The sequence below is a fragment of the Sorex araneus genome, chromosome 3, assembly GCF_027595985.1.
Source record: "Sorex araneus isolate mSorAra2 chromosome 3, mSorAra2.pri, whole genome shotgun sequence".
NCBI classification, from domain to species: Eukaryota; Metazoa; Chordata; class Mammalia; order Eulipotyphla; family Soricidae; genus Sorex; species Sorex araneus.
In genome coordinates this window covers 96,043,475-96,154,952 of record NC_073304.1, presented here as the reverse complement: position 1 = coordinate 96,154,952, position 111,478 = coordinate 96,043,475, and the positions used below count along the sequence as shown (strand labels likewise).

Genomic DNA, 111,478 nt, shown 5'->3' with positions numbered 1-111,478 from the left:
GCATCCCATATGGTCCCCCGAGCACCGCCAGGCTAATTTCTGAGGGCAGAGCCAGAAGTAACATCCCTGTGCATTGCCGGGTGTAACCCAAAAAGCAAAAAGTTAATTAACTAATTAACTAATTAATTAATTAAACGAAAGCGAAGAGGGATTTTGGTAAGACTCATAGGGCAGGATTTGGTGTGAGGATTTTTTGTTCCTTCTTTATTTTTTGGTTCTTGGGCCACACCGGGCGACTCTCGGGGGTTATTCCTGGTCCTGCACTCGGGAATGAATTCCTGGCGGTGCTCAGGGTTCATATTGGATGCAGGGGATCTAACCAAGGGTCGGTCGCGTGCAAGGCAAACACCCTACCCACTGTATTATCTCCAGCCCCATGGATTTGTATTGTATCCTTGGTTAAAGGGAGAACATGACCTCGAGCCCTTTAAAGTGGTCATGAAAAGGGAGTAAGAGGGGGTTAGAAAAACAAAAACTAAGGCACCACAGAGTCATAAATTTGGTTGTGACCCCAAGGATCTCCTGAGCTCTGCATCAAGGAATCTTGTCGAAGTCCGATGCCCCGTCATTTTTTTCTTAATATTTTCATTTTTTTTACTTTATTAATTGTGTACGGGCAAAAAGAGTCAAATATCAAATATACTCAATTTAGGATACATAGTTCCTATTATTTATTTATTTATTTATTTTTTGGGGGTCACACCCGTCAATGCACAGGGGTTACCTCCTGGCTTTGCACTCAGGAGTTACTCCTGGCAGTGCTCAAGGGACCATATGGGATGCTGGGAATCGAACCTGGGTAGATTGCGTACAAGGCAAACGCCCTACCCGCTGTGCTATTGCTCCAGCCCTTTTTTTAAAATTTTTTTAATGAAACACCATGAGATAGAATTACAGACTTAACCCACTTTCGTGATTCCATCTCAGTCATACAATGGTCAAATACCCATCCCTCCACCAGTGCCCATTCTCCACCACCAATGTTCCCAGTATTCCTCCCGCCACCCTTCCCTTCACCCCCTTACCCCCCCGCCCCCCACCGCATATTCCCTTTTACTCTCTCTCTCTCTCTCTCTCTCTCTCTCTCTCTCTCTCTCTCTCTCTCTCTCTCTCTCTCTCTCTCTCTCTCTCTCTCTCCTTTTAGATGTTATGGTTTGCAATTCAGGTACTATGTGGCCATCATGTTCGGCCTATAGTCTACTTTCAGTACACATCTCCCATCCCGAGCGACATTGCCCACTTTTCCTTTTCGGTCCCACTCCACCCTCCCAGTCTGACTTCCAAGGGTGGCAGAGCTGGGCTAGCGAGGGTGGCAGAGGCATGCTGCTCCAAAGAGGGCATTAGAGCAGCGGTAGTCTGGGGTGTGGGAACACCTCAAAAGAATTCTAGGGTGGCTTGTGAAATGGCCACCTCCTCCCGGTTTTTTTTTTTTAATTAGATTTAAAAATAAATCTACCTTATTCCCACGGAGAGGGAACAGCGAGGGAGGTAATTCCAACCATCCCTTTAGTCACTGGCTGGAATTTTCCTAGCCTGGAGTAAACCATTCCTGATATAGACGCCTGTTATCTATATCTATATAAATAGGTATGACACATATACATGACATACACATACACCCCTGATATGCAACACCTTCTCATGTAGAAGGAAGAGCCCTGCAGCTTCCAGCTTGAGGTAAATTCCAACCCCACCCCGTTTGGAAGCCAACTAATGGTTAAGTCTCTCTTGGCATTTACTTCTTCCCCCTAGAGAGGGTGCACCCTGGGTAAACACCCTGGGATTTCACGCTATTGGTCGCCACTAATTCCAGCAACAAAGACTTCTAATGACCCATCAAGTGTTTGTTTTTGTGTGGGGGATTGGATCCAGAGCCTCATTCATGCAAGTGCTGTTACTGAGTCACACTCCCAGCCCCATGAGTGGTTTTTTTTTTCCCTTCCTATTCTTTCTGTTTTTATACCACACCCTGCGGTACTCAGAACTTAGTCCTTATTCTGTACCCCGGAATCACTCCCAGTATGGCTCAGGAAGCAGAATGAGGAGCCCCATATGTGGTTCAAGGGATCAAACCCAGGTCAGCTACATGCAAGGCAAGAGCTTTACCCACTGGGCTATCTCTCCAGCTGCCGACTTGGAGTGTTTACAGAGAAAAAGACCCAATAAATTGCAAGTTCTCTTAAATATAGTCAACATTAAATAATAATTATTTTATATTATTTTCCATAGTGTTTGGTATTAATCTATTAATCATATATTCTAGAAGATAATGGCTAAAAGCAACTTTTAACAGAACAGGTGCAACTAATATTTAGTGAGTGCTGAAATCATACCAAAACTATGCAGTATTCCATTGGTAACTCCTCCAGTTCTAAAATATACCCCTGCAAAGAACAGATTACATTCCTCATTTATACAGATGAAAAAACCAGAGACATAGAAGAGTTAAGTAGTTTGCAGAAATCATAGTCACTGGGGATCCACACATATGAAAAAACAACAGGTATCAAGACCCAAAGTGTGTTAGAATTTCCAATGTTGATCTTACTAACGCATCTCCTAAATCTTATAATGTTATTCAAATAAAATAATCTTTTTTTTTTTTTTTTTTGCTTTTTGGGTCACACCGGCAATGCACAGGGGTTACTCCTGGCTCTGCACTCAGGAATTACCCCTGGCGGTGCTCGGGGGACCATATGGGATGCTGGGGATCGAACCCGGGTTGGCTGCGTGCAAGGCAAACGCCCTCCCCACTGTGCTATCACTCCAGCCAAAAAAATAAAAGGATCATGTATTTAAAAAAAATAATCTTTTCCATGTCCAAAATACATGAAAAAAATGTCTAATCTGGGAATGGAGAAATAGTATAATGGGTAGGGTATTTGCCTCGCATTGCAAAAGGCTGCCTCAGGTTCAATCTCTGGTATCCCATATGGGCCCCTGAACACCACCCACCAGCAGTAATTCCTGAGCCAGGAAAAAGCCATGAGCATCACAGGAGGTGGCCCCCAAACAAAACCAAACAAAAATCTCTAGTCTAGAGGCTGAAGAAATACTTCTGCAGATAAGGCACTTGCCTTGCATGCAGCTGACCTCCAGTCCAATGCCTGGAACCCCATCTAATCCCTCGAGCTTTTCCAGAAATGATCGCTGAGTGCAGAGCTAGGAGTAATCCCTGAGCACTGAGTCCTGAGTACTAGTAGGTATAGCCCCCAAACAAAAAATATGTAGTCTAGGAAGAAGTTATGCTAATGGGACAGGATGAATAAATATAGGAGACTCCTATATTTCATTGTAAGTTAATAGGTATTCTGCTTAACCAGCAACCTTCTTATGAATTCCTGCTACAACTCCGGACATCATTCTGGAGAAATTGACAGATGGAGTTCTTGAGAAAGCAATCCAGGTGTAGTGTACTTTAAAACAGAATCTTCCTTGGATTCTTTTGCTTTGTTCTTTAGACTCCTTAATTAGTGCCTAATTTAATCTATGTTATAAATGTTGCCACATTTCCTCTCTGACCTCATATGGGATGATTGGCACACTTGAAATATATTTTCTCTCCTGGATAATTTTTCCTTAACAAATGTGTGCATTTTATATTAGCCCTATTTTCTAAAAGTGATTTGGACTGGAGAGATAATATAAGGATTTAGGCACTTGCTTTGTGTGTTCAATGCCTGGCACCACACATGTCCCCAAAGCACTGCCAGAAGGAGGCACAGAGCCAGGAGCAAGGCAGAAAGAAACACTGCTATGTGTGACCCCAAAACCAATAATAATAATAAAAAACTAACTAAAAAGTAGGTGGAGCGATAGCACAGCCGGTAGGGCGCTTGCCTTGCACACAGCCTACCTGGGTTTGATTCCTCCGCCCCTCTTGGAGAGCTTGGTAAGCTACTGAGAGTATCCCGCCTGCATGGCAGAGCCTGGCAAGCTCCTCGTGGCTTATTCGATATGTCAAAAACAGTCACAACAAGTCTCACAATGGAGACGTTACTGGTGCCTGCTCGAGCAAATTGATGAACAACGGGACGACAGTGGTACAGTGCTAACTAAAAAAGTAAATTTTTTGATTTGATTATGGATTTCCCCCCTCTTCCTTGAGGTAACTAGAACCATAACCACAGAGCTTACAAGTCTCACAAACCCAGGGACAGTCAATAAACACATGGGTCAGAATCATTAATAATGTCCTAGGGCTGGATTGATAGTACAGCAGATAGGGTGCTTGCCTTGCATGGGGCCAACCTGGGTTAGATCCCCAGCATACCATTTAGTCCCCTGCGCCCACCAGGAGTGATCCCTGAGCACAGAGCCAGGAACAATTCCTGTACAGCTGGGTATGGCCCTCAAACCAAACCAAACCAAATCAAACCAAAAATCCCAATTAAACTATTTTTAAAAATCCTCTCTCTGGGGCTGGAGCAATAGCACAGCAGGTAGGGTGTCTGCCTTGCACATGGCCGACCCGGGTTCGATTCCCAGCATCCCATATATCCCCCCCGAGCACTGCCAGGAGTAACTCCTGAGTGCATAAGCCAGGAGTAACTCCTGTGCAATACTGGGTGTGACCCAAAAAGCAAAAAGCAAAAAAAAAATTCTCTTTCTGGCTATTCTCTATACCGAGAAATTCTCCATCATAGCAGCCAGAATGATCTTTTTGTTTGTCTTTTGGGCCAGACCAGGTGTTGCTCAGGGCCTACTTACAGTGTGTTGCATGCGACTCACTGTTGGGGGTGCTTGGGACTGAACCTGGACCCTCCCCCCACATCCAAAGCACGCACACAGCCCCTGAGCGATCTTTGAAAAAACAAATCAGATCATGTCTCCCTGCTGCTCTGAACTGCTCATGGTTTCTTAAGTCATTTTGAACAAGATCCAAAGTTCCCACCCCTGCAAGTCCTTACCTGACTTATTTCATTTCCTGCTATACACACTCTCATCCTGTTCCTTCTTACTGGCCTCCTTGAGGTTACCTAATCCTGCCTTGTACACGCCCATCGAAAGGGTTCAGCCCTGCACAGAACGCTTTTCCTCTCAAATACCCGGGGCTCGGGTTCTTGTTCTAATGCAGGTTCTGACCATCTCACCTTCTTCCTCTTGCTTTATTTCATAGTACTTGTCCCTGTCTGCCATTATGATGTGGACTTTTGGGGGGGCAGGGGTGGGTGGGTAGGGGTCACACTCAGCAATACTCAGGGTTACTCCTGGCTCTGCGTTCAGGAATTAATCCTGGCAGGACTTGGGAGACCCTATGGGATGCTGGGGTTTGAACCTGGGTTGACCATGTGCGAGGCAAGTGCTATGGCTGTCCTGTGGCTCCAACCCTATGATGTGAAGCCAAGGTCAGACAGGAATCCTGGTTCCCTCACACTTGCCACAGAACCTGACCCAGTCCACACAGATTTGTAAATAAATACTGACCCCTTCCTTCTCCCCATACCACTTCTTTGGGACACAGAACCAGAGGGTTCACCTGGTAAAGCCAGGTAATGCTCTGAAGGGATATGAACACTAGCTGGACAGGGGTGGCTCATGGGGAAGAAGGCAGTGAGATGCACACTGAAATGGAGAGAGAACTCTCTTTTGTTTTGGGGTCACACTGGATGGTGCTCGTGGTTGGCGCCTGACTCTGGGCTCAGGGATCACTCCTGGTGGTGCTGAGATGCTTTGTGCAGTGTTGGAGATTGAACCCAGGTTGGAGCTCTTTTTTTAATTAATTAATTAATTAATTGCTTTTTGGGCCATACCCAGAGATGCTCAGGGGTTGCATTACTCTGGCCCCAGGAGCTCTCTTTAAAGACTGATTGGAGCTAAAGAGATAGAACAGCAGGAAGGGTGCTTGCAGGGTGCTTGCCTTGCATGCAAACAAGCTGGGTTCAATCCCAAGCACAGCATATGGTCCCCTGAGCCCCACCAGGGGTGATTCCCGAGTGCAGAGCCAGGAATAAGGCCCGAGCACATGAAATATGCACCTCCCCTTCCCCCCAAAAAAACAACCCAAAGCCAAAATAAATCAAAGGAGTACTTTAGGGTCCAGAGAAAGCAGGTACAGCGTTTATCTTACATCCAGTCAACCTAGGTTGACTGGGTTCAATCTCTAACACTCTACATGGTCCTTCAAGTCCTGTCAAAAACAATGAAAAGAAAAAGGACTATAAAGCTTGTCATTATTAGGGGCCAGAGAGATAGTACAGCAGGTAGGGCGTTTGCCTTGCATGTGGCCTACCTGGGTTCTACCCCCCGGCATCCCATGTGGTCCCCCAAGCACCACCAGGAGTGATTCCTGAGTGCAGAGCCAGGAGTAACCCCTGAGCATCACTGGGGGCGACCCAAAAAGAAAAAAATAAAAGCTTACCATTATTAGCTAATAGTTAGGGAAACAATGCAAGACCCGAAGAGAGGAAAAACAGCAAATACACTGGAGTGACAAGGCAAATATGTTCCCTGCACATGACAGATGGAAGATGGAAACGCTGTTTCCCAATATTTGTTCTCCTCTGGCGGCCAAAACCGCAGGAGGTTGTGCTGTGACTCCCGCAGACCCTGCCACATTCCTGCTCCTCCTCTCTCCACGTGGATGTCACAGAGCCCTCCCTAGGCTAGCAGGCGGAAATCTGCTGTGGCCAGTGACATGTGAGTGGCAGCGACACTGCTTCTTGGCAGGAGGTTTGAGAGCCGTTGCCCACTGGGCAGTCCTTGCAGAGAAGGGCCTGTCCACGGGCTGACCCTGCTTCGGGGCCATCAGCGTGTCTGTCAGGGCAGGGCCTCAGGCACACACAGGTGCTGGCAACAGGGACCGGGAAGCAGCCTGAGCAGAGATTACAGGTAGCTTCTTATTAGCACAAACTGATGCCTGCAGAGCCCCAGGGGTGAAAGGGGCCCTCCCAGACAGCGCTGTCATGACCCGCTCCCTCTTCCCCCATGCATGAAGCACCCTTCAAATCATAAAAAAGAGGTTCCATTCAACAAAGGGGAGAGGACAAATCTGCGCGGCCGGCTGAAATGTTTGAATAAGGGACAAAGTACAGTTCCTGTTCGTTTTTAGGGTTTGGTTAAAGTTGACAGTGATTGATAAAATGACACTGTGACTTCAGGCATTGCAAGCCCTCCTTCGTGTGAACTTTACCTTGTGACCAGGGCCAAAGTGACTTGGTAAACGCCTGTTGCACCGGATCAATAGGGACAGTGAAAGTCAGTGCAATTTTCTTATCAAAAGGGGCTTCTTTTGATAAAACAGGTGTTTTTGGTTTTGTTTTTCTTTTTTGCACTCTACTTAAGTTTTTAAAAAGTCATGTGCTTATGGGGGCCAGAGCAATAGTATAGCAGGTAGGATGTTTGCCTTGCATGTGGTGGGCCCAGGTTCGATCCCTGGCACCCTGCATGCTCCCCTGCACACTGCCAAGAATGAGCCCTGAGTTCAGAGCCTGAGCACTATGGGGTGTGGTCCCAAACAAACAAACAAAAAAGATTTTTGTTTTATAGATTAGGGATCACTTAAGCTAAAGACCATGAAGCTAAAAACATATGTTAGCTAACACTCAAATCACTCAAATAATTTTTCCAGGGGAAGGTCAGGCCATACCTGGCTGTGTTTGGGGATCACACCTGGGTGGAGTTGGGGGTGGTAAACTATTCACAGTACTGGGGATTGAACCCAGCTTGGCCACATGCAAAGCAGGCGCCTCACCTGCTACACTCCCTCTTCACCCTGCTGGAAGGAAGGATTTCAATCTGGGAGCTGGGAGAGAGGTGAGCATTGGAGAAGACTCACACCAAGGCCAGCGTATACTATTTCATAGGGAGGATCAGGCAAATTCTTCAGCCCCATGGCCCCATCTCTGCGTGGCAAAGGCCTCCTCCAGTTTCACTGTCCACCTCAAATGCCTACTTCTCATGAAAACTTCCCTCATGCCTTCAGCTGGAATTAATGTAATCATGCCTTACATGTTCTTACATTTCCTTATTATGCTTCCACTGGAGGCGTGCTGAATACATACTTCAGACTTTGCCCAAAGGTTGAGAATGAAAAATTCTTTTTACCTGAAGCCAAGGTAGGTGACAAATATCACTATCAAAGCAGAAAGTTCTAGAATATACAAAGAAACTTAAAATAATTTGCAATATATATATATATATATATATTTTTAATGCTGGTGCTAAAATTGCAGTGCTGGGGCTGGAGCAATAGCACAGCGGGTAGGGCATTTGCCTTGCACAAGGCCGACCCAGGTTTGATTCCCAGAATCCCATACAGTCCCCCGAGCACTGCCGGGAGTGATTCCTGAGTGCAGAGCCAGGAGTAGCTGCTGAGCATCGCTGGATACTGACCCAAAAAGCAAAATAAAATAAAATTGCAGTGCTGAGGGCTGGAGAGATTGTATAGTAGGAAAGATGCTTGCCTTGCATGTGGTCAATCCAGATTTGCTCCCTGGCATTCAATATGGTCCAGTGATCACCACCAGGTGTGGGTCTAAAACCAAAATAATAATAAAAAGAAAATAAAACTGCAGTGCTTCAGGTTGGAGAGAGCACTCAATGGTCTTAGCAGATGCTTTGCATGCAGGAGACCCCGGTTCATCCCTGTCACTGCACCATCCCCCAAGCACTGCTGGGAGAGACCCCTGAGCACTACCCTAGAAGTAGTCTCTGAGCACCATTGGGTGTGGCCCTGTAAAAACAGAAAGAAAGTATAATGCTTTTCTGGGTGATCTCCCAAGAAGTGCTTGGGCCCAGTAATGTGGCACTGCTCAGTCTCAGAAGTGCTGGGAGCCATGCCTTCAGGGCTATGCTCTGCCCAGCATTGCCCTGGGAGCGCCACGTGGTTGGTGCCAGGGATTGAACTCGGGGCCTGGCACATACCAGTTATGTGCTATAACGCTTCAAAGAGGTGATCTGGGTCCAATCAATGTATGCATGAGGCCTGGGCTCATCACTGGCACCACATGGTCCCCCAAGAACTGCCAGAGCAACCTCAGAGCACAGAGGCAGGAGTAGCCCCTGAGCACCTCTAGATATGGCCCCAGAACAAATAAATAAATGCTATGTACATCAATCTGTTACCATGAACAGATTTATGAAATAATCTCTAGTTTCCTTCCCTCTATTACATTTTATAAATTTTAATCTATTAAACTTGGTCAATTTTACAATTTTTTTTTTAAATTTCAGATTTTAAAATCAGTATTCAGGAACTACTCCTGGTTTTGTGCACAGGGTCACTCCTGGTAACACTTAAGGGTTTATATGTGCTGGGAATCAAACTGGCTCCACAAGGCAAGTGTCTGAAACCCAGAACTGTATCTCCAGGCAGTTTAATAATTTTTTTTTTTTACTCCTTTGGGTCACACCCAGTGATGCTCAGGGGTTAATCCTGGCTCTGCCCTCAGGAATTACTCCTGGTGGTGCTCAGGTGACCATATGGGATGCTGGGGATGGAACTTGGGTCAGTCATGTGCAAGGCAAACGCCCTCCCCGCTATACCATTGCTCTGGTCCCTAATTTTTTTTTTTATTACTAAAAGAGAGATCCTTTTTTCTTTACTAAAACAGAGAGTTCATACAACTAACGTATCCTTTTATATTGCAGTTACTAAGCCTACTCTCATTTACTTAGCTGTTCAACATTTAATTTTTAATTATTTTTAACTGATTTTGAGCACATAAGAAACCTTTAATAATCAGCAACTGCGGCAGCATCTTGCTTCTTGCCTACTCAGTGCTCAATATACATTTTTGCTTTGATAGAATTTCAACAAATAACTTTCAAATTACATCCAGAACATGTGTCTGTACTGAAAAAATATATATGCTTTCAAATGTTTTCATATGTATATTATATAATAGCAAATCTATGAGTCTGTACTGAAAACATTTATTTTCATACATATTTTATTTATATGTTATATATTAGTATATATTGGCATATCCAGTACGCCACGGGTAGCTTGCCAGGCTTTCCGAGAGGGGCGGACACTCTACCGCTGTGCTATCACTCCAGCCCCAATAAGTCTCACAATGAGAGACGTTACTGGTGCCCGCTTGAACAAAGTTGATGAGCAACGGAATGACAGTGACAGTGATATTTATATATATATAATAGCAAATATAAATGACATTGATTGTTCCTACTATAATTCAGTGTCACTCTTGGGACTTGTTAGCTATAACATTTATACACCCATAAATATCTACTATGCCAATGTTCAGGACGACAGAAATGGTACTGAAGTAAGCAATCCAAAAGTTGAGACCCAAAGTCTGGGTCACATAGCAGATTTCTGGCCAAATCCCAAGACTCCGTCTAAGGTTACTTAAAACAGAATCAGCTTCTTGGCACATACGCCCCGCTTCTTGCTGACAAGCTCTCAATCAACAGCATCAGGCCCTATTTTACCCATTGTGTCTTTCGTAGCTGAGGTACTGGATTAAACCACAGTGTTAGTTTTGTTGAACTTTATCTGTCTAGATACAGGCTTATACTTTGTCCTGTGCGGTTATGATACTTTTTATGATACCAGAGATGGGAGGAACTCATAAATGGGAGGCATGCTTGCTATCACTGAGACACATTCAGTTCATTCTGAATCTGTCAAACAATTCCTTGTCCTGTACTGGGGATATGGCTCATCAGACCAGTGCATGCCAGGACTCCCCTCCCCCCCACCCCAAATCCCTTGTCCTTCCCAGGGTTTAAAATGAAAGATTCAGTATTCTGTCATCATCATATTCAAATTATTGGTAAACCACAGATCAAAACCCACCAAGGAAAGAGCCCAGCAGTGGCTACTAATTTCCTCTGGTTAAAAATTTCTTATTCACTGGGGCCGGAGCGATAGTACAGTGGGTAGTACATTTATCTTGCATGGGGCTGACCCATATTTGATTCCCAGAGTCCAATATGGTCCCCCGAGCACTGCCAGGAGTAATTCCTGAGTGCAGAGCCAGGAGTAATCCCTGAATACTGCTGGGTGTGACCCCCGTAAAAAAAAAATCTCTTATTCATCAACATCTCAGTTACAATTAGGAGTCTTAAAAAAGAAGGACAAGAGAAATAATTCAAGGGGCTGGAGCACCGCTTTGCAGGTTCAATTCCCAGCACTGGGGAGCTAGAGAGATCATACAGTGCTTGCCTTGCCCACAACTGACCCAGGTTCGATCCCTTGCACTGTTTGGTCCCCCAATCCTGCCAGGGACACGAGTCTGCAAGCAATAAGCATTTTCTGGCTAAAGGGAAAAATGATAAAAGAGAGAAAGACAAAGTGGATACAAATCACCAGAATAAGAACTGTGGGGTCGGGGCTGGAGTGATAGCACAGCGGGTAGGGCGTTTGCTTTGCACGTAGCCAACCTGGGTTCGAATCCCAGCATCCCATATGGTCCCCTGAGCACCGCCAAGGGTAATTCCTGAGTGAAGAACCAGGAGTAACCCCTGTGCATCACTGGGTATGACCCAAAAAGCCAAAAAAAAAAAAAAAAAAAAAGAACTGTGGAGTCATTAAAGACCAACTCTCAAGGCACAAAAGAGTGATTTTTTTCCTGAGGAATCTAAAGGAAGTGGCCTCAGCAATCCATGGATGGATTCCACTTAGGAACGGGGAGGAACAGGGGGCGGGAGAGATAGTACAACCGGTAGGGCACTTGCCTTGAATATGGCTGAGCCAAGCTCAAACCCCAGCATGCCATCTGTTCTTCAAGCACTGCCAGGAGGGGTCCCTGAGCACAGCACCAGGAGTAAGCCCTGAGCATCCCCAGGTGTGGTCCAAAAGCAAACAAACTTAAAAAAAAAAAAGAGGTGGGAAGAAGTAGAAGGGGGAACTACTCAACTACACTGATCCCTTTTTTGGTGAGGGAAGGGGAGCAAGAAGTTAGAACAAAGACACACACACACACACACACACACACACACACACACACACACACCAGGTGCCGGCATTCGAACTAGGGCCTGTAGAAGGTGGAGACCAGATCATGGGGATGAGGCCCTGAGAGGGTGATTAGTGCCCTGATCACAGGGAACCCCAGCTGGAGCCCCCCAGCTTCCAGCTTCCCTTGCTGGCTGGGCTGGAACCCATCTCTGCTCACCCACTTTCTCCCACATGAGGCTGCGTGTGGAAGAGGATTAGCACCCAGGCCCCAGGCCCCAGCATACACCAACCCTGCGGCTACTTTGATGGGGAACATCCTAGCCTGAAGTACTGTGAATAAAACCTAGCGTGCGTGCCCTGCTGTGTGTGGTCAGTCTGTTTGTTAGAGCAGCCTGATGGAGGCAGGTATGTGCACCATGTGTAGGACATGAGGGTAGCTGGCTGGCACTCTATGTCCCTCCTGCCACACACAGTTACAAGGTAGTTTATGATTAAGCTTCAGTCATACAATGTTCCGATACCCATCCCTTCACCAGTGTACATTTCCTACCCGCATGTCCCAGGTTTCCCTCCCACCATTCTCTCTCTCTCTCTTTTTTTTTTCTTTTTGGGTCACACCCAGCAATGCCCAGGGGATACTCCTGGCTCTGCACTCAGGAATTACTCCTGGCGGTGCTCAGGGGACCATATGGGATGCTGGGAATCGAACCCAGGTCGGCCGCGTGCAAGGCAAATGCCCTACCCACTAGGCTATCGCTCCAGCCCCCCTCTCTCTCTCTCTTTTTTTAACAATTTTTATACATTTTATTTTCATAAAGTCGTTCACAATAGTTCATTACAGATAATATTTGAACACCCACCCAACCAGCAAGTATCTTCCCACCACGAGAAGAGGGAAGTGTGTAAAAGTTGTTGATTCCATTCTGGGGTCCTTTAAGACCATATATAAGAGAATACAAGCAAGTATGTTAAAACCAAACACATGTGTGCTGCTTTAGGTACATCAGTGGGCTGGAGTATAAGAGGTCACACAAAATGCGGCCATGCACTATAGGAAAAATTGCATCGCTCTCTTCCGGGAGCTTTGTTTTACTTCTGGATCTTGGTCATTGATGAAATTACATGGCGCTGGGGCAGTTTGTGGGTGTGGCTGCCTATATATATATATATATATATATATATATATAATATATATATAGAGAGAGAGTAAGGAGAGAGAGAGGGAGAGAGAGAGAAATATATTGCATATTTAGGTTAAGCTTTTCTTGACTTTACAGAAAAATTCCCTCTTGGAGAGCCCAGCAAGCTACCAAGGAGAGTATCGCACCCACACGGCAGAGCCTGGCAAGCTACCTGTGGCACACTCGATATGCCAAAAACAGTAACAATGACGATCCTCATTCCCTTGATCCTGAAAGAGCCCCCAATATGCCATTAGGCTACACTAGCATGCGACAGGAAGGAATGGAGATGTTACTGGTGCCCGCTCGAGCAAATCAATGAACAGCGGGATGACAGTGATACAGTAATATATATATATATATAGATAGATAGATATATATAGACATATCTATATATCCCAAAGATGAGTACAATTATTCTATGTTCCTCTCTCTCTTTTGGATTCATTTCACTCAGCATGATACTCTCCATGTCCATCCATTCATAAACAAATTTCATGACTTCATTTACCTGGGGGCCGAGTAGTATTCCATTGTGTAGATGTATTATTGTGTGACTGGAACTTTTTTTTTTTTTAAGTAGAAACAGATTTGGAGGTTTATAGGAAAGGGAAGGAGAGAGAGAAAGTGAGAGCAAACAACACGCTGTAGACAGAACATGGGCTTCTCCATAGGCGGAGAGAGCCCCAAACACATCCCAGCATTAGACATGAAAGCATGAAAGGACACATCTCAAGAGGGGAGATGCGGGCGCCACACGTGCTTGGCCACATGGGCACAAGCAGCACATGGGCTTGGAAAGTGCCTGGCACTGTTTTGGAGATGCTGTAAGAACAAGTATGATCCAACTGGAAAAAAAAGAAACCAGGGAAGGATTGGGGATGCTTTACTTGGGGGATTGAAAGTACTGGATGGTTTGTGAAAGGGTGTGTGTGTGTGTGTGTGTGTGTGTGTGTGTGTGTGTGTGTTGAAAACCACAGTACACCTTAGGAGCTTCAGAGAAATGAGAGTAACACACACACACACCCCTCCTGGCCTGAGGGTTGGTGTTTTACCTTTATTTCCAAGTTTCTGGAGTGTTCTAAATGCTGAGAGATGGTAATGAACTCGACTGATGAAAGACGGTCAAGGTTGCTGAAAGCCCAAACTGAAAAGGACAATTGCCCATTCACGAACCAAAAAATCTGAAAGATCTGCATGTACTAGATCCTATCTGGGCCCCTGCCTCTATTGTTCCACGCGGTCCTTTTTGCCTCCTCTCAATATCAGCATGGAGAGGGGCTAGTGACAATAACCCAGTGTCCTCAGTATCCCTTGCAGGACACAGCTGCCCTGAGTCTGTCCTCATTGTGGACAAGAACTCTGCACCAAGGCCGAGACTTGATACAGTAGTCAGCTGCGTGTCGAGCTCAGGCCATGCACGTGTGGGCAGTTACAGTATCGGGCCACACCGAGGAGGGGACAGAGACAGAGTGTGCCATGAGTCCTGTCCATGACAGCACAGCCTTCTTGGAAATACCCTTATCACAGCCCTGAGCAGGCCCAGATGCTGAGTTTGTGCCAAGGAGAGAGACCCAATCAATAAATTATTAACTGAGCTGGCTTCTGGGGACATCTGGGGGACCCTGGGGTTGACAGGTGACTCAGAGCTTGTGCTGAGTGAAAAGGGGGAATGATACAGCTCAGCGAGATTCCCCCTACCATCCCCTGGGGCTCCTGGGGAAGGAGACATCGCTGCCCTGCTCCTTCCCAGGGAAGATTGGGGTGATGTCAGCCTTTGGGGGTGTGTGGTGGCCACCCTCCTTGTAACGTTCTCAAGCCTTTGCTGGAAGAGACCCAAGGGCGCCAGTGCTCCCTGAAGCAGAGTGTGGAGCAGAGGTGGATTCAGGTGGGGAGGAGAGCACAGAGACCCTGCCTCACGGGAGGGGGGAAGGGCCTTCTCTATGGGAAACTGCAGGTCCCTGCTGGAAAGGCACCCTGAGAAGTGACACCCTTCCCCAGGGCTGTCTTGCGCATTGGTGACAGATACTGAGCAGTGGTGTTTGGGGAAGGATAGTAACCGGGTGGCTACCTCGCCCCAGCGGCTCCCCCAGATGAGAGTGAGGATGCGAGGCTCCCTGGAGGGCGGGACAGTGAGGGAGTGAGGGTCAGTGGGTGGGTGGGATGGGCGCCCTGCAGGGGAGCCCTGTGTAGGTCCTTCTCCTCCTCACAAACCACCCTGTTCCCTCCGCCAGCGCTGGGTGCAGGCACCACCCAGAGATGCTGATGGTCATGTGGTCCATCAGCAGGGTCTGTGGTCCTAGGGGAGAGTGTCCGTGCATCTCTGAGGATGGAGATGGTCTGCAGGGAGGTGTCAAGGTACAACTTCCCCTCTTCTGAGACGTGTTCTGATGTCCACATCCTCCAGCCACACGGAGGATGATACACACGCCCCTGCACCCGCCTGTGGGCAGGGGACACCTCTGGTATTCACACCCCTGCTGGGGCCAGGGGACATTCCCCCAGAATTCTTACTGCCCAGGAAGCAGAAGTTCAGGATTATTGGTGTTTGGGAACCTAGCCAGGACTCTCAGAGGCATGTGATTCGGGGTAAGATGGCACCAACACCTACTTTTCTGGAGAGGGGTCTACAGGGAGGCACCTTACAGAAACTCAGACACTGGGGTGCATTTCCCTGGAGGGTGCTGCTAGAGGTACCTTGTCCAGAAATCCTTCCAGAATATGCTGATGACCAGAAAGCAGTGCGGAGAATGCGCCCAGAGGGCAGGCGCGTGTGTATCATTTGAGGGAGCATTTGGTTTACTCCCCGGTAAACCAACTCTGTCTGTCCCTAAACTGGAATTTACCCCACCCCAACGCTCAAGCTGAGAGAACAGGTTTGAAAAAGACAACTTCTTAGGGGCCAGAGAGACACGGTACAGGGGCTAAGACGCTGAGGCCAACAGACCTCTGCCGGTGTATTGGAGCTCCAGCAGGTTAACAAAGAGAGCAGATCCTGACCGGGAGCGGCTGAGTCTGGGTGACACACATAACCTCGGCGTGTATCCGGGATGTCCTGCTCCTAGTCTGGCTTGGTAACCCGGGCACGTTCCCCAATTATGCTCATGTCCGAGAGGTGGTCCAGACCCGGCTTTTCAAAAATCACGCTTGGGAGTTTCTGCTTCTGTAGTCTCCTGCGAGCGGCCTGCCAATGCCCCCTCCTAGGTAGATATTCCTTAACACAGAGCTCTCACCTGTGTTCAGGGCCCACACTTTTTTTTTTTCTTTTCTTTTTGGGTCACACCCGGCAATGCATAGCGGTAACTCCTGGCTCTACACTCAGGAATTACCCCTGGTGGTGCTCAGGGGACCATAGTGGGAATCGAACCCGGGTAGGCCACATGCAAGGTAAACGCCCTACCCGCTGTGCTATCGCTCCAGCCCCAGGGCCCAGACATTTTGGAGCAAGAGCTCTGGTGGTTCTGCTGGCATAATGAAAATAATGCTCTCCCACATCTCAGAGGGTTCTGCTTGGCTTCTTTTTTTTTTTTTTTTTTTTAATTTTTGGCTGACTTTTGGTGGAAATTTTCAAAACCCCTGAGCACAGGAGTAAACCCTGACTACAGCTCTGTGTGGTCCCAAAACAAAAAAAAAAAAACAGTTCCCGGCACCAATGATGCCTTGAGTATTACTAGGAGCAACCCCTGAGCACTGAGCCAGTAGTAGTCCCCAAGCATCGCCAGTGTGGTCTAATCCCCCCTCCCAGCAAAAAAAAAAAATATATATATATATATATCAAAAAAGAATTTTGAAAAAAGAGGGGGAGAGCTGGAAATATAGTACAGCAGGTAGGGGGCTTGCCTTGCATGTGGCCAACTTGAGACTTGAGTTTGATCCTCAGCATCCCACGTGGTCCCAGGTGCTGTCAGGAGTGATCGCTGAGTACAGGGCCAGGAGTAAGCCCTGAGCACTGCTAAGTGTGGCCCCAAAACCAAGAGAAAGAGAGAGAGCATATGCCCGCCACACCGGGCAGCTCCAGGCAGCACCACCATCAGTTCTGATGAACTCCAAGTACAGGCTGTTCTATTCACTGACTATTCCCACGATATCTCATTCCTTATCCCGTGTGAATCTGCACATTCTCGTAGAAATCACGGCTCCCCTTCTAAGTGCTTAAGAAGCTCTCAAGCAGATGACACACTCTGCCAAAGTTCTGCTCAGGGCCCGTCAGCTTAGTGGTTGACAATCTGGAGAATCCCGTCTGCCCTCCACCATCACACCCTGTTTGAGTTACAGATCTATCTGCTTCTCTGATAGACTCTCCTTTCTTTTTTTTTTTTAATTTTATTTATTTTTTTTATTAGTTTATTTTTAATTAGAGAGTCATCGTGAGGGTACAGTTACAGATCCGTACATCTTTGTGCTCATGTTTCCCCCATACAAAGTTCGATAACCCATCCCTTCACCAGTGCCCATTCTCTTTGTGCTCATGTTTCCCCCATACAAAGTTCGATAACCCATCCCTTCACCAGTGCCCATTCTCCACCACCAGTAAACCCAACATCCCTCCCCCCCTCCCCAGTCCCGTCTCCCCCCACCCCACCCTGCCACTATGGCAGGGAATTCCCTTTTGTTCTCTCTCTCTCTGATTAGGTGTTGTGGTTTACAATAAAGGTGTTGAGTGGCCATTGTGTTCAGTCTCTAGTCTGTATTAGGCCCGCATCACACTTCCCCCACATGACCTCCAACCACATTTTACTTGGTGGTCCCTTCCCTGAGTTACCCAGAATGAGAGACCAGCCTCCAAGCCATGGAAACAATCTCCTGGTACTTATTTCTACTATTTTTGGGCGTTAGTCTTATAGACTCTCCTTTCTTAGGTCACCTGGGCCCAAAGCCTCGCCCAGCAGCCTCCAAGCACAGTTTTACCCAGTTCCTACTGGAGTCCCGAGACCTCCTGACAGGAGGCTGTGGGCATGAGCCCATGTCTTGGCTGGGGGGAGGAGGGGGCGCGGGAAGTAAGCCGGGAGTGTGGGAGCACAGCTTCTTAGCGCCATAGGGAGAGGCTGGATCTCACGTCAGACTCCATCAGTTGCTCCTGAAGGCAAAGTGTTTGTCATTGTCACTGTCATCCCATTGCTCATCGATTTGTTCGAGTGGGCACTAGTAATGTCTCTCATTTTGAGACTTAATGTTACTGTTTTTGGCATATCCAATATGCACGGATAGCTTGCCAGGCTCTGCCGTGCAGGCGCGATACTCTTGGTAGCTTGCCGGGCTCTCTGAGGGGGGCAGAGGAATCGAACATGGGTCGGCTATATGAAAGGCAAACGCCCTACCGCTGTGCTATTGCTCCAGCCAAGGCAAAGTGAAGTAACAGAAAGATGAATAAAGAGAATCACCTGGGACTAGCCCGGAGTCTGCAGGAGCTAAACTACATGACAGCGAGCCAAGCAGGACCCTGCACTCCGCCCTAGCCCGTGTCTTTTCAGTCCTGAGCGATCCAGAAGGGTCTTTCCGCCTGCTGGAAATGGACAGAAAAATCCAGTCACGTTCCGCTCTGCTTCAGCTCCCAACCCTGGCAGCGGGGCACGGGCAGCCTGCAGGCATCACTGTGGTTGGGCAGTCACGAAGGTGAAGCTGGGGACAGTCATCTCCAAACGCTTTCATATACTGGGCACTGGCCCCAAGGACAGACACCCTCTTCCTTACGACAGTGCTATGGGGTACGATGACTGTCCTGTTCTACGGATGAAGAAACCGAGGCGAGGGGACTCGTAAACACACAAGGCAGAATTGAATTAGTGTGAGCCCAAATAAGGGTATGCTGGGAACACTTCTTTTTTTTTTTCTTTCTTTTTGGGTCACACCTGGCGATGCACAGGGGTTACTCCTGGCTCAGGCACTCAGGAATTACTCCTGGCGGTGCTCAGGGGACCATATGGGATGCTGGGAATCAAACCTGGGTCGGCCGTGTGCTATTGCTCCAGCCCCAACACTTATTTCTAATGGCTGATAGAAACCTTGACCTAATTACAGCACGTCTTGTCACTGGTGTGGGGCAACAAACAGAAATGAGAGGCCTTTGCCTGCTTTTTGCCTGTATGGGCTCATCAATCGAAGTAACAGCAGTACAGCAGGAGGGTGGGAAGAACTGGGTTTTCTTACTTTCCCAGGGTAAATCTTTACAATGTAACTTTATTGTCCTCAGTGTTCCAAGTGATAAATCCCAGATTAGCTTTTATTTTTTATTTTATTTTATTTTATTTTTTTTGCTTCTTGGGTCACACCCGGCGATGCACAGGGGTTGCTCCTGGCTCTGCACTCAGGAATTACCCCTGGCGGTGCTCAGGGGACCATATGGGATGCTGGGAATCGAACCTGGGTCGGCCGCGTGCAAGGCAAACGCCCTACCCGCTGTGCTATTGCTCCAGCCCCCCAGATTAGCTTTTAAAAATCAAGTGATTCAAAAGGCAACACAAAATTTCAAAGGTGAAACATTTCTTTTTTCTTTTTGGGTCATACCTGCCTGCAATACTTGGGCTGGAGTGATAGCACAGCGGGTAGGACGTTTGCCTTGTACTCGGCAGACCTGGGTTCGATTCCTCCGTCCCTCTTGGAGAGCCTGCAAGCTACCGAGAGTTCCCGCCCGCAAGGCAGAGCCTGTCAAGCTCCCCATGGCGTATTCGATATGCCAAAAACAGTAACAACAGGTCTCACAATGGAGACGTTACTGCTGCCCGCTTGAGCAAATCGATGGACAACGAGATGACAGTGCAACAGTGCTGTAATGCTACCTGCAATGCTCAGGGGTTACTCCTGGCTCTGCACTCAGAAATTACTCCTGGTGGTGTTCTGGGGACCATATGGGATGCTGGGATAGAACCTGGGCAAGCCACATGTGAGGCAAAAGCCCTACCAGCTGTACTATTGCTCCAGCTCCACCAGGTGAAAAAAGTAATTCATTGGGATTATTGGTGCTCATGCTTCTACTTATCATCATTATTATTTGGGGGGCTTGAGGGCCATACCCAATTGTACTCAGGGATTGCTCCTGGCAGTGCTTTTGGGACCATGCCCCACCCTTCCACTCCCCTCCCAGATTATTTTAAACAGCTGAGTCAGATCTGTTTCTTTTATTTATTTATCGGTTTTGGGGCCACACCCGGTGATAGGGTTTACTCCTGGTTTTGCACCCAAGAATCACTCATGGCTGTGTGCTGGGCACTATGTGGGATGCCAGGGATCGAACCTGGGGAACCTGGGGAACCTGGGTCGGCCATGTGCAAGCCAAGTACCCTACCACTGTACTACCTCTCCGCTCCCAACCTATTTCTTTCAATGATGGACTTCCTTCCTCTGACTACTTCTCATTGTCTACCTACTTCTTATCTTCAAAAACACTAACCACTTGTTAGTCCTTCCTGCATGTCAACCATTTAAACAAATCAACTTCTAATAATCTCATTAAATCAAGTTTTAATTGTAAAAGGTAAATTGATTAATTCCTACTAATTAAGATTTTTGATTGGTTAAAACCAACGATTTGGGGGACTAGAGAGGATAGTATAGCAGGTAAGGCACTGCCCTACATGTGGCTGATCTCTGTTCAATCCTCAGTACCATGTGTAGTCCCCTGAGCCCCTCCAGGAGTAATCCCTGAGCACAGAGGCAGGAGTAAGCCCTGAACAGAGCCAGGTGTGGACTTAAAAGCAGAGAAACAAGACAAAAATAAAGTCGAGCAATTAAAACAGTAAACACTTGGCAAGGATATGGCCCAAATGGTAAGAGTGGATGCCTTGCATAAAAGGCTTTGGTTTTTTGTTTTGTTTTGTTTTGATGTTGGGGTTGAGGTTACTGGGCCACGCTCACAGTGCTCAGTGCTGATTCCTGGCTCTGTGCTCAGGGGAGCTTATTTGTTGCTGGGGATAAAACCTCTACTGGGGTCAGCTTCAACTGACCCCATGAGCTTCAACCTTGGTAATATCTCTTCAGTCTAAGGCTCTGGGTTGCTCTTGGTACCAGATGGCCTCTGAGCACCACTGGTAATGACCTCCAGAACTAAAACACAGAAAAATCCCAAATACACTTACCTTAGCATTAAGTCTGGTTAATTCCACAGGCTCTAGCATTACAACTAATTGTTTAACTGGGATCCTTATTAGTGACCCGGGTAAAAACATTACACTCTTCATACATTTTGTTTTATCACACATTTATTTCCCACACAATGTTCAAGTTTACATTTAAAAGGCAAATTAAATTAACCTTCAGTTTCCTAGTGAATATAATAAGTGCCTACTTTTGATTGAAAAATGTCAAAATGAGACATGAAATTGCGGATTTTTCAGTAACTGCTTAGTCAAACAAATATTCCCAATTTAAGATTAATTCATTTACAAAGAATTATTTCCACTGTTCTCTTTAAAACAATACAGGCACACAGAAAGTCACATAATAGGCATCCATATTGATAAAATATTACAGATTGGTTGCATGCAAGTATTTTACATTTTTTAGTACAATGAAAAATGCTGTTTATTTTTCTAAAAAAAAAGAAACAAAATCTAAAGCCTTAATTAAAATATAAATATTATTCCATGACTATAATATAGTGAGTTTTTTGTTTGTTTTAGAAAAACCAAAGTGGCAGAATTTTCAGGTTGGAATAAATTCCTTCTTAACTAAAGATTGTCTCTGGCAACATTAGCTTACTAAAATAAAATTTCCTGAAACAGCATCTTATTATCCATCTCATTCCACACATCTCACCCCATGGTCAATTCCTTTCCATTCATATTTTGATCGATATGGGCAGTTTTTGATCCTGGGTCAGCTTCTCTCAATCAGGGCACATTTCTGATTGGATTCTCTGTTATCTACCCAGTCAACATGTGCTCAGAAACACACACACACACACACACACACCACACACACGCACGCACGCATGCACACACGTGCATGCATACCCCCTCCCACCCACACACATGCACACACACAGATTTCAAATAAAAGCCTGTGAAAAAAAATTCTGTGTACTGTTTCCTTCTTTGTATTTTCTCCTCTCCACCATTTCTGAGGAGAATTTTTCTATTTATTCATTTTATTTGTGATTTATTTTTACTTTATTATTATTTTTGGTTTTGGGGCCACACCTGGCAGTGTTCAGGGCTAATTCCTGGATTGGTGCTCAGAGATCATTTCTGGTGGGGCTCAGGGAATAGAACCCCAGTCAGCCATGTGTAAGGCAAGCGCCTTACCAGTTGTATTATCTCTCCAGTCAACCAATTTTTTTTCTTTGCTTTTTTGGGGTCATACCCGGAGATGCACAGGGGTTACTCCTGGCTCTGCACTCAGGAATTTCTCCTGGCTGTGCTCGGGGGACCATGTGGGATGCTGGGAATTGAACCCGGCTTGGCCGAGTTCGCTGCCCTGCCCAAGGCCCTGCCCGCTGTGCTATTGCCCCAGCCCCAATTTTACATATTTGTTAAATGGCTCATCCAGACCGATTCTGAAGATGCTAAAAACCAGATGTGTCATTTGATGCACAAAATGAAGCTAAGCGAGCTGGAGAATCCTGCCCAATGATACACACCGCTGACATTCACATCAGAACTGTTTTCCCCAAAGATCACCTGCTGGCAAGTGGGGCACACTTTTGAGGGGCTAGAGGACGGCTCCACCGAAGTGATGTTTATGAAGCACCCACGATGTACAAGGCACGTTACTAGATGCCATGCAGATACAAAGATTCAGGGGACACCCCCTGACTCCAAGCGCTGATGAGAATCCTGCAGGTGTGTGTCAACCCGGGCCCAGCAGAAAACAACACTGACCAGGACCGAGTTTGCTGGTGATCACAAAGCAGCTCCGGGACCCCTAAGGACAATCTCTCCGCTGCCTCCAGTTATGCCTCAAAAGTTGTAGTTGGCCACACCCTTGCCCGCCAGAGGTGACAGCGCTCGGCAGGAGGGGAATAGAGCCCCTGATGTCCTGCCATAGGCTCTGTGTCAAAATTCCAGTCATGTCCCAGGGTCAAGGTACTTACCAGAAAGACCCAGGAAGATGCCCAAGTGCACATTTCAATAGTCTAGAACATTCCTCCTCAACCGCTCCCACCTCTACGTTGAAAGTAAAAAAAAAAAAAACAAAAAAAAAACCCGCTTCTCACTAATCTACCGACATTCAATCCCCCATACTTGAAAACATGTGCTGGTCAGAAAAAAAACTAAGTCAATCCAGGAGGCAGCGGAAAACATCAGTGTATCTATGATAAAGGTGAGTTCCCACTTGGTGTGACCCTTCCCTGGGTTTTTCACTCAACTATCTGATCACAGTCTCACCACAACTCTGTGAGGTAGTTAGTGAAGATATTATTCCCATTAGACAGCTGGAGAACCTAGGGGCTTGCCCCCAGGCCCCCAGCTAAGAAAGCATGGAGCCAAGGGTCCAGATGTCTTGACTCCTAAATCCAGGGCTCTTCCCCCTATATAGTCTATAATTGTCAGGCAATTGAATGAATTGCCCAGAATCGTATACCTGCTAAGTGTTGGTGATGGGATTAGGAGACAGTCTCCAAATCTGCAGTATGGTGCCCTTCCACCATACCCACGAGTGGAGCCAGTGAGCTCAGAATAACTCCCGCGGGAGACATCTAGGCCAAGTCTTGTCTCCATCAACCTCCCCGGAATCAGCGATGCATCGCAAAAAACGGGGTAACCTCTATGGCCCTCCCAGAACACTTCCCAGAGACAGTTTACAGAGTTAAACCTCCTTTGCCTCATCAACCAAGAGAGGAGGGGGGAAGCTGAGTTGATCTCAGGCCTTGAGTTACACTAAAAACCCTTCCTTTCCATCTTCCTTCCCCGCCTCACTCAGCCCCCCACCCCCGTTTCTGGCACCCACCTGGGCTCATGGGGTACTGGGGACTGAACCCAGGTTCATGCAAGGTGAGCACCTCGCCCCGCTCTATTATCGCTCTGGCCTCTCTGTTCTTTTCACCAAACTTCGGAAGCAGAGACAGAATCCAATCTGAGCTACAGTGGGGAGGGAGAGGCAGTGAAGAACCTGTAGGTTCTGGATCCTTCTTTCCACAGCAGCGTCTTTCTGGGAGGCCTGCTCACTCGTTAAGGGTCTGCTGCTGCTTCCAGAGCTTTCCGCCTTTCCCTTCGCACCTGTCCCTGCCTCTGCGCTTTGAGGACAGGCTGAGCTCAAACGTCCCTTCTTAGTTCTCTGCTCATTACAGTAACCAGAGCTGATACTGCATCATTCGTGGGAGAAAGGAAGTTTCCCAATTGTGCCTGAAAGCCCAATGCCAGGAACAGTCCCTCAGATGAGGAGAAACATGCCACAGAATCTAGTAATCGCAACTAACTCCCTTCCCACTTTTGCTAATGTGATTAATTCACCTGAACGAGAGAGAGCATCTAATTTTTCGAAAAGGCATTCTACCCCCCACGTCCAAGGCCAGAAATATATCAATTCCTGTTAAATCCATATTTCTATTTCCTGTCTCCTGTAAAGTCATCTAGGATGGGTCAAAGCATATCACATCCATGAGAAAAGGAAAGGTCCCCCTCATTTTTTGGCCACTGGAAAGGACCGAGGCCACAGCACCTGCCTTCTGCAAAGAGTCTGACATGCTCGTGGCATTATTCTGAGCACAGTGGTCTTCCTGATAGGGACAGTGTTGCAGAGGACAGGCGCTGGAATGATGTCAGATGGGCTTTGACTGCACTGGACTGAGGGCTCAGGGCTGGGAGAGCCACAGGGGCTGTGGCAATGAAGGACAGTCTGTGTGGCCGAGGCCCTGAGCCGAGGCTGGGAGACGGCTTCTCCCTTCAGTGTTCTGGATGGAGCCAAATACCTCCTTAGGGTACGTGGCCATTTGAATGTACAAAATCCCTATATACAAAATACCCTACACAGATGGAAGCAAGGGGCTTGACCTTGTTCATGGAAATGGAGAGCGTCCATTTTTGACACCGAGGTGCATGGAGAGATTGGCTCGAACAATGACATGAGTTCTAGGCTGCTAAGAGTTATTCCCTATGAGTTATCTCTATGGGAGTGATGCTCTATGAGTTATCTATGAGTTATGTGGTGAAATTTAGGGGCTTGGGGAGAGGCTGGCGACCTACACCGCAGACTCCACAGGGAGCCTCCACTTTCCCGTGGGCCTGCAGCAACTCTGAAAAAGGACAAGGAAGTGGGACTGAGGAGACGGTGTCTCCCTTCAATCATCTGTCCAGATGTAGCCATATACCTAGTGACTTAGATATGTGGCAATATACACCACACACACACACACACACACACACACACACACACGCACGCACACACACACGCACGCACACGATGCGTATTTACATTATATCCTTCCAAGATGAAAGGAAGGGATTTATTCACATGGATGAGGATAAAACAGCTCCAGTGGTACACTGCCGGTGGCTGGACTCAGGACGGGCTCTCTAGATGGCTAACTTGCATCTGCTGAAAGCCATCTCCCACCTCGGCTGTGGCAGGTGGAGACCAGAGGAGCCAGCAAATCCTGGTGGATTTCCCCCGCCCCCGTCCCCCATACACACCTAACAAGAAGGGGACAGGGGAGTCTGTACAAATTTAGGAGGGGGCAGGAGGAACCTGTGGGAATGATTATCTCCCTTAGTCAACTGCCCAGATGTTACCAAATATCATGACATTATATTTGGCAAATGCACACATATAAAAATAGTTTATACACATGACAAGTGGCGAGGAAAGCAATGACGCACGTGGTTATAACCAAGCTTCTACTTACAGGCTTTGGACCAATGGACCTATCCATGAAATAACAGGTTCTTAAAAAATATGTTTATCTCCTGATAAGTTTGTCTTTAATATGTGAATACTCATGGAAACGTCTCCTTTCAGCTACTTTAAAAACACGAGTATTGATAAGATAGACTCTTCAATATGAAATATCTGATTTTACAGGCTACTCCATGGGACCCATCTATTTTACAAGCTGAAAAACTGGGCTAAAACGTTATAATATCAGCTTCCTTTAATACTGTTGATCACTGCAGCATATTTCCTGGAAAATTCCAGGCTTTTTTTCTTGCTTTCTGCCAGGATTTGTTAAGAACGGCTTGAGCAAATACCCCACCACCCCTGCCCTAGCACTTTGTGGCTGTAGAAAACACTCCACGATCCAATATCTTTTAGGGGTGAAGGTAATAGAATGAATTAGAAAGAGAAGGAAAATGCCTTACTCTGAGGGCCCTTAAATCCATCTGCAACAAACAGCTGAGAGAAATGTTTTCCCCTTTGACAACAGGGGACCCAAACAGATTACACACACAAAAAGAACTGTACACATTTCATCCAGTGGTCAGTGGTGGATGTTTACCAACCAGTGACCCAGTGTGGGAAGACTCTGCTTTGTAGCGTTTTGTTATTTCCCATGGTATAAATTTCAAACTACCAACAATAAACAGAGCTTCCAGCTGGGAAGAGATGTGTAACAGCTGTACAGATACTCGGGATTTCTGCTCTACAGACACAACAGATTAAAATGATCTCAAGAGCATAAAAATCGGAAGTTATATTTGAATGTTGCTGGTTCTGTTTGCTTTTTTAGGGGGTCATGCCTGGTGGTGCTCAGGGCTTATTCCTGGCATTTTTCTCAGGGATCACTCCTGGAGTGCCAGGGATCAAACCTGGGTCAGCTGTGTGCCAGGCAAACAAATGTCCTACTCACTGTACTACCTTTCAGGCCAGCCCCAAGTGATGCTGTTTTTAGATAAATATAACTCAATTGTAAGTTCTACCATTTCATTTTTAGTAATGGCTGTGTTTCAGAATGAGTTTATTAAATTCTTTTTTTTTTCTTTTTGGGTTACACCTGGTGATGCACAGGGGTCACTCCTGGCTCTGCACTCAGGAATTACTCCTGGTGAGGCTCGGGACCATATGGGGTCCTGGGAATCGAACCCGGGCTGGCTGTGTACAAGGCAAACGCCCTACCCGCTGTGCTACCACCCCAGTCCTAGTTTATTAAATCTTGATCACTTAAAGACTAGTCAGACTTCACGAGTACCCCAACATGAAAAAGGGAGAAGGAAACACTGATTTAGTATGTGTGGTAAAAAACAAACCCAAGGATGTTTAGGCCTCCAAATGTGTCAACATGTCCTGATTAATAGTCTCTCAACATATATAAAATATTCTCCAGAAAAATGAAATGATTCCTACGTGTGTGTGTGTGTGTGTGTGTGTGTGTGTGTGTGTGTGTGTGAGACAGATGTAATACTTAAAATAGAGGGGAAGGGTCAATGTTCTAAAAGCTATCCTAACTCATTTTCATGTGCTTTAAATGCAAACTAGAACAAATATGTAGGTTATCTCCCCACTAACTTCCTGGCTGCCACTTCCTACAATTTAGATGCACTCAGTTGCATCTAAGATTCTAGACCAGGTCCCCCTTCTCTGCCTGGGCTAGCAATCGCTCTAGCTCCAGGAGTCATTAGTAGAAGGAATAATGGAATCACATCGGAAAGCAGACAGACTGAAAGGGGAGGAGGGGGCTGTGCTGGTCAGTGTCCACATGACAGCTGCAGGGAACTGCCAGAGGCCAATTTCCTCAGATCAGCACTGCATCAACCCAGCTGGGTGCACCAGACAGATCAATACCTGCTACCATGCAACCATCGAGTAAACAATAATTCACACTAGTTCCTGATGTTTGCAAATGTATGGATGCTCTGACTGTGAGTGAAAGTCTGTATGACTGACTTAAACAATTATACTTCATCCTGTGATTTTTGGTGAAAAAGATATTATATATACATATGCATATACATTTATCTTTAGCTTGCACAAGATGTAACACAGCTAGATGGAGATTATCTTTTTACACTGAAGATGAAGCAATGGATGCTTCTAAAACTTGTCAGCACGACATAATCATGTGTAGTGCAATTATTCTTGCTTCATTGGGAGCTGTCTTAACGGCCTCCCTCCCCTTACTAACACACATCTCCCATCGTGCCTGGAAAATGTCAAAACAGCTTTGTAAAAAAAATTCTCCATAGAGCGATGTTAAAAATTAAACTCATGCTAAAATATTAATGAAGGTAGTATGCCAACTTATTTTGCTATCAGGAAATCTGTCCTGAAGCTGTTATCAGTGGGTTAACAAGTAAGTTTAAAAATATATATATACATATATAGGTATGTATTTTTTTTTTAATTTTTTGCTTTTTGGGTCACACCTGGCGATGCACAGGGGTTACTCCTGGCTCTGTGCTCAGGGATTACTCCTGGTGGTGCTCAGGGGACCATATGGGATGCTGGGAATCACACCCGGGTTGGCCGCGTGCAAGGCAAACGCCCTACCCGCTGTGCTATCGCTCCAGCCCATAGGTATGTATTTTGGGAGGCTGGGGAGAGGGGGAACACCTGGCTGTGCTCAGTGGTCATTTCTGGGGATGCTCAAGGACCACAGGTGGTTGCAGGGATGGAACTGGAGTAAGCCATGTGCAAGCAAGCACCTTAACTCTGTACTCTCTCTCCCTGGCTTGTAGGTTACTAAATATTTTATACTTGTCTTTATGTATGTATGTATGTATGTATGTATGTATGTATGTATGTATGTATGTATGTTTCTGGGCCACACCTGGCAGTGCTCAGGGCTTGTTCCTGACTCAGTGCTCAGGGATTACTCCCAGAAGTGCTCAAGGAACGATACAAGGGGTGCCAGGGATCGAACCAGAGTTGGTGGTGAGCAAGGCAAACATCCTACTCTGTGTGTACCACTGCTCCGGCCCGTATACTTGTTTTCTAACTCTGAGAAAGAATCAGAACACAGTCTTGCTCTTTTGAAGACGATGCCGCCAACTCTTGGTCAGCAGGACACGTGCACTGGGCGGCATTTCTGGAGTATGGGAGAATCTGTGCTAAGCCCATCATGGTTTCTCACCCAGTGAAATCTTGGCAATACTTTTGCATGTAGTCATCAGAACACTTCAGATGCAGTGAGCCTAACTCAAAGCTATGCATGTAAACGGAGATTAGGCCTCTATCACAATCACAGTTACAAAGACATGAAGACAGAAAATTCCATACAGGAAATTCAGTGGTCTTTTTTTTTTTAAAAAAAGCCACACACATAAGCCAGCAAGATAAGTCACCATCAAGGTGGTTAAAGTGTTTCCAGTTGCTATCCCTGCTAAGACCTGCAGAAGTCCACTAGTGCAAGTTGCCAGAGGTGTCTGGGGGCAAATAACTGTATATATTAAAAAATTCAAGATAAATAAGGAGTGCTAAAAAAAAAGAAGAAAAAAAGAAAGACAACTGAATTGTAAATGGAACGGTTAATGGAAATCAACAACCTTTGATAAAATGGTCCCCACAAGGAAGAGGAGCTTTTGAATGGCTGCCGAGGTGAGACTTTTCTTCTTCAAGATTACCGTCTGTCTCCTTCCACTCGTTTCTTACGAACTAGGTGAAGAAAGAAAGGACTAAATTGAAGGCACATTCCATAGATTCCAGACGAACAACACATTTTTCTATGACCCCCGACAATAAATGGGAATGGTATGAGTTCAGTGTCTTGTGGAATTTTATATTTAAATAAAGTTGTGGCTGCAAGCTCGAACATCAGAATTTTCTCATTCCTATGGCATACAAGATCCAGAACAGACCCAACAAAATGGTCAACTTCTGAATATTTCCATGGTCATGTTGCCACAGAACTGGCTTGGGACTCTGGTTGCGACCTGACCACCAGCTGGCTCTCACAACCTACTACCAACTCTGACTGCAGCTTGAATAATCGGGAGGAGCAGCAAACAGAAGCTAGGCATTTCTTCTCCTTTATTCTCTTTTGATTTGGGGGCCACACCTAGCAATGTTCAGGGGTTACTCCTGGCAGTGCTCAGGGGACCAGATGGGATCCTGGGGATCGAAGCTGGGTTGGCCGTGTGCAAGGCAAGTGCCTTACCTGCTGTGCTATCACCCCAGCCCCCAGAAGCTAGACATTTCTAAACCTGTTTTAAAAGGAGTACTCTTATGCAGGGGCCAGGAGATTGCTCAAGGTCTGTGGAACATGCGTTTCCATGTGCTAGGTTTGATTCCCTGGACCACAGGGCACCACAAGCACTGCTGGATAGAGCCCAGTTGGAACCTGACACCCCAGTACTAAATTGTTAGATCACAGAGTTGGGCCAAGTATTCCTACAAGTGGCCCCCAAGCCTCCCAGAGCACTGTTTGAGAGAACCCTCGCCCCCCCCCCCAATCACGCCAACCCACCCCTCCGAAGCATCAACCACCATAGCAGTACACTCAGAGGGGGCACACAAAGTCAGAGCCCAGACATTCCTTTAGGCCGGTGCTTCGAATCCACGACAGTGAGACCATCTGTTCCCCATTTCTCTCTCTGATCCTCACCCGCAAGCTCCAATCTGCCCTCTTCGGCTCATACAAAGGGGCGTCCCTAATATCCCTCGATTCAGCAAGAAAGTGGCCTGGCGGGGAGGTCTTGCCCAAACTTAAGCGGCCCGCAGGGCACTAGGATTAAGATAAAGGAGCCAGAGAGAAGGTGAGGTCTGGGGGGGCCTTGAAACCCAGAATACTGCCCAGAGGGGTCTTGTAATTGTTTTATTTCTGCTCCGTCTCCCAGAAGAATCTCTCTTGGAGAAAACCCAATACAAAGATGTGTGTCCTGATATACAAAGGCCCTTGGATGTGTAAAAGTCTAGCCTGGATAGATGAAGAGAATTAAGGCATTTGCCCAAAGAATGTTGTTCTCCTTCTGATAGCTAAGCAATAAATATTGTACCTGGGGGACAGTCGGACTGTAAAGTTGTGAGCCTGGCCTGCGCTTTCTCTCCCTCCCTCTCTCTCTCTCTCTCTCTCTCTCTCTTACTTGTGTCTCTTTTCTTCTCTTTTTTTGCGGGGGTGGGTGGGTCATACCTGGCCATGCTTAGAGCTAACTCTGGGTGCTGCACTTAGGAATTAATCCTGGCAGTTCTTGGGGCCATGTCTCTTTTCTTTCTTCTTCTTTTTTTTTCTCTTTTTGGGTCATACCCAGCGATGCACAGGGGTTACTCCTGGCTCTGCACTCAGGAATTACTCCTGGGGGTACTTGGGGGACCATATGGAATGCTGGGGATTGAGCCTGGGTCAACTGCATGCAAGGCAAATGCCCTACCTGCTGGGTAGCTCCAGCCCCAACTCTTATCTTAATCTTTGCAGTGTCCCTGCCTCAGGCATGTTCACTCGGGGCTGGACCCTGGCAAGCCTCCCCCCAGTGGGAAACATGAAACAGCTGCCCAGAGTTGCCTCCTGTGCGCAAGGTCACCTCCCCACTGCTTCCTGCCTCGTGTTCCTGTGACTCCACACTGTTCATCTGTGGGCTGCATGTGCTTCTCCTGGCTGCTTTCCACTGCTGCTCCCACCCATTCCTGAAGCCCTGTTTGCTGGGCCGCCCCCCGGGCATCTCCTACTGCACCCTGAAAGCAAGCCTGTGCCTCGGGGGCCACAGGCCATACCTGATTTGGGCCTTTGGAGCACGTCTGGGCAGACAACTGGACGCTTACCATTACCTGTCCCTCTGGGTCTAACTGTTAGATGACCCCTTGTCCACTCTCTGAATCTCTGCAGGGCCTGGCACTGTTTATTGGGTGGGGCACTTTGGCCAGTTTGCCCGTTCAAGGCCTGGCCACTCTATTCCTGACCCTCAAACTGGTCACTGAGGCCTGCTGTTGGCCCAGTGGACTACTGACTCTAGACAATCCCTTTGCTTGCCTGCTGTAGGCTGAGGGGATGTCAGCTGACCCAGCTTTCCCAATCGGTCCCATTGTCTCATTCTGGGTCTGGAGAGATAGTATAGTGGGTAGGGCTCTTGCCTTCCATCTGGCCAACCCAGGTTCATTTCTGGCACCCTGTATCGTTCCCCAATCCCTGCCAGGAATGATCCTTGAGCACAGAATCGGGAGTAAGCCCTCAGGAGGGTGGGGTGCAGCAGGGGTGCAGGACTCAGGGGAAGCTGCTTCTAAGTTTAACCTTCCTTCCATAGCTCTGTCAATTTATTTCACATGTAAGTGATGCATCTGACTCAACCAAAGGCCCATTACCGAGGTCGTTATTCTTTGTGATAGCAGCTGCCACCCTGGTACGTGGCCCTTGCTTGGTAAACTGATATCCAAACTTGAGGATCCTGGAATTCTCCTCCAGCATCTGGGCAATTTCCATCTCGACGGCCGTTCCCAACTGCTGTCTCTGGTTGTGGGGGTACATACGCACAGGGGGAGACAAGAGAAGAGGAGACGTGACTTGCATGGCTGAGATGTGTGCAGACTTCTTAGACAGAGGCTAAGTGGCAGGTCTCACATTCAAAGGGACAAAGTGGGCTGGAGAGGTAGTTCAGCAGGTAGGATGCTTGCCTGGCACGTAGCCCACCCAGTTTTATTCCTGGCATACCACATGATCCCCAGCCCTGCCAGGAGTGATCCCAGAAACATAATAAAAATAAAACCTAAGAATGGGGCGGGAGGGATACTGGGGACATTGGTGGTGGAAAGTGCGCACTGGTGGAGGGATGGGTGTTCGATCACTGTATGACTGAAATTCAAATGTGAAAGCTTTTAACTGTATCTCATGGGGATTCAACAAAAATAAAATAAAATAAAACCAAAAGGGCAAAATCATTGGAGCCATTTTTCTCCTACATTTTTTTTTGAGATAAGTTCTGATTCTTCATTGGTACCTGGCCCCACCCCCCTTTCTCCTACATTTTTATTTGAGACCTGCTCCTTGTCTATAAGCAAAATCCAAAGGCAGCTGAATCTGCTGATATGCAAAACTGAAAAAAGCAAGGCAAAATTATGATGAAAAAGATTCTACATGTAAAATACACCTAAGGTTTGGGGTTTCCAACATACTCCAGTATCTGCAGTTTAAACAAAGGTGCTTTATTTTTTGGGGGATGGCGGGGGGCTCAGGGTTTAATCCTGGCTCTGTGCTCAGGGATCATCGTGGCAGTGCTCAGGGGACCCTATGCAATGCCTGGAATTGAAATTGGGTAAGGTATGTGCAAGGCAAGTGCCTTACCTGCTATACTATCTCTGGCTCCACCAGGCATTTTTTTTTTTTCAGATTTATTTATTTATTTTGCTTTTTGGTTCACACCTGACGATGCACAAGGGATACTCCTGGCTCTGCACTCAGGAATTACTCCTTGTGGTGCTCGGGGGACCATATGGGATGCTGGGGATCAAACCTGTGTCGGCCACATGCAAGGCGAACACCCTACCCACTCTGCTATAGCTCCAGCCCCCAGCCACCAGGCAATTTTGAATGCTTAATTATATGTCATTTAAGAACATGCCTTTTACATTTGGAAAACATAAGTACCAAGAAGATGAAGGATAAACACTTTTGGAGAAACTTTTGGACTGAGGCAAATGCTGAGGCTAAATTCTTTGCTCTTGGAGTCAGTCAGGTGGGTGTGGTTCATTTCCTCCTACCTCGCTAACCCAACAAATCACAGATACATTAAAAAGAATTTGTTTTTTAGAAATTTGCCAGGGATGTAACTCAGCAGGACAGCAATTACCTCACACATACTGAAGACCGGGATTCAATTTCTAGCATGATCAGAAAAAAAATATATATATTGAAATGGTAAATTCTTGGTTCCTTTCATTTTCATGCAATAACCTAGGAGACAAATCTCGCTACAAGAAACAGTAAATGGTGGTAATTCCGGTGAGAGTCATAAAGTCATAATTCTGCATGTCTACTGATTTGTGAGCAGAGTGGGTGACAGAGGCAGTTGAAGGGTAAGAGAGAGGCTAGAGAGATAGTACAGCGGGCTGGGCACTTGCTGTGCACACAGCCAACCTGGGCTCGATCCCTGGAACTTTGCTCCTGGCAGGACGTGGGGATCAGGATCCCCTGAGCACTGCCAGGAGTGAGGAATAATCCCTGAACACAGCTGGACGTGGCCCCAAACCCAAACCCAACAAACAAAACAGAGTCAGAGAGACCAGACTGCCCCTGTGTTTCAGGAAGAGCTGAGTTCTGACACATAACAGTGGGACCCTGTCGAGGGCGGAGATGAAGACTGGAGCTGCCACCAGCACTGATGGGCCAGGGGTGACTAAAGGGACAATACAGAAGTCACTTGTTCCTCTCACACATCTCCAGCAAACCACCTGGGGACTTTGTGGGATGGGCCTGCCGATGGCCATGGGAAGGATTTGGAAGCTGAAGAAAGTCACTTTGGGTGAGAGGACATTTTATATATATATATTTTTTTGGTGACACCTAGAAGTGCTCAGGGGTCACTTCTGGGGCAGTGCTCAGGGGACCATATGTGGTGCTGGTGACCAAACAGGTTGGCTGCATTGCAAGGCTAGCACCTTACCAGCTGGACTATCTCTTCAACCCCAGAGGGGACGCTTTGAAGTGGATGAAATGTTTCTTCTGCACCTGTTTTGTTGTTTTGAGGACTTTGTGTTGCATAAACTCAAGCCAATACATGGCACCAAAGTTTATACAATCTGGATATAGTTCTCCTTTTTATTGTTTTTTATATTTTATTTTTTGCTTTTTGGGTCACACCCGGCGATGCACAGGGGTTACTCCTGGATCTGCACTCAAGAATTACTCCTGGTGGTGCTCGGGGAACCATATGGGATGCTGGGAATCAAACCCAAGTTGGCCACATGCAAGGCAAACGCCCTACCCGCTGTGCTATCGCTCCAGCCCCTATAGTTCTCTTTTTAAAATGTTAAATACAAAGGCTTTTTTTAACTTACAGTTTTGCTGTTTTAATCAACTTTGTAAAAATGTGCAGAGCAGAGAAACATTATCTTAGTAAAGTATACACTGAGGTTTACTAATAACTTAATAGGGCATAGGGTATATGAGGGTCAATAGCTTCCTTAAGAGACCCTATAAGGCATATGTTTCTTTTTTATATTAATTTTTATTTTATTGAATTACCATGAGATAGTGCATTATAATACAAAGACGTTTTAAATACAATCATAAATGGAAAACAAACCCTAAAAATACAAAAGTGCGCTTTGTTTTCTTTTGGCTGTACCCAGAGATGCTCAGTGTTTGTTCCTGGCACGAGCTCAGGGGTCACTCCTGGTGGTACTCAGGGGACCCTCTGTGGTACAGGCTGGCCGTGTGCATGGCAAGTGCCTTCTCCACGGCACTATCTGAGACAGAGCTGGGCTGAAATGCCTGCCAGAGGCCAGGAGGGGGATCAGGGACAGATCAGGGCATGGCCACTCTGTCCTTCCCTCCTTTCCTTTACAGTGCCCAGCCAGGACAAATGGCTGCCCCACTGTGCAGCGTTTAATTATCTACCCAGATCACCACCAAGTGCTCCAAACTGCATCTGCATCTCCTCCCTTCCACCCCCCCCTCTGCCCCCACTGGCCCTGAGGGGCTGCTGACCTGGTTGTCAATCTTGATCTCCGTCACGGTGTCATTTTCCTTCAGTGCCTCCACCAGGGCCAGGATCCCGGTCCCGGTGATGAAATTGGACTCCACGTTGAGACTTACCAAGGTCTTGTTCACTTTCAGCATATCTGCAAAAGCCTTATTATTCCGGAAGACAGAACCATTAGCGTTTCCAGAGATTTCCTTACTGCATTCCCCAGTCCCGCACTTTCATTGTAAAGAAAACCTTAAATTATAGGTGGCACAGTGACTTTAAAACTACAATAAAAAGGAACAGTTCAAAAGCCCATCATTGAGTTCAATACCTGCAAAAGTCCCCCCCCCCCAATTTTTTTTAAGGGATACATAATAGTTTTATTTGTTTGTTTTTTGTTTTTTTTTTTGGTGGGCCACGCCTAGCGGTACTCAGGGGCTAGTCCTGGCTCTATGCTCAGAGGTGATATTTGAGGAACCATATGTGGTACCAGGATTTGAACCCAGATTAGCTGTGAGCATGGCAAGCGCCTTACCTACTCAGTATACAAGCTCTCCAACATGGATTTCCTTTTTTGGAGGTGGGGGGAGCGCAGTGCTCAGGGCTTGCTCTTGGCTTTTTGCTCAGGGATCAAATAAGACAGTATGGTGTAGAGGGAACAAAGATTATTGAGAGCAGAAGCAACTATAAAAGCTATAATTGCTATTCCCCCTCTTCTCACCCCCTCTTTTCATCCCCCTTCAGACACTGTATGCCTGAAACACCTCCTAAAAGGAAAAAAAAGAACATTTTCTTAAAAAACAAATTCTGATGTTTGTGAAAAACAGTGGCAATACAAACAAGAAAACATTCAGTTTTGTTTTCTTTTGGTATGTTTTTTGGGCCACACCTGGCAGTGCTCAGTGATCACTCCTGGCTCTGCTGCCCAAGAAAACATTCTGGAAGTTTAAAATGCAAGATTAAAACAAAGTAATAGATATCCAGAGTTATAAAGTAAACATGGCTGGAGACCAAGTCGGTGAGTTAAAATCTGTAAGATAAAGCTGAGAATATTCACAAGAATGCAGAGTACAAAGACATAAAGAAAGTATTAGAAATGTTAGGAAATATAGATAAACAATACAGAAATTCAACATTCATCGGAATTTCAGAAGGGTAAAAGAATAAAGACCAAAAAAAAGATAAAAGACAAGAGAAGACAAGAAACTAAGAAATACTAGGGGAAAACCTTTCAGAGTGGGAAAAATCGAGTAGCCCTTATCTGAAAAAAAAAAAAACAAACCCTAACAACCTCACTGGTTGCTAAGCAGAATAAACAACAACAAAAAAGACTACGTGGACACATTCCAGCGAGGTTTCAGAAGGACAGCAGGAAACAGAGATTCCTAAGAACCCCTAGCAAGAAAGAAGTAAGCTATCATGAAAGAACAGGAATTGGGCCTGCCTTTAGTGACTAGATTGGGAGGTCTAGGAGAATAGAGGTTTTTTGTAGTTCAGTCAGATGTCAATGCTGATGGCTACGTTTTAATCTTTTGGAATCACTCTACCTAAAAGCAGAAATATAATGACAAACACGGTAAAGTTCAAAATGTTTGAAAGTAATGGAGTAACTATTATTTGGAAGTAGAGGAGAAGGGAAGTTGAGTGAGGACAGACCGCCCTGGAGACTTCTAAAGGAGAGACAAATGCTATGGGAGCTGGTGAGCAGAAACGAAAAAGCATGTAGGTTAGGGGCGTCCCTCTTGGGCTGCATAGTAGAATGTCCTGGAAGCTATAAAAAAATAGACCTATGTAGGGTTGGGGAAATGGGCTCGATGGCATGATGATTATCAAAATAAGTACAAAATGAAATTTAGTGCAATATATTTTAGAAGCCAGAGTTGAAAACTTATTTATGTAAATGAGTTAAGGCAGTATATTTTGCTGTATTAATGATTTGAATTTTTTATACACATAGAATAAAATCATATACAATCATCCATCAGAAATTGACTTCTACTGAGTTACTTTCTGATAATTCCATTTGCCATTCCATTAAGTTTTGGTGGAGCAAGGAAAATAAAATAAGGTTTTTATATGCCTGCCAAGGGGGGTGGGAGGGAATGTGGGGACACTGGTGGAGAGAAGGGGAGACTGGTGTTGGGACACTAGATGCCTGAAACAACTCTATTATGAGTGACTCTGTAAATCACGGCATCTTAATAGCACAGTGGGTAGGGTGTTTGCCTTGCATGCAGCCGATCCAGTTTGATTCCTCTGTTCCTCTCGGAGAGCCTGGCAAGCTACTGAGAGTATCCCGCCCGAGTGGCAGAGCCTGGCAAGCTGCCCGTGGCATATTCGATATGCCAAAAACAGTAACAAGTCTTACACTGGAGACATTACTGGTTCCCGCTTGAGCAAATCAATGAACAATGGGACGACAGTGCAGTGCAATCACTTGTCACACTTTTGATCTTTAATTTGCTCGAGTGGGCAAATAAAAATAATAAAAGAAATAGACCAAATGTTAGAGCACATGTGCTGGGCGAGAGTCTGATTTTGGCATTACATGGCCCTCTGAACACTGCCAGATGTAGCCTTGGTGACTCCCAACCACCCATCACTTTCCTGTAGCACGGCTAGGGGTGGCTCCTATCACTCACACACACACACACACACACACACACACACACACACACACACACACACACACACACAGAGTTCACAGCCTCAAACTCTCAGGATGTGAACTGGACAGCTGCATTTTTGAAACGTTCTTCAGGTGACTAATGTTCTGCCAGGACCAACAACCATTTTAATTAAAGTCATAAAGACAACAACTACAAGAATGAAAAACAAACTGCTTGTAGTGATTAGCTGGGAGATGTAACAAGGAACCTTTGAACTATTTAATTTCTTGTGATGGCCCATAAAAACAAAAACCAAAATCCAAAAACCCCAAGAAGGAAAAGGAAAAGGAATAGGACTTGAGACAAAGGCAGGGATTCCCAACCTCTGCACTGCAGACATTGGTGGCTGGAGAAGAATTCATGTTGTGAGAGGGGTTGTTTGTGTCGAAGCAAACCTAGCAGCGTCTCTGGCCTCTGACACCCATTGAACGCCAACAGAATCCCTTCCAGATGTGGCCACTCCAAATGCCTCCAGTCAGGCCATGAGCCCTCTGGAGAACAAAACTGCCCTGAGTTGGGACGAGATGGAGAGTGGAGGGGACCCCCGTGTTTTAGCCAAAAGGCTGTTTGATCTACAAAGAAAGCTGAAGGATGTGAGCTAGCAGCAGCGTCCGTCAGCTAAATTAAAATGCATTCATTCATTTTACTCATTGCCAAGGTCTTTAATTAGACCGAAATGTACACATTTTAATGAGCGCACCGGAAGGAAATGCACCCCGCCATTCCTCAGGGTGTTCCAAGGCTGGGGACGGACATTTCATTCCTGGGACAGCAAAATGTCAGTGCCGGGAGACCTTCTGAGCAGACGTGCAGGACTTCCTGGCAAGGAGTCATGATCTTGCCAATTTCTTTCGGACTTGGGAAAACACTTTTTCTCATACTGAACAAAACAGGGGGAAACCAGCCAAACATATGCCTGGGCTGGAGGCCCAAGTCCTTTTCAGTTCAGCAACTATTTGGGCATCTGTTGTATGTGGTAAGGAGAACCCTGGTAAAACCAAGATGAGGGTCCTTAAGTGTCATACGAATTGAGGGTAGAATCCACTTTAGCAATTTACTTATTTAGTTTTGGCTTCTTCAGGGCCACATCCGGATGTGCTCAGGGCTGAGTCCCGACTTGGGCCTCTGGGGACCACGTGCAATGCAGGGGACTGAACCAGGTGGGCTGTGGGGAAGGCAAGTGCCTTAACCCCTGTACTATTACTTCTCCAGCCCCAGAAATACATTTCTTTTGTTTGTTTTTTGGGGGACATACCCAGCTATGTTCAGGGCTTACTCCTGGCTCTGTGCTCAGAGATCACTCCTGGCAGGGTGGGGCAGGACTGTATCACTATCATCCTGTTGATCATTGATTTGCTCGAGCAGGCGCCAGTAACATCTCCATTCGTCCTAGCTCTGAGATTTTTTAGCAGCATCTGTTTACTCGTTCTTCCCAGCGGTGCCGCATTGGAGGCTCTTTCAGGGTAAGGGGCAGGACTATATACACACACACACACACACACATATATACATATATACACACATACATACACTACACATATACATATATGTATATAATATACACACACATATATACATATATATATATATATATTATAGTGCCAGGAACTGAACGCAGGTTAGCCACTTACAAGGCAAGCAATGCTAACTATATTATATCTCTGGTCCCAGAAATGCATTTACATTTTTTTTCTGGAGGGGGCTGGAGGGGGCACACCCAGCTGTGCTCAGGTCTTACCTCCGGCTCTGTACCCAGGGGTTACTCCTGGCAGGCTCTGGGGGAACCATATGAGGCATCAGGGATTAAAATGTGGGTCAGCCACAAGCAAGGAAAACACCCTCTCCCCTGTACTATACCACTGGCCCGAGAATATTTTTTAAGTTTTGCTTCCTCAGAAGAAAACAAGCTCAAAGGGCTGATGCACAGGGTTTGCACATGGGAGCCCTGGGCCTGATCCCCACCCTCCACTCCCCAGAGAACAGCAACTAAAGTTTCCCTTCTGGTGGCTTGTGGGACTGTGCAACAAGGCGGTTTCCTGTGCCACGTAAACTTGGGCCAGCCAGGCAGCAGCCCTGAGACACAGGTCGCCAACACATCTGTGGAAAACCCAGAGCGTGGGCTGGATTGATAGCACATCGGGTAGGGCGTTTGCCTGGCACGCGGCTGGCCCGGGTTCAATTCCCAGCATCCCATATGATTCCCCGAGCACCGCCAGGAGTCATTCCTGAGTGCAGAGCCAGGAGTCACCCCTCAGAGTCTGCAGGGCGAGGGGACGGAAAAGGGAAACCTGCCCAGGATTCCAAAGGAGGGATGTGAAAAAGCACGCGTGGGGGCGCTGTGTTACACTTTCACACTGCAGTGTGCAATCAAAGTATGTTGAACATTACTTAAACGAAATGTTATTAAGATTAATTTCACCTTTCAGCTATTTTAACATTGATACTAGAAAACTAAAATAGGGGGCCGGGACAGTAGAACAGCAAGTTTGAAGCTTGCTTTGCATGCATGTGGCCAACCTGAATTCAATCCCTGGCACCCCAGAGGGTCCCCTGAGACTGCCAGGAGTGATCCTTGAGTGCAGAGCCCAGAGTAAGCCCCAAGCACTGCCAAGTGGGGGCTCCCACCCCCACCCCCCCAAATCCCACACAAACATAGAAGCTACATAGGTGTCTTATGGTGTGACTTTCACTTTATTTCTGCTGAACCAGACTGCCCCAAACGCTTGACTTTTAGGGGACATCACAGATCTGTGTATCTGAGCCTTTTCTCTACATCGGCCCTGAGAGGGACAAGGTCCATTCAAGGTCCCTGCCACAGAGGTGGTCACATGGGCGGATTCGGGGTGGAGTAAACCAAACTTGATTACAGGTTGCTAAAATTCATTTCCAGGCTGGGCCATATAAATTCACTCATTATATTCTGCGCGGGCATCACCAAGGTACTACATGAGCCTGAGATGCCTTGTTGAGAAAACGGGGATGATGCCTTTAGACACACCCGCTGCCGATGCCACATGAGCTTCACCTGTTTTCCGTGTTTGCACCTGAAACCGGGAAGTCTCTAGAAGCTCTCAGCTGGAAGGATGAGTCTGAATCCCCCACCCCAGGTGGTTCCCTGGTCACCTCAGTCTGAAGGTCTTCACTGGAGCCAGGGGAGAGCTTGAGGGGTGAGGCAGGGTGCTTTGAAGGAGGAGGCCTGAGTTGGAGCCGCAATACTGGTCTCCAATTCCAGTGGGGGTCCTGGTGGCCTCCAGTGACACCAGCATGCGCACTGGACTGTCAGGCCCACACCGCCCATCCAAGCGGTCCCCACACTAGTAAGAAGAAGTGAAGATCTTTACTGTTGGTGGGATAGCCCACTGGCTCCCAGCCCGCAGAAAGGGCCTTTCCTGAGGAGGGCCAGGCTGGAAGGAGGAGCAGAGTGGACGGGACCCCAGGAAGCTGCCCAGGCACAAGGTGAGATTACTGACCAGTGAGAGGGACAGTGCCCGCCACGTGGGTCACATCACTATCTTGGGGACATGCTGGTGCTGGTGCATGCACAGCAGCTGGCACTCGGATGTGGCTTCCCCAACATACACCGCAGCGCACTGTCAACTCAGAGCCAGCACGGCAGAGCAAGGGCACCCACACGCTATCTAGGGGACTTGGCCGTGGCCTTTCTGAACTAGTGTCATTGGTAGACTATTCTTTCCAATGATTGACTAAATTAGAAACTAGTCCCATCTCTGTTATTTTACTGAGAAGAACATATTAAATGTATGACAAATCATTAAAAAAAATTTTTTTTTTTTTTTTGCTTTTTGGGTCACACCCACCTATGCTCAGAGGTTACTCCTGGCTCTGCACTCAGGAATTACTCCTGGAGGTGTTCGGGGGACCATATGGGATGCTGGGAATCGAACCTGGGTCAGCCACGTGCAAGGCAAATGCCCTACCCACTGTTCTATCACTCCAGCCCCTTTACTCATCTTTTTAATCACCCACATATATGTTGTGAATATATATGTGTGTGTGTACTATGTGTGTATATATAATACACATGTTTTGTATATTATGTGTGTGTATATATATACACACATATATATACACACACCCTCCAAAATACATACATACGTATTTTGTGTATATACACACACATAATACACAAAATATGTATGTATGCATTTTGGAGGGTAGGTGGGTCATACCTGGCTGTGCTCAGGAATCAGTGTGTATTTTTTTGGGGGGGGTACACCTGGTGACGCTCAGGGCTCACTCCTGCCTCTGCAGGCACTGCTCTGTGGAGTGGCAGCGGGGGGTGGGGGGGGGAAATGACACACCATATGGATGTCAGGGATTGAACCTGGGTCGAGCGCATGCAAGACAAATGCTCTAACCACTGAACTGTCACTCTGCCCCAACAGGAATCAGTCTTAGTAGTGTTTAACGGAGTTTCTGTGGTAGCAGGGCATGAACTTGGGTAAGACAACTGCCTCACTATTGGGGGCCGAACCCTTGGGAAAGAGAACTTGGCCGTTCCCTAAACAAAGATTAGCCACCAGGATATTATGAAAATATATGCGTCACAAGATAATAGCTGAACTGTTACAGAGACAGACATCCTGTGCTGAGGACAAAAAAGCACAGACAAATCATGCTCCGGCCCGTCATGTCCCCTTACGCAAACACCCCTCGTGACCCCCTCCGGACCCCTGTTCCGGCCTGCCCTACGGCCTATATATTTTGTGCTTCTGCCTTCAATAAACGAGACCTTGACAAGAGTTGCTTGCTTGGTCTCCCTCTTCTTTCTCGCCCTTGCTCTTTCAGGTAGCGCCTCTTCAGACCCTGGAATAACTTGGTCCCGCGGGACGGGACACCTCACCACCATATCATCTCTCTGGCCCTGTAGTAATTTTTTTCTGTATTGAAAACAAGCCTATTAAAGGTCAGAGATTAAACAAAATTATACATTGTCTGGAATCCTGAAATTACTAATTCCATCTGATCAATGCTGTAATTCTGTTTTAGTGATAGGTTTCACATTTCAAATTGCTTTCAAAGTACACAGACATAATATAACTGTCAGTAAAAAACATGGATTTTCAGAAGAGCCTTTCTTATCTGGCGTTGACTTCCAATTTACTGTGGTCATTATGGAAATATACTCTGTAGTCGACGGGTTGGAGGGCAGGCCCTTTTGTTCATCTACAGGTATTTTCATTTTATTTTATTTTTTTGGTTTTTGGGTCACACGTGGCAGTGCTCAGGGCTTACTCCCAGTTCTGTACTGGGGATCATTTCTTTTTTTTTTTTTTTGCTTTTTGGGTCACACCCAGCGTTGTTCAGGGGTCACTCCTGGCTCTGCACTCAGGAATTACTCCTGGCGGTGCTTGGGGGACCATATGGGATGCCTGGGATTGAACCCAGGTCGGCCTCGTGCAAGGCAAATGCCCTACCCCTGTGCTATCACTCCGGCCCCACTCGGGGATCATTTCTGGTGGAGCTCAGGGGACTATATATGGTACCAGGGATCGAAACTGGGTCAGCCACACGCAAGGCAAACTGCTTAACTTGCAGTTCTATCTCCCTGCCCGCCCCCCACCCCTGCAAGTATTTTTTAAACATCTACTTGGTGCCAGGGCCATGGGAGGTAATCAATATTCTCATGTTGTGCTTGTTGATATTTTAGATTTTTCAAAAACCTTTTACACTACATCACATTGATAGTCAAGGGCTGAGCAAGTTAACGGCTGAGCATTGGGGGATTAGGAATCACAGCCTGGTGTTCAGTGTCTTGACAACCGGTACACTTGAGCAAACGATGACAGCAACGTCAGGCAAACATTGCACACAGCTTGATGGTTGAGCATCCAGACTGAGGAACCAGAAAGACCAGGTGGGAAATCCCGGCTTTGCTACTCACGGCCTGTGTTACCCTGACGAGGTGACTCAAGCGCTGCAAGCCTCAGGCTGCTCACTCCTTCCAGTGGGGATTAATAATAGTGACAGGCTTCACAGCATTTGAGGATTAGAGGAGATGACACGTACAGAGCACAGAAATCGGTGATGGCACTCAGAATTATCCCAGAAACGTGAGCTATTAATGGGAGGAATAACACCCGTGACAGTCAGAGTCACAGTCCAGGGACTTCCTCTGCTGACTGGGTGATCTCAAGCACAGAGCAGAAACAGGGCCTTCGGGTGGCTCTCAACAATTTTTTTTTTCAGATTCTGGTGTTAATATAAAAATCCCATTTGTGTTGATCTTGAAGATATAATAATTTGGGCTCTAATATATAATTTATGCACCAGGAAATTTAGTAGAATAGAATTCCCCTCTCCCCAATTAAAAAAAATATATATATATATACAAAATAGGGTTGGGGGGATGGCTTAAAGGGCCAGTGTACAGGCAGGACACCAGGATTCCATCCCAGGCACTGCAAGGTCCCCCAAGCACTGTCAAAAGAGATCTCTGAGCACTGTGCTGGGAGAAACCCCTAAGTATTGCCAGGGTGGCCCCAAACACCTCCCTCTTCCCCTCCCCCACAAACGGGACAAAATGAAATGTTTTTATAGGCAGGAAGAGGGCAGGATAAAATAAGAGGGGCCTATTCCAGGCTTAGGTAACCTTCCTACACGGAATGGAGAGATGGGGAGAGCACAGCAGGGAGAGCACTTGCCAGGCAAGTGGCTGACCTGAGTTCAATCCCCAGCATCCCCTATGAACTCCTGAACCTCGTCAGGGGTGGTTCCTAAGCGCAGAGCCAGGATAAGCCCTGAGCACCACTGGTTATTTCCACCACCACACCTCCCCACAAAAAAGAAGAAAAAAATTCTAATTATATTTTTCCCCCTTTTTCTTCTCCTTTTGTTTTTTGGGCCACATCAGGTAGTACTCAGGGACTATTTCTGGCAAGGTTCAGTGGACCCTGTGGGGCTGAGAATGGAGAGATAGTCCAGTAAATAGGGCATCTGCCTTGTATGTGGCCGACCTGGGTTCAATCCCTGGCATCCCATGTGGTCCCCTGAGCACCGCCAGGAATGACTCCTGAGCACAGGGAAAGTTATCCTTGAGCATCACTGGGTGTTACTCCCAAATCTTAGAAAGACCTGAAAAACTAACTAAAAAACTTCCCCAACCTCCCCCCCCCCAAAAAAAAAAACAAACCAAAACACCAAACAAACAAACTCCGTGCGTCTCTCCCTGGCGCCCTCAGGTCAGAGTTCTAAGAATTTTACTCACGATCGCTACGGGGTCGTTACTGCGGGTTGCAGCCAGGCTGAACTTCTTCACATGAGTATTGGTCTCCAACGCCTTTGCAAACTCTCTCAGCGTTGGAATTGGAATGTTCTAAATGGGGAAAACAGAAGAGAGTTGATGAGCAGTTGGCGACCCCCCCATCCTAAGCTAATGTTCACAGCTTTTCAGTATACTCTCAGTGCTTAGTTGTCTGATAACCCTCTAAAAGCCACTCAACACCCAGCCTCTACGAAGCCAGACGACCTGAACCAACAGCGCCACCTTGTGTTCTATAAGGGTGCCAACAGACACCCTTATAGAACCTTATAGAACCTGTCTAGTTCGCCCTACCAGGAAACAGGGCATATGTCGCACTCCCATTTGGGTTTCCTTCTCCAGATTCTAACCAGACTAACCACCTGCCGAGCTATCTCTCTCCTCCATACCTTAACATGTCATTTTCCCTGTGCCTGGAAATTCCTTTGTTCTTTTCTCTGATGAAGTTCTTCTTACTTATTTTTGGCTATTAGGGTCACATCTGGCGGTGCTCAGGGCTTACTCCTGGCTCTGTACTCGGAATCACTCCTGTTCGTGCCTGGGGGACCAAATGGGATGCCGGAGATTGAACCCGGGTCAGTCGCATGCAAGGCAGCACAATACCCGCTGTACTCTCGATCTGGTCCCTCGCTGATGAATTTCTACTCATCTTAAAAGCCCGGCTAAAATATCACCTCCTGGGGCTCGAGTGATAGCACAGCGGGTAGGGCGTTTGCCTTGCATGCGGCCGACCCGGGTTCGAATCCCAGCATCCCATATGGTCCCCTGAGCACCACCAGGAGTAATTCCTGAGTGCAGAGCCAGGAGTAACCCCTGAGCATCGCCGGGTGTGACCCAAAAAGCAAAAAAAAAAAAAAAAAAAAACTATCTATCTATCTATCTATCTATCTATCTATCTACCTATCTATCTATCTATCACCTCCTTTTTCAATGGCTTCCTAGGGAGGGTGAAATTTCCTCTTACTCTGGTTCTCCAACATTTGGGGGCTTTCTAGTATCATACTATAATGATTTGTTTTGTAATTTTCTGTTCATGTCAGTTTTTCAGAATAAATACTGAGTAAGTCTCACTACACCCGTTGCTGCAGCACTCAGCAGAGGAGCGTGGGGGGCTGGAGTGCACTTGGAAGGAGACAGGCTATAAGCACTGCTGAGGCTGACGTGAGTCCTGGCTGTGTCACAGACTAGCTGTGGTCACTGACAGCGAAAGGACAGGGCACATGAGTACTGGATAAAAGTCATTAGGAATTCACCCTAGAAGAATGAACAACTCAGATGTCAATATTCCTTTCCTCTTCCCTCCTTCTCTGCCTCCCACCCCTTACACACACACACACACACACACACACACACACACACACACACACACACACACACACACACCCTTCTTTTCCTCTGAAAGCTACACGGCTTACTGTGAAATAAATTTTATTTATTTATTTATTTATTTATTTTTATTTTTATTTTTTTTTTGCTTTTTGGGTCACACCCAGCAATGCTCAGGGGTTACTCCTGGCTCTGCACTCAGGAATTGCTCCTGGCAGTGCTTGGGGGACCATATGGGATGCCGGGGATCGAACCCAGGTCGGCCGTGTGCAAGGCAAACGCCCTACCCGCTGTGCTATCGCTCCAGCCCTGTGAAATAAATTTTAAAGGCAGTGAGAGGCCTTGAAAGACAGAACAGCACTTGAAACACTTTGCCTTGCATGCAGCCAACCTGGGTTTGGTCCTCTCCATTATATATGGTCTCCGGAGCCTGCCAGGAGTGACCTCCGAGTCTACAGCTGGGAGCAGGCCCTCAGTACTTAGGGATGTTGCTCAAAACCAAAAACAACCATCACCTACACACACACACACACACACACACACACACACACACACACACACACACAACCCAAACCAAAAAAAAAAAAACAGAACAAAACCAAAACAAACAAAAAACACCCAACAAAAAGCACCCCATTAATTAAAAGTAAAGGCAGCAACAAAGTGTGACTTCAAGGAAGTTAGAAAAGGCACTATGGCGGTTTCTTGTCTGCACTCTTTTTGATTACTCACTCACAGGGACACTGTGTCACATGTGAGGGCACTGGGGCCCTATGGAGAGAAACTGAGGCCGTCAGCCTAAAGCCGGTAAGTATGGCACCTTGGAAATGGAGCTTCCCATCCCCATCGAGTTCCAGATGACCAGAATCGTGGACAATAGCCTCACTAAAGCCTCACGTGACACCCTGGGCCACAACCAACCAGCTAAGTCACCCCCGGGTCCCTGATCCTCAGAAACGGTGTGAAAATGTGCATATTTATTGTGTTCAGCCCCTAAGTTTGGAATAAATTGTTACTGCGTGGTCAGTAATACACTGCTCGCACAGAACAGTGATCCCTTCTTAAAGAATTAGAGAAATCACTCATTCACTCACTTAGTTTTGGGCTGCATCCATGGTGCGCAGGGCTTACTCCTGGCTCTGCATTCGGGGATCACTGGCAGACTTGGGGAGCCATAAGGGATGCCAGGGATCTAACCCAGTTCGGCCGTGTGTAGGCAAGCGCCTTACCCTCTTTCTATCGCTCCAGACCCTGACATCACCATTTTAAAACACACTTCAAAAATTTTATTTCCTCCTTTATTTAAACACTATGGTTTACAAAGTTGTTCATGATGATTTTGTTACAGGCATTCAGTGTTCCTATACCAACCCCACTACCAGTGTGACCTTCCCCCTACCTCTGTCCCCTGTAAGCCTGCATCCTTAGCAGGCACAAAACAATTTATTTTATATTGTTTGTTTCAACCAAATGGCTAAGGCAATTATCAAAAAGCACTTCTGTAAAAGAAAATTTGTGACAACTGTTCTTTCTTACCCTGGGGACACTAAGTCCTTGACTGAGGGTTTTACTAAGCTGTTGTTGCTAGTTGAACCTTCTGTGTTTTTTGCTTATTGAACTTAGTTGGCTTCTATGTTACTTCTCCATCTAATTAGGAGTGCTCCTACTGGGATGTGGGTATTGTAGAGTTTGGAGGTGCTGTGCGGCCGCAAATGCGGTAGTGTGCTCCAGAAACTCCTGAATATTGGATGAGTAGTGAGCTTACACTGCGGCGGTAGTGCATGTACACCCAGTTCCTTTGAATAGGATATTAGGCCCCAAAATCAGCCTCAAAGGCTCCATAACCCGGCATCCTTGCTGAGTTGCACACAGAGGTGAAAGCAAAGGGTCCGTCGTCTCCACTGAGTTCTTTGGACCCCACGAGAAGTGACAACAGTCCTGGCAAACTACCTTAATGTTGTTGAGGTTCACTTCCTTCAGGCTGGGGTCGTTGGCCTTCACCTGCTGCAGGCTGGCCTCCACATTGGTGGGGTTAGGCGGCTCCTCAAACACCGGCTTCACTTTTTCACCCTTGACCACATCTAAAACATGAGTTCATGAGGAAAGGAAAACAAAAGAAAGCAAAAATAATAAATGAAAAATACCCCCCCACACACAGATATTTATTTATTGATTGATTGGAGTATCACAAGTCTACTGGGAAATAAAAGAGACGGGGAGGTAATTTAAGATACGTGCTCGAGAGAGGACGTATCTCCACTGGCTTCTCAGAGTGGAGAGCACCAGTGCGCGTCCCAGCATTAGAGTATGGAACATGAAAGCACGCCTCTCGAGGCGGGAGACTCGGGTGGCATGTTCCCGGACACACGTATCAACTACTCAAAAAAATCAACTACTCAATTTTCTTTCCTTCTTTTGTTTGGTTTCTTCTTAAAAAAAAAAAAAAATTCTTTTTTTTTTTACACCCATCCTTCCACCAGTGTTATTTCCCAGCCCCAAAATCCTCTCTCTGCCTCTCTTTCTCCTCTTTCTCCCTCTCTCCTCTCTCTCTCCCTCCTTCCCTCCCTCCCTTCCTCTCCCCCCCTCTCTCCCTCTCCCTCCTTCTCTCCTGCTCCTTCTCTCCCTCCCTCCCTCTTTTACCTTCCCTTCCTCCCTCCCCTCCACAGTGTGGTTCCTGTGCCTGAACTGGAGATGGGTGAACAAAGTAAGCACCTTCACCCCTGTACCATCTCTCCAGACCCTCATGACCAGCGACTGACCATGACTGTGACCCCTGGTGGTTGTAAGAGCAGCAGCAGAAAAGAGAGAGGAAAGTATGAGTATGTGTGTGTGTGTGGGGGGGCAAAGCTGGGGTGGGGGGGGACAAAGGAAATGCTTTACTAAACCAGGAGAAGATCTGGACGGGGCGGGGGGGGTGGTTGGAGCAAGAGTACACTGGGCACAATACTTGCCTTGCATATGGCGGACCCGAATTCAGTCCTCGGCACCCCATATGGTCCCTCAAGCCCTGCCAGGAGTGATCTCTGAGCACAGAGCCAGGAGTAAGCTTGGGAGCCCCCTGGTGTGCCCCCCAAACCAAAACCAATCAACCAGAAAAACCTAGAGGGGGCTCATGTGTATTTCTGCTAAGTCAAAGGAGACAGGCTGAGGCGGTCTGCATGGGTTCAGTTGCAGGAAGTTCTGGAAAAGGCGACCTATGGAGGGTGAAGGGGTCAGGGATTGCCCGGGTTCGAGGAGGGCAGATGCAGGGGAAGAGCAGAGGATTTTCAGGTCTGTGAAAGCTCTCTCTACGATACTGCCACAGAGCCAACATGCCACTGGCCCCTGGCCCCAACCCACTGGACCTACAAGCCCCGAGGCCGCCCTAATGCCAACTCCAGACTCAGGGGACGATGACGTGCCATGGAGGCTCACTAAGCTGCAGCCTCTGTGCCCTGATAGGCTGAGTGAGAAGGACTGAACTCAGGAGTTCTGTGCTCTCCTGTCAAACCTGTGGCGAACATGCCCCAGACAAAAAAATCCTGGGGAAATGCTACTGATTCATGTGCAGACGTATCACGAATATGTGCATAGAAGTCCAGAAGGCTGAGTTTGAATAACCTGCTGCTAGGAACACCAAACTTGGTTTGCATTGTGCTGACCATGTGATCTCTTTTATTAAAAACTCCCCCCTCCAGACCCCCCAAGGTCCTGTGTTCAGGGCTTACTCCTGGTTACTCCTGGCTCTGCATTTTAGACTTTTTTTTTTTTTTTTTTTTTTTGCTTTTTGGGTCACACCCGGCGATGCTCAGGAGTTACTCCTGGCTCTGCACTCAGGAATTACTCCTGGCGGTGCTCATATGGGATGCTGGGGATTGAAGCCGGGTCTGCCGAGTGCAAGGCAAACGCCCTACCTGCTGTACTATCGCTGCGGTCCCGAGCACTTTAGATTCTTGGTAGGCTTGGGAGACTGTATGGGATGCTAGGGGTGGAATCAGCCACGTGTAAGGCAAGCGCCCTACCCACTACTCTACCTCTCTCACCCTAGCCACTTCCACTCTGGCCTCAACAGACCTCCCAACAGAGTATCTTCATCTCTTTCTTATTTTCATTTGTTTGGTTTTGGGGCCACAGCCAGTGGTGCTCAGGCCAGGGACTGAAGCAGAGTTGGCCATACGCACGGTGTGCGCCTTACACGTGCACAATCTCTCTCCCAGCAGAGGGTCCTCTATGCAAAACACACGGACTGAGGGGCTGGAGCGACAGTCCAGCAGGTAGGGAATTGGTCTTGCACGCAGCCAACCGGGTTTCGTCCCCAGCATCCCATTATGGTCCCCCTGAGCATCGCCAGGAGTGATTCCTGAGTGCTGCGCCAGGAGGAAGTCCCGAGCATCTCGGCTGTGGCCGCAAAACCAAACCAAACCAAAACAACATATTTCCTGGTCGGAGTTCACTGCCAGAGAGCACTCCTGACGACAGTGACGCTATTCTGCCCTGACTGCGCAGGAGCTCAAGGTAATGATAAAATCCACCTTCCAAACTTGTCGGACCCACTCTGGGCGTACAGGGAGGCCCAGAACACAGCCTGCCTCCTTCCAGCTACCCCTGGAGGCCCGGCCATGACCACGTCAACTTACTTCTTATAGGCCCTTTGCCTCCATCAGTGCCAGGAGTTTCTTCGTTAAACTTTGGATTGTTGAGTAGATTGTGGACTCCGAGAACAGCTAGAAACAAAGATAAGCAGTGAGTCAAGATAAGGTTGCAACAATGGTTTACTTGTTACACAGGATTTTTATCTCTCAAAGAATAATTCTTTGTATCACTGAGATTTCCCCGGGGCCCCTGGTGGGGGAGGGGGTAGGCTCCAGCTTCCCTCCCCACCCCGAGCAGAGCTCCCAGCGGCCGAAGACCTCTGGAGCCTAGCCACAGCCATGCTCAAGGCCCCTCTCCACACGTTCGGACGAGCCTCACGCATGAAGGTACCATCAGAGGAACCCAGGTGTGTGGGACCCAGGGCTGAGACCTCCAAGCCTGCTCGGATCAGGACTGGGCCTCTTCCGCCCAGATCCCCCATTTTCCAGTAGCTAGGCGGTCACACCCACCCCTGGCGCCGTGTAATCCCACCAATGGCCCACATCCAGAGACTATAAAACCAAGTTCCCAGAAGTCTCTTCTAGCCTACTTCTCCCTCTGGGAGAACCTGGCAAGCTACCGAAAGTTTCCTGCCCACATGGGAGAGTCTCACAAACTCCCCATGGCGTATTCATATGCCAAAACCAGTAACAATGCTGGGTCTCATTCTCCTGACCCTGAAATAGCCTCGAATGCGGCACCATTGGAAAGGACGAGTAAAGAGAGGCTGCTAAAATCTCAGGGCTAGGATGAATGGAGATGTTACTGAGACCGCTTGAGAAATTTGACAATCAATGGGATGATGATGATGATGATTATGATGACGATGATCACTGAGACTAGTCTCCAGACACATACTCCTGCCCCCACCGCTCTTCCCCTGAGTATGACAAGATGTATGTACAGTGTTAAATAAGCATATGCACACATATTTATTTACTTACTGATTTTTGGTCCACACCTGGAGATGCTCAGGAATTACTCCTAGCATGGAGCTCAAGAATTACTTCTGGCAGTGCTGGGTGGGGGGCGGTCATATGGGATGCTGGGGATTCAACCCGGGTTGGCTGTGTGGAAGGTAAATGCCCACCTGCTGTTCTATCTCTCCAGCCCCTATACACATTTATTTAAAAGCTTCTTCCAAGAACCAATGTCAATGGTTACATCTTTCTACATCTGTACACACAAAAGTACTTAGCATTTAGAGCTCTAGGTTTTTTCCCCCCGCCCAAATGACTGCAAAACATACCTAGACCTCCTGGTTAAGAAGACTTAGTTCTTTCTATTTGTTCTTGGGTCACACCCAGCAGTGTTGAGTTCTTACTCCTGGTGGGGCTCAGGGAACCATACGGGATATTGGGGATCGAACCTGAGCAAGCCGCATGTGAGGCAAATGCTCTATCTGCTGTACTACCACTCTGGCCCCAGAAGTTTGTTTTGTTTTGTTTTTTTGGGGGGGGCCTCATCCAGCGGTGCTCAGGACTTGCTCTATCTGCAGGAATCACTTCTAGTGGGCTCTGGGGATCATATGGGATGCTGGGAACCAAACCGGGTTGGATACATGCAAGGCTAGCAGCTCAGAATTAGCTCTCTATTGTTCTCATCTGTGACACGGAAGTGTGGGGCTGGGTCGAAGGATATTTTGAATCTAAATCACGGCTGGTGTTTTCCCTGAGGCAAAAGGCAGAAAGATCTTGGGCCTCTTTCAACACAGGCATCCACCCATCTTCTCTGATCCAAAAAGGCGTGCGGGGGTGGGGGGCGGGGGTGGATTGTGGGCTGGTTGGGGACAGAAGCAGTAAATGCCCCAGGAGAGGAGGGAGGCAGATTCCTAGTGTCTTGCAGGATCTGGAACTGGCACCAGGGGGCAGCACTGAGAAAAGGACCAGAAATGGCAGCCGCTCCTGGCTTTCGTTTTACTGATGAAATTACAGGTGAGCCTGGTCACCTGGACAAGGATCTCAGACTAGATACTCTGTCCGCAGGTGGCAGAGGAGCTGCCCTGGAATATACTGTTCGCAGGGGGCAGGCTGGCCAGTGCAGCAGGGGAGGCAAATGCTGAGAGACGCAGGTCTGTGCTGAGAGGCAGTGTGGAGGGCCGGCTGGGGAGTGGACCATAGACTCATCCAGGACACCCGTGGGCAGGGGCAGTGGCTGACCCACTCTCTGGGCCAGTCTTCCCATCGGTATCACTGTCATCCCATTGTTTTTCGATTTACTTGAGCGGGCACCAGTAACGTCTCTGTTACACTCAGCCCTGAGATTTTAGCAGCCTCTCCTTACTCGTCTTTCCCAACGACTGGAGGCTCTTTCAGGGTCAGGGGAATGAGACCTATTGTTACTGTTTGTGGCATATCGAATATGCCACGGGGAGCTTGCCAGGCTCTGCCGTGTGGGCGGGATACTCTCGGTAGCTTGCCGGGCTCCCCGAGAGGTATGTATATATCTTTTACTATATCTGGGATCTGAATACGCCACAGGGAGCTTGCAAGACTCTCCAATGCAGGCAACAGACTCTTGGTAGCTTGTCAGGTTTTCCAAGAGGGAGAACAAGGCTATTAGATGCAAAAGCGGCAAAGCGGCCTTGTGCTTCCGGGAACTTGGTCTTATAGTCTCTGGATGTTGGCCGTTGGTGGGATTACATGGCACTGGGGGAAGTTTGTGGGTGTGGCTGCCAAGCTACTGGAAAATGGGAAGTCTGCGTGGAGGAGGCCCAGTCCCAATCCGAGCAGGCTTGGAGATCTCAGCCCCGGGTCCCGCACACCTGGGTTCCTCTGCCAGTCTCTTCATGCGTGAGGCTCGTCCGAACGGTAAGAGAGGGATAATGATTTTCTGTTATGGTGCTGGAGAGACAGGACAGTGGGGAAGGCAAGTGCCTTGCATGTGGCCAACCCCAGTTGCATTCCCAGGACTCTGTAAGATCCCCACTAGGAGTGATTCCTGAGCACAGAGCCAGGAGAAATCCCTGTGACCTGCCAAGTGTGGCCCCCAAACCAACCCCCTCCAAAAAAAAAAACCACCAAAAACACCAATAAATGCTTAGTTACAAAGCTTAAATCACTCACTGTGCCAACCACTGCTTTCAGCACTTCACACACAAAAAATCTTTGTTTTGAGATAGTACAGCAGGGAGGGAGCTCGCCTTGCATGTGGCCGACCCAGGTTCAAGCCCTAGCACTCCACGTGGCCCCCCCCATGTGCCGGGAGTTATTCCTGAGCACAGAACCAGGACTAACCCTGATCATTGCTGGGTGCGGCCCCAAAAGCAAAAATAAAAAACACATTTTTAAAAACCTGCTTGGAATCTGTGGAATATAGAATAACAGAGTAGGAGACTAACACCCAAGAATAGTAGAAATAAGTACCAGGAGGTTGACTCCATGGCTTGGAGGCTGGCCTCACATTCTGGGGAGAGGGCAACTCAGAGAAGGGATCACCAAGTATAATGCGGTCAGAGGCCATGCGGGGGAAGGGTGATGCATGCTGAATGTAGACTAGAGACTGAACACAATGGCCACTCAACATCTTTATTGCAAACCACAACACCTAATTAAGACAGAGAGAACAAAAGGGAATACCCTGCCACAGTGGCAGGGTGGGGTAGGGGGAGATGGGATTGGGTAGGGTAAGAGGGATGCTGGGTCTACTGGTGGTGGAGAATGGGCACTGGTGAAGGGATGGGTTCTCGAACTTTGTATGAGGGAAACATGAGCACAAAAATGTATAAATCTGTAACTGTACCTTCACGGTGATTCACTAATTACAAATAAATAAATTAAAAAAAAAAGAAATTAGACCAAAAAAAAAAAAAACCAACCTGCTTGGAGGGCGGCCACAGCCAGCGGTACACAGGAGTTACTCAACTCAAGGTAAATAAAACTTCGTGGCATGCTCGAGGCCCTGCTGAGATGCCCAGCGCTATAAACACGCTGCTGAGCTGCTCAAGCCTCTCTGGTCCAGCCTCAGACACAGTAATCACAACTGCGCCTGCCAAGCTGTTTGTGTTTATTTTTATTTTTTTATTTTTGGCTTTTTGGGTCATACCCAGCACTGCACAGGGGTTACTCCTGGCTCTGCACTCAGGAATTACTCCTGGTGGTGTTCAGGGGACCATATGGGATTCGGGGGATCGAACCCGGGTCGGCTGCGTGCAAGGCAAACACCCTACCCACTGTGCTATCGCTCCAGCCCCCAGGCTGTTTTTCAGTGAATCTGTTTTCTGCAAATCTGGCCAGCGGATCCATTGCTGCTGTCTGGCCCTAATCTGAGCGCACCCATGTGCCCCGAGAAGGTCAGGTGTCCAGCCCAGAAGATCGGAGAGGCCAATGCTGAACACTGGCCATGCTGTGAGAGGGTCACATGCATGGCCACCCTGACGAGCGTCTCTCTCTGACCTCGAGTGGACACAGCAGTGCGTGCAGGGTGATCCTTCCTCATCGAAACCCATCCACAGGCCGGGCTGTGCTGGATTTTCTAGGAAGACCGAGCCAGAAGACCGTGCTGTCCCTCGCAGGCAGGCCGTCCAGAACTGCTGTACTCCCAGGGAGCTTCTGGTTTGGGGTGTGTGTGGGAGAAGGCAAAGATGAGCCAGCCAGTTTTCCTAATGGGATTACCCTCTGGCTGGGCTGTGTGAAGTTCCGAATCTAGTGTCTTTGGAAGGACGGGTGTTTTTCTCCTTTCTTCGGCATTTCCTGGGAATTCAAGCCCAGCCCTGCAATTCTCCCCCTGGGCCATTCCAGTAAGAGACCATGAGGCAACTCCGGAGAGAGGCCGTAACCAAAACAGGACCCCGCCATAGCAACGGCAGGGCCAACCAGAGCGGCCACGCCACAGCAGAGCTGCTCCGGGCCAGAGAGACAGGACAGTGGGTAGGGCGCCCGCCTTGTACCTGAAAGAGCCCAGTAGCACATATGGCCCCTTGAGCCCCACCAAGAATGACCCCTGCGTCAGACAGGTGTGACAGGGCTTTTGGGATTACACCTGTCAGGGCTTCCTCCTGGCTCTGCACTCAGGAATTACTCCTGGCGGTGCTCAGAAACCATATGGAATGTGAATGTCGGGAATGAACCCAGGCCGGCCATGTGCAAGGCAAAAGCCCTACCCGCTGTACTATCGCTCAGGCCCCGCCGAGATCGGAAGAGTTTGCATGCGTGAAACTGATGCCTTCACTGAGTGAAAGTTACCCTAACGGGGTGACCTGCTCTCTGACTATATAGCAGGGCTGATTACTACGACTGAAATATGAATTCTGTTTAAAATATGGTTTTTAGCCCACACCTGGCAAAGCTAAGGGCTTACTCCTGGCTCTGTGCTCAGAGGTCACTCCTTGTGGTGCTTGGGAGATCATATGGGAAGCTAGGGATCGAACCTAGGTCGGCCAAGTGCAAGTCAAACACCCTAAGCACTGTACTATCTATTGCTCCAGCCCCAAATGTGAATATTCTTGCAGAAGTTCACTGACCATCTTTTAAAAGTACCTTTAGCCTATGACTCTACTAATCCAAATTTCCATCCTATTTGGAATAATGAAGCATGCTATGAAGTGTATTTAAGTGTGCAGGAATAGCCAAATAATTTTTTTTCTTTCTTTTGGTCACACCCAGCAATGCACAGGAGTTATTCCTAGCTCATACACTTAGGAATTACTCCTGGTGGTGCTTGGGGGACCATAGGGGATGCTGGGAATTGAACCCGGGTCAGCTGCGTGCAAGTGCCCTACCTGCTGTGCTATCACTCCAGCCCCCAGCCAAAGAATCTTTCTTGAAGAACATACAAGAAACAATAGGGAGTTTATGTGATGATTAGGGTGAAAGGCATAGCTCATTGCTCATTCTTATACATACTATTTGGCTTTTTTCCACTTGCATGTATAACCCATCCCAATAATTACTATTTTGTCAGTAGCACTGCAGCACTGTCATCCGTTGTTCATTGATTTGCTTGAGCGGGCACCAGTCACGTCTCCATTGGGAGACTTGTTGTTACTGTTTTTGGCATATCAAATACGCCACGGGTAGCTTGCTAGGCTCTGCCGTGTGGGCGGGATACTCTCAGTAGCTTGCCAGGCTCTCTGAGAGGGATGGAAGAATCGAACAGGGTTGGCTGTGTGCAAGGCAAACGCCCTACCCGCTGTGCTATCACTCCAGCCCATTTTGTAGGTATTATTAAGAAAAAAAAAAAAGAGCAGACTAGGCCGAATACGGGCTCATCTCAGCAGCTCCACTGTCGGGCTCACAGAGTTTTTATTAGGATTCAAAATGGGGCAGCTACTGCCATGAGGGAATCGCCCCCTGGTCATTCTGTGACCACAAATTATGGTCAAATGTCAATGTGAGAACTCCTTGGGTAGAAGAAGGGCAATTATTTCAATGCTTCGGTTCTCAACATTCCTTTATACTAATTTTCTCTAATTCTCACATAGCTTCAGTGTTTTAGGACAAGTTGTGTGTGTTTTTATGTCTATTTGTTTTTCTGCTTTTTGGGTCACACCCAGTGATGCTCAGGAATGACTCCTGGCTCTGCACTCAGGAATTACTCCTGGCGGTGCTTAGGGGACCCTACGGGATGCTGGGGATTGAACATCCCAGGCATCCCAAATGCCCTACCTGCTGTACTATGGCTCTGGCCCTGGGTGAGTTTTGTTTTATTTAACATTTTCCCTTGTAGTCTAGGTAACCTGCTTACAGGAGTGTTAGTTTTGATGCACAAAGTTATTCCACCTTCACCACCACACAAAGTGCCCATGACTATCCACCACTTTCCTTTTATTGTTTTGTTTGGGGGCCACACCTGGCAGTGGTCAGGACTTACTCCTCGTTCTGTGCTGAGGGATCACTCCTGGCGATGCTTGGGGGACCATACGGGATGCCAGGGATCAAACCCGGGTCAGCCTCATGCAAGGCAAATGCTCTACCTGATGTGGTATCGTTTCAGCCCCTCACCACTGTCCTTTGAAATTATTGCACTGTAGCATTGTTGTCCCATTGTTCATTAATTTGCTTGAGTGGCACCAGTAACATCTCCATTGTGAGATTTGTTACTGGTTTTGGCATATCGAATACGCCACAGGTAACTTGCCAGGCTCTGTTGTGCAGGCAGGATACTCTTGGTAGCTGGCCGGGCTCTCCGAGAGGGACAGAGAAATCAAACCCAGGTCAGCCACATGCAAAGCAAATGCCCTACCCACTGTGCTATTGCTCCAGCCCTTAAAGTATTGATTGAATTAAAAATATATATATATGCATTTCCAACAGTCATTATGATTGCTGAAGGTGTGCAGTGCTGTGGCACCAGCGGAGAGCCAGGACCCCTCCACCCAAGGTCACATCTGCACCTCCCCCTCCCCACCCCGTCACAGCTCTGAGAGCCACCCAGGATGGAAGTCAGCACTGAGATGAGGTTTTGCATTTTACAGCTGACATAGAGCAAAATACGGTTTGCTCCGAGTGATAAAGTAACAGGGAGTTAACAGAGAGATGCTGCTACATGCCTGTCCTTGCCTGGACATCCTGGCACCACACTGCAACGCTTCCCACTTTCTGGAGCCTTAACTCACCTGCTAGGTCATAGAGCTCCGTGTCCGAGGCGCTGGCCAAGGCTTCTTCTAGTTCCGGGTCGAGGGTCACTTTCTCTTCTACAGGCTTTTTCTCGACGGGCTTTTCTTTGGGGATAAAGACTCTCCCTTGAAATCAGAGAAGAAAACATGTTGTATTGCTGAGTTCCTGAGGCCAAGAGGACTGACCAGAGAGGATGATCCCGAGATGACCAGGCCCATCTAGCATGGAGCCAGTGCTGTCAACTGCTGTGCAGTGCATATATATGTGTGTGTGTGTATGTGTGTGTGTGTGTGTGTGTGTGTGTGTGTGTGTGTGTGTGTAGTGTGTATATATATTTAAAATTTGATTTCTTAAAACTTTAAAATTAGAAAATTAAAATCAGGGAATACTCAGGGACTGTCTCTGGCTCTGTGCTCAGGACTGACCCCTGGCAGTGCTCAGAGCACCATACAGAGTGCCTTAACCCTAATCGTTGTACTCTCCTTCTGGGCCCCAAACATGATTCCCAGTTGCTGGCATGAAGCGAGTAGCAATTACCCTCTGCCAGAGGAAGGAAGGTGGGAGGAACCCAGCATTCTGACAGCTGAGAAGACTGCGTCTTAAGAGAGAAAAGAGGGGTCTCCCCTTCCTTGCCCATGCTGCCCTTGGATAGGTAAGAGGGTCCCAGTGGGGCGGGGCCCGCCTCTCCTCTGCCTCCAACCGCCTCTGTTTTCACCAACCAGTAAAGAGGGAGTCCCACCCTGACCACCAGCTGCCTGCCAAGGCCCCCCTCGCGCCCTGCACCCTGGGAATTCTCTGTCCACAGAGCCTGCGGCTTCCGGCCCAGTTTGCTCATCTCCGTTGCTTCACCTTCTCCCAGGCTGCACTGTGTAGCCTAGACACCCCCCGCCTCCCCCCACTCTCACACACACTCACACAGTGCCCGCACTCCTGCCTCCCCCAGGAACCGTTTGTGCCTTGATCTGGATCAAGAGAGAACCAACCGCAGGGCCACTCCTCGGGCTTCTGAGAAGCGAACAGGACAGCTCTCCCTGTCTCTCATGGCCGTGGTGCGAGCCATCAGGGGGGACTAGAGGTGACCACTGACTTTTCCCTTTCACCTCTGAACTAGTCCAGGAGTAACTGCGATGCTACTGCCCAACTGTGTTACCCGACTTTACCTTCTATGTAACATCTTTTTTTTAAGGGTCTGGGGTCCTCACCCAAACAGTGCTCAAGGCTTACTTCTGGCTCTGTGCTCAGAGATTCCTCCTCCTGGCAGTGCTTAGGGGACCATATGTGGTACTGGGTATCAAACTGGGGTCAGCTGAGTGCAAGACAAATGCTTTATTCCCTGTGCTATTTCTCTGGCTCTCAACTCTTCCTTCGGGAGCTCTGTGCTCAGTGCTCACTCTAGCGGGGCATAGGGGACCATATGGGAGGCCGGGGGTCAAGCCTGGGTTGGTCATGTACAAGGCAAGTCCCTAATTGCTGTGTTATTGCTCCTGCCCTTGATTTCTTTCTTTTTTTTTTTTTAGGAGGGGGGTCACATCCAGTGATGCTTTGGGGTTACTCCTCCTGGCAGTGCTTGGGGGGACCATATGGGATTCCAGGAACTGAACTGAGGTTGGCCACGTGCAAGGCAAATGCCCTACCCACTGTGCTATCGTGCTATCGTTCCAGCCCCACACCCCCTGATTTCTTATGCGAGAGACTTGTCTCCTATAGGTTGAGCTTTCTTCCTTTCCTCCTTCCTTCCTTTTTATTTTGGGGCCACACCCAGTTGTGCTCAGGACTTGACTCCTGGCTCATGGTCATGGTTCTCAGCATAGCCAGGAGTGATCTCTGAGCTCAGAGCCAGGGATCAGCCCAAAGCACCTCTGAGTGTGGCCCCAAACCAATCAAACAACCAGACGACAACCACAAAAGACACCACAGCCTGCAGGGCTGGGGAGAGAGCGCAGTGGGAAAGGCGCTTGCCTTCTACTCGGCCAACTCTGATTTCATGATTTCCTCCCCAGGGACACATTGCCTATGGTCCCCTGAGCACAGGGCCAGGAAGAAGCCCTGAGAATCACGGGATGTGGCCCCAAAACAAACAAACAAACAAAAAGGGAACGAGAAGTTATCATCACATGTTCATGTGTTTATGTTATTGGCCTATTCCGCTGTGCTCACGCCAATACGCATTAGTTATTTGGGAGCAGCTCTGGGCTTTGAGATGGCACTACAGACTGTCCGTCCCCATAATCGCAGCCCCTCCGCGGTCAGCACCATCCCAGCCTGGACTCCCCCGGTCCCCGTGCGGCTGGCTGGCGTCAGGCGTGCCCTGGCCCGGGAGCATCCTCGGGAAACACGTTTCTCCAGTCCCGCTTCTCTCTGGGCCCAGCTCCCGCCCCGTCAGCTGCCCTGTCCGGCTCTCTGTGGCAGGGCCTGTGTCGGTCACCCCGCCCCGGTCCCTACCTTTCTTCTCTCCGGTGAAGGGCACAAAGTCCTCCCTGTCCTTCTGCTCCAGGGCCTCCTTCTCCAGGTACATGAGCAAGTGCTCGCGGTCAAACGGGCCTGTGGCGCTTTTCTGGGTCTGGTCTTTCTGCCGGAATCCAGCTGGCAGCAGAGCGCTCTGCAGAGAGGGCGAGACGGTGAGAGAGAGCAGAAGAAAGAGAGCGAGAGACAGCACGAGAGTGAACGAGCAGAGCAAAACAGGGGGAGAGGGAGAGGGAGAGAGAGAGAGAGAGAGAGAGAGAGAGAGAGAGAGAGAGAGAGAGAGAGAGAGAGAGAGAGAGAGAGAGAGAGAGAGAAAGAGGGAAGTAAATGTACGAGCAGAAAGAAGGGGGCTGACCACGACACCGTGTCCCTGGCCCCCATCCCCACTGTCCCTGTGCAGACAGGGGTGAGGGGGGCTACCCACAAGAGCAGACAGAATAGGCAGAAACAGCCGACCTTCCTCAGCAGCCCCCAGGCCCAGCCTCCAGGCCTCTCCCATGCACATCACACTCGGGGCTTCCAGATCAGCACCCCAGCACCCCCCGACAGGCCTGCTGAGACGTGCTCCAAGAGGGGCTATGGTGATACTCTAATTTCTGCTTTGGGGCTACATCCAGTGATGCTCAAGGCTTACTCTTGGCTCTGAACACAGGAATCACTCTTGGGGTGATGGTAGGGGCACCAGGGATGCCGGGGATTAAAGCCAGGTCGGTGCAAGGCAAACGCCCTACCCGCTGTATGCTGTACTGCTCTGGCCCTGATAGTCAAATTCCTAAGCTCTCTCCTGAGAAAAAGGAAGATATGAAAATGACGGGAGATGTTGGGAGCTGCTGGATTTAGAGATTCCATCCCTTTGTTTAAGCATAAAAACGAGGTGCTTGTATTATTTTTGCTTCTATTTATTTCTATGTGGTTTGGAGGCCACCCGCAGAGGTGCCCAGGGGACCATACATAATACTGGGGATCAAACTGGGATTGGCCACGTAGAAGCCAAGTGCCTTAACCCCTGTCCTATCTCCCTGGCTTCCCCTCTCCTTCTCCTCCATCTAAGTTGAGTTAGTTCAACTAATAGAAACATTCCCCCATAGACATTGAACTGGTTCTGAGAAACGCACGCTTGTATCCTGTCACAGGGGCATCTGCTCAAGTACTCCATGAACGCGAAAAGCCCCCGGGGCAGGACAGGACTGGAGCCGCAGGGGGGACCCTCTCGTTTGGAGGCACCCCGATGTCCTCCCGCCACTCCTCACGGCACTGCCGTAGCCGGGCCTCTCACCTGGGGGTCGAGGTCATCAAGAACATTTTCCAGCTGTTTCAGCTCCTCCTCCGAGAGTTTGCCAAGCAGCTCATCCTCGTCGAGGTTCTTGTACTTCTCCAGCTCTTTCTGAAAAGGAAGTGCCATGGCTTCGTCTAGACCTTTCTCAGGAACGCTTAAGCCGGCCAGTCCTTGAAACTTCAGAACAGCACGACTGAAAAACAAAACCAAATATATATATATGTATATATATATATACATATATATATACATATATATATATATATATATAATGGGTATCAAGCCCTGCTCCCTGCATGTCAAAGGAAAGCCAAAGGTAAGTCAGTAAGGTTTGTTTCTACGCCAATAAAACAGGAGAGAAGCGATCCCACACTCCAAAGCCACCACTGCACCTCCAGCTGGTCTCCATCATCTCAGGATCAAGCTCACCAAGAAATTAACCTGCCAAAAATTTAGGCTATGGACTCAGGATGTGAAACTTCTGGACAAGAATTGAGTGCTAAAAGTAGGTAGTAGGACAAACAGGATGAACTTTTCAGAACCTGTATTGCAAACCAGGATGCCCAAAAGAGAGAGAGAGAGAGAGAGAGAGAGAGAGAGAGAGAGAGAGAGAGAGAGAGAGAGAGAGAGAGAGAGAGAGAGAGAGAGAGAGAGAGAGAGAGAGAGAGAGAGAGAGAGAGAGAGAGAGAGAGAAGAGAATGAAGAAAAGTGTCTGCCATGAAGGCAGGCTGTGTGTTGGGGGTGGAGGGTGGTGGGAGGGATGCTGGGACCCTGGTAGTGAGAAATGTGCACTGGTGAAGGGACTGGTGTTGGAACACCATATGACTGCAAGTTCAATCATGAGCAACTTTGTAACTGTGCTTCTCATGGGGATTCAGTATCACTGTATCATCACTGTATCACTGTCATCCCACTGTTCATCAATTTGCTCGATTGGGTGCCATTAACGTCTCCATTTGTCCTAGCCCTGAGATTTTAGCAGCCTCTCTTTACTCATCCTTCTCAACGGTGCCGTACTGGAGGCTCTTTCAGGGTCAGGGGAATAAGATCCATCATTGTTACTATTTTTGGCATATGAATATGCCATGGGGAGCTTGCCAGGCTCTGCTGTACAGGCAGGATACTCTTGGTAGCTTGCGGGGTTCTCCGAGAGGGAGAAATAGACAATAAGAGGTCGTGCGGCTGCGAATACAACCACGTACATCGAGGAGCTTTGTTTTATAGTCTCTGGATCTTGTCTGTTGATAGAATTTCATGGCACTGGGGGCAGTTTGTGGATGTGACTGCCTAGCTGCTGGAAAATGGGGAATCTGGGTAGAGGAGGCCCAGTCCCGATCCGAGCAGCAGGCTTGGAGATCTCAGCACCAGGTCATGCACACCTGGGTTCCTCAGCTGGTTCCTCTGGGGATTCAATATAATAATAATAATAATAATGAGGAGGAGGAGGAGGAGGAGGAGGAGGAGGAGGAGGAGGAGACCAGAAATAACCCTCAAGCACAGAGGCAAGATTAACCCTTGAGTACCACCAGGTACAGCCCCAGACCAAATGAAACACCTTTATATCCTTTAGGTAAACGGAGCTTATTTCAGTAAACAGAGCAATGGCAGCTACTAATGAAGTCTACTGGGAGAGTAACTCAGTGAACAGATCACGTCAGCCGTCGTTCGCAGAGCAATCCGACTGCCTGAGAAGCACTTCCTTACACATTAGTTCATGTGTTTGAATCTTTTGGGGGACGATTAGGCTTTACCTGGCGATGTTCAGGGCTCACCTCCTGCTCTGTGCTCCGGGATCACTCCTGGCTGGACTTGGGGGACCACCAAGGGATCCCTCAGTGCCAGGGATCGAACCCGTGTCGGCTGCATGCAAGGCAAGTGCCTAAACCCTACTACTGTTCCTCCTGTTTTGGCTCTTGACACTAACCTAGAGGGGCAGCCTGGGCAGAGAGTAAAGTCCCATTTCACAGACAGAGAGCTCGAGGCCACGGTGCTAAGCTCCTTGGTCAGGCCCAGGGCTGGGTTTGCCTGGCATGCCAGGCTTTGGTACGCTGGCAGAGAGGGTGAGTGCCTCTCTCTACACTCCCGGCCTCCTCAGCTTCCCACGGAGACCAGGGCCGGACAATGCCCTGATTGTAAGGCGCTGTAAGAGGCACACTTGTGTCTTTGCAGGGAGTGAGGAGAAGAATACAAAATGGGGTTCATTCAGGAAGGAGCATTTGGACTGGCCCGTGAAAGAGAGTTGTCCAGGAACTCCTTACAATGAAACAAAGTCAGAGGCCGAAATCAGCTGCAGAATCCCTCCCTCCACTCTTCACGGCACCCTTCTTCCTCTTCACATTCTCCTTCTAGCCTCCTTTACTTGTCTTAGCCTGTCTCCCAGGATCTTTTGTTGGAGGTGGTAGTCTTGGTTTGGGGGCAATACCCAGCAATGCTCGGGGGTTACTCCTGGCTCTGCACTCAGGAATCACTCCGGGTGGGGCTCGGGGGACCATAGGAGATGCTGGGGATAGAACCTGGGTCGGCTGTGTGGGAAGCAAACGCCCTGCCCGCTCTACTACCACCGCCCTTCCTAATTCTTTTTTTTTTTTAAACTCTAATCCCTTTCACCTGTCCACCACCTTCGGTAAAACCACCTCATTCCTAAACTTCCACGCAAAATGGAATTTCCACTCGCGTCTTCCTGTGCAGAGGTGATCCCGGGAATATAATGCTCCAGGGAACTGGCGATGCGCTCCACAGACTGTGTGTCTCCTTAGGAGGGACTAACATCCATCAACTCTTTCACGCATGACAATTAGTATTCGCCAAGTCCCTGCTCTCTGCCAGGCAAACAGGAATACGAAAATAAACCGGGACACGACATCTTCCCTCAGGAGTCCACAACTCAGGGAACAAAAATAGCAAGAACGGCATTTGACAAGCGCTGTAACAGAGCTTGTGTCTAAGGGGGGTTTGAAGAACACGAGAGGGGCCGGGAGATGGCCCAGGAGTCGTGGCATCCCGGGACCCCGGGGCTCGGTCCCTGGCAGCACGTGGCCTTCCAAGCATTTCTGGGTGTAGCTCTAAAGGCTCACGGGGAACCAAGCACTGCTGCGTGTGTCGCTGAAAGTCCCCAGAACCGCGCCCCCCTCCCCCACCAGTGCACACACAGGCCCTGAGCAGTGTTGTCTCCTTGGGGACTTCATTGAACTGCTGCTCTGGTTGACCCAGAATTGCCAGTAGGGGCCCCCAGATCTCCTGAGCATTCTTGGGAGGCAGCCCCCTCAAACCACACACACACACATACACACACACACACACACACACACACACACAAAATCACTGGGGGTTAGGCAGGGGTTGAGGGACTCTTGTACTGAGCCTGGAAGGTGGAGGTCACAGGTGGGTGTGGGAGAGAGTGTCATCCCAGCATCCCAGGAAGACGGGGCAGATCCATGGAGGCAAAGGGATGGCAAAGCACTGGAGAGGGAGCTACGGTTCGGCTGCAGAGAGGTGGGGCATGAGAAGGGACATGCCCCACCTCTCTGCAGGGGTGAGGCATCTGTCCTCCCATCTCCTCTCTGCCCTGTCAAGGACCCTGGTCTCTGCCCTGCTGGCCTGGGGGAGCCACTCGAGTTTTCAAAGTAGAAACAAGACCTGAGAAGTGTCTTCCCGTTGGGGGAGGGTTTGGGGGCCACAGCATGAGGCACTAAGCTCCTGGGTCTGTGCTCAGTTGGGGTGCTGGGGACCACACCTGGGGTTGGTCGTGTGCAAGGGCCTACCCTCTGCACTTCCTGAGCACAGCGGGGCTGAGATGGGCCTAAGCTCAGGGGCTATTAGAAGCGGGCTCCCTTCCTGCTCATAAGTCAGTTCAAGCTTCCCATTAGGTTTCTTTTTCACAGACAAAGTCAGTGTCTTTCCCTCCCATCAGCCACCTTGAAAGCTTTCATCACTGTGTTCCAGCAGCAAAGCAATGGGAGCCCGCCCCGTGGAAGGCAGAGGGACCACGGGGCTGTATAAGCTTGCTCTGGTTCCAGCTCCCACCAATGGGTTGTGTAACACTGGGCGAGGACGTCTGTCGGCCAGCCCTTCACTTTCCGATGAACTGGACGAACCTCCCTCTCTAAAGTAAACACACCGTTTCCAACACTTCTCTTTCTGTTTTGTTTTGGGGCCACACCCCGTGGCCTTCAGGGCTTACTCCTGGCACTGAGCTCAAGGATCACTCCCAGCAGTGCTCAGGGGACCCTATAGGGTTCCAGGAATCGAACCCAGGCCAGCAAACGCCCTGCTTGCTATACTATAGCTCCAGCCCCAAGAGTTCACATTCTGAAACTGAGATGGCTTCCACAACTGCTGCTGGCCTAGTTCCACTCACGATGTCCTTATGAATGCATCGCATGCACCAGATAGCAAAAGCACCAGCATCAAGTGAGTAGAATGGGGGCTGGAGCGATAGCACAATGGGTAGGGCATTTGCCTTGCATGTGGCCGACCCGGGTTCGATGCCCAGTATTCCATATGGTCCCCCAAACACCGCCAGGAGTAATTCCTGAGTGCAGAGCCAGGAGTAACCGCTGTGCATCGCCAGCTGTGACCTCCCCCCACCAAAAAAAACCAAAAACAAACAAACAAACAAAACACACCAAAGTAAGTAGAATGTATAACAGGGATAAAATTCTGGGGATTTTTGAAAAGACTGGACCACTTCCGAAATCTGTCAGGTTGGGCCAGAGAGACAGCCCAGAGTAAGGTGCTCATCTTGCATGTGGCCAACCCAGGTTTGATCCCCAGCATTCTTTATGATGCCCTGAGCACCACCAGTGCAGAGCCAGTGCAGAGCCCCTGAGCATTGCCATGTGTGCCCCCCGCACCCACCACCTCTGCTAAAAGACCCCAACCAAAATCTGGCAGGCATGGGTTTGGGGGGCAGGTGAGGGACTGAGGGGGGATCATACCGTAAGTATGTTCAGCTATCAGTGAAACTGGCAGATTAGGCTGGGTTCACAAGATTAGAGGCGGTTGAACAGCCCACTGTCAGGGCTGGAGGGACAGCATGGGGAGGAGGGACCTGCCACCTCATTACAAGCAGCTGACCCAGGCTCAGTCCTCCAGGTGTGGCCCCCGAACCCAAAACCAAACATCATCATCAGTAACAATGACTAGTGTCAAGGAACTTTCAGTTCCTTTTTTTTTTTTGCTTTTTGGGTCACACCCGGCGATGCTCAGAGGTTATTCCTGGCTCTGCACTCAGGAATCACCCCTGGTGGTGCTCAGAGGACCATATGGGATGCTGGGAATTGAACCCGGGTTGGCCGAGTGCAAGGCAAACGACCTACCCGCTATGCTATCGCGCCAGCCCCAGGAACTTTCAGTTTTTTGCAGATTAAAAAAAATAAATAACCACTCTTGATGTCACAGAAGAGATACGTGAATCAAAATCTGAATCTGAGTATTGGATTCTGAATAGGAAAAAGCTCTGTTTTTGTTTTAGTGTTTTGTTTTGGGGGTCACACCTGACAATACTCAGGGATTATGTCTGGCTCTGCACTCAAGAATCACTCCTGGCAGTGCTCGAGGGACCATGTGGGGTGCTCGGGACTGAGCCTGGGTTGGCTGTGTGCCAGGCAACCACCCTACCTGCTATGCTCTTGTTCTGGCCCCTGAATAGGAAGACATTGTTGGCCATTTTGCTAACAACACTGCTAAAATGCCAACTTGAAATGGCTCCTTCTCTTGGAAGTCGGGGGCTAGCCCAGAGTAAGGCACTCGCCTTGCACACGGCTGTCCCTGGTTTGAGTCCCGGAATGACACAGGGTCCCCTGAGCATCAGTAGGAGTGACTCCTGAGTACTGTGGGGTGTGGCTCCCAAACAAAAACAAAGGAAAATGACTCTTTTTACCTATGAACTGATACCCACAAGTTTGACATCCCATAGTCTGCTCTGCATCTGAACACTCCGTTTCTCCACTCCTTTCCGAGGGAGACCCTCACTCCTGCCAAAATGGCTCATTAGCTCTCAGGGGCAGGCGAAAGAACAGCCTCCAGCTGACGTCCACATGCTAATCCCCAGAACCTGGGAGCATGTGCCTTTATGTGGATGATGGGATCGGGGTGACGACAAGAAGACTTAACATCGGGAGGCTGTCCTGGATCATGGAACCGATTGATTCCCAGTGCCATCCCGGGGGTGGGGGTTGGGGTTCGGTGTGAACACAGGAGTTCTGAGAGGACAGAGAAGAAGCACAGACGCGGGTGGGTCTGTGATAATGGAAGCAGAGGGTCTGAGAGTCAGGCCTTGGTTCTGAGCAGGCAGCAGCCAGGGTCAAAAGCCAAGAGCCGTGCATGGCGTCGGGAGGCTGGAAAAGCCAAGAGACAGACCTTGCCCCGGGTCTCCAGGAGAAATGCAGACACACACACACACACACACACACACACACACACACGTTTTAGCCCAGTGAAACCCGCTGGACAAAAACTATCCGAACACTAGTTGTCAAAAGTCGTGGGATGCACCAACAGGAAGCATATTTGCTTAGACATATTGTTTTTTCTTTTTGGGTCACACCCAGCAATGCACACGGGTTAATCCTGGCTCACGTACTCAGGAATTACTCCTGGTGGTGCTCAGGGGACCATATGGGATGCTGGGAATAGAACCCGGGTCGGCCACATGCAAGGCAAATGCCCTATCCGCTGTGCTATCGCTCTAGCCCCTAGCCATAATATTTATTTATATTTTTGTTTTCCAAGGTGGAGGCTCTGGACAGCCTGTCTGCCCACCCAAACTCACTCTGGGCACCTGCCCGGACCCAAGGACGGTGATGCGATCATGCTGCACGCGCCACCTCTGCCTGGCACGAGTGGCCCCAACAGGAAGCTGGGGGAGAGGGTGGAGGAAGGAGCGCCAGGAGGCTCGGCTGTGTGCCCGCTCTACACAGCTGACTTCAGGCCCTGGCCAGAGGTTCGTTCCTGCCGGGGCCAACGCTGGCTTCTATCTTGGTAAGAGTCTCTAACCATCCCTCCATCCTTATAGCTTGTTTGCGTGTTACTATTCTCTCAAATGCTCTTGCACACATGCACTCTGTTTCTTCCGGGCCCCTGGCTGATCTGGCAGGGCTGTTCCTTGCGGTGCCTCTCCTGGGGCCCCACTTCGAGGTGCCTCTCCTGGGACCCCACTTCTGACTGCTGGTTCAGATCCCAATACTGCAGGACCACCAGATGCAAAGCTGGGCGAGGTCTTTGTGATCACACAGCCGAGTGATATGGGGGGTTATGGCGGGGAAGGGGTTCCCCTCTGCCTCCTGACATCACTGTTTCTTGGACTCTGCTGGTAATTTGACTTCAATACCAGCAAGTCTCAAGGACCAAACTTTGTTCCCTCTTCTGGTGGGGATTGGGTGGGGGGCACACGTGGCAGTACTCAGGGCTCACTCCTGCTCTGCACTCGGGGATCACTCCAGGAGAGGCTTGGGACCATCTGTGGTGCCAGGGAACAAACTGGGGTCAGCTTCGTGTAAAGTAAGTGCCCTCCTTGCTGTACTATATCTCTGACCCATACCCCACTTACTTGCCCCCAAATTTGCCTAAACTCTCCAACGAGGATGCAGTGAAATACAACTTCCTTTTCGAGGATTTCCAGTTTCGTAAAGCTGGCGAAAGTTTCTGGAGTGATAGCACAGTGGGTAGGGCGTTTGCCTTGCACGTGACCAACCTGGGTTGGATTCCCAGCATCCCATATGGTTCCCCGAGCACCGCTAGGAGTGATTCCTGAGTTCAGAGCCAGGAGTAACCCCTGAGTATCACCGGGTGTGACCCAAAAAAGAAAAAAAAAGCTGGCCAAAATTTGAATGGGCCATCCTTGACACCTTTCCTGTCTCCTTCCTTCCACCCTATCAATTACTCCATCTTTTTTGTTCTGTTTTGGGGTCACACTAGGCGATGCTCAGGGGTTACTTCAGACTCTGCACTCAGGGGTAACTTCTGGCTCTGCACTCAGAAGTCACACCTGGCTGTGTTCAGGAATTATATGGGATGCTGGGAACAAACCCAGGTCAGCTGCCTGCAAGGCAAGCACTTTACCAGCTGTAGTATCTCTCCAGTCCCTTTTTTGGGTTTGTTTGGGGGCCATGCCTGGTTGGTTGTTCTCAGGCTATTTCCTGGCCCCACACTCAGGGATCATTCCTAAGTGATCACAGGCTCAGGGGACCATCTGGGGGCCAGGGTCAAACCCAGGTCAGCTGAGTGCAAGGCAAGTGCCCTACCCACCGTACTATCTCTCTGGCCCCATATTAAGCCTTTTGTTTTGTGGCCATATGGGCAGTGCTGAGGGCTCAGTCATGGCTCTTCACTCAGGGATTATTCATGGCAGGGTTTGGAAACCATATGGGATGCTGGGAATTGAACCCCAGTTAGCTGTGTGCCAGGCAAGCACACTACCCGCTGTGCTATCTCTCTGACCCCAATATTTTCCAAGGGATTTTAGAGAACCAAGTTTCCAAGAGTCAAATCCACATATTCTAAAACCAGTCTATTATTAGAATTGGTAGAACAATATATTCTCTGATAAAACATGAACTGACTCAGGGGTAGAGCCCATGGTCTTCATGTTGTAAGGATCTGGGTTTGATCTCCCGCACCACAAACGAACAAACACAATACCCTGAGTTGATTCTACACATTTAGTTTCTTTTGAATAGTAGGCAAAGGCAGACACACAGAGAGAAATAACAGCTAGAGTCCATATTCTGGAAGGTGGCTATCTAAAAATGGACCAGAGGCATCTGCTTTAGCAACCACACGGTTCCTGTCATGTTCTGTGAAATACTTGGGTGATTTCATGTATGAAGGAGGTATTCACGGAGTGTACCGTATTGGTGATTCATGTATTTCAAGACGAAGGACAGAGAATGGGGTGGAATAAGAAGCAACTTCAGGAATATCTATCAAAGCAACTGGAAGAATCTACCAGCAAAACAAGTGGCAGCTCTTACAAGAAGCAAGGGCTTATACCAGAGACTATCTGTTCCCAACTTTGCCATCTCATGAGTTTGTCAGTGCTCAGGCCGTGCAGTTCTCTTTCCTAGCAGGAGCTGGAGTTTAATCGCTGCACGAATGCACCGCCCCCTTGCAGCTCCAGAAGGGCCCAGAAATCTGAAAGCCTGGGCCTTGGAGTCCGCCCGCCTGGTGGGTACAGATCCAGCAGCAACAGCCCTCGGTCTGGCTCTACTTCCCCGCCTCTGTTCTTTCCTTTGTAAAAGAGACAAAGGAAAGTACTTATCTCGAGAGGCAGGGGTGACGCTTAACAAAATAACGTGGGTACAGGGCACAGAGCCTGGCAAGCCTGAGCCTTCAGTCAAAGCCATTTATTAGCCCTCGGTCTGGGGATAATCCTGGCGGGGGGCGGGGAGGGTGCCGCTCTCTCTGTTATCCTCACCAGGATTTGTTGGACACAAATAGGTGGCTGAGCCCTGGCAGAGGTGCAGGGGATGGGCAGCCAGCTGCCAAGGCATGAGATAGGTTATCAGTGCCGGAAGCAGCCAACAAGTTTCTTGGCGCAGGAGACGAGCCTGTGCATGAGCGTCTTACCGTCTGCCCAGACGATCACCTGTGTCCTGATTCTCTTGGCGCTTCAACTTCCCGCTGCCCCCTTGTCCCTCTGCCTGGCTCTGAGATGTTTTTGTAGAAGTTCCTGTTTCTTTTTTTTCTTTTTCCTTTTTTTGCTTTTTGGGTCACACCCGGCGATGCACAGGGGTTACTCCTGGCTCTGCACTCAGGAATTACTCCTGGTGGTGCTCAGGGGACCATATGGGATGCTGGGAATCGAACCCGGGTAGGCTGCGTGCAAGGCAAATGCCCTACCTGCTGTGCTATTGCTCCAGCCCGAAGTTCCTGTTTCTTGATCTCTGTCTACCTACTCCCCTTCCAGGTGAGAACATGTATTTTATCTTGTTACTTCTTAGTGGCTGTTGGTTCTAGCCATATCCTCAGATCTTTATTGATTTTTGTTTGTTTGTTTTTTTACCATATCCGGTGATGCTCAGGGCTTACTCCTGGCTCTGTGCTCAGGGATCACCCCCGCAAGGAAAGAGAGGAGGGGAACACCATATATGTACTGAGGACTGAAGTTGGTTGGCTGTGTGCACAGCTGCCATTACCCCTATGCTACCTCTCTGACCCCAGTACATGCTTTCTATGAACCTCTCTGAACCACTTCCAGGCTGGAAGGAGAAGACTTGGCAAAAGTGATTTACACAGAGGGGCAGGTAACTCCCTGATGTGCTGGGGGCCTTGTGCAGGGGATAGCACTGTGGTCTGCAAAATGCAAGGCAATTGCCTTCACCCCTGAATTAGCCCTCTAGTCCTGAGTTTCTTTTCTTTTTTGGGTGATAGTGTTCAAGGCTTACTCCTGGCTCTGTCCACCTGGTGGGGTCCAGGGTGCTGGGAATCGAACCTGGGTCAGCCACATGCAAGTCAAGTGCCCTGCCTACTCTACTAACTCTCCAGTCCCAGAATTGAGTTTCTTAACACATAAATAACAGTTGCTCCCCTCCCCAACATCCACAAATTGAAGGGAAAAGAAGGAACTTCCCCTCGACCCACTCACACCTCCAGTAGGATATGAGACTCTTGGAAATGTGAAGCCATAAATTTCATTGCATGTCTGTCATGAACCACATCATTCTCAACAACACTTTTATCAATTAATTTGGTTCATTTCCTTCTTCTTCTTTGTTTTTTTTTGGGGGGGGCCACACCCAGTTGTGTTCAGGGCCTACTTGTGGCTCTGCACTCAGGATCACTCCTAAAGGGGCTTGGGGGACCATGTGGGGTACCAGAGATTGAACCCAGGCTAGCCATGTGCACGGCTAGCGCCTTACCTGCTGTACTATGATTCTAGCCCATCCCCCATGTTTTTTAAAGTTACAGAGTTCAAATCTACAGCAAAGGCTAGTGAACAGTCTGATAAAGAGCTTCAGGGCTCTCTCTGCTTTGCTAACAACTAGCACTGCGCCTCCTTTTTGCACTCGCTCCCTCACCACCATCCTTCTCTTTCCTTCCTTCCCCATGAACAGGCAGATGTGACGCTCCCCTTTCAACACCTGCCCCGGCAATCCTCTGTAGCCACTGCACCTTGCTTCCCCGAAAAAGTTCACAGCCAGAACAGCTAGGGCAGACCAAAAGCCAGCCCTGCCCTGCCCCCCAATCCTCAGGGTCTCCAAAGGAAATTTGGAGCTCTTATTTTTCCTGTCCTAAGAGCCAGTCAAGGTTCCCGCATCTAAACTGTTCTAGTTCTTGATGATCTTAATCCATATCAGGCTCTGTGTCCCCTGGTCTTTTGGGCAGATGCATCACACAGGGAAAGCCTGAAGCATCTCAGCAAGGGTTTTTGCATCTCAGCAAGAGTCAAAATAGGTGGTGCTATGAATTGTGCTGCAATGAAGGAACGTAGGACCACAGCTGTCTTTCAGAATAGAGCCTTTGGAGTAGATGCCAAGAGTAGAACTGCTAGAAGCGCAATTGCTAGTTTTGTTTTTTTTTTCTGAGGAGTGTTTATATTGTTTTCCAAAAAAGGTGGACCAGTCAACCTTTCCACCAGCAGTGAATGAGGGTCCCTTCTCCCCCATATTCATGCCAACACTGGATGCTTTTGTTCCTTGGAATATGTGCCAATGCTTGATGTAGGCAGGTAGATAGGGAAAGGCCCTTGGCAATGAAACAGATTAACAAAGTCTCTGGGAAGGAGAATCCTGAGACTGACCCACCTTGTGGATACAGAAAACAGACCTGATAAGACCTTCGCAGACCCTGAGGAGGTTGGACCCCTCCTCATGAAGTTCCTCGAATTCTATAGACCTCTCCCTTAATCTGATTGAAATGTGATCCAGCCTAAAGAAGACCCAGCCTCCTTGGTAACCTCCTTAACAACGAACTTTTACCTGGGAAGAAGCCCCACGTGGGGGCAGGTTGAAGAGACCCTATAAAAGACACCTTGAACAAAGGAAGGGTGTGCATATGCTGCCTGAGCCCATGTGCTGCTTGTGCCCTCGTGGCTGAGCACATGTGGTGCCCAAGCACATGTGTCGCCCGCATCTTCCCCCATGAGATGTGTACTTTCATGCTTTCGTGTCCAGTGCTAGGATGTGTGTAGAGCTCTCTCCACCCTTGGAGAAGCCCGCGTTCTCTCTTGAGTGCGTTATTCTTACTATTCTCTCTCCCACTTATTCTTCCTCCTTCCCTCAGAAACCTCTAAATAAAATCTGTTACTTCACTGCTTGTCTACTCCTGAAATTCTTTTCCGTGAGCGAAGACAAGAACCCAGTAACCCTGGGTCCTGGGTGGTGGAGGTGGTTGGGGAGAAAGTGACCGTCTTCCTCCTCCCCGTTTCACGTAAGTCACCCATGGGACCCACCGACATCAGGCTCACTGGGGTGAGATGGTATCTCATTGTTGAAATCTGGGAACAACCCAAGTGTCCAAGACCAGATGACTGGATAAAGAAACTACTGTTAGTCTACACAATGGAATACTACTTGGCCATCAGAAAAATGGAATCATGCAATTTGCTGCTGCTATGTGGACGGAGCTGGTAAGCACCAGGCAGAATGAGGGTAAGTCAGGAGAGGAACAGACACAGAATGATCTCTCTCATACATGGATAGAGAGAAACAAAGTAGGGGCATAACAAATGCCCAAAGGGAACTGAAAATGAGAACTGATTTTCAGTAGGAAGCCTATGAGGGTTTGGGAGTGAACAGGATGGTGAGGACATTGGAATATGGTGAGGACACTGGAAAGAGTGTTCACCCTGGCAGTGTTGGGGAACCATGCGGTGCTGGGGAGCAGACAGCCAAAACCTTTCTATGGTAAACAACACTAAGATTTAAAAAAAAAATGGGGGAGGCGCTGGAGTGAGCACAGCAGGTAGGGCGTTTGCCTTGCACGTGGCCGACCCAGGTTCAATTCCCAGCATCCCATATGGTTCCCCAAGCACCACCAGGAGTAATTCCTGAGTGCAGAGCCAGGAGTAACCCCTGTGCATCGCCGGGTGTGACCCAAAAAGAAAACAAAAAAGTTGCAGCTAGGGTTGGAGAGATATTTCAAAGGACTAAACCATGTTTTGCATGTGGGAGACCTTCAGGTTCCAACCCTGCATAGTTTGGTCCTCTGTGCATCACTGAAAGCAACCCTCCTACCTCCCCACCCCAAATTAAGTTGGGAGAGCCCCTGAGCACCACTAAATGTGGCCCCCAAAGCAAAAAGGGACTGCTAATCTTTTCTTTTCTATTTTTGGCTTTTTGGATCACACCTGGCAATGCCCAGGGGTTACTGGACATTGTACTGGCTCTGAACTCAGGATTGCTCCTAGCGGTGCTTGGGGAACCATATGGGATGCCAGGGTTCAAACCCAGGTCAGCCCTGTGCAAGGCAAACACCCTATCTGCTGTACTACACTCTGGCCTCTGCTAATCTTGATATCAGGAGAAGGTGATGACTTCCTCATGTAAGGACACATTCTTTAAGGCACTAATGAATCCTTCTCTCTCTCTCTCTCTCTCTGTCTCTCTGTCTCTCTCTTAGCTTTTTGGGTCACACCCAGTGATCATAGAGGTTACTCCTGGCTCTGCACTCAGGAATTCCTCCTGATGGTGCTCAGGGGACCATATGGGATGCTGGGAATCAAATCTGGGTTGGCCACATGCAAGGCAAATGCCCTACCTGCTGTGCTGTCGCTCCAGTCCCAAGGTTCTAATGAATCCTTGATGGGGACAAAGCAATAGTACAGAAGGCTTTCAGTGCATGAGGACAACCAAGGTTTGATCCCCAGAACCCCATGTGGTTCCTCCTGCACTGGCAGGAGTGATCCCTGAGCACAAAGCCAGAAGTAAGCCCTCCGCACTGCCAGGTGGGACCAAAAGCAAAATAAACAACCAAACAACAATAAAATATCTGATGCTATCTTTCACTAAAGTGATCACGCTGTTCTCCAACAACCTTTCACTCCAATGCTCTGTATCTCTGGGAGAAAACTTGCTGGTACCAGTGAGTTTAGGGTTTGCCTAGAGCATCCTCCCCCCAGCCTCGTTTCTCCTACAGTGCAGTTCCTCTTGAAACAGTGACTCACTGAGACCCATCCCCTCCCTTTCCTGCTTACATGGACACCCGAGTGTTCATCCTGGCAGTGCTGGGGAGCCATGTGGGTGCTGGGGAGAGAACCCAGGCCTCCTGCAAGCAAACCACGAACCCTCTGGTTCATCCTCTGCCTTTCCACATAGCTCCCCTGCCCCAAGTTGCTGTTTTTGGAGGGAAAGGGCTATTCCTTAAGGTGCTCAGGGGCTGTTTTTGGTTCTCTGCTCAGGAATGAGCCCTTGCAGTGCTTGGCATGGTGGGGGGGCTATATTTGTGCTAGGGAAGGAATCTGGGTCGGTAGTATGCCAGACAAACATCTTACCTACTGTGCTGTCTCTCTGGTCCCCCAAATTACTTTTCTTTGGTTTGTTTTGTGGGCACACCTGACTGTGCTTAGGACTTACTTTTGGCTCTGAGCTCAGGGATCACTCCTGGTAGGGCTTGGGGGACCATATAGGGTTCTGGGGATTGAAGCCAGATGTGTCATGTCCAAGGCAAGTGTCCTGCCCTCTTGTACTACCACTCCGCCCTTCCCACCCCCGACCCCCAGTTACTTCTTGCTGGGTTTCCTCCTCAATTCTCCCCTACCACATCTGACCTCATCTGACCAACAGGGAGTCCTGGGGAGTCAACATAGTCTCCCTATACTTGCTGATCTCATCAATTCCCTTTCAGCAAATCCATCAAAAGCAAAAGGGCCATCAGAGGTCCCTGCCAATTTCAGGCTACTTACAAGAATTAAAATGGTTGCAATTGTGCTTCTCTCCCAGAAGGGAGCATAACATGACACTTGCCATAACTATGCCGCTGGACGCGGTGCCAGGCTGTTTCACTTGGGGCACCCCGGAGCAGGGCAGGTGAGACCCCTCTCTGCCCCAAGAGACCCAGCCCCGGCAGCCAAAAACCTCCAGAACTCAGCTGTCACCATGCTCAATGGCCATAAGCTCGGGCTGAGTCTCACTCACGAGTGAACATATTCCTGGACCACACGGCCCCATTCGCAGCCGTGTGACACTTCATACCACACACCCTACCCATACTCTAAGTGTACCACATCACATTGGATGGGGTTCAAAGTAGGAGGCAACCAAACTTGGAGAGAATATATATATATATTTTTTTACAGACATATGTGGGTAGGGTGTTTGCCTTGCATGTGGCCAACCCGGGTTCGATTCCTCCATCCCTCTCGGAGAGCCTGGCAAGCTACCAAGAATATCCTGCCCGCATGGCAGAGCCTGGCAAGCTACCCATGGCATATTCAATATGCCAAAAACAGTAACAACGAGTCTCACAATGGAAATGTTACTGGTGCCCACTCAAACAAACTGATGAACAATGGGACAACAGCGCCACAGATATAAAACACAAAGCTCAACCTTTAATAACATGTTAGTTATCTCTTATAGAAGGGCTTAATGGCCCCTATGTGAAATACAACAATCTTTGCACTCTTTCCCCTAAGGATACTTTTTTGGGTAGCATTTCACCAGTTTTTCATAACAAACAATAAAAAATATATTATTCTGGTTCTGCTTTGGGGCAGGGATTGGGGTTTGGGGATGGAAACATCCGAAATATGGTATATGGTGGCGGGAAGGTGAAATGGTGGTGGGATTGGTGTTTGAATATTAAATGTAATTAAATATTGTGAGCTACTTTATAAAATAAATAAGTTAAAAAGATAAATTTAAAATAAAATAAAATGGTTGCAATGCCTGTTTGGGGTGAGAGAGTAGAGAGGGGAAGTCAATTCTGTTATGTATAACTAGGGGGGGTCAAGCCACTGCCTTGTACATAAAACTCTCTCTCTCCCTCCCTCCCTCTCTCTCTCTCTCTCTCTCTCTCTCTCTCTCTCTCTCTCTCTCTCTCTCTCTCGCTGACACACCCAGCAATGCTCAGGGCTGACTCTTGGCTCTGCGCTCAGGGATCACTCCTGGCAGGCTCCAGGGATCAGATATACTGCTGGGGATCGAACCTGGCTCAGATTCAAGCAAAGGCAAAAGCTCGACCCACATGATCACTCAAGTCCCTGCACCCCTGGCCTTTCTGCAAAGACTTTCAATAAAGCAACCTGGACTCTTTAGCCCCTAGATAGGAGACTCTCCAAAGAACAGAGGATTTAGAAGCTTTAGAAATCCTTGCGCTCAAACACCCTATTTTATATAGAAAGAAGGCCAGAGAAGTGACAGGCTGGGGCTTCACTAAGGGTGACAACCTGTCATGCTCCTTTCATTCCTTTCCCAAAGGCCCGGAGATTCAGATTCTGGGTCATACCCAGCGGTGCTCAGTGGTCACTCCTGGCAGGGTTCGGGGTTACCGGAAGGGGCTACCAGGAAAAGAACCTGGATCGCGTACATGCAAGGCAAGTGCCCTCCCCACTGTATCGTCGCTCTGGCCTGATTTAGATGTTTAACGGCCAGAAGAAACCATAGCGGCCTCCTTCACTGCTTCCCACAAATGGAGGGCATCACCGAGGCAACCTTGGAAAACTTTACATCATCATCATCATCATCATCATCATCATCATCATCATCATCATCATCATGCCACCAGGGGGGCTTTAAGACTAAAAACCAGTCTTCCTTCCTGCAGGGCTGTGAGGGAGCGAGGTGGGGAGTTCATTTAGTTAAGATTCAAGGGAGCACGGGCTACCCCTATATGAAATTTGGGTGGGGATGGTGAGATCCTCCGGGGATCGCCTCCGGGGCGCTCTCCGAATGCTGCTTTCTCCGAGACGGACCCGCCCTGCGGGTGACAGCGCGGCGGGGCGCCTAGAAAAAGCAGCCAGTCCGGGAGGCTCATCCTCCCCGATCTCCCGAGGCTTCACCCACACAGCGAGGGGAAGGAGGCTCCCAGGGCTTGTCACGCGCTGACGAGAGAGGAGAAAGTGGGGGGGGGCGGGGGGGAGGAAACAAAGCCGAGCGTGGAAAAAACCCAGCCCCGCAGCGCACGGGAGACCGCGCCCTCGCTGCGGCGGCCGGGCGAGCTGCAGAGGCTGCGGAGCCGCAGTGCGGGGCGTGGGAGCCACAGCCCGGCGGGCGCCTCCCGCCGCCGCGGTCCACGCAGCGCGCCGGGCACGGTCCACCCCGGCGCCGCCGAGCATCCATCCCCCGCAGCAGCGCGCCAGGGCGCGGCCACCCCCGCGCTGCGCATCCCGGGGCCACTCATTCCTCCCGCCCCCCACTCTCCGCGCGCGCCGTGCCAGGCCCCCCGCGCCCACCCCGCGCCAGCTCACCGGTGCGTGCGCCCATCCCGGGGCCGGCGAGCGGGCGGCGGCGTCCGTGCCCCCCTCCCGCGAGGCGGCGCGGCCGCAGAGCCGGGGCGGGCGGCGTGGCCCGGGCGAGCGCGGCGAGCAACAGGCGGCTCCCGGCCGGGAGCGGCGCCCGACGAGCGCGCGGCCGCAGCGGGGCAGGCTGGGAAGCGTAGTCCGGGGCGGCGCGCGGTGGCCGCGCGGAGGCGGGACCCCCGCCCGGCGTCCCCGCCCCCGGCCCTCCCGGCAGGTGGCGGCTCCCCGATCGCGTCCCGACGCGGCCACCCGCGGGGAGGAGGGCCGCAGCCTCGGGGCAAGCTGCCGCCCCGCCGGCTTTTATTTCGGAGAAGCTGCGTGGCCGAGGCTGTGCCGGCTGGCAGCCGGGTGAGTGAGCATCTCCCCGTAGGGAAAAACGGGCTCGCGGGGCACTGCGGGGGGTCGCGGGGGCGGCCGAGGGCCAGTAGGGTGGGGATAGAGGAGGGAGGCGAGGTCCACGGCCCGGGGAGGATTTAGACCGGAGGGTGGAAAGTTTTGGGGAGAGGGTCTCCGGGAGCATCCCCTCCTCCACCCCCGCGCGCACGTCCCTCTCCTGTACAATAGGGTGAGAGCTTATTAAGCCACGTGGGGAGGAGCAGGCGCGTGGTAGGGGCGCGCGTGGGAGCTGGGGTGTTCGGGAGTGTCAGGGATGGGGCGTTTGGGGCGCGGGGAGGCCCTCTGGAATCCTATATGGAAACGCGAAGTAAAGGGAGCTGGCCTTTGTTGGGTGAGGAACAGACCAAGATGCCACCCGCTTGCTTGGTTGTTGTCAGCCATTGGGCTGGTACCTTTCGCTGGGATTGCGTGCGCAGAGGCGCTCTCTGCCAGCTACTTGGGGGCTGCCAAGACAGAAGATCCCATCTTCACTCTGGAACATGCCAGTGGGGTGGGGTGACCTACGACAAAAGCATTTTGGAAATATTTGGCCTCTAGTGAGCTGAAGTTCTAGAAGCCTGTTGTCTCATTAGGTACGTGCTGTCCTCCCTGAACCCTCCTGCCTACTTGTGTTGTAACTCTTGTTCCTGACACTTTGTCTCCACAGTTGAAAATTTGCAAGCAGCTGCTATGCAGTATTTTACATGATGGTGAGATTGGCATCGTGGGGATAGGATGAGAGAGGGGCGTGAGTACCAGAGCAGGGTGCAGCCCTGGGGATGCAGGGGGCCGGGGCATAGTTCTGTCTGAAATAGGCAAGGATGAGTGGAGGTGAAGCAGCCTCCGCAGGTCTCATGACTGTGCCACAATGTGACACCCCCCCACCCCAAAGCCAAAGCAAAACAAAAAAGATTTCTTCCAACCAATTTCTATTCGAAAAGAACAGCACTTTGCATTTGTGAACTTACTTTGCTATTCCTGTTCTCATTTGAATTTTGCAACAACCTGGGAGATGCAAAGTGAGGATTTTTTCCAGAGTTCTGGGAGGCACAAAGAAGTGGAATGACTCAGCTGAGGTCATTCATGTGTTATGACTTATTCAAGACCATCCTTTGAATGGTTATGAAGTCTCTCTTCTCTGCTTGCACCCTGGGCCTCCCCAAGAGAGGCGTGTTCTTCCCAAGGTGTCCTTTCAAGCAGGACCACTCCTTCCCCAGCAGGAAGGCTGAATCAGGAAGTAGTTCATTCTCCAAGGCTCAGGGAGCCACAAGGCTGTAGCTGCTGACTGAGAAAGTGGCTTGTGTGGGGAGGTGGGAGCCATAGTACAGCGGGTAGGGCACTTGCCTTGCAGTGCCAGCCAACCCAGTTCCATCCCTGGCAACCCCATATAGTCCCCTAAGCCTGCCAGGAGTGATCCCTGAACACAGAGCCAGGAATAAAGCCCTGAGCATAGCTGGGTGAGGCCCCAGAACAAACAAGAAACTAAGTTGGTCTCTACTCTCAGTTGTGGTTGGGAATTGCAGGCTGGGCCTCCTCTTCATGCTGGAATATCTGTGCTGGAGAGAGGTTAAGGGCATGGAGGTGTGACCAAACTAGTTTAAATCACATTCCCCAAGATTCCTGTCTATGATCATTCTAAATGTCCTGTGTAACAGACACAGGATTTAAGACAAACAAATAAACTTTAGTTCACTTCCGTGGGAGCCTCCCTAGGAATGCTCAGAGAACCCCACTCACAGGGAGCTACTCACTGTTCTACTTGACCAACTGGGTTGAAGGTGCTGGGGGTTGGCAAGGCTATGTAGAGATACTGAGGCACTGGGACTTTGAACTTGAGCCCTTGTGCATGCCAGACTTGAACTCTTTTTCGTTTGTTTGTTTTTACCTGAAAACATGGTTTCTTTGAAAAAAAAAGTTCAAATTACAAATCAGGTAAAATAAATACATAATGTAGTAACAGGAGGTTTAAAAATTGGAGTAGAGCTGAAGAAGAATGTAAAAATTAAAGTCATCGCCATTGGTGGTGGGAAATGTACACTGGTGGGTGTTGGAGCATTGCATGACTGAAACCCAATCATGAACAACTTTGTAACTGTATATCTCATGGTGATTCAATAAAAACATAAAATAAAAACAAAAAAAATAGCCATTGCACAGTTGAGTGGTATTTGAAATAATCAGTGTCACACTAACAAAATTAAATGAACATGATTGAAAACAAGGCCAGGTACTCAAGGATAAACTTGAAACAAAATCACACATAGATTTGAAAATGTAAAAGCATTTTTTCAAAGGTACTAAAGAAATGCAAAATAAATGTGGGATTATGTTTTATAAAGGGCATACATTCAAAGGACATGTATATGCTCTTGAGTCTTGAGCTGTCTGGCCATCATGATAACTTTTTTGTTTGTTTTTGGTTCACATCCAGCAGTGCTTAGGGGACCATATGAGGTCCTGGGTATAGAACCTAGGTCAGCTGCATGCAAGGCAAATGTTCTGTCCTCTCGACTATTACTCTGGCCCATGATGACTTCTATATCACATGTTTGTAAGAAGTCATAACCTTTTATTAATGAGATGCTTACAGATCAAGCTAGCAGTTTTCCCAGAGAAAACTGGGAATAAGATGTTATAATGGAAAATAGTCATGGCAATTTCACTCAGATTGGACGAGCAAGGTTTTCCATTCTTTTTTGGTTTTATTTCTTTTTTGTTAGCAGTGGGTTTCATATGGCAGAAGCTTTGATGATTGGCAGTGTGCCATCTTTTTGTTGGTTTTGTTTTGGTTTTAGTTTCCTTGGACTGGAGCGATAGCACAGCGGGTAGGGCATTTGCCTTGCATGCGGCCGACCAAGGTTCAATTCCTCCATCCCTCTTGGAGAGCCTGGCAAGCTACCGAGAGTATCCCACCTGCATGGCAGAGCCTGGCAAGCTACTCGTAGCATATTCGATATGCCAAAAACAGTAACAGGTCTCACAATGGAGACATTACTGGTGCCAGCTCGGGAAAATCGATGAACAACGGGACAACAGTGCTACAGTGCTACAGTGGATTTCCACAAGGAAACTGTCTGGGTGTGGTAAAATAGAGCATGACTTCGACTAAAGACTGTGAAAGGAAGCAGGTATAGAAATGGTTTAAGTTGGAGCCTGAGAGTGCAGCAGGTAAGACACTTGCCTTGCCTGTGACCCCACTTAGATTGATCCCTGGCTTCCTATGTGGTCCCCTGAGCACTGCCAGAAATAATTCCTGAGTGCAAAGCCAGGAGTAACCCCTGAGCATTACGGGGTGTGGCCCAAAGATTTAAAAAAAAAGGTATACGTTAAAGTTGTAGTTGGCTGCCAAAGCAGAGCTTTAAGAACGTGTCCAATAAGGAACAGAGCAATGGTACAGCTGGTAGTGTGTTTGCCTTGCGGGTGGTCAGATAGGGATCAACCCCCTACGTTCCATATGATCCCTCCAGCACTACCGGGAGTATTCCTGAGTATAGAGCCAGGAGTAACCCATGAGCACCACTGGGTGTGCCCCCTCACCCCTCTGCCTCACCCTTGCCAAATAATTTATCCAACAAACCCTAAAGATAGGTACAAGTTTCGGGATATGTTAGCATCAAACGAAAATGAATTATGAAGAGTAAATTTCTTCCTTCCTCCCTCCCTCCCTCCCTCCCTCCCTCCCTTCTTCCTTCCTTCCTTCCTTCCTTCCTCCCTCCCTCCCTCCCTCCCTTCTTCCTTCCTTCCTTCCTTCTTTCCTTCCTTCCTTCCTTCCTTCCTTCCTTCCTTCCTTCCTTCCTTCCTTCCTTCCTTCCTTCCTTCCTTCCTTTTTTCCTTCCTTCCTTTTATCCTTCTTTTTACCCTTCCTTTCTTTATTCCTACCTTCCTTATTTCTTTTCTTCCTTCTTTCCTTCCTTTCTCTCTTTCCCAGGGATCAGGTACAGGCCTCATTCATGGACACCATGTGCTTTACCACTAGGGCCCATCCCTGCCAAAAGGTCCTTTCTGTGCCATGAGGGCTGTGTTAATATAAATAGACAAGTGAAGAGGTCAGGCTCTTAAACTTTCCAGTTTTGTTTTTGTTTTGGTATTTTACTTATTTGTTGTTGGTATGGACTGGTTACAGCAGGTAGGATGTTTGCCTTGCCCTCGGCCAACCCGGTTTGATTTCTCCGTCCCTCTTGGAGAGCCCGGCAAGCTGCCGAGAGTATCCCACCCTCACGGCAGAGCCTGGCAAGCTGCCCGTGGCATATTCGATATGCCAAAAACAGTAACAACAAGTCTCACAATGGAGACGTTACTGGTGCCCACTCAAGCACAGCAATGAGCAACGGGATAATAATGATACAGTAATACAGTTGTTGGAATATACCCAGTGGTGGTCAGCAGGTTCTTCCAGCTGTGCTCCGGAGAACATGGGGTGCCAGGGCTCAGACCCAGGGTTCCCACATGCGAAATCTGTGTTCTCCTGCTCTTTGAGCCATCTCCCCAAACCTTAAGCTTTTAATTAAATTATTTTGGTTTTGGGGTTACCCCTAGTGATGCTTGGGGGACCAAACAGTGCCAGTGATCATGCCTGAGTCTCCTGTGAGCAAAGCTACATGCATTCAGCCTAATTAAGCTATTTCTTCAGTCCCAGTTTTATTTCATTTTCTTTTTTGGGGGGTATAGGGTCATACCTGGCGGTGTTCAGAATCAGTTTCAAACTCTCGCTTGGGTGTTGCTCCTGATAGGTCTTGAGGGAGCGTATGTGGTGACAGAGATCACTAGCGTGCAGGGCAGTGTATTAACTCACCCTACTGTCTCTGTGCCCCTTAGTTAAATTTTTTTTGTTATCATTTTGATTTGGGGGCAGCATCTGGCACTACTCAGGGCTTACTCCTGGCTTTGCACTCCTGGGTCTCCTTGTGGGACTCAGGGAACCATATGTGATGCTGGGGATTAAATCCAGGTCGGCCACCAGTGAGGCAAGTGCTTTGTGAGCTGTCTATCTCTCCATCCCTCCCTAATTTTATTTGTAATGCTCAAACTTAATGGAAGGAAATGATCAGTTCAGTTATAATTTGGTTACATTTTTTTACATTTTTTGTTTATTTTGGGGCCACACCCAATAGTGCTCAGGGCTTGCTCCTGGGTCTATGCTCAGGGATCACTTCTGGCTGGGCTTGGGGGAATATCTGGGGTGCAGGGAATTGAACTTGAATTTATTGCATGAAAAGCAAGGTTCTTAACCCTGTGCTATCTCTCTGGCCCTGTTTATTGCTTTCATATCTTTATACTTCAGGGTGAAATCATCCAATACTTAAGTTCCTTAAGTTCCCTCCATTTTGCTGTGAGTGGCAAAATTTTATATTTAATTTTTGATTAACTTATTTTTTATTCCCTCCTCACTACCCTTTGTTGTTGTGGGCTCACCCCCCCCCAACACACATACATTCCTAGTAGTGGCGGGGAGCAGGAAAGCATGTCAGGTTGTGGTGGTCACACAATGAAGATTTCACTGCTGTGTGGCTCATGTACATGCTTGTAGGGGTCTTACTTTCTGCCCATACTTTTTCCACATCTTTATTTTTGTGGTGCTTGCTCGGGGTCACATAATTCCTTTTTGTGGTCCTGACACTTTACTGTGGCATGGCCAGAAAATGCTTGAGGCTCCTGGGATTGTAGACAGCAGAGCTGCCAAAATTACATTTTCCTCATGGGGCGCACCAGGGATTTGAACTCATGACCACATACTAACAAGGCAGGTACTCTAAGCCAGCATTTCTCAACCCACAGGCTATATGACCACTGTGGAGCCCTCCTTGGGGCCTTCCAAATAAGCCAGAGAAGAAAATTATATAAGTTGGGGGAGGGGCATGACGTGAGACCAGGTGGACAAACCCAAGTGTACTACAAATAGGATACAGAGGCTGCAGGGAACAAACAAGGTTGGAAGGGAGGCCTTAGTCAGAAAAAAATTTTGAGGAACACTAATATTCTCCTAGGCTCCATGTGTATAGAGTCCTTGACAGTATTCCACTGCATCAATAGGCCCCGGGATATTTATCATCATTCATTTTTCCCAGTATCTGTTGAATGCTTTGTTTCCAGCAATTGCCTACTATGAATGATGCTACAGTGAGCATAGGTGTGTATCGACCTTTCAGATGAATGCTCTTGGAGTAAATGTGCCAAGTGGGACAGCTGGATTATCTGGAATCTCTGTTTTTCAGTGGGGGGAGCTCAGGGGTGTTGGCCCTTCCAGGGAGCACCCAGGGGCCCAGGGCAGCAACCCCTGGTTGTTCCTGCTCAACTGATCTCATGGTCCACTGTGAGAGCCTGAGGATATGGTGGTGCTTGGGCCCTGTGGCAGGAATTCCCCAGGCCACCCTGCCAGAGCGCACCCCTGCGGCACTCAGAGGGACCATGTGGCCCTGGGAAACAAGGAGTCAGCTCTGTAGAACGAAGGCTCCTTACCCCGTGCTATCTCTCTGGCCTTGTTTTCAGTTGTTTGAAGAATGTTCGTACTGCTTCCAGAAAGCGGCACTGATTTACATTCCTGCTGATGGTACCCCGGGGCGCCCTTCTCTGTCCATCTTCTCCAACATGCAACACTTGTCTTTTGGCGAGTGGCCATGCTCACAGGTGGGAGGTGGTAGCTCTCGCTTCTTTTGATGTGAGAGAGAGAGGAGATGAACATCTCTTCCTGTGTGCAGTGGCCGTCTCCAGGTCAGTTTTAGAGAATACCCATTTCGACATTTTGATTTTCTTATTTGGTACACTTGGGGCCACACTTGGCTGTGCTCGGGCTTTCTCATGACTTTGCACTCAGGGATCACTCCTGGTGGTGCTCAGGGGATCATATGGGGTGCTGGGTAGCAAACCTGGGTCAGCCCCATGCAAAGCAGGTGCCCTACCTGCTGTATTGTCACTCTAGCCCCCATTTAGACATTCTAAATCCAGGTTGCTTTTTGTTGCTGAGTTTTATATATATTTCCCACACTAACCCTTTGCTAGTCCGAGGACGTGCCAGCATCTCTTCCATCTGGCAGGGCTTCTTTCCATCTGGATGCCAGAAAGTGGAATATGGGTGTCACAATTAGGATGAGGCATGTTTGCTCTTCTTAGTGGCATGTGAAGTGGACCTGACTGGGGACATGGAATAGATACTGTGGTTTTGTCTTCACAACGTCCATCCCCTCCCTCTTCCTGCCTCTCTACAGACACCTAGGCAGGCTGTTCTTCGTACAGAAAGGTGACCCTATTTCCTTCTCAGAGGTAGACTCCTAAAGCAAGCATGGGCAAGAGAAATGGCATCTTGGGGCTGGAGTGATAGCACAGCGGGTAGGGCGTTTGCCTTGCACGCAGCCGACTCAGGTTCGATTCCCAGCATCCCATATGGTCCCCCGAGCACCGCCAGGAGTAATTTCTGAGTGCATGAGCCAGGAGTGACCCCTGTGCATCACCAGGTGTGATCAAAAAAGCTAAAAAGAAGAGAAAAGAAAAGTAAAGAAAAGAAAAGAAAAGAAAAGAAAAGAAAAGAAAAGAAAAGAAAAGAAAAGAAAAGAAATGGCATCCAGCGGATAGGGCAAGAGGGACTGTGGGTGGTCTCTGACCCAGTTCTGGCCTGAGGTGAGACCTGAGGACCATCTGCTGAAACCCTTCTGGAAAGGGTCCTTGCTGCCACTGTTTCCACTGGAAGTTGTGCCAATTGTCAGTGTTACCTAAGCTGAGAATAGCCCACTTTTGAAGAGACAGGATTCAGCCTCCCAACGCCAGCATGTGCCGATGGCCAATAAGGAGAGAGAATGAGCCTGGGGTTGTGGTGAGGTCTGGGAGCCCGTAAGTCAAGCAGGCTTGGAGCCGCCCTACTTCTGGCTTTCTTGTTATGTGAGATCATAAATATCCTCACTGTTGAGTCCATTTGAGATGGAGTTTTCTGTTACTGGAGGCTGGAAGCATCCTCAGTGTTACAGGTGAAACAGGACTATGTGTTCTTTGGTAGGCTGAGGGTGACTTCCCAGGGTCAGTAATAGGATCCGCTACAGCCCACAGGCATAGTAAGGGACCTTTACTGATGTAGGAGTGACAGCTGGGTCTTAACGTGACTACTGGAATCTGCTTTTAGATCTACCTACAAGTTGAAATGCATTTCCGCATCCTGTCAGCTTTAATATCTATGCACTGTAGCACTGTAGCACTGTCGTCCCGTTGTTGATTTGCTCAAGCAGGCACCAGTAACATCTCCATTGTGAGATTTGTTACTGTTTTTGGCATATCGAATATGCTACAGGTAGCTTGCCAGGCTCTGCCATGCGGGTGGGATACTCTCAGTAGGTTGCTGGGTTCTCTGAGAGGGACAGAGGAATCAAGTCTGGGTCAGCTGTATGCAAGGCAAATGCCCTACCTGTTGTGCTATAGAAAAAAAACCCCAAAGTTCATAATCACAAAAAGCATATGTGTTGGGGTCAGAGAGATTGTACAGTGAGTAGGGCACTTGCCTTGCATGCCATCAACCTCGGTTTGATCCCTGGCACCACGTGTGGTCTCTGAGCATCACCAGGAGTGATCCCTGGAAACTGAGAACCACTGTGTATGCCCCCCCCCACCGCCAACCCCCGCCGTCACCTCCCCATCAAAAAATAAACCAAGAGCAAAATAAAGCACATGTGTCCACTTTACAGCTAGAAAAAAAAAACCTTAGCCAGCATCTCTTCTAGAGTTCCTTTTACTTGCCCCAGCCCAGTACAACTTACCATGGACACTCGAAGACCTACGGCTTATTCGATGCTCATTAGCATAGAAGTGAGTCTTGTGGTTTTATTCCCATTCCACCTCTGAAATGACCATGATAGTTACAGAAGTGCCATACAAGACTAGACAATGGACTGGGGGCGAGGGGGGGGTGGCGAGCAGCCTGATTCTTTAATGGGCCTGACTGTTCCTAGAATAGACCTCCCATAACCATGACCATTTCAGCCCCTCCCTCCTAGATCCTTTCCACAAGTTCATTCAGAACCTTGTGGGCACTGTTGTCTTTAGCATATTCCCATGTTTTTCTCCGCACGTATACTTTTTTTCAATTTTTAGTGAGAATTGTTTGCTTTCTTTCCCTTTCCCTCCCACCCGTTGCCATACTTGGTGGTACTCAGGGATCACTCCTGATGATGCTCAGGGTGAGATGGGGTGCCTGGGATCCAACCCAGGTTGTCTGCATGCAAGGCCAGCGCTCCTTACCTGCTGTAACTCTCTCCAGCCCCCTGTTGCTTTTGCACTTGCTGGGTCTCACCCTGAATTCTGCTTTGCATGAAGCAAGAACCTGGGGGGAAAACCCTACCATAGTAACATTATGATGTAATACAGATGGCAATGTGGATTTTAACATCAGATGGCCTTGGGTTCAAACCCACATTGACTGCAGCTCTGAGTTTTTAATCTCACTTAGTCTCACTTTCTTTATTTCTAAACTCCAGATGATAATAGCTGCCATTGGAGGTTGGTACTCAGATTAAATGAGTTCATTCTTATCAAGTGCGCTATAAAGGCTACTGGGTCTAGTAAGCACTCAGGAAGTGTTTGTTATTTGTGTTGAAGAACTATGAATTCAGCCATGTTTATAGTGGAACAGGTTATAAGTCACAGCACAGGGAAACAAACACCAAAGTACCAAATGTGGGCAATCATAACAACCTTTTTTTTTTCTTTTGGTGGTGGGGCTGGAGGGATGTGGCACACCCAACTTGTTCCTGGCTCTAGACCAGCCACAAGTGAGAGGTTCAAGACCCAGGGATCACTTCTGGAGGGCTCGGAGGACCATATGGGGTACCAGGGATTACATCGGGTTGACAGTGCGCAAGGCAAGTGCACTACCTGCTGTTTTTTTTTCTCTCTCTGGCCCCCAAATGCAGATGCTTTTTCAATAGAAATGCAAGAAAAGTATGAGGGAAGGAGAGGTTGTAGATATATAGAGAATTAAGACAACCAAATGCAATGTGTAGCTTTTGATTTAAACAAAACAACTGTTAGAGAATCATATTTATGGCTGAGATATAGTACAGGGATTACGGTACTTGCCTTGCAATGCTCCTGACCCCAGATTAATCTCCAGCAGCTGCATATGGCCACTTCCCCCACCCCCACCCCCAAGCAACATCAGGGGTTACTCTTTACCACAGTGCTTGGAAAGCTTCAACATTGCTGGTGTGCCCCCCTCCCTGCCAAAAAAAAGACCTAAAAATCACTTAACAAAATTTCTAGAACTAATAAGCTGTCAGAGTGACTGGTAGGATACTAAGTCTATACACAAAGGTTAATTGCTTTCTTGCCACCTGAATTTGAAATAACAAAATGCAACATTGTTTATGCTAGCACCAACAAAAGGAAGAAATTATAAACAATGAAAATAATAATATTTGATTAAAAAAATAAGAAGACAGATTTTTAAAAAATCTCTCTCTCTTTCTGTCACCCTCCCTTTTCTTTTCTTTTGGGCCACACCTGGTTATGCTCAGGGCTCCTGGCTCTATGCTCAAGGATCACTCCTGACAGGCTTGGGGGACCATTTGGGGTGCCAGGGATCAAATGCGAGTATACTGAATGCAAGACAAACACCCTATCTTCTGTACTATCTCTCTGGCTCATTTGTGGACATTCTTGGTTGTTCCTGACTTATAGCCATTTCTCCCTGTCTCAGTGCTGTCTCTTTGTTCTGTTCTCTTGGATTTTTTTGTTTGTTTTTGGCCCATACCTGATAATGATCAAGGGTTATTCCTGTTTCTGCACTCAGGAATTATTCCTGGTGGTGCATGGGGGACAAGAGAGAATTCTGGGGATTGAACCTGGTCAGCTGTATGCAAGGCAAGGGCCCTACACACTCTGCCCTACTATAACTCTGCCCTCAGTTACTGTCTGACTCAGTGACTCGGAGAACAAGTCCCTCTTTCTCAAACTTCTTCAGAAATATATTGGCCCTTCTTTGCTTCTTTTCTTTCACATGAATTTCCATATAAGCCTGCACTGTCTTTGAGGCAGGAATTTTGATCTCTATACATTTTTGCTTGGGGTGGAAATGATATTTTTATCGTTGTGGCAGGTTCTCATCCTTAAGTATGTTATACTCTGCTTTTATTTATATGTTCTTTTACATCCTTCAATACAATATTATCATTTCCCCTCCCTTTTCTCTGAGTGTTGCTGAGAAGAGTTTTCCACTCTTGTCTGAGATGTGTACATGAGCAGCGTGCTTAGTCATGTCCTGTGTACATACTTGGCTAATGTGCCAGAGATCACACACTGCTTTTGTGGTGGTACCAGGAAATCATCAATGGCAGTGGCACCATATAGCATTTGGCATATGGGAGGTGTTGGGGATTGAATTTTCAGCCTCAGACCTTCAAGTAGGTGCTCTACTATGGAACCAAATCCCCATGCCCTAGATTTTATCATCTTTTATTATAAAACATGGTGCTCTTTTCTTTTATATTTCTAAATATCCTCTCTAGTGTCTAGAATGCATTATGTGTATATTTCGGTGACACCTCGCTGTATTCTGGGCTTCTTCCTGCCTCTGTGCTCAGGGATCAGTCTTGGTGGTGCTAAGGGGACCAGATATGGTGCCAGGATTGAACCCGGGTTGGTCAAATGCAAAGCTAGTGCTTACTGCTCTACTATCACTCTGCCTTCCTAAATTTTAATTGCACAAAGAGTGATCCTGGCAACACACACACACACACACACACATACACACACCCTAAAAAAATTGGCTAAGAGGTGAAAGGTCAGAATTAAAGGCAAATCTAAATGGCTGTTTGGCAGGAGCTTATGGAGTGTACAGGATTATCTAGGTGACCAGCCTATCACTATCACTATCACTATCACTATCATCCCGTTGATCATCAATTTGCTCAGTAACGTCCCTATTCGTCCTAGCCCTGAGATTTTAGCAGCCTCTTTTTACTCGTCCTTCCCAATGGTGCTGCATTAGAGGCTCTTTCAGGGTCGGGAGAATGAGACCCATCATTGTTACTATATTTGGCACATGAATATGCCATGGGGAGCTTGCCAGGCTCTCCCATGAGTGCAGGAAACTCTTGGTAGCTTGCCAGGTTCTCCGAGAGGGAGAACTAGGCTATAAGACCATAGCCACAGCCATGATCAAGGCCCCTCTCCACATGCTTGTACAAGCATTACACATGAAGGAACTGGCAGAGGAATCCAGGTGTGTGGGACCCCGGCTGAGATCTCCAAGCCTGCTCAGATTGGGACTGGGCCTCTTCTGCCCAGATCCCCCATTTTCTAATAGCTAGGCGGTCACACCCAGAAACTGCCCCGGCGCTGTGCAATCCCATCAATGGTCAACATCCAGAGACTATAAACCAAGTTACCAACCAGCATATAGATTTTATTTTTGATTTTTTATATATATATATATATATATATATATATATATTTTGCTTTTTGGGTCACACCCGGCGATGCACAGGGGTTATTCCTGGTTCTACACTCAGAAATTACTCCTGGCGGTGCTCAGGGGACCATATGGGATGCTGGGATTTGAACCCGGGTCGGCCGCGTGCAAGGCAAACACCCTACCCACTGTGCTATCGCTCCAGACCCCGATGATTTTTGATAATTTTAACACATGCTATGCTGTAGTTGAGTGCTTGGAGTCACACTGTTGGTACTCAGTGACCATACTAGACTCTGCTCCAGGAATTGTGCAATGGTGGGATATGAACCAGTGTCGTGGCCACAGCTGCATGCTAAACAAGCACCTTAATTTTCTCTGGCCTCCAGGACATAGATTTTTTTTTTTTTTGGGTGAATGTGAGCACACCTGGCAGTGCTCAGGGGTTACTCCTGGCTCTGCACTTAGGAATTACTCCTGGTGATGCAGGGGAGACCATATGGGACGCCTGGGATGGAACCCAGGTGGGCCCATCTTCCAGGCAAGCGCCTTACCCGCTGTACTATATTCTGACCCAGAATATAGATTTAAAAAATTGGAAAATAGTGTCTGTGAATTATGCTCCTGCAGGAAGCCACTGTATTTTCCACAGTAAACCACTAAAAGTTTTTTTTTTCTTCTTCTTCAGTTGCACCCAGAGATGCTCCGGGGTTACTCCTGGCTCTGCACTCAGGAATTAGTCCTGGCAGTGCTCAGGGGACCATATGGGATGCTGGGAATCGAACCCCAGTGGCCCGCGTGCAAAGCAAACGTCCTCCCCGCTGGCAATGAGGGACCCAGCTGCTCCACACTTTGCCTCTGTCCAGCACAGCCACATTTCCCGAGCTTCAGCCAATGAATCAAACTTCCTGTCTCCTGACCTCCTATCGGGTACCTGCCCCTGGAGAGCTGTCCAAAGTACATCAGAGTCTGCCTGCTCGAGATCCTAGATCTAGCCACTCTGTAGGAGTGGGTGCCATGAGAACCCGCTCAGTACTTGTAATATCAGGGTACCAGGGAGGAAACTGGCGGGGGTGGGGGCTGGAGATATAGTACAGCGGGTAGGGCTCCTGCTTTGAACGCTGCCACCCCGCGTTCCACCCCCAGCATCCCGTATGGTTCCCAGCGCAGCCAGGAATCATTCCTGAGTGCAGAGCCAGGAGTAAACATCCACTCCCGCCCCCAGCATTGCTGGGTGCGGCTCAAGAACAAAACAAAAGGGAATAAAGGGGAAAGCAAACCAAAAAAAATAAAAATAAAAATAAAAAAATTTAAAAAAAGATGCTGACAGAAAATTCCGAGTAGCGAGCCAGGAGAACGGGCTGGAGCTACTTAGAATTTTAACTGGTCCCACTGCGCAGAGCGAACCAGACCCCAAGACCCGCGGAGAGTGAGTTTGAGGTCACCGAGAGGCCTCGGGAAGTTTGTGCCCGCCGGCTGTGTGTTGAAAGGACAGGACCTCCGGGCCGCTGAGCCGAGCCTGGAGAAGTTGTGCGTGTTTAAAGGTGTTAAATGTTTTCTGTGACGTGGCCTCTGAGGTCAGCATCGGGGTAACTTGGCTGGGGCGGGGAAGTAAACTTGGCTAGAGGCAGCTTGGAAAGGTCTGAGCAAGGGGGTAGGTGGGGCGCCCTACCGTGCGCGGAGGGGGGTGGGGTGCAATCCGTAATGAGCCAAGCAAGGTTGGGGGGTCTTGCGGGGGTCGGGACAGGGCTTCAACCTGGCTCTGCAGGTACGTTGCAAGGTTCCAGCCCCGGGCACCGCGCCCCGTGCGGGACAGGCCCCTCTGAGCCGCCCCCCGAAGTTGGCTTCCCAGCTTCGCCGCTGCCCCCCAACCTTGCAGGGTCCCGGGGGCAGTTGCGGAAAGTCCTTTCGCTCTTGGCCTTGCAGGTGAGCCCGGGGAAGGCGGGACCCGCGGGGCACAGACGTCGGCCATGCCCGGCCCGCAGCTGCCCGCACGGGTCTCCCGCCCGCCGCCCCCCGCGCGCGGCCGCCTGCAGCCGCAGTGAGCAGGAAGGAGCGGCGGAGGCCGAGGCTGCGCCGGAGGAAGACGAGGAGGAGGAGGAGGAGGAGGACGAGGAGGAGGAGGCGCCGCCCCCCGGGCGTGCTCCGCCCCGCGACGGCCTCCGCGGGACCCATGGCCGAGTCCTCGCCCGTGCGGGCCCTGCGGGAAGGGCCGCGCTCGCGCTCGGGCTCCGAGTCGGAGGAGGCCGAGCTGTCGCTGAGCCTGGCCCGCACCAAGACCCGCTCGTACGGCAGCACGGCCAGCGTGCGGGCCCCGCTGGGCGCCGGCGTCATCGAGCGCCATGTGGAGCACCGCGTCCGCGCCGGCGACACGCTGCAGGGCATCGCGCTCAAGTACGGAGTCACGGTGAGCGCGCGCGCGGCGGGCAGGCGCGGGGCGGGGAGGGCGCGGGAACGGGAGGGGGCGGGGAGGCACGGGGAAGGGAGGCGCGGGAACGGGAGGGGGCGGGGAGGAGACTGGGGAAGGAGGCGCGGGAACCGGAGGGTGCGGGGGAGGAGGCGGGAGGGCGCGGGGATGAGGCGGGGAGGCGCGGGATCGGGAGGGCGGGGGAGGCTCGGGGCGGGGAGAGCGCGGGGCGGGGAGGGCGCGAGTTTTGGGGAAGGGTGGGGGGAGGGCGCGGGGAGGTGCGGGGCTGGAGGGTGCGGGGCGGCGAGGGCGCGGAGGTTGGGGAAGGGCGCAAGGAGGCGCGGGCTGCGGCGCCGAGGCCCATCCCGGCCGACTGTCCCTGCTGGGGATGGGCTGGGGTGGGGGGTGGGGAGCTGGCACCGTGCGCTGGGAGGCCAAGTTCACCCGCTGCAGCCACCGCTTCCCCGTCCCCGCCTCCCCCATCAGAACCGCTAGATACTGGGAGATGCGGACTTGGGCAGGGAAAACGGGTTCTCCGCGTAAACAAGCGCCCAGATGAGTCCCAAGTGATGCCCCGGTTGCTGATGGGTCTGTAGATTCTTCTCCTTTATTTGGAAGGGAACCGGGGAAGAAGGGCGCACGGGGAAACTGGGAATGTGACACCTGTCGCTAAGCAGCAGCTCCAGAGCGTGGTCTCCGGGAGCTGGAGAGCTGTGTTTGTTATCAATTTATAAGTGTGTCTTGGCCTCTTGCATTACACCGTCGGGAAGAGCATGGAAACCAAGAGGGAGCAGACCGCCTCATTAAAATTGCTTATCATTGACTCTGAGCTGTGCGATGGCCTTTTTTGAACCGCAGTTCCAGATCGGTTTCCAGCGTTCTTTCCTAGGAGTTTATCTGGATCTCTCTCTCTCAGGCTCCTCCCCTCAGACAGCCTGAGTAGTAGTCTCGTTTGCGTATTTGAGCTGGAATCGATGGGTCTGGTCACCTGGCAGCTCCTTCTGTCCTTTAAAACATTGTGACGCCAGTGAGGCGTATACTGGCATCACAGTGCCCCCGGGAGTTAGTGAGTTTGCAACCCTGAACGGTGGTGCTACAGCCCTACAGTAAGTGTCCCCCAGGGGGTTTGACCTGGGTCAGGAAAGCAAATCTGGGAAATCAGTAGCTGTTTCTGCCGAGTCGTGTTCTGTCCTGTTCTAACTCAATTTGCTTTTCCCAAGAAGCCTGGGAGGTAGGTTTTAGTTGATCTTTTTTACAGACGGAAAGATGGAGGGAAGCTCGGTGCTTATTTATTTAGGTCAACTTGAATGAGCACACTACACTGATAAAGCGTTTGCTTTTCTCTAGGCAGGATTTCTGATTTCCATCCTTATTTTAGTAATAGGCTGGGCTCAGGGGCCTTGGTTAATTAGGCAGGACCAATACTCTGACCAAGGACGTGGTGTGCTGTATAACTAGGGACCACCAGGGCCACGATGGCAGTGCTTGGGAGCCATCGGGGACATGGTTGGCAGTGGGGGTGGAGGGAGGTGGGGGTATGCTATGTGATACCAAAATCAAACACGCTCCCCAACATCTAACCCCAGTGCTGTCTCCCCAGCTTCATCCCATCCCTAGTTTTTGTTTTTTTGTTTGTCTGTTTCCGGGCCACACCAACAATGCTCAGGGATTATTTCTGTGTTGAGGAATCACTCCTGGTGGGCTCAGGGATCATATGGGATGCCCGGAGGGGGGGGGGTAGGGCATTGAGCCCAGGTTGGCTGCATGCAAAACAAGCGCCCTCCTCACTGTACTGTCTCTCCAGCCCCCACCCCCCCTATTTTTATTCTAAGTTTATCAAGAGCTCTCAGCATCTTGCTTACAGAAAGAGGATCTTTGCTGTCTGGTCTGTCTGCTTTTACCCTACCCGGCCAGAGGGATTGGTCTGGGAATCCACGATATTCTTGGAAGTGGTATTTCCCAGCCCCTTCCCCTGATCTGTGCCACCACCACCACCTGCTATTGAGTGACTTGACTCACTTGTAGCACTGTAGCACTGCCGTCCCCGTCCCCGTTGCTCATCAGTTTGCTTGAGCGGGCACCAGTAATGTCTCCATTGTGAGACTTGTTGTTACTGTTTTTGGCATATCGAATAGACCATGGGTAGCTTGCCAGGCTCTGCCATGCGGGCGAGATTCTCTCGGTAGCTTGCTGGGCTCTCCGAGAGGGACAGAGGAATCGAACCCGGGTCGGCTGCATGCAAGGCAAATGCCCTTCCCTCTGTGCTATCACTTCAACACTTGACTCACTTATAGTTTCTAAACATCTTTTTTTCTGTACATCTCCACCATTGAGCAAATGATTTTTTTTTCTTTTTGGGTCACACTCGGTGATACTCAGGGGTTACTCCTGGCTCTACACTCAGGAATCACTCCTGGCAGTGCTCAGGGGACCATATGGGATGCTGGGACTCGAACCCGGGTCGGCCGCATGTAAGGCAAACGCCCTACCCGCTGTGCTATTGCTCCAGTCCCGCAAATAATTTCTAACGCCTGTTTTCACCTCTATAGTTACTTTTAACCATATCAATCCTTTTCAAGAAAGTGTTAAGTCGGACATTTTACGACTTTTATTGAAAACTCACTCTTGAAGGAAGGCGTGGTAGGTAGCTGTATCACTTACTCCCCTGGGACCTTGTGACTCTTTGTGAACTGGTATTGGGCCCCACCGTCGTGCCTTCCCCTCGGCCCCTCATGGCCAGGCTGCTCATTGGCACAAGATCTTCTCTTGTTTTTTTCACAGGTGTTGAGAGGACAGTGGCTCCTCCCATCCGTGCCATACTGTCCCTAAATTCAATTGAAAACAGAAAGCCAAACAACTGTACTTACTTTTGAGATGTTAGGCTCAAGTATAATAAATTTGGAACTACATATAGTTACAAGTGGCTGAGGACTGGAATTCTCAGCCTTAGCACTAATGAAAGGATGGACCAGGTACGTCTCTGTCCTGGTGGTTTGTTCTGGGGGTTGGGATTTTTAGAAGCATCTCTGATATCTGCCCACCAATCATAGCGTCAAGCAGAAATTACCCAGTGTTCCCTGGGGAGACTCTAACTCTGCTAAGAGTCATTGATTGATTCATTCCATATCTACATCGAGATCATTTACTTTGGGCCTTGTACTGTAGTGATTTTTATTTTTCTCTCCAATGAAGGGATTGAATCTAGGGCCTCCTTCCTACATAGCATGCACTGTATCACTGAGTCACACCCCGGCCCCTGGTTGCTGAAATTGCTTGGGCTTCCCACAGCTTGTGCAGAACCGGGGAAGGTGAAGCAGTGAAGCGAGAGTGTCCCATCAGCGGACACCTGCAGATATCACTAGATTTACTCCCACAAATGGAGATATTTCGGCGGGTGCTAAATTGGCAGAAAAGTGGTTTCTTTTTCTTACCAGAAGGATGTTTAGTGAGTGGCCTTGCTAATGCTGACAGCCGTGGTCATCTATTGCTTATAGCTATGTAGTTTAGAGAGCAGGGGATGAGAGGTAGGAGATTTAACAACCAAAGGCAGTGCACCTGCAAATGAAGGATCAGCCTAGGACAGAGGTCCCCAAGCTTACTGTCCCTACTGCCCCCTTTTTTTGGGTGCCCCAGCGGTACTCAGGGCATCTTGTGGTGCTGGGGATGGAATTGGGGGTTTCTGCATGCAAAGTCTGCACTCTGGCCACCCTTAAAGAAATATCCCGAGGGCTGGAGTGATAGCACAGTGGGTAGGGCGTTTGCCTTGCACTCGGCCAACCCGGGTTCGATTCCCAGCATCCCATATGGTCCCCTGAGCACCGCCAGGAGTAATTCCTCAGTGTAGAGCCAGGGGTAACCCTTGTGCATCGCCAGGTGTGACCCAAAAAGCAAAAAAAAAAAAATGTTCCGATGACCAACTTAAAGTCATTCGTAGTTAATCATAACTGGCCTTCACTAACTCTTTGAGAGGTTGGGGGGGGGCGGTAATTTTTATTGTTTTCGGTTTGAGGTCCTGTGCTAGATGCTGGGGCTACAAGATGCTACTTATTGGATTTATTATTTTTTAAAGGCTTTTTGGGTCATACCTGGTGATGCTCAGGGGTTCCTCCTGGCTTTGCACTCAGGAATTACTTCTGGTGGTGCTTGGGGGACCATATGGGATTCGAAGGATCGAACTCAGGTCGGCCGCATGCAAGGCAAACGTCCTACCCGCTGTGCTATCACTCCGGCCCCAAGATTGTACTTTCTCTCCCTCTTCTGAGCCATGAGAAGGGTGGGTAGCTGGTGTGATTCATCTGTGTATAACCTCTTGCAGAGCAGGAGCTGAGTCCCCCACATCCTATGCCGTTATCCACAAGGACAGCCAGTCCCTAGGAGACCGGCAGAGCCTGGAGTTGCCTGAGCCCTGAGAGAACAGGGGCCCCCACCCTGGGGAGAGTGGGGGGGAGGGGGTGCAGGCTGCTTGGCTCAAATTGCAAAACTGAGTTAGTCACTCCTTTGGAACCCACCAGAAAGAAGACTTCCTGCTGTGGTTTTTATGGGGTGTTTGCACCCCTGCTCTCCCTAGTGGCCTGGTGCTTTGAGGGGACCCTCTCTCTCAGAGTGCAAGGCGCTGGAGGAAGTGGGTCTGGAAAGTGCAGCAGTTTGGGCTGATCGGAAGCCTCCCTTATGCTCACAAACGTGAGTTCAGGAAGGCTCCAGGTGAGGCCACTGTTTGTGCCCTGTGCCTGTTCCTGTCCCCCCCCCCCCCCCCCCCACCCCGGGGTCAGGCCTCTGGAAGCAGCTGAACAGCTCCAGGCAGCCAACTTGAACTTTCTGTCTTAGAAACGCTGAAAAACATCCAGCAAATAGTGTAGAAATGAAAATCGAGCAGGAGACTGTGCCCCGGCCCTCTTAAGTGCATCAATGGTTGTCTCTTGGTCTTCCTCTGGCAGCTTGCCCGGCCTCCCTGCCCTGCCCTGAAGGGGCACACTTCCCTTCCAGCATTGTTCCTAGGGTTTTCTCGCTCAAGGAGCTGTGAACCCCCAGCCTTGGGGTTGGAGTGATAGTACAGGGGATAGGGCGCTTGCCTTGCATGTGGTCAACCCAGGTTTGATCCCTGGCATCCCATATAGTTCCCCGAACACCACCAGGGGTGATTCCTGAGTGCAGAGCCAGAAGTAACCCCTGAGCATCATCACCAGATGTGACCTCAAAAGCCCTCCCCCCCCAAAAAAAAAAGAAAAAAGAAAAACCAAAAACACTTCAGAGAGTCACCATACTAGGTCAGAGAGATAGTACAGCAGGTAGGGAACTTGTCTTGTGGTGGGCCAACCCCGGTTTGATCCCCGGCACCTCATCTGGTTCCCTGAGCCCTCTAGGAGTGACCCCTCAGCACAGAGCCAGGCATAAGACCTGAGCAGCAATGGATGTGGCAGAAAACAAAACAACACAAAACAAAAAAACATAAAGACAAAGGAAAAGAATGAAGTCACTTTGCTGACCTTGCCAAGAATTATTATTACTATCTTAAAGGTCCTAAGTGGACTGGAGAGATAGTACAGCGGATAGGGCACTTGCGTTGCACCAGCTGATGCTGGTTCGATCCCTGTCACCATATATTGTGCACAAGTGCTACCATTTGGGTGCTGTCATTTTTCTTTCTTTCTCTCCCTCTCTTCCTTCTTTCTTTCTTTCCTTCCTTCCTTCCTTCCTTCCTTCTTTCTTTCTTTCTTTCTTTCTTTCTTTCTTTCTTTCTTTCTTTCTTTCTTTCTTTCTTTCTTTCTTTCTTTCTTTTCTTTTCTTGCTTCCTTGCTTTTTGGGTCACACCAGCAATGCTCAGGGGTTACTCCCAGATCTGCACTCAGGAATTATTTCTGGCAGTGCTTGGGGGGCCATCGGGGTGCTGGGGACCAAGCCCAGGTCAGTCACATGCAAGGCAAATGCTTGACCAGCTGTACTATTGCTCTGGCCCCTGCCATTTTCTTTTTAACCATGGTTAAAATCAATAAAAAATGCTTCAAGATTCTGTTTTAAAACTATTTTTGAAATGCATTAGTCTATCTTAAAGATGAAAATGAAATAAGAGCTGGAGAGATAATAGAGGGGTTAAGGCCCTTGCCTTGCACTCCGCAGTCCTGGTTTGATCCCTGACACTCCATGTAGTCCCCTGGGCAATGCCAGGAGTGACCCAGGAGCACAGAGCCAGGAGTAGGCCCTGAGCACCACGGGGGTGGCTCCCAAACACACACACACACACACACACACACACACACGCAATTCTTCAACAAAATTGGGATTGTTAACAAAATTGGGATTGTTTTGCTTGGAGGGTGAACAGTGGTGGTGTTCGAGGCTTCCGCCTCTGTGCTTAGGGATCACTCCTAGTGGGGCTTGGGTTGAACCTGCATCATGGGACCTGCAGAGCAAGTAAGTATCTTACCTGCTGTACTAACTCTCGGCCATAGTCTGTCCCTCCCCTCCCCTTCCTCCCCTCTGCTGTCCTCCCTTCCCTTCCCCTATCCTTACTTTTCCTTCCCTCTCCTCCCCCCCACTACCCATAGGGCTGAGGAGGTAGGTCAGAGAGCTGGGGCACTTGCTTCAGTGTCGGGGAAGCGTGCTGAGTTGGTCCTCAACACCACCCAGACTCCTGAGCACTGCTGGGAGTGCCCTCGAGCACTGCCACATGTGCCTTCAACAAAGAAAGCAAACCTGTTCACACAGCTGCTCTTTTGGTTTATGATTTGCACACAAGGAATTTCAGTCGTGTTTAATGTAAAAAATTAAGGTCTTCTGGTAAATGGACAACTTCAGGAGCACAGTACAGGTTTAGGACAGTTTCCAGCGCCCCAGGAAGACCCCTCTGCCCTTCCCCCTCTATCCCATCCTTCCTTCTCCAGCCCTGCCACCCACAGATCTACACGCTAGTCTCTACAGAGGTCTCTTCTGGACAGTCCCTCTAAAGGGTCTTACATTTTTTTTTCTTTTTGGGTCACACCCAGCAATACACAAGGGTTACATTACTCCTGGCTCATGCACTCAGGAATTATTCCTGGCAGTGCTTGTGGGACCATATGGGATGCTGGGAATCGAATCCGGGTTGGCCGAGTGCAAGGCAAACGCCCTACCCACTGTGCTATCACTTCAGCCCCAAGGGTCTTACATTCTTACTTTGGGGGGAGGGGATTTGGACCACACTCAGCGGAGCTCGGATCACTCCTGGTGTGGCTCCGGGGACCATATGGGATGCCTGGACTCGAACCCTGGTCAGTCGCTTGTAAGGCAAGCATGCCACCCGCTGTACCATTTCTCCAGCCCCAAAAGGGTCCATTCTTCTGAGGTGTGGTGAAGACGCGAGAAATCCTCTTCATTAGCTCGTGGCGGGGGCTCGAGAGGATCTGAGGTGACCCTTTCCCAGGCCCATGGGAATCCCTGTCAGGCCTCTGCTTCTGTGCCAGGGTGGCGTCAGTGTTAGTCAGCTTGAAACGTTTTGGGGTGGCTCATCGTTTTTTGTTTGAAGTGCAGGAGAAGGAGGAAAGGCAATCAGGAATGTTGCCTTTGGCAGGGGTGGGGTGGGGCGGGGGTGGGGAGTCCTGACAAGGCAGACCAGACTGGCCTCTGGGGAGAGGTCTTGGCCCTGCCCAGAGCTGCTGTGAATGTCTTATAGAGGCATGTTTTGGGGGTTCACTTCAGAGTGAACTCCCCCGGGTGTCATCCCAGAAGAGTCCGTTGAGTGTGGCTCAAGGTTGTTGATGATACTTCTCCCAGCCAGTTTTGCCCAGTCTGCCAGTGGCGTAGCTCCTCTGAGGGGAGAGGCGGGTTCCTGTGACCAGACCCAGGCCACCTGCCTGCAAGGCCGGCCCTCTGCCTGCCCCCTCAGCATCGGTCTCCTCCTCTCAGCCCTCACTCGCTCTGTGAGTGACCTGATTCTCAGAGGCCAGGTAGTGTCTGGGCTCACGTGGCTCAGAGCTGAGATGCTGGAAGCGGGAGCATTTGACGGTTCGCCTCCCCCGCCTCCTTTCCCCACAGGAAACCGAGGCTGCTGCCGCCTCGCCACCCTGTCTGTTAGGGTGTCGGGTAGGGCGCGTCAGAGCAGAGGGCAGGTGTGGAATTTCCTAGCTCTTCCTCAGGGTGGATGGTGGCTTTTCCGAGTTTCATGGGAGGTGAATTTTCCAGAACATGAGACCCATCGATTTCAGATAAAAAGTCCAAAACTTCCTGGAACCCAGTAAGCCTTCGGTGCGCTGTCTGGGGGCAGCCGGGGTCTCGGGCGTGCCATTGTTGTTTCCTTCACAATTGGGTTTTGGAGCTGGCTCCTTCCTCCCTGGGCCTTAGCCAGAGTCTTTTCTTGCCAACCTATTTTCCACAAAGCTGCGAGACTGACTGTAATCAGAACTTGTCACTCCCTTCCCTCATTCCCCACTGGGTTTCTTGTCATCTTGAAATAAAACCCAAAGTCCTGACCTTGTTATCCTAGGGACAATCTCTCAAGCCTGGGGCTTGCTTCTTCCTTTCAGCATGTACACACACACACATACACACACATGCAGAGGTGCTTTTCGTTCATGTTGATTTCTTTCCTTACAGTTTGAAACCTGTCTAGTTGGTTCTAGCTATTGCCTGCTAAGGTGAACAAAGTAAGATCAAAGTCATTTGCCTTAAAACAATAAACCAGTTTAGGGCTGGGTGAGATAGTACAGGAGTTAGGGCACCTGTTCTCTATTTGAACTTGATCTCCAGTACCACCTGCTCCCCAGCATCGCTGGTGTGGCCCTGGAGGCCCCCCCCCCACCCGCCTCTGCCCCCGGGGCACTGCCAACTTTTCCTTCTTAAGTACCTAGAATATACAAGATCTTTGTGAGACCCAAAGGAACTATAGAAAGTTCCTTGTCTTGTTCTGAAGCAATTCCATTGACGCCTAATATTTCCAAGCCTTTCTCTGCCACCAGGTCCTAGCACTTTACTCCATCATTATTTCCAGAAAGCAGGAACTACCAGGAAGTGAACTGTGAGCACTGGAGCCACGAGGGCGTTTTTATTGACAAGTGTCAGAAAACCTTAACTCAGATTGGTTTTTCTAAGTGGGATAAAACCTGGCAGTTTATTGGTCCACAGGCCCAGAAGGTCTCGGGGGGCTCCAGCTTTTGGCTTTGTGGGATTCAGAGGTCCAGTGGTAGGCTGGCGAGATAGCACAAGCGGGTAGTAGGGTGCTTGCCTTGCACGCAGCTGACTAGGGTCTGATCCCCTGCGCACTGCCAAGGAGTGATATCTGAGTGCAGAGCCAGGAGTAACCCCTGAGCATCTCTGGTTGTGGTCCACAAACAAAAACCCCACACAGAAGCAGAGGTTCAGTTGCTTTGCCCCATGGTGGTTTTGTCCAGTTTCATGAGGCGACAGTGTGCTTTGCCGGCCTTGAAGAGGACCTTTCCCCTCCCAGCCCCAAGTCTCCTTTGCAGCCCGGAATGGCTGTGAGATGGGGCTGACACCAAGGATCCAGGACTCTGGGATTCTCTCAGGGCCGGGCGGATTCTGTGCTCCAAAAGCCCAGTGCCTTTGGGCCCATTTAGCTGAGAGAGGTGCAGGAAGTGGATGCTAAGCCGCAGAAACGAGGAAGATTTCGAGGCAATAGCAAGCGAGTCCATCCACACTCAGTTCATCCTTCCAGTGAAGGGTGGATCCAGGGAGGATAGTGCCGGTTCGCCACCAGATAACCAAGCACATGTTCACGTGGTGTGTGCTGTGTGAGCTGGGATTTGGAGCCTGTTGTGTAAGGCTTCCAAGCCAGCACGCCTCGCTGCGGCACTCCTGCCTGGCTTACAGACTCACAAGAGAGGAGGTTTGGGGGAGATAGAACCGCTGGGAGAGGGCTGAGCTGCATGAGTTCCCGGCGGGGTGGCAGAGCTCCTAGGCAGCACCCAGAGCCGAGGTGCCCAGGCCCAGAATCAGCCTGGGTTTGAGTCCCGCCTGCACGAGCCAGCTTGGGCACTGAGCTCTTTGTTAATGGGAGAGGAGACACCGCAGTCGAATGCAGGGTGGAAGGCGAGAGGCCAGTGTGTATTCCTGCCTTTCTACCTTTACCCTCGCCTCCTGCCCCCAACTCTGGATTTGGGGGAAACATCCACAGATTCTAACAGAACCTGAGGTTTTGGAGATCTGGATTAAATGCTGCTTTTGTGTGATGATTCCATAGTGATCTGTGAATGTGATTTGTGAAGTGGGTCTTCAGATACTCCTCTGATGGGTGGAAGACAGGAACTTTGATTCTCAAAGTGCCCCCTTGCCCCCCAAAATGCCACCCCCCTCCAGCCACCTACTCCCACCCCTTTCTTCAAGGCCCATGTGAAGTCAGAAGAATCAAAACCAGAACCCACCTTCTCAGTGAAGTCTGCTAGTAAAATTGCTGCAGAGGCTGCACCCTCGCGGTGCTTGGGACCGAACCCAGGGCCTCACACATGCACACTGATGCATGCTGAGAGGCCCCACCCCTGTCTGCATGCCAGACTGGCACCATTCCCAAATCTCCTTGACTGTATCCTGCAGCTGTTGTGTTCCCCAAACCCAATTCTCCCTAAGTACCCCAAAAGTAAGATAGCAGCACTGGTAAGATTTTTTTTTGTTGTTGTTTTGTTTTAAATCTGAATATAGATATTTTTTTAACTATGGAATAGTTAAGTGCTTAGGATTCTGTATTTTTGAACTCCTACAATTTAAGATTGCCTATGTTGGTGAAAGTGACTTGGAAGGGGAAATTAGAGACTGTGGGAAAATGAGTGTTTTCTTTCTTTAAAATTGGGGGACAATTTCCTACCTTGTCTTGAAATATCTTGGGGGTGGGTTGTTTGGGAACAGGACTAAACTCAGGGTCAGATGTACACGTTTTCTTATGAGTAATTTTAGTTTGAGGTTGTGCAATGAGATCTAATCCCAGTTTTTTTTTATATGTAACTCTGTGTTTCCTTTATTTTTTGTATTTTAGATGGAGCAGATTAAAAGGGCAAATAAACTGTTTACCAATGACTGTATATTTCTGAAGAAAACTTTGAACATCCCAGTCATATCAGAGAAGCCTTTGCTTTTTAATGGACTCAACTCAATCGATTCTCCGGAAAATGAAACTGTTGATAGTGTCTCGCATGAAGATGTGCCCGTGGTAGCCGAGGATGAGGACCTGTCTCCCCCTAGTCCCCCCGAATCCAGTATCCAGCCTGTGCAGCCGGAGGAGGTGTCAGCACGAGACTTCCTCCAGAGACTGGACCTACAGATCAAGTTATCAACACAGGCAGCCAAGAAACTAAAAGAAGAGAGCAGGTAAAAGGGGCTGGAGCAATAGCACAGCAGGTAGGGCGTTTGCCTTGCACGCAGCCGACCTGGGTTCAAATCCCAGCACCCCAGTAATTCCTGAGTGCATGATCCAGGAGTAACCCCTGTGCATCGCCAGGTGTGACCCAAAAAAAGCAAAAGAAAAAAAGATGGGGGGGGGAGGAAAGCAGGTTGGTGTGAGGTACTGAAAATGACTCTGTTGTGTATAGGCCATTCCTGGTGGTGCTTGGGGGTCACCACAGCCACCATGGTGGGACGTGTGAGGTCCAGTATTGTTCAAGGGGCTTTGTGTTCCTGGATATCAAACCTCAGTCTGCAGAGCAAGCACCCCAACACCTGAATAAGTTCTTTCTTTTTTTTTTTTAATTCTTTTTTTTTTTTTTTGTATTTTTAGGTTTTTGGGTCACGCCTGACATTACTCAGGTTACTCCTGACTCTGTGCTCTGGAATCACTCTTGATGAGCTTGGGGGACCCTATGGGATGCTGAAAGATGGAAACCGGGTCAGCTGCATGCAAGGCTGTAGGAGTGCTCTGCCCCCTGAATAAGTTACTTCTAAGGTGTTACTTGGACAAATTTTCTTTCACTTTAAACATTCTATCTTAGGGACTGAAGAGATAGTACAGAGGTGATGGCTCTTGTCTTGTAGGCAAGAGATGCAGGTTTAATTCCTCAGCACCACATAGGGTCCTTTGAGCACCACCAGAAGTGATCCCTGAGCACAGAGCCAGGAGTCAGCCCTGAGCACAGCTGGGGTATGGCTCCCAAACACACAAACTTGATACATGTGGGTCACTGGGGAATCGAACTTATGACCACATACTTCCAAGGTTGCAAAGCAGGTGCTCTAAGCCACTGCTTGATTCTTCTGGGCCCTGTGTTCGTGTTCATTTACTGAATAAAGTTTGGAACAGTGACTTAAGCTGTATTTCTGTTTTTCAGAGAGGAAGAAAGTCCTTACGCAGCTTCCCTATATCATAATTAGGTGATCAGAGGGCGCTCGGACACCTGGATTAAAAGGCTCTTGGAAGCAATGACTGAAGATTCAAAGCATCCCTTTTGGATTGTCATCGAGCCCAGTTTTAAATGACAATTATGTTCGACCTACAGCACTTGCACTGATGCTGACGTGTGTTCAGTTCACCCTGGCTGTCTGTCCTTCTAGTCTCTTCCGGCATGGCATTTTGGAGGTGGCGGTAGTTTTTAGACTAGCTTTTGTAAATACTAGCTGACATCAACATCAGACTATTTACATATTGAAGCCGAAAGCGGTGTTTATCTCTTGAGAAATGCTAATTCTGTGAGAATACGGTTGCTGTTGGAGTGTAGACTTTGCTCTTGTTTTTATCTTAAGTGCTATATATATATATATATTTCGATATGTATTACCTATTCTGTATTAATATGAAGAACCGAATTTTGTCTGCTATTTTGTAAAAATAAACTACAAAAGTCTGAACAAGAAAATAAACTATGTTTTCATATTAGAGCTTTGGTTTTTTTCCAATGAATGGGATTGTGTTTTTAAACTACTATTAAATAATTTACTGGTTTTTATTATAATTGCACTTTTGAAAAGTTTCAATAATCAAAAGCTAATTCGTTACAGTAACCGTAAAGCTTGGCATTTTCACATTTGATCTAATGTGGCTCAGATAGGATGAAAACATGGAATCTGATCAAAAGAAGCAATAAAACAATATCATAATTTGACACATAGGTGATTTCTAGTTTAGAATTCACTGATAAATCACTGTATAGCATTCTGTAATCACTGCTCATTGGAGAATTTGGTTTTTATTCATATAATAAGAATTGTCTTTTGTTATATGTAGTTATAGTAATAAACATGAAGCAATATCTTACTTATACTTAAGTTACTTAAATACATCTTTTGGTCTTGATTTCTGTGTAGGTATGAGGTTAAATATGTCTATAAGTTTCCATGTAAATAAATATGGGACCAGAAATAGGACACTTACCTTGCATATGACTTGCCCGGTTCAGTGCCTGACACCCCATATGGTCCCCTGCGCCCCACCAGGAGTGATCACTGAGTACAGAGCCAGGAGTAAAAACCCGAGCACTGCCTGATGTGCCCTTCCCATATTTATCTTTACTCCCTTATGTCCCCCAAAGTGTCTGCATTCTATGGGACAAAGTACTTTTATTTTCCTCCTTTTACCCCACTCTTCTCTTCCTCCTTTTCTTCTCCCATCTTGGTTCTCTACTTTTCATAAGCAAAAACAAGTGCCCATAAGTATCACTGCTAGAGTTTGTGGCACCAGATGGGAGAGATTCTACCCTGAAGCAAGCGATGACCTTAGGGCATTAATGGGAAGTGATAGCTGCCAGCCTTGGCCTCGAATTGTTTGTCCAGAGTGTACATAATGCTCGTACTTCCCCCTCATAAACATAATAGCTCAGGTTATTTTTGTTGTTGTTGCTTGTGTTTGGGGTCACCCGGGGGGGATGCTCAGCATTCATGAATTATCCTCGCTGTATTCTGGGGACCAGATGGGATGCTGGGAATGGAACCTGGTTGTGTAACTGGAAAAGGCTCAGGCCTCTATGGGGAATTAGGATATTTCTTTTTTCAAGAGTTCACATGCTATTTAAAATAAAACCAGAACTGAGAGCAATTCAAAAGACATAAATCCAAAAGGCTATTTGAAAGACATCAGCTCCAATTTGAAGAAATATTTTTTTCTGAGTTTTTGTCTAAAGTTTCTCTGTGCAATTCCTAGCTAAAATATCTCTCCACATTTTCAAGGATAATAATAACGCTGAGTTTCAGAGCTGGGAGATAGTACAGTGGGTAGGTTCTTGCCTTGGATACTGCTGACCTGGGTTCAATCATCTGGTCCAAATATTGTCCCCTGAGCACCACCAGGAGTGATCCCTGAGCATTGCTGGGTGTGTCCCTGAAACAAGAACGCCCCCCCCCCAAAAAAAAGCTTTGACTTTGTCATGCTGTGGTTGAACTGTGCTAGTGTTCTTGAGTCTATCCTCATCCAGAGACACTTTGAGGTGCCAGAAAGTGCAGAGACAGGAAACTTAGAGACAGGAAAGTGCCATCCCAGCTTCGCCACTTCTATACCAGGTGTGTTGGTGCATGTCCTGTGCCTATGAACCAGTTTTCTCATTGATAAAATAGGTCACATGACCTCCCTCTTGGTAGTCAGTAGGAGCTGATGAATACCAATGTGCTCTAAATGCCTTAATAAGCTCCCTAAATACAACCGTGTGTGTGTGTGTGTGTGTGTGTGTGTGTGTGTGTGTGTGTAAAACACCCAACAATGGTCAGGGCCCAGGGCCACCTTACTCCTGGCTCTGAGCTCAGGGATCACTCCTTGAGGTGCTTGGGATACTAAATGGGGTGCTAAAGATTGAACCCGGTCAGCCAGGTGTGCAAGCAAATGCCCTACTTGCTATTCTATCTTTCCAACTCTCTATATTTTTAGTTGTGAAAAATGCTGGATAGTCAAACTCGAAAAAATAAGAGGATAGGATGGCAGGGTGGCAGCCATTCTCTCTGAGGTGGAAGCAGTCTCTTGGGAACACAGACCTGAGTGAGGCAGCGTCGACACGTTATCAAAGGTGTCATGAAAACAGGCTGGTTCTTGGCAAGTCATTTAAAATTTATTCTAGTTTTTGCTTTGGGGACCCACGTCTGGCTAGTCTCAGGAGCCACTCCTCGCTGTGCTCAGGGGACCATGCAGGATTGGGGACTGTACTTGGGCCTCCTGTATGCAAAGCACGTGCTCCAGCCCTGCGCTGCTGCCCCAGCCCCTGGCCAGTGTGACAACAGCACAGGTGTTTCAGTTCCCACCCTGCCCCTGCAGCGACGCCTGGCTGCTTTGGCACATATGTGAGTTTAGTGTTTGCATGTCGGGCTTTGGTTTGGGTTTTGGCAAGAATAGAGAGAAAGGAAGCAGGTGCTCTGACAGGTGAGAAACAGCCTTTTCACTTCTCTGTAGGGTTTCTAAAGCTTCACCAGCAAGTGAAATACTGAAGGTTGGAAGTGTTCAAGACCAGATCCCAAGACTGTGTGAAGGGGTGGCAGCTCATCCACAAAGCATTATGTTGTTTTTGTGGTTTTCTAGTTGAACGCACAGAGACAGGAGTAGGTTTATACTACACATGTCTAAAGCATGAGGAGGGCTGAGAACGGGTCAACCGTTCCAAGCACGCCTGGGCTGCTGTGTGTGGTTCCCAGTACTTCACTTGAGTCAGTGGCTAGGAAAGGAGTGGGTGTAAGTGCTTGGTGGTAATCTGCTGAGTGGAAAAATCATGTCCTGTGTACTTTTCTGTGGGTTTGTGACACCAGTTTGGGGGAGAGGGTCTGCTGGGCTATATTCAGCTGATTCACGGACTAAACTCAGTATTCAGGAGTAACCCGTGGTGGTATTCAGAAGACTGGGGATGTGATCCAGGGAGGTGACTGGCACAACTGCATGCAAGGCAAGCGCCTTACCTCCTGCACTGTCTCTCCAGTTCCATTACTTCAGTTTTAAATGCCATTAAAAATTTTTTTTAGAGGGCCCACACCCAGCGGTACTCAAAGCTTACTCGTGACCATGCATTCAGGGATCACTCCTGGTGGTATGAGGCAGACCATATGCTGTGCTGCGAGTCAAACCTAGGTCAGACAAGTGCAAGGCAAGTGTCTACCCACTGGAGTATCTGGCCTCGAAGCCAGGAGAGCACCTGGGCTATTGTGTGTGGTTTCCAGGGCTGTGTTGGAGGCAGTGGTTGGGAAAGGGGAATGGGTGTGAGTCACCAATTGAGCACTTGGTGGCACCTCTGGTCTACAGGGACCAGAAGCTCGTGATTGGTTCACAGGGAAGGGGATGATTTTTATCTTGATTTCTTAGTGTTTGCCCTTTTTGTTGTTAGAAAGCATTGACTTGGGTCAAATCCAGTTTAGGTTGCCCAAAACGCTGCCTCACCCAATCTTAAATT

General features: G+C 48.9%; 2 protein-coding genes across 2 annotated transcripts; one reads left to right on the top strand and one right to left on the bottom strand.

The window, feature by feature from the left end:
• Positions 1 to 21,223: 21,223 nt before the first annotated feature.
• TMOD2 (tropomodulin 2) lies at positions 21,224 to 80,131 on the bottom strand. Its single transcript, XM_055130291.1, has 10 exons — positions 79,999 to 80,131; positions 62,652 to 62,844; positions 61,355 to 61,511; positions 58,912 to 59,037; positions 51,362 to 51,448; positions 48,696 to 48,826; positions 45,366 to 45,473; positions 35,489 to 35,632; positions 32,149 to 32,293; positions 21,224 to 29,511 (listed from the first exon to the last, which is right to left on the bottom strand). The coding sequence occupies exons 2-10, from the start codon at positions 62,775 to 62,777 to the stop codon at positions 29,477 to 29,479; spliced, it is 1,059 nt and encodes a 352-aa protein (XP_054986266.1). The 5' UTR covers positions 62,778 to 62,844; positions 79,999 to 80,131; the 3' UTR covers positions 21,224 to 29,476.
• A 132-nt stretch (positions 80,132 to 80,263) lies between these two features.
• On the top strand, positions 80,264 to 108,378 carry LYSMD2 (LysM domain containing 2). The gene is made up of 4 exons (XM_055130292.1): positions 80,264 to 80,397; positions 94,736 to 95,216; positions 106,171 to 106,502; positions 107,456 to 108,378. Exons 2-4 carry the CDS (start codon positions 94,983 to 94,985, stop codon positions 107,496 to 107,498), a joined length of 609 nt encoding a protein of 202 aa, XP_054986267.1. The 5' UTR covers positions 80,264 to 80,397; positions 94,736 to 94,982; the 3' UTR covers positions 107,499 to 108,378.
• The last annotated feature ends 3,100 nt before the right edge of the window (positions 108,379 to 111,478 follow it).

Bases quoted from the DNA above. Each gene is read 5' to 3' on its own strand.
- TMOD2 (XM_055130291.1), bottom strand. From the start codon at position 62,777: ATGGCACTTCCTTTTCAGAAAGAGCTGGAGAAGTACAAGAACCTCGAC. The intron at 35,633-45,365 runs GTGAGTAAAATT...CGGAATAATAAG, and splicing joins GTAACGACCCCGTAGCGATC to GCTTTTGCAGATATGCTGAA. The intron at 32,294-35,488 runs GTCAGCAGCCCC...CCCCACAACCAG, and splicing joins AGATCAAGATTGACAACCAG to AGACAGCAGTTGGGAACGGC.
- LYSMD2 (XM_055130292.1), top strand. From the start codon at position 94,983: ATGGCCGAGTCCTCGCCCGTGCGGGCCCTGCGGGAAGGGCCGCGCTCG. The intron at 95,217-106,170 runs GTGAGCGCGCGC...TTTGTATTTTAG, and splicing joins CGCTCAAGTACGGAGTCACG to ATGGAGCAGATTAAAAGGGC. The intron at 106,503-107,455 runs GTAAAAGGGGCT...TCTGTTTTTCAG, and splicing joins AAACTAAAAGAAGAGAGCAG to AGAGGAAGAAAGTCCTTACG.